Consider the following 144,179-nt stretch of genomic DNA (forward strand, 5'->3'; position numbering starts at 1 on the left):
AAACCATAAACAAATCTTAAACAAGGATCTCACAAAAGAACTAAATGATCTAAAGGCAGAAAATCAAACACTAACCAAAGAACTTAACAAATACAAACCCTTAGTTGAAAAATTTACATATAGCTCAGAAAAATTGAATATGATACTAAATAGTCAACGAGCAGTATTTAATAAAGCGGGTTTAGGATATCAACCAAGAAATAAACAAAAACTTCTTAGTAAGTTCTTTGTTAAAAGCTGGGAAAAGTAAAACTAAGAAAATAACCTGCTTTTGTTGTGGAACTATAGGTCATAAAGCAAATGTGTGTAATTTTAGGAAAGGTAAAACAAAAAGGAAAATTAAAAGGATATGGGTTCCAAAAGGAACCAACTTGACTAACCATGAAGGACCCAAGAAAACTTGGGTACCTAAGATGACATGATTTGCTTGTGTAGGAGTGTCTTGCAGCCAAGGTCAACAAAAACTGCTGGTATTTGGATAGTGGCTGCTCAAGACACATGACGGGTGATAAGGATCAATTTTTCACCCTTGAAGCTAAGAAGGGAGGTGCTGTGACTTTTGGAGACAACAACCAAGGTCACATCATTGGTATTGGTAAAGTTCAAATCACCCCTTCTACTTGTATTGATAATGTTAGATATGTTGATGGTCTTAAGCATAACTTGTTAAGCATTAGTCAATTATGTGATAAAGGGTATGATGTTATGTTTAAACCATCACTATGCATTATAACAAACCCTAATGACAATAGTTTAGTCTTTAAAGAAATTAGACGTGGAAATGTGTATGTTGTAGACCTTGAAGATCTTGCAAAACATAACCAATGTTTAGTTGTTAATGAAACTAAAGATAATGATGCTAGTTGGTTTATGGCACCGTAAGTTAGGTCATGCAAGCATGGACATAATAACTAAACTAGTTAAAAGAGATTCCGTGATAGGTTTGCCAAAATTAAAATTTGAAAAGAACAAAATATGTGAAGCATGTCAATTTGGCAAACAATCTAGGAACTCATTTAAATCCATAAAATGTGTCTCTACCTCTAGACCTCTAGAATTATTACACATGGACCTATTCGGACCAACTAGAACAACAAGCCTAGGTGGAAATAAATATGGTCTAGTTATTGTAGATGATTATTCTAGGTACACTTGAGTTATGTTCTTAGCACATAAAGATCAAGCTTTTTCAGTATTTAAAAAGTTTCATAAGGAAGTAACCAATGCTAGAGATACTTCAGTAATAGCCATTAGAAGTGACCATGGTACCGAATTTGAAAATCAGTTATTCAATGAGTTTGTAGTAAAAAGGGAATAACTCATAATTTTTCTGCACCTAGGACACCACAACAAAATGGAGTTGTGGAGAGGAAAAATAGAACTCTAGAGGAAATGGCTAGAACTATGTTATGTGAAAGTAACCTCCCTAAGTACTTTTGGGGAGAAGCCATTAATACTTCTTGTCATATATTAAATAGAGTTTTATTAAGACCCATCATAAAGAAAACACCTTATGAACTTTGGAAAAATAGAAAATCAAAAGTTAATTACTTTCATGTTTTGGATGTAGGTGTTTTGTTCATAATAATGGGAAAGATAATCTAGGTAAATTTGACTCTAAATCGGATGAAGGAATATTCTTAGGTTACTCTACAACTAGTAAAGCCTATAGAGCCTTAATAAAAGAACCTTAGTTATAGAAGAATCTATACATGTTGTATTTGATGACTCTAGTGACATCTCCTCTAGTAAGAAAGTTAATTTTGATGATGATGTTGAAATTCTTGAAGAAAAGATAGATGAGATGGCATTACAAGATGATAATCAAAAGTTGAGTGAAGGAGCATCATCAAGCCAAGAGGCTATTGTGGATCATGGGCTAACTAAAGCTTGGAGGTATGCTCACGGGGCATCCTAAGGAACTAATTCTAGATGACCCATCTCAACCGGTTAGGACTAGAGCATCCCTTAGGAATTTAAATAACCATCTAGCGTTTGTCTCACACTTTGAGCCCAAACATATAGAAGAAGCCGAAAATGATGTAAATTGGATAAATGCAATGCAAGAAGAATTAAACCAATTTACTAGAAACAAAGTGTGGAATCTAGTTGAGAGACCTTCTGAATATCCAATTATAGGTAACAAAATGGATTTATAAAAATAAACTAGATGAAAATGGAATCGTAATAAGGAATAAGGCTAGACTAGTAGCAAAGGGGTATAATCAAGAAGAAGGTATAGATTTTGATGAAACCTTTGCTCCTGTAGCTAGACTTGAGGCTATTAGATTATTATTAGCATATGCATGCTCTAAGAACTTCAAACTATTTCAAATGGATGTAAAAAGTGCATTTTTAAATGGGTATATTAATGAGGAGGTATATGTAGAACAACCTCCTGGTTTTGAAAATCATCAATACCCTAATCATGTTTATAAATTGAATAAAGCACTTTATGGTTTGAAACAAGCACCTAGAGCATGGTATGAGAGACTTAGCAAATTCCTATTAGAACATGAGTTCTCTAGGGGTAATGTAGATACAACTCTTTTTCTGAAAAAGAAAAACCAAGATATGCTGTTAGTACAGATTTATGTTGATGATATCATTTCGGTGCTACTAACAATCGCCTCTGCGAAGAATTTGCTGATTTGATGCAGAGTGAGTTTGAGAATGAGCATGATGGGAGAGCTGAACTACTTCCTCGGGCTTCAAATCAAACAGTCTGAAGGAGGCATCTTCATCAATCAAGCCAAGTATATCAAGGAGATGCTCAAGAAGTTTGATATGGAGGGAAACAAGTCAATCAGCACCCCCATGAGCTCATCATGCAAATTAGATCAAGATGAATCAGGTAAATCTGTAGATCAAAAACTTTATAGAGGTATGATAGGATCCTTATTGTATCTTACTGCAAGTAGACCTGATATTATGTTTAGTGTTTGCATGTGTGCTAGATATCAGGCTAATCCTAAAGAATCACATCTAGCTGCAGTTAAGAGAATTTTAAATACTTAATAGGAACTAAGAACATAGGGCTATCGTACTCTAAAGAATCTAGCCTAAACTTAATAGGATACACAGATTCAGACTTCGCTGGATGTAAGCTTGATAGAAAAAAGTACCAGTGGGTCGTGTCAATTTCTAGGAGAAAATCTTATCTCATGGTTTAGCAAGAAACAAAACTCGGTTGCATTATCTACTGCTAAAGCTGAATATGTTGCAGCCGGGAGTTGTTGTGCTCAAATCTTGTGGATTAAACAACAATTAGAAGATTATGGCATTAAACAAGATAAAATTCTCATTAATTGTGATAATACAAGTGCCATTAATCTAACTAAAAATTCAATTCAACATTCAAGAACTAAACACATTGAGATAAGACATCACTTCATAAGAGATCATGTATTGAATGGTGATGTGACACTCTAATTTGTTTGTACTGATAATCAATTAGCAGACATTTTTACAAAACCCCTAAGTGAAGAGAGGTCTAGTGTGCTTAGGAGGGGATTAGGAGTGATTGATCCATCCTAGTGGTGGTTTCCACTAGATTCATTGATTTTGATGACTAGATTGTGGTTAAAATAGAGTTTCTTTTCAATAATCATCAAATCAGATCATACTTTAGTGTTTTTCCCTCATTTGGCACGATTATAGCATGATTTTTAGGTGCGTGCCAAGGTTAGGAGACGACTCAAGTAAGTTTCAGAGGTCGGCTCCTAAGGAGCAGTCGACTCGCGCATTGCGGGAGTCGACTCGCAAAGATGGCAGCAGAGGGGGAGTCGACTCGCATATAGTCGGGAGTCGACTCGAAGTCTTCAGGCGCATAAGGAGAGTCGACTCGCGCATATTCTGGAGTCGACTCGAGGTCGAGTCGACTCGCGACTCAGTGGAGTCGACTCGCAGTCGGGATCCGACTTTTTAACCCTAGATTTGTCGTTTCGAAAACACTTTTCTCTCAAGCCGCCAACTGTTCAAAAGCCCTAGAGCCGACTCCTAGGTCGTCCCCGATCGTCTCCAACCCCTTTTCCGTCGATCTTTCACCGGTTCTTAGGTTTTTCATCCCTTCCTAGGTCGCCCCCGGTCCGGTCCCAAGCTCCTCCGTCGACCTTTCTCCGTCCTTTAGGTTTTCATTCCGTCTAGGTCATAATGCCGCGTAAGACCGTTGTCCGGAAGAGGTCCCGACCCGAGGCCGGTCCCGAGCGGCGCTCCAAGGCGCGGCACGATCCCGCGAGGCAACCACCTCCGGCTCGTTCCCCGCCTAGGGCGGTTCCCCGCGAGGCCATTGGCCGGGAAGGCCGTTACCGACCGGGAGATATGTCGTTTCGACTATCTCTCCCGGGAAGGGTTCACCATAGGTGATAGGCTTAGGGCCACAGGGATTAGAGTACTTCCTCACTTTAGATCTCCCCACTTACCCTGGCCTTGTTAGAGAGTTCTATGGTACCGTCCATCGGGGAGATGGGGGTATCGAGGGCACAGTAGCCGGTGTCCCTCTGTTTGTTACGGAGGATCTTATTGCCCACATCCTCCACCTTCCATTAGTAGGGGTGGCTCCCACACACCCTGAGGACAGGGTTGAGGCCCTTACGGCCGTTCTAGGGCATCCACCCCAGTCACCTCTAGACGAGGTTTCTGCTAGCTCACTTCCGATTGAGGTGAGAATCCTTTTGAGTATACTGTCTAGGTCCATCTTCCCTAAGACAGGGAGATTTGATTTTGTAAATGAGAGAGACCTAGCTCTTATGTTTATATTCTTCAGGACACCCCGATCAACTTCCCCAAAACTCATCTATAGGTATATGTGTGAGCCCCTAGATAGACCTAGGCTCACCCTCCCATATCGGCATGATATTCACCCTTCTGTTTAGGGAGTACGAGATTCCCATTCCTAAGGGGGAACCCTTTCGCGCATTGCGATGGACAGATCGCATGCGAGCGGGGACCCTACACAGGATGGGGTTTTCGGAAGAGAGAGGGGATCTGGGTTAGGAAGTCATCCATCACCACACAGACCACCAGACCTTCCCCCAGTCCTGAGCCCGATTCTGACTTTCCCGACGTACCAGACTTTCCATCCACTTCTGCTCCTACCACCTCCGCCGACCCTCCTCCTCAGCCACTCAGCCTATGGAGGTCCGGATCTCGTCTGAGCAGCTCCGGGAGCTGCGGCAAGAGATAGTCCGAGATCTGCTCTAGAGCTCCGGGGTGCGGTGCCTACTCCCCTCTCCTGCGCCCACATCTTCCGCATTGGTCCCTTTCCCTGACAGCCGTGCACAGACATGACGGCTGAGGTGAGCCAAGAGATATACAACATGAGGACCTTGATACAGGCCCAGTTCCACAGCATGAGTGAGGTTCACGAGCACCACTCGACAGATGCGGGATGACATCGGCCGTGACCATGTCCACCACCACCGCAGGGGCCGAGCGCTTGTCGAATGTGCTCACGACAAGCTGGACGGACTGCAGAAGTCAGTACTCGAGCTGGATACGACACAGAGCAGGGCCATCCAGGCCATCATATTGCCAGCTAGAGAACGTGACCAATGCGGTCCAATCACTCGTGGAGCGCATGCCTCGAGGAGATACATCCTCGAGAGGAGGAGTCACATCCTCGAGAGGAGGAGATACATCCTCGAGAGGAGGACCTACATCCTCGAGAAGACCGTAGCTACTTTTTGTATTTTGCTTTGACATGTATTGCTTTACGTTACTTATTGTATTCTGAAATGTACTTACATACAAATTAATACAATGAGTAGCCGCATTTTTCTTCAATAATATGCCTTTTGATCAATGTTTGATTGTGTGTTTTGATTACCTCCTTTTTTGATATGATGACCAAAAAGGGGAGAAAATATGTATAAATATGTAAAGGGGGAAAATATGCAATAAAATATGTAAAAGGAATCAATGAAAATCAATAAAAAGATAAACTCTTAAAACACACAAATTCGTTCTTAGTGGATTCGGGTACCTCGAGGCTCATTATCTCTCTTTTGGGGGCTCTAATGGAGTAATCTCCAGAATCTATTCAAGGGATATCGGAGATTAGCTGAATCCTACTCCAAGAACAAATTGACAGATTTTCCCTCTAAAAACCAAAAAAATTCAGTTCAAAAAACTTCAAAGCATTAAAAGGAAATTCAAAGAATCAAAACATAGTAGAATACATATGTTGAGGGGGAGAATCTGAATTTTTAATCAAGCAAAATCATTAATGACATATAAGCCAAACAATTGATTGTATAAATGAAGGCTTATATAATTCCAAAGTGAAAGGGGGAGCTTTAACTCCGAAATTTATTGTTTCACTCCTTTCAAGCTTGGATAAATTGAATTACCAGACATTTGAATTCATTTATGGATTTTATTTCATTTGTTTATTGTGCAATTCACTTTACATATTCTCAGTGTTTTTGTCATCATCAAAAAGGGGGAGATTGTGGAGTGATTGATTAAAACCCTATTTGATTTTGATGAGATCAAAGCAATTGAGTATATTTCTTGTTTACTAATGAATTCAAGTTAAGTGTTTCCAGTGAAAATTAGTGGGAGTAATCTTTAGACTAAAGTCCAAGTCTACTGTGTTTAGCCAATTCATATACTATAGCCAAATTTTCTTTTATGTAGAGAATGGGCCGCAAGTTTGTCACTTTCGCTCATTAGTTGGATAATGACAAGTTGACTGGTCCCAACTTCAATAATTGGTATAGAAAGCTGAAAACTCAGCATAGTCAGACCAAAAGGATTAAGGATGACCAAAGTCAGGCAAAATGCTTCTATTGTAAGAAGCAGAGGCATTGGAAGAGGAATTGTCCTCAGTACCTTACCTCAACTTGACCCGAACAGGCTAAGCAAGAGAAAAGGCAATCAGTTGCTGATCAAGGATTTATATGATAACACCTTGTAATTTCTCTATATGTGATAATTCGACCTGGGTATTAGATACTGGAAGTCCGTTAATATATGCAATTCGTTGCAAGGACTTCAGGTCAATGAGAGATTTGAAAAACAGCGAGAGATTTCTGAATGTTGGAGATGGAAGATCTGTTCCAGTTTTAGCTTTAGGAGAAATCTCAAACTTATTTTCAATTCTCATTTAGTGTTTTAAAGTGATTGTCAACTATTGTCCTACATTCTTATTGAATGTAATTTCCGTAGGCCTTTTTGCCATGAACGGTTTAAAAATTCAATAAAGAAATATTCTTGTGATATCATTATAAATGGTGTTACTGTAATGAATGGACAATGAGCAATGGCATCTACTTGTTATCACAACCTGTTAATGTAATGTACACGTCAAGTAGCGTCCTAGAATAAATAATGTCATGGATGTCTACCTTTGGCATCATAGGCTAGGTCATATTAACAAGAACAGGATGAACATGTTAAGTAAAGAGGGAATCCTCAATGTTAATGATTATGAATCATTGACAACCTGTGAGTCATGTCTTCTTGGTAAGATGACCAAAATCACCTTTTACCGAAAAAAGGTGAACGAGCCAGTGACTTATTGACCCTTGTACATTCTGATGTATGTGGGCCAATGAGCACAAATGCTAGAGGTGGGTATTCCATATTTCATTACGTTTACAGACGACCCTTTCTAGGTATGGTTATGTCTATTTAATGAGACATAAATCTGAATCATTTGAAATGTTCAAATTATTCGTAATGAAGTAAGAAAAAACAAACTGGAAAGAGTATTAAAACTCTTCGATCAGATCGAGGAGGTGAATACCTCATCAATGAGTTTTGACATAATCTAGGAGAAAAATGGGATACTCTCTCAATGGACTCCTCCTGGTACACCACAGTATAACGGTGTATCAAGAAAGGAAGAAATCGAACTCTGTTAGACATGGTTCGAATCCATGAATGGGGTTTGCTGATCTGCCCATATCCTTTTGGGGATATGCTCTTGAGTCACCTGCTACATTCTATAATAAGGTTCCAAGTAATGTCTGAATAAAACACCACATGAGATGTGGACTGGACGTAAGCCGATGCTCTCTCACCTTAGGGTTTTGGGGGTGTCTCGGCGTACCGTCAAACGTTTGAAAGACAGACAAACTTAAACCAGAAGTCTGACAAATGTTTCTTTGTTGGTTATCCTAAAGAAACTAAAGGATATTACTTCTACTTTGCTAAAGAACAAAAGTTGTCGTAGCAATAGAGCTGTTTTCTTAGAGAAAGAATTCCTTAGTGAAGAACTAAAAGCTCTAATGTTGAGCTTAGGGAAGTTCAACATGTAGAAGATTCGACACCATCTACTGAACTAGTTGAGTCGGATTTGATTAGATCAGATCCAGAACTCATATTAGATGCACCATTAAGACGATCGGGTAGAGTACTACGTCAGTCGGACAGATACTACGGTTTTCTTGGTCCGGGACAGGGATCCTATCGAACTTGATGAAAATGATGAGGATCCGATTCACATATATGGATGCAATGCAGAGGTATGACTCTGATAAATGGCTTGGAGCCATGCAATCCGAATTAGAATCCATGAAGGTCAATGATGTATGGACATTAGTTGACCCACCCGAAGGGATTAAACCCATAGGGTGTAAGTGGATTTTCAAAAGAAAACGGGGCGCAGACGGAAAAGTAGAGACTTATAAAGCCCGTCTGGTTGCCAAGGGATATCGTCAACGTTATGGTATTGACTATGACGAGACATTTCTCCTGTGGCAATGCTCAAATCCATTCGGATTATGCTTGCGATAGCAGCACACTTAGATTATGAGATCTGCAGATGGATGTTAAAACCGCTTTTCTAAATGGAGATTTAGAAGAGGAGGTGTATATGATGCAACCTGAAGGGTTTTATATCTGCAATGAGTCTAAGGTGTGCAAGCTTCAAAAATCCATTTATGGATTAAAGCAAGCTTCACGGAGTTGGAACATACGATTTGATAAGGTGATCAATCATATGGCTCATAAGAATGAAGAGGAACCTTGCATTTATAAATGGGCAAATGGGTTCAGTTATCATATTTCTTTGTTTTGTATGTGATGACATTCTTTTAATCCGGGAATGACATTCCTGCATTACCAAGGAATAAGATGGTTTGGCTATCATCGTCAAATTTGCCATGAAGTGATGTTGGGAGAAGCATCTTACATCCTAGGGATGAAGATCTATAGAAATAGATCTAAAAGATTGCTTGGATTATCCCAATCCACATACATTGATACTATACTGAAGAGGTTCAGTATGATTAATTCCAAGAAAGGCTATCTTCCAATGGGCCATGGAATTAACCTCTCTAAAAGGGATTGTCCGACAACCTCTCAAGAAAGAGAGAGTATGGATAAAATTCCATATGCTTCGGCAGTGGGATCTATAATGTATGCCATGACATGTACTAGACCAGACGTAGCATACTCACTAGGAGTAGTGAGCAGATACCAGTCTGATCCAGGTAGCAACCACTGGAAGGTTATAAAAACCATCCTTAAGTATTGAGAAATACTAAAGATCAGTGGCTGGTCTACGGTGATTCTGACTTAAAACTTGAGGAATATACCGACTCAAGTTTTCAGTCAGATCAAGATGATAGCAAGAGTGTGTCGGGATATATCTTTACTCTTAAGGGTGGGGCCATCTGCTGAAGAGTCCAAGCAGCATACAGTGGCAGATTCTACATGGTGAAGCAGAATACATCGTAGCATCGATGCAGCAAGAAGCCATTGGTTGCGGCAAGTTCATCACCGAGCTGGGAGTGGCACCTCCATTGATGGTCCAGTTCCTATATTTTGTGATAACACTGGAGCCATAGCTCAGGCAAAGGAACCTAAAGCACATCAGGCAGACCAAGCATATTCTGCGACGCTATCATCTGGGTTCGAAGATATAGAACGAGAGTTATATTGATCTTCAGAAGAATGACACAAAAAAAAATCGGCTGACCCCATTTACCAAAGTCCCGGCATTAAAAGTTCAACGAACACAAGTCGAAGATGGGTATTAGATACTGTGCCGATTGCTTTAGGGCTAAGTGGGAGTTGTTGGAATTGTAATCCTAAATGTCAATCGTCAGCATGGTTGATGATTAAATGAATTGACAAATCAATAAAGTATTTTTTGGCATTATCATCATTTACATCTTCAAATGAACTCTATATGATGAAGTCTTAGGACTTATTAAAATAAAAGGAGGATTTCTTCGAGTCCTTAAACTAGTTTCGCGACCAAATGATATGTTGTTACAAGGACGACAGCATTATCAAGATTAGTCATTGTTGACATATACGTTGGTTGTCCTCTTAACCAAGGAGTGTGGAACACTGTATGCCAACAGGTGGAAGTATAAGAGTATATTTTACTGAACGTGACCAATTCCGGAACGCTCTCACTGGTCAAGAGATGTTCCGAGTGGATATGGGTATAAGTTTGGCCCTCTGACCTGCACCCGCAACTTGTGACTAGCAAGCAACTCATTTACTTTGGGTACCGGACCACCTAATTTCTAATTCAGTGACGGAAGTCACTGGGTGCAGTCAAGTACTTCGTAGTCAGTTGTAAGTCGAGATGAATGGACCCCTCCTGGAAACAGGAGATAATGTCTTGTGATTAATTTAGCAAAACCTTGGGCCAGGGTAATCCCAGTGAGGAGTCACGGGATATCTAAAGTTAATCACATAATGGATGTACTAATTATAGGTTTGACAGTGAGCTCTAAGTCATCCTGGCATTAGAAGTCAAAGGGATTGAATTATAAGTAACCATAGTTCAAGGTTCCAGAATATTTGCTTCGCATATATTCGGCCTATCCGGACGTCGGGTACCATTGCTAGATGGTCACATCGATTAGTGTAGGAAGTCGTTCCTATACTACCGGCTTAGGTTCGAACCTATGAGGTCACACGCATAGAAGATTTCTGATTGATCAAGAAGGCTGATGAATGATTAAGAATCATTCAGGGGTAATTTGGTCAATTCGATTGGCAAATTATCTTATAAAATAATTAAAGTAATTATCGGAGGATTGATTAGTAATTAGATTGCTAATGAACTCAATTGGATTGAGTAACTAGATTAAGGATGAGCCAAATTGAATTAGATTCAATTCTGGGCTCAATCAGGTTTTTTGACCTATTGGATTAGGTCTGAATCAAGAGGCTTAGGTTGACCAATTAAATTAGATTAAATTTTGGCTTAATTAGGGATTAACCTAATTGGATTAGGTTCACTCATGGTAATTGGATCATTCTAAATTGTTAGGATTTAATTAAATTAAATAGGTTTGATCTGAAACTATTCGGATCTTGAAACCCACTTCCACATATCCATGCAGGCCCATAAATTAATTTTTAATATGATAATAATTAATTTAATTATTTAATGGTGCCATGGACACTGGCAAATCAGGGACCTCTTTCATCATTAATGGGGTCAAATAGAGAGATAAATTCATGAAAAAGATTGGATAAGATCAATTCTCTCTCTTCATGACATATGTCTCCTTATCTTATCTCACTTCTAATTAAGGTTAATTTCAAAATTTAATCACCACAAAATCACCACGTGACCCTCTAATCTGATTGGGGGCATGGAATTTCGAAATTGAAAGAGGGAAGTGGCAACATGATGAATGGTTTAGATTAGATCAAGCTTCATCATGTAATGGCCACATGAACTTGAATTTTGAATTCAAAATTCAAAACCCCACAAAATCCTCCACAAATATGGGATGGTTGGCATGAAGTTAGGTGGGAGAGCAACATTAAAAGGACCTCCATCAGCTGGTGGTCGAATTCAAGAAAAAAAGAGAGAAAAAGAAGAAGAAAAAAGGGAAAAGGAAAGAGAGGAACCCTAGTTCATGCGTGGGAAAAATTCTGCATTCAATCTAGCCGATTTCTTCCTCCTCTAAGTCCATCGTGCCATTAGTGTTAGGGGTCCTGATAAGAGTCTTTAGATCAGATCTAAATCCTCTTCAATCCCTTTATAACCTTTCCTCCAAGTTCTTCCAAGAAGGCGGATCAAAAGTTGATAGCGTTGGGAAATCAAATTTCAGCCTCAAGAAATTCTGCGCAAGCTAGCACTTCCGCAGGATTGGATCTCTTCAAGACTTCGCGTGGACTTCTCGTAGAGGCCATTCGTGTGCGTGGCTGCGAAGTCGAGGATCAGATCCACAAGCTTCATCCATCATAAAAGGTATTAATCCTACATTAATTCTTTTATTATGCTGTCAAGATCTAGGTCTGATTCCCCGAGGTTTTTACCCTCCTTTTAGGGCTCCTCACGGAGATATCTCCAGAATCCATTCAATGGATATTCGGAGATTAATCGGAATAGAGTTCTTAAGTTTCAGATCTGATAGTTAATCATGCATGAAAATTTTAGCATAATTGTTTAAACGATTCCGGCATAATCCTATGTGTTCTTAATGTGCTGATTTCTAGATTTGATCTTGTAAGCATGCATGAATTAAATTGTTTGATTCATTTTTCCGCTGCGTTTTTTGAAACTTAAAAAGAATACGTATGGCTTTGATCCCCCTTATGAAGAGGTACGTAGGCAACCCCGATCAGGTTCAGCCATGGTTTTCAAAAAAAAAAAAATCAGCATGCTTTAACACCAAAGAACCTAGGATTCCCTTTCAATATTTTGTTTTTAAGGTATGTCTCTATTCAGCTTTTTGGCTCTGGGAAATGAGCAGGATGAGGGCAGCAGATAAAAATGCCTGTATCATGTAGATGGGATCACAACCTTCAAAACAGCCATGATATACCTTTTCTCATGTGCATTGCCCAACACTAGTGTAGCATTTGGAAACTAATGCCCTTAGCTTAATAATCAAATTACTTACCATTCATACTTTGTACATAACAAATGCTTTTCTTAAAAGAAATTTAAGTTGGCAAAGTTCAGATGTATCAAATGAGTTGAAATGTGCATAGGACTATAACTGGATTGGATACTAGTATATCAATACCCATATTTTATTTGTTTAACGAATACAAATATGGATAGAGATATTAGCATATGCAAAAATTCATATCTATATTTATTTTAAACGGATGTAGATATAAATTGAACATTAAAAGTATGGATATAAATATGGATGTAAGCCGATTAATCAATCTTTATAATTTAAATCAAAGATTTGCTAAGTTGACAGTAAACCAAGCTAATAGCATTTAATATAGTCATATATTTTTTTAAAAAAGTTCATAAGTGCTAGTAAATAGGGTTATAAATAGAATCAAATCTTTGGATATAAATCAGGGTAGTTGTCGATTCATATCCATATCCATTTTTCTTTAATGGATACAGATACGGATATTAGTCGATGCTCAAATTTCTATTCATATTTGAATAGATTTGGATGTAAAATGAATTTGAACCGACTTTATCCGGTTTACTTTCACCTCTAAATGTGCAATATAAAACATAAAATCCATTTATCCATGTAAAATATCATTTCCGAGCATTCCCTTCCCTTTGTGATGACTATCATTAAGAATACATCTACAATCCACATGTTAAGCTCTAGTATTTTGAAAGAAAGCTTTTGCAACTGGATTCTTATTCTTATTTCACATGTTAAGCTCTGTATTTTGAAAGAAAGCTTTTTGCAATGGATTCTTATTTCTGAAAGCTTTTATAGGCAGACAAAGATATAGGACAAGCTTCTCACACTACTTCTACCTCCCTCCATCCCTTGCGCATCGTGATTTGTGCTCACATGATCCCTCTGCATCACACAACATCCTTGATGCCATGGGGAATGGTGCTCTCAGCCGGAGGAAGTGAAGCTGGAAAGCATGGTCAATCCATATATTTGTCCACTGAATGTAGTGAAGTGCCGGACTTTAATAAAACAAAAATGTGAAAATTAAAATGCCCTCCCATATGCCATATTATATACTTTATTATTAAGTCCTCAATTGATATACAAATGTAAATCCCGGCCCATCTGAGATTTGGGAGAAATAGCGGTGGAGATCGGCAACTGTTGAGGCGGTTATAACCGCTGACAGCCACGATCACCACCACTTCTCCTTCCCGCCGAGGCTTAATAAGAGGCCCAAGGACTCTCTCAAGACGGCTTCATCCCTCACCTCTCACTGCCCTCACTCCTTCTTTCTTCTGCTACAAAGAACTGAAGCAGGAGTGGCGGCGCCGGTGGAGGAGGTATCCCCTGCTCGAACCGGTCGCCGAATCACCGGAGGAAACATCAAAGCTCCGCTCTGGAGCTAGGTAAGTCTTGATCCCTTCTCCCTCGTATCATTCATACTTCATTCAAGTAGGATCTAGTCTAGCTATGAAACAAAACCAAAAAGGGAAAATGAAATAGAGATCGAAGAGTGAAGAAGAGAAGGAAGAAGATGAGGAGGAGGGAAGGAGAGGTCTTATCTGCAGTGTTCGGCCTCTGAGCCAACACTGACACGATCGGCCACGGTCGTGGCCCGACCGTCGATGGCCGAAACCTTTTCCTCCCGATCATCTCCTTCCCCTATTGGCCAACCCTAACTCTCGATCCATGAAGGAGGGGTCGGTCCAAGCACATCCGGTTCCCATGGGGTGGAACCGGTATGTTCTCAGGGTTGCCGAGAGGAGGGGCTTCTTCTTCCCTTCTCGATCTTGGTGGCCCGAAGGGAGAGAACCCCCGACTCGGCGCAGCTGTCGTCGGCCTCAGCCAGGTGGTGGTAGAGCCGAGGGATCTTCCCCTCCTTTGATATGCCGACGGGAGGGCTTCTCCTCCCCTCTATTGCATCGAATCCAGGAAAAGAGACAAGAAGGAGAAAGGGATCTCTATGTCCGGCCGAAGATACACCGGGTCGACCACAGGCGTCGGCCCGCAGGGCCGGCCGCGTGCCATGCGAGCCCTTGGTCGGGCGCCAATGCCGTCAGCTACGGGCCAACCTCCACCCCAAGCTCCTACCCCCCTTGCTTCAATGGGAGAAAGAGAGGAGGAGGGGATGGGGATGGGAAGAGAATGAAGGAGAAGAAGGTCTCGGGAAGAGTGGGAGAAGAGAAGAAAAAGAAAGAAAAAGGAAAAGAAAAGAAAAGAAGAAAGAAAAATAAAATAAAAATTGATATGGGGCCGAGTTGGGCTTGATTCCAGCGGTGGCTTCATAGGAACCGGAATTATAAAGACCCGAGCCAGGCCGGGCCCTGGTCTGAGCCCAATAGTTTTTTTAAACCCAGAATTAACTAAACCAGTATGCAATTGACCCAGGTCCTGAACCAGTATGCAATGGACCCCAAGCCTGAAACCAGAAATTAAATTAGCTATGACCCGAAAATGAAATTGAGTCCTATGGATGGGCTGTAAATGACTTTAAGATTATGAATAAATAGAAATTAAATGTGCAAGTGACATGTAATTTAAATGATCTTGCTAGGTATTGGAGACTCGCGCATTGGTGAGCAAATTAAACGTAAGTAACATGTCTTAATCTTATTATGGATCATGTATCACGTTTTATATGGTGAAAAAGTATTATTTATAGAATTGGAATTGTGTATATGAATTGTGGAAAATATAAGTAACCCGAAATAATCTTATGTTTTATCAAATACTTGTGACTATTTGATTATGAATTGTATCATGATTATTACTATTTTCACAAAATTAGGATCCAACATGTGTTAGCAAATGATTGCATGATTTTGGGATAAATAGCATCCATAATGATTATTATATTATTTACACATTATTTAGGATGAGTAGAAGATGCATGGGACAAGAAAAATAAAGTTTCAGCATGATCATGAATTTTATTCAGCATGATGCCATTACTCATTTCCAATGTACCGATGAGAAAAGTATTATGAAAAGCACTGATATGTTTTTAAGAACTCCTCAGATCGCTATGTACGGCCCTCGCCAGCGGGTTTATAGTAGCTTGGTTTAGACCCTGCCAACGGGGAACAATAGTTGGCAAAGATTTATGGCCCTCGCCAGCGGGTTATACAGTAGCTTGCATACGGCCTCCCGCCAGCGGGTTATAGTAGCTTTGGTTTAGACCCTGCCAATGGGGAACAATAGTTGGCAAAGATTATGGCCTCGCCAGCGGGTTACAGTAAGCTCGGCAATACGCCCTCGCCAGCGGGTTATAGTAGCTTGGTTTAGACCCTGCCAACGGGGAACAATAGTTGGCAAAGATTATGGCCCTCGCCAGCGGGTTACAGTAGCTCGGCATACGGCCCTCGCCAGCGGGTTATAATAGCTTGGCTTAGACCCTGCCAACGGGGAATAATAGTTGGTAAAGATTATGGCCCTGTCACGGGTAATAATAGTGACCATAGCTGCACTATCATCTGAGAGTACGGATTTCAAAGCATGAATAATGATGAGTACGGATTTCAAAGCATGAATAATGATGAGTACGGATTTCAAAGCATGAATAATGATGAGCACGGATTTCAAAGCATGAATAATGATGAGCACGGATTTCAAAGCATGGGATAATGACAAAAGTTTTATGATGCATAACCATGTTTATGAAGTTGCATAAATGGACGTGCATAGTTTATATGACTGGTTTGTTATATGAAATGCTTACTTTGTTACAACTGTTAGTTTCTTAAATTAATGCACTAGTATGAGAAAATATTATGATTGATCAGATAAGATTATGCATGGTTACTTACTGAGCTTTATACTCATACCCATTTATTTATGTTCTTACAGATGAATAGGAGATGCTAGAACGAGGAGCGTGACATGCTTCAGGTTTATGGGGAAAAGAAAATGACACATTAAATGTTGCTATTTTTAGATGCTTTGTAATCAATCTTTTATTGATGAAACATTTGATAACATTCAAGAAAAAAAATTGTTCATAATTGATTTAAAGTTTAAAGTGGCTGCGTGTTATTGCGGGCAAGGGTTCGCAATAACACGCCGTGTCATGAACCGAATTCTGGGGCGTGACAACAAATATGTTGAGTCTTGGTCTAGAAGGTGTTTTAATTATTCTTTACTTTGAGCATAAAGAGGTTTAATGTAAACCCTTTTGTGCAACATGAATTTTACTTAGGGTTGGTAATGTGTTTGCTTGAGTTGGGCTCGAGTTAGGATCGAGCTGTATAACATTAGGAGAAATCTATCAATCTAATTTCATTAGTTTGTTAAATAGCTAGCCCGATCCAACATATGTAATTTGTTTAATATATGTATAGGATTAGGTGCATTTTTGGTAGAAAATTAAATGGTAAACAAAATTAAATGGGGTTTTGAAGAGTTTACAATAAGTTAAACAATCCTTAAATAGATTGGATTGTAAGAGTACTGGTATAACCTAATTATTAAGGAAAATAAATTAGCCAGGTGAGGACTGAACCTAAACCATGCCCATTTTGAGAGATAGGTTAAGTTGATCAACTCGTTGACAACCTGAACTCAATATATACCAAACCTAAAGCTAGTTGCTCATTGGGTTGGCCAGCCCGGTCATAGATTTTGCACTTCCACTCATTCATCGTTTACCTTCTCCACAAATTTTTTTTGCATCTTTCCATCAGCTATTCACAGTCTATCAAATGGTCCTCCTATAATCATTAAAATCCATGAAAGATATTTCTCTCTGCATACCCAAATCGTGGCATAAGTTGAGTTCTAATACTAAATTTATGCGCAAACAGTGCTATAATCATGCAGTTACACTTGTCAATAAATATTTTGCATTCTTTGAAACCTGTGTCAATAACACTGTATTTTTGATCTTATCATAGTAACGTTTGGATAAATAGAATTATTATATGTCAACTTAAGTTGAAGACATTAAAATATCTAAAATATTCAAGGACAAATTTGAAGCTTTGAGTATTAGGGATGATAATATATTCAAATATAAATCAGATAGACTATAACCTATACCCACTCTACACTTAACCCCCGAGGCAAAGTAGGACTATCTAGAGTAAACGAAGCAGGTGGATGGGTCGAGTCGAATAAATTACAAAAAATATTTTTTCATCTATATTTTTTTTTTGTCTTGAAGAAAAAAATTATGGAAGAAATATCTATATTCAAGTTGAGTTAAGATGAATTTTGTTATTAGATGAATTTTATTATTATCCACATCCATCCTGGATTGGGATTGGGTATCTGGTGTGATGGAGTAAGCTGCATTGGATGTCCTCTCGAAATATCATACTCTGCCTTGACCACTGGTTGGTTTTCTTACGCCTTGAAATAGCATCAGAACTGTGGGCAGCGGAGCCATTACCATGGGCTGCAGACCAGGGTAACGTGACATGCATGCAACTGGAACTTCTCCACGTAAACCCAGGAACAAACAAAACCTATAAATTACCCAAGCTCAAAGTTGGTGACAAGACGACAGATGAAAAAGCTTAACATCCAATCATCAAATGGCCACACGCCTCTCTCTGGCAGCTAGTGTACCATGCATTGCATCAAAAAAAAAAGTTACAAAAATTTGTGGACAAAAGGACACATGAATTGCTTTTTTTTCTTAGTTCCCGGTGGCTGCACTGCTATTGTACTGCTTATTAGAGGAAGTACACTACAAGGAGATGAATGTATGTGCTGATGATGTGACTCACAGTGCTCCCAAGGAGTCAGATGAATGCATTCGTTATACCTATGGAGGATTATTTAATTTTGACAATCTTAACATTAATATGAATGCTAATAGAGCAAGCTATTTGTCTGCTTACCGAACAAGCACCCACTTCATTTGCTAACAACAGTAAACGACAAACAATACTAGGGGAAAAAATTACAATAGATGTAAAGCTAATTGTGTGAGTATCCGTACAGGCATGTGTTTAATTTCACATCAGTTATTCACTGAAATTTTTTGAATATTATATATGACTAAAAAATTCAAAAAAAAACTTTTCGACTAGCCTTTTTAATAAGATTCTTGTAACAAGTTGTCTAAATAAGTCAATCTATCTACCCAGAAAAAAAAGCCAAGTTTGTATATTGAGGTATTGTTGGGTTTGTTTTGGGCTTGATCAACCTTGCAGTTCCAATGATTCTGTTCACTGGAGGGAGACCTCATGATTCCTTATTAAATAATGATGAATGACATGACATACGATTAGATAATTTATATGATTGGAAAAATCAAATTCGTTTCGAATTCATAGTGATTTGGGATTTTTAACTCATTTCTCAATGACCTCTGGTCAAGCGTTGGCACCCAAATTTTATATTTGATTTGAAAGTGGAACTCTGCCAACATTTTTTTTTCAGCCCTATAAAATTCCTGCACATGTAATTAGGAAGTCCCATACTTATATTATGAAAGGATCCACCCCTTGTTTAGTTTGATGAATTTTCTTCTATTATTCACATAAATGATGCTGGCGAATGCGGTTTAAGTAAAGCGGCGAGTAAAGGAAACAACTTATCCTAATCTGAGGAGCACCTGCTTCTTCCTCCTTGCTTTTTTTTTTTTTCTATCTTTTAAAAAGCGTTAGCCTGCCGCCAGGCCCACAGCAACACAAGGAATCGCTGCTCAGTAGCGAGAGAGAGAAGCAGAGAAATGGAAGGGTTGAGAGGCTCCTCCGATTACTCTGAAGAGCCCCCCTCGTCACCCATGCTCAGAATCAATGCTAAGGTGAGCCTTTTATTATGAGCCTCTTCTCTCTCCCTCTTTTTTTTTTTTTAGTTCTCGTGATTTATACGACTTCATTGAAGTTTATATATGCTGATCATATCTTTTTGAGGGAAAAGCATGCATTTATGGAATGAAAAGACAACAAATGCCCACTTTGAAGATGCCAATTGTTCCGTAAAGAATGGCTTACTTTAAAAGAGAAAGTTGATTGCTGTAAGAATTTGGTACAGATATGTATTTAATTTTATTCGTTGATAGACCTTGAAGATCTAAAAAATCTAAATAATACTATCACGACTAGCTTTTTTAGATGAGGTCCTGAATTGTAACAATTACAATAACTAAATAATTAGTTGAGTGAATTATAAGCATGCACTTTGAAAGGATGTTTGAATAAATACAACAGCCCTCTCCTTCCTGTTTGCGTATCATTTCAGGCCGTGCTTATTTTATCTTATAGCTATATACGTAGATGAACTTGGCCTATTAACAAATGTCACCTTAAGGTGGTTATGTTTCATTTCCTAGGTGTTGTGGATTCTAATGGTTCAGGAAGATGGCTTTATAGGAATATCACTGCAGAGCTAACATGGAAAATAACCAATGCTAGATTAACTAACCACCCTCAGGAACACTTACATGTTATGGCAAAGCTAACCATAGATTAGATATGAGCAGTGCAAAATTAATGAACAACTTTCACAAACATCATGGAAGAGTGTTTAGGCCCCACTTTAGGTTTCTACCTTCTATAGATTGTTTGTGAGAGTTGAATATGTACCTTTCTTAAGTTACATATGTGCATGTAATGCAAGCTAGATGTTGTCTGAAGGTACCATATGTGTGGAGGAAAGATGGAGATGGCACCAAAGTCTGGATGATGGCTAACAAATTTGTCCATGTAGCTTCAGTTGGAAAAAAAAATGAGCTAAAAGGTGGTTCAAAGAGGTTGTATAGAGACATAGAGTTCAAAAGATCCAGCTGATGGTGTTGTTGGGATTGACCTGTCTTCTTGTGGAATGGCTTATTATTACAATAACCAAGCAATAAAGTCCAACTCACCGGAGAGTCGATCAGTTGTAGCTTGAGTAAATTGACTCAACCATGAGATCTAAGTCGGTATTGAAAACCTTTGATAGCAACATATTAGGTCAGATCATTTTTTTTTTGTTTGTTTTTTTAACCTTTTAAAGAAGCAGTGATGAGCTACTTACATCATGTAAGAAGATAAGATAAAGCTGAAAAAGAGAGAAAAATGATAAAAAGCAAAATAATGTTATTGCTGTCTTAGAACCAGGCCCTATACCAATGCCATATTATCACTATGTCGGTATAATACCATATGGGGCTAGTCTAGCATACCAAGTAAAGGTACTTTTTCTGTACCGTGTATCCAGTACCGAACTGGTATAGTTCCGGTACGCTTCATATCATCCGGTTCAGTACGGTACAACATATCATGGTCTGAACTAAAGTTCAATGGTAGAATAAAATTGAAGTTTTATCGGAAGTCCACTACATGCTCTTTGGACTGTTTTAGTTTGAGTTGCATTTCTCAAGTTGTATTAGTGAAAGCTGCTGACCTTTCTTTAGATACCTAATATGGTCTCAATACATTAAAAAACTAGCCCAGGCTCAATCCGAATTGGGCACGTTTGGCTCAATCCGATAGCACAACCCAGTGCTACGGAGAATATTTTTGGTAACATAGTTGGGCCCCGTAGCAATACACTCTTTCAACACAACTCAGCGCTAAAAAGAATAACTTCCCTGTCACCATCCTTCCATCGCCGCGCCGCGGCCACCGCCGTCGTCGCCGCCGCGTATCAACCGCCATCCGTCCCTACTTCCTCAATCTATCACCGATTTAGGGTTAGGGTTTCGGATGAGGCCAAGAAATGGGGGCCATTTAGGATTTTCAATTGTGGAACCTATGCTGATTCCAAAGTTTGGATATTTTATTGTTAATCTTCTATTCTCGGTTTCTAATACAGGAGCCCTTCAATGCCGAGCCACCGCGCGCTACTCTCATCTCCTCATACATCACCCCCCGTCGATTTCTTCTTCAAGAGAAATCATGGGCCGATTCCAGTGGTCGACGACATTAACAGGTCATAATTTTGTCCCAGTTCATCCTCAAACTCTTGTCAAAATCGAATTTTCCATCCTAGAAAAACTAAGAATTTTGGTCTATTTGTTGGAGCAGTTGCTAGAAATCAATTTTTTGATGCTAAAAAGCTAATATCTTTGGTCATTTGTTGCAGCTACTATGTTTCCATTGGTGGTCTTTGTGGAAAATCCGATGCAGCTATCGCTGGCTGATATCAGGTTAGCAATAGATGAGTTAATTTTACAGGAAGTTTTGTTTCTTCTTGTTTGAAGATATAACTGAATTTATTGCATGTAATTTGTAGGAAACTACCCCAAGTACAATGTGACTGCCACTTTGCAGGTACCATGTGTTGGTGGCGAGAATTCTTGTTTACTTGTATGTAAATTTGGATGTGTTACTGCTCTAACCAATTTCGATGAGTCCAGTGTGCAGGTAATAGGAGGACAGCAATGAGTAACACAAGGGCTGTGCGAGGTGTTGGTTGGGACGTCTGTGCTCTTGGGAATGGTTTGTATGCTTTAATGGGCTCTGTGTTCTGGTTTAAATTATACAAACATGTCTTTCATGCAAAATCATTGCTACTTAATACTGATTTTGTTGTCTCAGCTAGAAATGCATCTAAATTTGATGTAACCAATTCAAGTATACTAGAAGCTAGTGTTGTTTTTAAGATTTCTTCTTATTTGTGAAATAAAACCAATCTATCAGAAAAAGTTGAAGTAGGGTATCACGTTGCCAATGCTACCTCATCTCTGTTTTAGAACCTTTCGCCTTTTTGCAAAAATACATATTGCTTTATTCTTCCAGTCATGTAGGGTTTTTCCCAATCTCATTAGTCGGTAATATATCAACCAAAGCTTCTAAGTTCTAAATATTGAGAATTTAACTAAAAGTAAGTTGGTTAAAGATAGCATGTAAACCAAGTCCATGATGGGATCTGCAGACAGTGCTGAAAGTAGGATTTGGTAGTGGTTTGACTTAAAAAAGAAAAACAAAAAACAAAAAATTTGGTCAAAAAATGCATGCAAGTCCATGAGTAAAGGAATTAAGGATGTTATGATAGCTAAGGTTGTGTGTAGATGCCCCCGCTACAATGTTTATGTGGTATTTCTACATATCAATTGGAATTAGAACATGAAACATTCCATTTGACTGCAGCGGCAGAAAAGGGGAGAAGTTGGAGATTGGGGTGCCCCCCCGACCTCAAAAAAAAAAAAAAAAAAAAAAAATTGTGTAAGGAGAATATGACTCCATCTTGGGAATCTTGTAGTATCTGCTCTAGCGTGCTATTCCAACTGTCTACCCTAATCCTGGTCAATGATAGACCCAAAAAAAAACAATATTCAAGCAACTTGAAATGTTTTTATGTGTTTTAAAAAACAGCTTTTTTGATACATCTTGAATATCTGGGGAGGAGCCAAGTTATTAACTAAATTCAAATTGTGGTTTTGTTTAATCTTTTTGACAAAATCCTTATTACCTGTTCAGCAATCTGGGGAGGAGCCAAGTTATCAGATGTCCTTGAGCTCGTTGGTTTATCAAAACACACTGCAGTCACATCATTAGGAGGAAAGCATGTTGAATTCATTAGTGTTGACAAGTGTCCAGTAAGTTTGCTATTTCTGTTTCCATAAAAGCAGATATTATATGAAGAGTTCAGGTTTTGATGAATAGATGCTCTTTTCTTTCTTTTTCCCTTTTCTTTTTGTTACTTTTGTTTTTTTGTGTGCACATGTGTTTGTCTAGGGTGTATGGAAGTGCTCTTCTGATTAATTCTCTATTTGCCAATCTCCAACCATCTCCAACCATTAGGAGGAAAATGGCGGTCCCTATAAGGCATCAATTCCCTTGGATCAGGCAACAAATCCTGCAGCAGATGTCTTACTTGCATATGAAAATGAACGGAGAGGTAACCAGAATAAGGCTTGGCACTGGCTCCAAATATGAATTCTTTAAACTGTTGCAATTTCCAATGTCACAAACCAAGATGCAATTTGGTTTATTTTTGAAGCACATTTCATATGTTTGTATCCTTTGTATATCTTATTGATATGGAAATTAAATGTCTGTTTTCAAGAAAAAAAAGTTACATTGTTTTGTATGCCAAACTGGCAGTACTTATCTTTGCCTTTGGCATCTCAAATATACATGCAGTCACAAAGTAGTTCATTATGCTACACAAATATAATGATGGACGGTGTAACATACATTCAAGGAGATGGTTTTGTTTATAAGAAAGAAATGTTAAACTAATTACAAAAAATCAAATATAATATTCTTAACTCATGGGCATTGATAACATTAAAGAAACTTCTTTACTTTTGGTTTTCACTGTTGAGGATCTGCCCCTGTAAGTTGCTTGTCTTATCCTCTATGTCAGGTTTTTTTGGGAAACTATTAAACCATTTTGAACCTCAATGGAACTGTATTTTTTTTTTCCTTGAATATTTATAGAATGGTATTTTAATCAAGTCAGCTGTGATGTTTTCATGTGAAGATACTCAAACGTGACCATGGATATCCACTACGTGTGATTGTTCCTGGTGTTATTGTGCACGCTCTGTTAAATGGTTGGATCGCATTGACATAATTGAGGAAGAATGCCAGGTTAGCAAATCTCAGGATTCATTCATAATTTTGTTCACTTCACCGTAGGACTAATCATCTCTTCTTTAATAAAGGGATTCTTTATGCAAAAGGACTACAAAATGTTTCCACCTACAGTTGATTGGGATAATATTGATTGGTCAACCAGGAAGCCACAAATGGATTTTCCTGTGCAGGTATCTCAGTTTTGATGTGGATATAAATTAGAGTTTTGATTTGTAATTCCTTTATGGGTTATGTTTATATAAATTTTTAGTATAGAATCTGGAAGCTATGGACTACAAAGAATAATTTGCATGTTACACATAATTTAGTCATATTATATACATACATATCACACATACATCAGAAGCATGCATGCCTGCATACTGATCCTTTTGTTCTTCTTCTTGTTCAGTTCTAGCTGGATTCAGGTTTAAGATCTTCTTTCCTTCCTCTTATGCACTACTAAGAGAGATTAAAAAAATCTATTAGATCTAGTAATTGCAGATATCTTGACTTTAGACTCCTTTCTTTCAGCATCCAGAACTTCACAGAAAACTTAAGGCTGTAATTATCAGATTAGAATCATGTTGGCTTTCTCCAAAAAAAAAAAGAAAGAAAATAAAAAGAAAGATAGAATCAGGTTGGTATAAGAGCATCCATTCTGCTATTGATGTGCTGAGTTTAAGAAGAAACATCATATGCCTCATTATGGACATAAATTGAAGCTATGCACAAAAGTTGTTCACATGAGAAGAATGTATGTGCCGTGCAATGAACACTCTAAGTAATATCAAAGGAATGCTTTCTTAATTGATAATAGTAAGATATGCTATACCGTACCAAACCAAACAGTACAAGGCATATTGTACCAATTGGTTCGGTATCTGATTGTACTGTATTGTATCGGTTTGGTACCGGTGTGTGGTACAGAAGGCATACTGACATTTGGTATGCCGAACTGCCCCCCAATGTCGAGCATATCGGCACAGTAACAAGATCACATAGGAACGGGGGCCAGTACCAAGACGGTGTACCTTGGATAATAATATATTTACATTCTCTATTTGATGAATATAGGTACAAAAGAAAACAAGACAGTTTTTTGTAAATGCAGTCCTCTTCTCCAACTTCACATGCTCCTCATTATCCAAGCACTACCGATATGATTTTTAAATGCAGGAGCTGATCATAAGTTCACTCTTCTAGGATTCGATAGATCTAGAAAAATGAGAAACTGCACCAGGCAAAACAACGACCTCTCATTCGTTAACTTCAGAATTAAATAATTCAAGGTGCCAGATCCTTCTATTTTCAAGGATACACAGCTCATGAATTCCACGACACCTGCAGACTTGAGTTCCTTTCCTTTCTAGAGTCATGCCACTATCATCGAAGATATACATGTTAGATTCTAGTTCATGGTGAAGCATCATACACAACCTTCTCTAATTGAGATGAACTAAGATTTCTTATCAAGGGGGATGGTTCAAGTTGATGATATTGAAAGTTGTCTCGGTTCTTGAGCTCAATTCTTTATAGGGGGGCAAACAACTGATGTAGCTTTAAGCATATAAATGCTTAAGATCTGGAGGGCAATGCTCTAAACATCATCAGTTAATCGAGAGCATGTAGGCCTGGTTAATGAAGGTTGATCAAAATAATGAAAGAAAAGCTATAAGGCAAGGTCCGTAATCTTAGTAATGGGTACCATACCGATATTACTTGTTCAATAAGGTATCGTATGCACCTCGTACCGTGACAACTCCCTAATTCATTTTCTCAATTTTGTATCACAGTACCAACCGAAACTTGGTGGTACATGTCAATGCATACAGTAAGCAATCTGGTATTGGGCGGTACTGCTCGGTTCGTAAGGACCGGTATGGGTCAGCTCAGGCCGGTTCAAGGTTTGTATCAAGCCGAAACCCTATCTCTTCCCAGTCCCAACCTAGTATGGATGAGTACGCCCCAAACCGGACAGTTTGGATGAGATGGCAATCATTGTTGTAAGTGTTCGAATACCTCCAAAGTGCAAGATAACATATTCCTGAGATTTCAGATGGTGTTTCCAGGATTTAGAGTCTATTGGGAGTCATTATGCAAAAGAGAGTGGAGACACACCACTGAAGTGCTTAAGCAGCAGATTGATGCCTGCAGCAGATTCATTCTTCTTGAATATTGCATAAGGTTGCCTACAGCAAGGTCATCTGTGTGCCTCTCAATAGGGTCATGATGATTTCAATGTCTATCAACAAATTTAAAATATAACTCTTCAGAAAAAACCTACCAAAGAAGGAAGGGTCGAGCTTTTTCTTTTGTTTAGAATGAAAAAATATTGATAGAAAACTACCCCATAAACTACAATTGATGAGTTAAGTTTCTTCAATTAACTTAGTACCAAATTGAAAATTTTACAACATATTTGTGCTGAAATAATTATGCAGCTCTGGAATTAGCTATTATAACATCCTCCCATTTTATATGATTCTAAAATGCAAAGATAGCAAATTAAAATTCCATAAATTCCACTAGCCATTAATATGAACTCCAATGGATGAAAACATGTGCGTTTTGCTTTTTCACTTATTGGTCATGTAATATTCTTTAGAATTGTTCATCTAACTCTTTTTTCAAAAATTTTTGTGTTCCGGCAGTGTGCTATTTGTTCCTTGGAAGGTGTGGATGTTGTTAAGCAAGGAGAGGTCGGTAAAGCTTCACCAGCTGTATCTGTTCATGTTTTAGCAAGCTAGATGAGGTTAACCTTGATGATCTTTTTTTGATCTGTTTTATATAATCCAGGTTACTCTTGGTGGATATGCTGTGTCTGGAGGTGGGCGTGGCATTGAGAGAGTAGACATATCTGTTGATGGAGGCAAGACCTGGGTGGAAGCTTTTAGATATCAGAAGAGTAATATCCCATATATATCCACTGATGTAAGCAGTGATAAATGGGCTTGGGTTTTCTTCAAGGCTGTTGTTGACATAACTGGAGATTCTGAGATTATTGCTAAAGCGGTATGCAGTTCCCGCCATCTTGTTAGTAGTATGAACTAAGTTTGGAGATTATCTTTTCTAGCATGGACTTGATTATATATTCTTCTAGTTATAATGTAGTACAATTCATATGTCGAAGTCCTTTTGAGGGTTGTTTATTCTGGTAGTACGTTCCAACTTCCAATGGAAGTTGGTGTAGGACACCGCAGCATGATTTTAGGGCACTGAATATTAAAGCCATCACTGCTGATAATATTTTTTGACCTCTTTCTGTTACATGACAGTATACCATACAAACATGCTAAAAAAAACTTCTTTTAATACTAAACTGTGTGATATATGTACTTAGATACTTTATTCATTAGTTTTGCTGTCCAAGTTATTACACTTTGGATCCAACTGGCATCCGGAAAGGGCATATACTTAGTTTGTTCGGTGGGCTGGTGGTGTCACATAGAAATGGTATTTGTATTTTACCTCTAATGAAAATACTAACAAGTTATGATTTGGAACATTTGTTGAGGAAGGCATGTCTTGTGATGGCCATTGCTGATACTGTTTTATGGGTTTAATAATAATAACTCTGCCAGAAGGATCTGCCCGTGCTATATTGACAAGTAAACATAGTTGACATAGTTAATAATTATCAGTTTCAAGCTATAGGAAGTTGTTCTCTTGTGGTTTCAGGAAAAGCCCTATTGATTGAATTTTTTGTATTTGATAAATTGTTGTTATCAGTAAGCCAAAGTTATGATGCTAGCCCAGTTTCTCAGTGTCATTTCATGTTCAGGTTGACTTTTAAGATGGTTCTTTTGCATATTATCAGTGTACTTACTAATACATGCTTTGATAACTGCATTAATATATACTGTTGGCTTTATTCTTGTTACTTGAGTTTTTATGCATTTTACCCCAGTACATGTATTTCATAGCAAAATTATGTGCTTATATTTACAACAACGGTATCCTTTATATCTTCAATGCTTCTGTCCTCATGAATATATACCTCCTTTATAACTTGTTGATAGTGCACTTAGGGCTAACCAGCGTAGAACGGAAAATATGCTAATTTATCAGTGAGAGTAAATCTCTGCACCACTATGTAGAACACACTAATTTGTATGGATGATCCTTTCTTCCATAAGGCTGATTTATTATATGTTTTAGAAGGTTAGTATAAATATTTTGGAATTGCAGCCTAGCGGTAACCTCGAGAATGTTTTCATGATGGTGATGCTGCATTTAAGCAGTGCATTCCCCTTTGATGGAAGTTTTTTCCAATGACCAAGTCATGCGAATCTCGACTTTTCTTAATCATTGCGCAGTAATATTGTTGAAATCACCACTTGTCCTAAAAGCTTAAGCTGATAGGATGAGGTAGATTTATTTTATATATTTTTATATTTTCTTACAAATATAAACCTTCAGATATCATGAGCTTTATATTTTTAACATGTTCTGATGATTAGCGCTTGAAAGCCTTTTGATTTATTTCTTGCATTCAAGTTTCAATACACATAACCTGTATTTTCCAAATTTTCTGCTCATGCTTTATGATGCTGATATTCTTCATCTATCTCTGGTTAGGTTGATTCATCTGCAAATGTCCAACCTGAAAAGGTAGAGTTCATATGGAACCTGAGAGGAATACTCAACACATCATGGCATCGTGTTTGCGTTCAACCTGAACCATGATTCACCAGCTCCAGTTTATAAAGTCAACAACCGGAGTGTCAAGGCCAGTCAAGTATGAAGTGGTTTTGTCTCCTCCTATCAATCTGTTGTAATGTGATATGAGAACAAAGATGTCATGCTTGTTCTTTAAACTTTTATCAGGTCTTGTTCTGGAGGAATAACCATCTAAAATATGTTTGCTATAACTATCTTAGATGTGCGGGTCTTACTTCTAAGAGTTGAAGCCCTTTTGGCTTCAATTGTTCCTCTATGTACTTGTTTTCTTCTCTTATGTAAGATGCTTTCTTTATATTTTGGAAAACTCTCATGGAACTATTCATTTCTAGCCGTAACTTTAATATTTTTTGAAATTGCCATAAAGTTTTCGACCTGGAATTCTGAAGCTCTCCATCCTAGAGTACTAATCAGCAGGTTGGTTTTCTTCATGCATGTTGAAGATTATTATTCCCATATTGGAAACTGATACTAATCAGCCTTAGTATATGGTTGGGAAGGGGGAAAAAAAAGAGATCGGCTTCTGAGCGTTTATGGTAGAAAATTTTGAAGTGGCCCGTGCTTCAAGGAAACCATGTTGGCTGATGGCATGGTGAGGAGCTGTGTTAAGAAGAAATACCTTTGTGTTAGATTGTAGTGTTGCAAGATAATGTTTGAAGCAGAAATAAAATTAAACTATTCTACTTCAATAAATAATAGGCAGTAATAGGCTAAAACAAAAAATTAAAAGTAAAAGTAGAAAAATGGAATCCGAGATGCTGAGGCGTGGTATGTTGGTCACTTTCCTTGAAGTAGATTTCGCCGCCTTACAGTGCACTAGGCTTGGATGGCGTTCTACTCCTGAGATACAACAGCCTCTCGTTCCTTCAACCTCGATGATTTGCACAGATCAAAGAAGGCTTCGAACCCAGAATCAATATGCAGCAAGCCCGTTTAAAAAGAATTTGGAAGAAATATTTTAACTGGTAGGAAGAGAGTAGAGAAAGGAAAAGAATTTGGAATCCTTTGCTTTTTGTCTAAAGAATTATATTTCTAATCTGTAGAGCTCGTCTATTTATAGACCTCTACGGGACTTATTCCTGTGAGGCGCAACTCTTCGTGTGGACACATTCTCGCGATCGCGATCCTTCGCATGGACGCGTTCTCGCGGTCGCGATCCTCCGCGAACACGCCCTTTTGCACGGTCGTAAAAGCACGCGTCCCTCAAGAACGCGCCCCCCTCTTGCACGGTAATCGTGGGAAGAAAGACTTGAACTCAAGTCCTTGTGAGAACTACCCCACATACAAACCAGCCGTACCACCAATGGATGGTGAAAAATTAAAACATTTAATCATTATAAATCCAACAATCCCCACCTGATTAAAATTTTTTTTTTAAGATTTTTAAAAAAAAAAGTCATACCGGGCTTTTCATGTCACGACTTCAGTAAAGGTAGCTTGCGGCTTTGAACCTTTACCTAGTGAAAGTATACTTACATTTGAAAGGAATAGTAGTAGCTAAAAAGCTTTGAACCAAATTCTTTGGTTCAGATTTTCATATACTTCACCCATGACAAATGCAAATACTGGGTTCATCATAGGTGGTGCTTTTCGGCCTCATGCACCAATATCTCAGTTTTATGAGCGCTCTAGGAGTTAAACCCTTATCCCTATAGACTGCGGCCATACAGTCACACTCACATAGGTGAATCCTCCAAGGGTGCTCGCAGCACAGCACCTTGTCATAGACTCGGACTCATTCAGAGTTTTAACTCTTCCGTATACCTCTGCTGTGTTTAGCACTCACATCATAGGGAGAGACCAAATGACATAAAGTCATTTTTTAATAATAGTGCTAACTAATCATTGAACAACTTGTTTTTCCCGTTGAACCTTTCGTCTTGGGATCTCCAGTCAGAATAGGTTGGGTTGCCATTGTCAATGATTCCTTATGGGTTTCAGTCCCATCCCCCTTGATGTTTCTATAACTTTGCTTCTAGCTAGTCCTTTAGTCAAAGGATCTGCTAGGTTACCTTCAGATCTAACAAATTCCAAAGTCACGATACCATTTTTAATTAGGTATCTAATTGTCTTATGTCTCATACTAATGTGTCTTCTGTTTCTCTTGTTATATTCAGTATTTCTACAAGTATTAATTGCAGCTTCATTGTCACATAACAAAGAGATAGCAGGCATAGGCTTTTCCATAATAGGAATTTCTGACATAAGATTCTTAAACCATTCTGCTTCTTGAGATGCAAAATCTAAGGCTACAATCTCAGCCTCCATGGTGGATCTGGTGATCACAGTTTGTTTGGATGATCTTCAAGCAACAGCTGCACCACCTAACATGAATATGTATCCACTAGTTCCTTTTCGGTTCACTGAATCAGTGATCCAACTAGCATCACTGTATCCTTCAAGTACAGCGGGAAATCTTGAGTAATGTAAACCATAAGACATGGTACCTCTCAAGTATCTAAGTACTCTGTCCAGTGCTTCCCAGTGACTAAGACTAGGGCAACTATTAAACCTACTGAGCTTTCCTATAGCATAGGAAATGTTAGGTCTACTTGTATTTGCAATATACATCAGTGTCCCAATAATCTGAGCATATTTTTCTTGGGCCACTGGATCACCTTTGTTGCACTTCAAGTTCAAACCATGCTCATAAGGTGTACTCACTGGTTTACAGTTGTACTTATCAAATTTCTTCAAAATTTTCTCAATATATTGTGATTGATCAAAGATTATACCATTAGGTATTCTGGTAATCCTATTACCAAGCATTACCTCTGCCTAACCTAAATCTTTCATATCAAAATTATTAGATAAAAAATTCTTGATATCAGTTACAATATTCATATCAGTACCAAAAATTAAGATATCATCAACATATAAACATAAGATAACACATGAATCATTTTCTAACTTAGAATATAAGCATTTATCAGATTCATTTACTTTAAAGCCATAAGAAATAATTATTTCATCAAATTTTCTATGCCATTGCTTAGGAGCTTGTTTTAAACCATAAAGGGATTTGACTAACCTACAAACTTTTCTTTCCTGTCCCTGAGCCACATATCCCTCTGGCTGATCCATATAAATCTCTTCCTCTAAATTACCATTGAGGAAGGCAGTCTTGACATCCATCTGATGGATTATCAAATTATGAATTGAAGCCAGTGCAATTAAAGTACGGATAGTGGTTATCCTAGTCACAGGAGAATACGTATCAAAGTAGTCTATACCCTCTTTCTGAGTAAAGCCCTTAGCAACTAATCTTGCTTTATATTTTTCAATTGAACCATCAAGTCTTAATTTCTTCTTAAAGATCCATTTACAACCTATAGCTTTGCTACCAGGTGGTAAATCAGTTATAAACCATGTTTCATTACTCATTGAATTCATTTCACTATTAATAGCTTCCTTCCAAAATATAGAATCTAATGAGTTCATAGCATCTTTATATGTTTTAGGATCATCTTCAACCATAAAGGTATAGAAATCAGATCCAAAATCTTTCTTTTTCCTAATTCTTTTGCTTCTACCAAGTTCATTAACATCAATAAGTTCATTTTCATTTTCATTAGAAGGTGAATTACAAGATTCATTATTTGATCTATCTATTATATGCTTTTCTATTTTATCTTTAAAAGGAAAAATGTCTTCAAAGAAAGAAGCATCTTTAGATTCAATTATAGTGTTCTTATCTATGCCATTAATGTCAGAACTAATGACTAAGAATCTATAAGTAACACTATTAAGAGAATATCCAAGAAATATAGCATCAAAAGTATTAGGTCCTAATTTTCTTTTCTTAATTAAAGGAATATTAATCTTAGCCAAACAACCCCAAACTTTTAGGAAGTTTAGGTTAGGTTTTCTTCATTTCCAAAGTTCATAAGGAGATTCATTAGAACCTTTAAATGGAACCCTATTAAGCAAGAAACATGCAGTAAGCACTGCTTCCCCCCACCAAACCTCAGGTAAACCTGAGTTGGCAAGCAAAGATCTTACCATATCTTGCAAATTCCTATTTTTCTTTTCAGCTACTCCATTAGACTGAGGGGAATAGGGAGGTGTTACTTCATGTAGAATTCCATTAATTCTACAGAATTCATTCAAGTCATTAAAGGTGTATTCTCCTCCTCTATCTGACCAGAGAATCTTTATTCTCTTGTCAAGTTGATTTTCTACTAAAGATTTATAAGACTTAAATATCTCAATTACTTCATCTTTAGTTTTCATCAAATAAACTTGACAATACTTAGAATAATCATCTATGAAGGTTATGAAATACCTTCTTCCCCCTTTAGTCAAAGTTCCATTTAGTTCACATATATCTGAATGAATTAATTCTAATAAGGTGAAATTTCTATTTACCATTTTAAATGGTTTTCTAGGTTGCTTAGACTGAACACAAATTAGACACTTTTCTTTTTCATCTAATGAAACATTAGGCAATAAACCAGAACTAATCATTCTTTTAATAGTATTATTATTCACATGTCCTAATCTAGCATGCCAAAGAAATGAAGAACATACTGAAAGAATAACTTTATTATTGCTATAAGAAGGAATATCCAAAGGTACATCATTCATTTTATTAATTACATATAAGCCATCACACTCATAGCCTTTGGCTACAAATGTTCCATTCTTTGTTATAATCACTTTCTTAGATTGAAATAACAAAGAATAGCTACTCCTTATCAGAAGAGATCCACGGATCAAATTCCTCCTTCCTTGGGGCACATGGTACACATTAAATAGAGGAAGCACATTCCCAGATGTAAGCCTTAGAAGTACTTTTCCAGTTCCAAGTACTCGTGCCGAGGTAGAATTCCCCATAGTCACTGTTAGGCCGCTCCGGACCTGATAAACAGTAAAAAGGGTACAATCAGTACACATATGAACATTCGCACCTGTATCCACTAACCAATCGGTAGAATGAATTGCCAAATTTAACTCTGGACTTAAAATTACATACCGATCATCAGTACTAGTAGGGCCAGTACTGGATAACACCATGTTGGTTTGTGGATTGGCAGATTGAGGAGGTGCATGTTCATAGTTCTGATACTTCTTCTTCTTCATCCTGCATACTCTTGCTATATGACTGGATTTTCCACAATTGTAGCAAATCGGCCTCCGATCATTCTTATTGATCTGGTGTTTTGGCTTCATGGATTTTTCTTTGTTCTTAGGTCCACCCTTTTCAAATTTGGAGTTTTTGAACCTATAGGTTTTATTCTGGCCTTCTACAAAGTTCACCTTAATTAGAAACTCAGGGTTCATGATTTGCTCATTGTCTTTCTCAAGATGTTGCTCTTGGATCCTAATGGCAGATAGTAGGGTTTTCATGCTCATTTCCTCGGTCTTATGTTTTAGAGACAGCCCAAAATCTTTCCAAGAAGGTGGAAGCTTGTCAATGGTACAAGCAACTTGAAGGCTCTCAGTTATACCCATTCCCCTTAAGCCTAATTCATGATAAATCACTGTTAGCTCATGAGCTTGGTCAACTATGGGCTTGGTGTCTACCACTTATAAGACAGGAATTGACTAGCAGTATACTTGTCCATTCCTGCATCTTGGATACCATATTTTTTATTAAGATCATCCCAAATCTCCTTAGAGGTTTTCAGAGTGCAATAGACATCAAAAAAGGGATCAGAAAGATAGGACAAAATCCTACCCCTACATAGGTAGTCTTTCTTCTTAAATTCCTCTAAATACAAGTCCTAGCCGGTTCATTCTCATCCTCATTTGGAGGAGAGTCAAAAATTATGGAAAATAATCCAAGCGTGGTTAAGAAGATTTTCATTTTCTCTCTCCAACGCTTAAAATTAGTTTCATTAAACTTTTCAGGAGGAACCGGGTCACTTGCATTGGCCATTGGGCTAAATCTAATTACTAGCCTATTATACGTAGGAAAAATCTACTTCAAGATTGTTGCAAGATAATGTTTGAAGCAGAAATAAAACTAAACTATTCTACTTCAATAAATAATAGGCGGTAATAGGCTAAAACAAAAAATTAAAAGTAAAAGTAGGAAAAATGGAACCCGAGATGCTGAGGCGTGGTATGTTGGTCACTTTTCTTGAAGTAGATTTCGCCGCCTTACAGTGCACTAGGCTTGGATGGCGTTCTACTCCTGAGATACAACAGCCTCTCGTTCCTTCAACCTTGATGATTTGCACAGATCAAAGAAGGCTTCGAACCCAGAATCAATATGCAGCAAGCCCGTTTAAAAAGAATTTGGAAGAAATATTTTAACTGGTAGGAAGAGAGTAGAGAAAGGAAAAGAATTTGGAATCCTTTGCTTTTTGTCTAAAGAATTATATTTCTAATCTGTAGAGGTCGTCTATTTATAGACCTCTACGGGACTTATTCCTGTGGGGCGCAACTCTTCGTGTGGACACGTTCTCGCGGTCGCGATCCTTCGCGTGGACGCATTCTCGCGGTCGCGATCCTCCGCGAACACGCCCTTTTGCACGGTCGTAAAAGCACGCGTCCCTCAAGAACGCGCCCCCCTCTTGCACGGTAATCGTGGGAAGAAAGACTTGAACTCAAGTCCTTGTGAGAACTACCCCACATACAAACCAGCCGTACCACCAATGGATGGTGAAAAATTAAAACATTTAATCATTATAAATCCAACATGTAGGCCATTTCATTAACTTCCGAAAGAGTACATCTCTAATTTGATCAGAAAACTGTCTTCTGCTGGTAAAATTCTCAGTGGAAAATTTGATTATAAGATACAACACTGAACCAAGAAGAGTAGAGTCAGGGCGAGCACCTATCTACTTAAAAGGGCTTCTGGTCAAGTATGTAACAACTCAGAATTTTACTCAAAATGATTAGCCGAAAGGTATTTTATAAATTCCTTAGTCTTGTATAAGCACCCCCCTCCGTATAAGCTCCAACCTCTTCCTTCCCCCTCCTCCTATCCCCGTTTAAGCTCTGATGTTATCGTCAGACTAAAAGTTTAAATCTAATCATAAGCACCACGATTGGTCCGTGGTCAGCCCTAATAGATCCGTGCTGCAATGTACCCTATTCCACATAGGTTATGGGCCGGGTCCGCTCTGATACCATTTGTAACAATCCAAGATTTCACCCAAAATAACAAGCCAAAAGATATTTTTTGGAGTTCTTTTAGTCCTATACAAGTACCTAAGATCTATCCAACGAATAACCGATATGTGACTAAATATATGTCCATATGGGTCCTCACCTAGAACATTTCGTCAAACCCTTTTTATAGTAATTAATTTAATTAAATGTGCTTTTTAGACGAGTCTAGTCTACTTTATTCTATAGTTGTTCTTGCAGTTTTCTAATTTCTCAGTGTTGAGTTGAAATGAATTAGATGTAAGATTTTTGGAAAACAAATGTCTTTAGATAATTTTCCATACAAATGTCTTTAGATAATTTTCCATCTTAGATTCTTTATAATGAATTGGTAATAGAGATAGTTGGATGAGAGAATGAGATTTACCTCTTGGATTTTGGATTCCAGAATGAGTTATTAGTAGAATAATCATTATCTAGCTAAAAAAAAAACGAGTTACAGAAAAACGAAGAAGTATTTCATCATTAGGGAAAACTCTGAGTCTTAGCACCCTGTATAAGAAAAATCATGCTTTGAAGCGGATGGTTTATCCTTCTTCTTTTTTCCTGGGATATCATGTTTGGTTGTTTCTTCACTCACCCATAGATTTTTTTTTCTTAGTATGTCAGCTTTCTTCAAATCAACTTGAACATTTTTTTTTCCCGCAAATTATCCTCTGTGGGCATTCAATCAAGCCTCATTGGTGGAGACTAGAGAGCTAGAGGAGATGAGTCTTTATCCTCTCTAGCTCGAAAGCTTAATTGATGACCTGATTTCATGATCATGGTTGTCCATGTATTGCATGACAGTTATTTGAATCCGATTGCATCATAGCCATCAAGCAATGCATGGAGACTGTGCTTGTGGAATTGGAGTGTCGAGTTTGACCAAACTTGATAGAAAGATAAATGAGTCGAGTCCAAATTATCACATATTCGAGCCATGCTGTAATTGACCAAACTCGATCTAAACTGATCTACTCGCCATCCCTATCAAAGAAAGGATAATATTGAAGGACAAAGAAGGCATTCATTATCAAGATAGCCCAGTGGCCTAGCCTCCAATTGGTTTTCCCTTTTTTCATTTCTTTTTCTTTTATTTTATTCTTTGCCAATTGTATCTTATATGGTGAGTAGATTTAGTAAACAAGTAAATTGTTTGGAAAATAGCTAGTGTTCGACTCCATTAGCTAGTAAATGAGCTGAGCTAGAGCAAGGCTTATCTTGCTTAAGTTAAGGTCTTAGTTCTAGATCATCTTGATTAAGATTGAAATAAATTTACATATTAAATATTATCTCATTTTTTAAAAAATATATATTATATATTTATTAACATAGTTTGTAGAAAATAGATTGTATTTTAACTTTAAAATTAAAATATAATCGACATAGTTAGTTTAAAGAATATAAACAGATGCTTTAAAAACCTTCATGCTCTTCCTTGGTTCCCTAAACTCTCTCTTTGTGAACAACTCAAGTTTGGCATAGAATTAAATAAACTGGCTTGAACTCTACTTGATTGCAAGATATATTGAGCTTAAAGTAGGCTTCGTTCACTTAATGCTAGTTTATTTAAACCCCTACGACATGCTTTAGAATGGCTAGCTAGTGTCAAAGCATTACAAAGTCAACCTGGCTAGAACTTGGAAACCATGCTAGCTAACTAAAAGATATTTTTAATAAGATCTAAAAACTGATATAAAATCTGAAAAAATAGCTTTATAAAGAGTAAAATAAGATATATTTCCTTGCAAATATTCTCAACTAAAAATATATTTATTCATTTTATTGGTACAAAGTAAAAAAATAAAATTCTCGTGAACAAAAAAATAAAAATAATGGGTACCAAAATAAACAAAAGGAAAACAGAACGAAGAATGTTTAGTCCCTTCAATTTTTTTTTGGAAACAACATTTGCACTCAATGACCCGACACATGGCCCATATAGCCCATATCTTAGTCGCAACTCCATGGCCATGTAATTCTTCCAATATCTCATATTTTACAATGAAAATACTTAGGACTAAATACTCCTACCTCAAATGAAGTTTTTATTTGAGTCAGAATTTTCTGCGATGCATGTTTTGTATTTCAAACGATTGTATAGTTCTAAATACCAACCACATCATCTATCCTAAAGATATATAATTATAACTAATTATCTAGAATGATATGGTGCAGGCTTGTCAGCCCTTTCGGTGCAAAAATTCAAACTCTATTTGTTTGGTAGTTAAATCATTTTTTTCCTTGATAAGGCAATATGGAGGATCTAAAAGGCTCATCTGCTTGCCTTTTTGACCACCATGAATGGCCGAGACCAGAGGAGGCACCATCATTACTGATTCCAACACTATTATTAACATAGAACGTAGTGAGTACATGGCATGCTCCAAAGAACAAGCAAAATCCAGCAAGAGCTCTCGTTTCCACAGTGTCTGATCCGATGGGACCTGTCTTTAAACAAAGTGTCTTCCTTCTTGTTTTCTTTCCTCTCTTTTTTGACCCTTCAGTTCTGGGGCCGCCCAACCTATAAAATACTGAGGCTTGGACTCGTGTCAGATAGCTTTGACTGATCCAGAACTTGTCAGGTGGAACGTGTCACTTGCTTAGCGCTTTGTGACAGTGGCACGTGGCAATGTGAGGTTAAAACAGAAGAATTTGGTCGTTTTTTGGAGACTAGCGAGATTGCTACGGTACACATGTACTTTGAGAGTTGCGTTGACAGTGATGCTGTCTCCCTCGAATAAATCACCAAATCACATGACTCCAGAATGTAACCCTTTTGCATTGTGTACCCCTACTGGTTACTGCACTATATTGAGTTACCATGATAAAAGTTGTTACAATGGAAACAGTGTTACTCCGTGTCAATGATATGATCTAAATCCATGTATATAAATCATTATATTCGTTTTTAATTGATACTAAAATGCACTCCAATAGAAATCTTGTCTCCTTATCCCACTTCCATATTGGAGCTTATAAACTTCTATAGCAAAAGCAATCATATATATATATATATAATATATATATGTCCATGCATACATCCAAACACACATATATACCAGTCCAACGACTTGAATTATGGATTTGGGACGTCTATTGTTCCGTATAGATTCTTGAACCTCTTTCATGCTCATGTCACGTCAAGATACTGCAGAAAAAAAAATTACAAAATCCAGTCTAATTTATCGTAATCGATTAGTTAACATGTTGGTTAATTGTATTATGAAACACGAAAAAAAATCATTGGCTTATCAAATTATTTATTGAGTCGTGAAAAAGATTCAATAAAAAACAGTCGAATCTGAATGGAGATCCACATGAGCATTGCCAAATCCAATTCTCTTTTTCTCTCTCTCTCCATCTATCTATCTATACGCGTGCTATGAGACAATTCGATGATCTTTATAAATTTTGACAGCCGAACTAACTCGCAAAAAAGTAGTAGATGGTTTGACGTTATCAGAGACCACATTGCAACCAACTTGCGGCTATAACGTCACCAAATGACAATTTCCTCCCACCCAAGCAAACCAAGCCCATGCGCAGGAGAAGTAATATCCAAGCCAAGTGAAAAAAAAAAAGAAATGCAATAAAAGAGTTGGGAAACGCCGAGGGAATCGACGAGGGAAACGCATTCTGATGAAGAACCACATGCCCTCGGCATGGACCACCAATCTCTCCGGTGGTCCCCTTTTCCTGATCAGCCGGCTATCAAGCATCTTGCACGGTGGGCCCACTTTCCTCAGCCCCCTAATCATAGACTCGTGTTGACCAAGTATCACTCATGATTCCATCCGGCGGAACCGTCCATGATCCTATCACGAGCCGTGAGATCAAGATCATGGGAAGTCGGATCGCGTCGTGACACGTAGGGGTAGTTTGGTCATTTGACTTGTTTTTTAAAAGGAAGGAAGGGCAGGTCTCGTACCGTGGCCTCGTAGCGGAAACCCGGGAAGAAAACGACACGACTCGGTTCTTCTCTCGGTTGCTATAAATTTCGCTCCCATCTCGCTCGCTTTCCGTTCTTCTTTCGTTCTACGAGTCTTCTGACACGGGAGGGAGAGAGAGAGAGAGAGAGAGAGAGAGAGATGGGGGCGGAGAGGAACAATGGGAGTTGCACAGCGATTCGGTCGCTGCCGCCGGTCTCGATCTCGAGGTGTTCTCATTACTCCTCTATGACCTCAGGTTTGTCTTTTTCTTTGGATATTTTGGATTTTTAACGATCTTTTTGTTGTGGATTGATGGAACGAATGGATTATTGGTCTCTTCTGCTTTTGATCGGTATTTTTTGTTGTTAGATTCGGTGGTTGACGAGACAAGCAAGCATTTTTTGTTTTTTTCTCACAAGAAGTAAGCATGTTTGGCCGGTTATTGCGGTCTTGTCTGTAGTTTAGGGCATTGGTTTCGACTGGAATCCGAAATCTGTTATTATTAATATTATTATTCATTGCTTAGTTTGCTTTTTTCTAATTTTTGCTCCTTTCAAGTCGGAATCGCACAGTGTCCAATGTACTTCGTGTTTTTCTCTTGAATACGGATTTTTTTTTTTCTTTAACATTTTCAGTGGTGGAAAAGATTGCGTATAGAAGCGAGGTTGATGATATTGCAGCTTAAATTTTCGGTAAAATAATTGATTTTTGGTCATGGTTCTTGCTTACCTTTTGGGGTCATTGAGAAAATCGGATTCTTTAATTATTTCCTAATTTAGCCTTTTAAGGAAGGGATTAAATTAATCATCATACTGGACAATGTCTCACCGAATCCGGCAGGTTTGATGCGAATATTAATATTGTATGCATCAAATAAGGTTTGTCAATTCATCGGAAAGATTAGGTGGAGAAATAAAGGCAAGAATCTCTTGCAGTTGTCTAATTAAATACTATTCATTTGAACGTGGGGAGCATGACACAGATTGGGTGAGCTACAAAGGTATTGTAGTTTGTGTTTCCCTTTCTCTCAAATTGTCCTAATTTATTTGGAAATTTTTGACTTTGCCCTAGCTGTACTTCTTTCTTTTCTTCTAATGTTACCACGGTTTATAGTTCACTGGTGAGTTCTAGTTATTTATTGTATTAGCAATGTGTTTTGGGAATCATTTAGCTATTCCTTTGAACGTGGGGAGCATGACACAGATTGGGTGAGCTACAAAGGTATTGTAGTTTGTGTTTCCCTTTCTCTCAAATTGTCCTAATTTGTTTGGAAAATTTTGACTTTGCCCTAGCTCTACTTCTTTCTTTTCTTCCAATGTTACCACGGTTTATAGTTCACTGGTGAGTTCCAGTTATTTGTTGTATTAGCAATGTGTTTTGGCAATCATTTATCTATAACCCTTGCTAAACGCAGTTCTACTCTTTGAAAATTAGCAGAATGTGGACTAGTTGGTGGGCTATCAGAAAATCTTGCTTGTTATTAATAATATAAGTGACTAAATAGGTTGATTTTATGCGCTTGTGCTACAGTGCATTACTGCATTATTAGGTCAACAAAGTACCAAGTCAACTTAGTGAGTCCACTGTGTTCTTTTGTAGCATAATTTGTATTCAAGTAGGAGGATTTTATGGTATGAAGTGGTCGGTAGGTAGTTGAATGTGTGGTTTTGGGGGATATCCAGTTATTTGAGTTAAAGAACAAGCATTCATGTTGACTTTTGTATTTTGCCCTTCTTGAGTAACTCGAAAATTGTCAAAGAAACCATCTAGTAGCCTTTTGCAGTACTCAAGATGATTTGAAGCTTGAAACATAGGCTTCAGATGCTTCCTGATTTAGTCATTGATTGTGTATTGTGATTTTATTTTGGTGTTGTCGCCCGTGTACAGATGATTCTTCAACATGCGGATCACCAAGATGGATTGGAAGGGGTCTTTCTTGTGTTTGTATGAAACGAAAGGGAATATATGAGCGCATCTGTGTCAATCTTTCACCTTTACAGGCATGTTTTGTTTAAGAATTTTGTGTTCCTGGAATTAATTTGAGTCTTTTTTTTGAGTATTTTTCATCTCTGAAACAAATAGAAGGAAACCTGCTCAGTAGATTTCTTTGATAATATCATGTCGTTGAGTTTTCTATTGGTTGTATTACTTGAATCACATATTTCTAGTGTTAGTTCTTTTATGTGTGTTTGGGACGCCAATGAATGGTTTTAGGAACTTCTAGATGCATAACTTGCTATTCAAGTAATTCATATTAATGATCAATTGAAGGACCAGTATCTGTGGACCTGATTTTTTTTCTTCCAGAAAATATATATTAGCCATATTGTAACTATTTTCTTTGCACTCCCTTGTTGATAGAGTTACATATCTATCTTGGCGGTGTAGCCTAAGATGCAGTTCACTGAATTAGATAGATGCAAGAAAATGGACAGAAAGTTGGGACCTGAGAGTGGGAGAGAAGGTGAAAGAGTATAATGAGATCCAACAGGAAGAGATGAATTTAAAGTCCAAGTCAACTTAAAATTAATTAAATTTCAAACTTCTATTTTTAGTGTATGGCCTGAATTGATATTTCCTTCGTCAAAATTGTTTTTGGATGTGAACTTTGCTGCGCTGCTTTTTTCTTAGTTGTCCCCAGTTGTTTCCTAAGAAGTTTGAAATTAGTCATTGAACAAACCTCATTCATTCTTTTTAACATAAATTTATGCAATATTATTTATGTTAAAAATGTTTAGATGCCTATATAGGAAAGCATTGTTTGTAATAGTTTTTGACACTACCCTCATCCATTCGATAATTGCTGAGGTTTTGCAGGAAGAAAGACTTCAAAGATTGAAGCATCGCATGAACATTTACTTTGATCCGACTAGGAGAGATCATCAGGTAACTTTGCTCATCTAGTTTGATATGTATATCTAGAGTAGATATATGGTGCATCCAAGAATTAACAATAACAAATGCTGAGCAAATTGGTTAATTCACCTTTCAGTGGTCTCATAGAGCTAAAGATGGAAGGGGTATTTTTACTTAGCTGCTAGCATAAAGGAGTCACATCTAATGTTAACATTTGGGATCAAGGTGTTGAAGATTTTTCTTTCTTTTAATTTTATGACACTAGACACAAGGAAGATTTGTTACCCTAATTGCATGTTTCTATTTTTTTAAAAGAATTGTGCATAATCTTTTTTATGCACTGTTTTTGTGTTTAGGCCCTAGCCATTTATGGATAGTTTCTCTAGATTATAAGGTCGTAATATTCAAATGTTTTGTTTTCAATTTTGAGGTTAATATTTGATAGTATGGATTATAACATAATATAAATTGTAAAAAATAATTTTGACTTCGTGACCAGATCTTTGTTAGTCTTAATTCTTTAGATCATACATTGAAATTTTGGTAGCTTATCCCTTATGCTTATCTTACTCGTGCAGACTACTTGGAGCACTTTCCTTGATTTTGCTCTTGGATCAGCTAATGTTGCCACATGCCACTAGCAGCTGCCCTTCTGTCTAGGTAGTTCATATAGGATTTGAGCAGCAATTTGCTTCCTAGGTTGAGGCCAATCTGACCAATTGGAGAGTAGACTGGGGGCCTATGGTCCTGATTGGGAGCTTAGGCTGTAATATGGGTACTGTAGTTATTTATGATAGGGCAGTATTTTGGAGTCTTTGTTTTATATAAAGTAGAAAATTAGATGAACAAGACAGACTCTGTGCTGCCTTCCTTTCTTTTTCTTTTTCTCTTTCAAAATGAATCCTCAAGAAAAACATCTGGTAATCAAACAGGAAGCACTTAAATTTTGACATTTTGTAGCTTGTTAAATATTGCCTTTATTCTTCAGAACATTATGAAACTTATCTCTTGCTGACAGGAAGCTCTCAGAGCTCTATGGTATGCCACATACCCAGATCAAGAACTCCATGGTCTGATATCTGACCAGTGGAAGGAAATGGGATGGCAGGGCAGAGACCCATCAACTGACTTCAGGTAGGCTTGCGAGAATTTATTCTTTTTTGCATACAGCCCTTCATATTGTTTATTTCGTTGTCAATATATTTGTTCCTGCAATCCATTATGCATTTTGAGCAGGGGGGCTGGATTTATTTCATTGGAGAACCTGCTCTTCTTTGCAAAGACATTTTCTGTAAGATCATGTCATTAATTTCTATTAGTTCTTTGCTATATGATGAAAATCTTCTGATTAATATTTTTCACTAATATCTGTTTTTCTGTAAATAAATAAGATCTTGCCTAAAATGTTTTATTTGGTACCTTAACTAACTTGTTTTATTCTGCAGACTTCTTTTCAGAGGCTGCTGAATAAGCAAGGTGGGAAGAGAGCTACTTGGGAGTACCCATTTGCAGTTGCCGGTGTGAACATTACATTTATGATAATGCAAATGCTTGATCTGCAGTCTAGTAAGTATTTCACTCCCACAATACATACATACATACACACACACACACACACACACACTTTGACTATTCCATTACCAGTTGTGATTTAGTATGCAGCTACATTGCTGGAAAACATGCAAATAAATTCATGGTCTAAAGCCAAAGTGATGAAAAACCTTAATTATGACAGCAGGTGTTATGATGTGCCGCTGCTAGTAACACTTTCTCTTATTCCTGAAATTGTTAAATAATGAATTGTAAGACCCAACACAATCTAGACAGAAGGGTATAGAGAGGCTTGTACATCCCCAAACATATTGGTCCATGCATGTGTTTATCTTTGCCCCTTGCATTGTTCCTTATGTCGACATAAAGTTAACGATATGGAATGGAGTCCATGAAGAGATCTGCATGAAAAATGTATACTTCATTTAAAAACATCAAGAAAGAGAATCTTTCAGTTCCTCTAGATTCTCACTTATCATCCTCATCAACATCATTACATGGCTTTGTGTGTTGAGACATTTGTTTGATTATTTGGAGAAATAATTCTTACTTTTAACCAGAGATTTTCCATGCAACACTGGACAATTTTAAATATAAAATTAGCAGTATTATGGTCAGATGGTAATCAAAACAATTTTAACGGGTACGAGCATTAGAAAAGGTGGAAGCTTCATGGTTTTTGCTTTTTCTATCTTTTTAAGAAAGAGATAAAGACAATATTTATGTGGAGATGGGCCATGCATACAAACATGAAGGCTGAAATTTTCTCATCATGACTATTTCTAGACCCATCTAACCATTACAGTGTGGTTAAAAAAAAAGAAAAAAAAGACTTTTCCTTATCACAATATTGTATTCTAGTCCACTCTTCATCTCTCTCTCTCTCTCTCTCTCTCTCTCGCACACACACACATGTTCATAGAAGAAAGAATATTCCTTTCTTTTTCTTTTTCGATTGGACCAATTATTTACTGCTCTTTTATTTGTAAAACTTGCATCCACTTTTTAAATCTTTCAAGCGACACATGTTACAGAAACATGGACAAAAGAAAATGTGAAGACTGATGAATGTACGTAAGATGTAATTAATAGAAGTCTCTTCAAATGCCTACCTAATGTCAATAACATGAGGCTGAGAAGAGGTCATAGCTTTTGTGTGAAAGTAATGTTCTTTGGTAAGTTGAAGTGTAGGGCAAGTAGACGAGATGAGTGGAAAGTTTCTTGATGAATGCGTGCCTATTCCAAAAGTATTTGGTCCACTAACAGATTAAGTTAACAGGATTATCACGTAAAACAACATGGAGTAGGGAAAGTGAAATAAGTAGTCACAAAGTAGAGCATGAAACCTGCAAAATTTGCATCAGATGGATAGCAAAATTTGAGGATAGGAGGCAAAGAGGGTAAGAGGAGTATCAGACACCATTTGGAGACTATTTTTGGGGGTGATGAAGGTAATGAATGATCTATTTGTGTATACATTAGTCATATGGGAGCTCAATAAGCAGTCCTGAGTCAACTGGTCATATATGGTTTGTATGGTTGATATCAAAGTGAATTATGGTGAGATAGTTACAACCACTTAATTAACCATCGCTCTAAGATTAAAGATAAAATTTATTGAGTTGGGGAGGACTATCAGGGTCTTGATTCCGATCTGTCAAACCACCAGAAAACCATAATATATATTTTGAAGATGACAGATTGAAACTAAAAAGAAATCAACAAAGTGCTCAAGATGGATTTTTAAAAAATGACAGATGGAATAAAATAGGCCCAGATTGCATGTAAATTGATATCTTAAAAGCTTTAAAACTTAAAATATATATAAGGGAATCTATAGATGAAGGTGGAATGAATTAATAGGCAGAGGCAAAAAAATATTAGATTACCTTGGGTTCTGTTGAGTATTTGACAGCCGTGCAAAAGAGACATGGTATGAAGAGTGGCTTCAATAGGCTGTAGGCTCTCTAATTATGATGATCAGTAAATTGGTATTATCCTTCCAGTGTTAGTTTCAGTCAATGGTTATGTAGAGGGCCCTATGGGTAATACATGACTATCCTCAAGTGGTTTTCAAGGAGAGAGTGCAAAGTTAGTTTTGTTGAATTAGTCTGAACTTTGCAGTGAGCAACTGGTTAGTCAGTCTCACAATCTTGCAATGGTTGACTCTGTCATGGTGTTTCCCTCACTTGTCAGGATTAATGCGCTTTCTCATGGAATATTGATAAATTTACTGTGAGAGGATTCATACAATATGAGGCAACTATGACATAATAAAGTGTGCATGTGTAGAACCAGTTGTAAACCTGATAATATATATTCCTTTTTTTTGGTACAAGATAATATATATTCCTTGAAGGACAGAAAATTACACTAGTAGACAGTAGAATAGACAGTAGAACCAGATTTAGTACAAAGTAACAAAAAATGAATAAGGCACTAGGATATACTCCAATGTTTATATGATGAAAATAAGCTATTACACTGAATATCTATGATGATAGATTTATCCTGGAAGATTTGATAGTTATACAGGGAGAGAGAAAGTCCAAGAAACATGAATACATCCAATTTAAACTTACCTTTTTACATATTTCAAATGTGATAGTTAAGGGTCTATGAGGGCAATTCATTGGGCTCTTGCTAATTTAGGATGATATATGTGCAGCAAAGCCAAGGACTTTTGTTAGAGCTGTTTTCATCCAAATGCTGTCAGGTGAGATGGATTAATGCCACTCTTCTTGTAGTTGTATATCAAACATTGTACTCAAAAGGAAGGTAGGTATGATTTAAGTTGCTTGCCTTGTTTTCTGGTGTGTTTTCAGAGGACGAGTGGGCATTTGACTTGCTTTATTGTGTGGCTTTTGTGGTTATGGACAAGCAATGGCTGGAAAAGAATGCTTCCTACATGGAATTCAATGTATGTACTTGCTTTCTCCTTGGCAGAAGCCTCTTGCTACCTATCTCCATTTGTTTTTACATATGTATGCATGCATGCATGCATATGTGTGTGTGTGTATTTGTATATGTATTTTGTTGAATGGTTGAAATTTATATGTTCATAGGAAGTTTTGAGATCAACTCGTGCACAGCTGGAGAGAGAACTTCTGTTGGATGATGTTATGCGGATAGAAGACATGCCGTCATACAGCCTTCTTTGCTAGCAGTGTGGCTAGTTAAGACTACATAATCAAATGTACAGTCACCTTTTCTCCTTTTTGTTTCCCATCTCATGTTTCCAAAAACTTTTGATGACCTTTAACTCTACAGTTTACATTTTGAGCATTCAAGCTCGGCAGCAAGTAATTGGGTTGGGTTTCCTCTATATTAAGCTACATATTGAAGAGAAGCTAATATTAAGATGAACATAAGTTCACCTTCAGTCTTTAATATGTATGCCCGAGATGTTTCTTCCATAATATAATGATTTGGGATAGATCTGAGCAGAGGTGCTTAGATGGCACGGTAAGTATTTTGTGAATTCAGATTGGTTACCTCTGCAACACCATTTCAGGAGGTGCATGCATTTGGTTTCCATGCCCTGGTATTAGAAGCCAGCTTATGACTGTTAGGTGATCTTCCTTAATCTGAATTTGGGCATACTACTCTTTTACTCTCTCTCACCCCTTCTCCCAACCTCACTCTCTTTCCTTTTTTTCCAGGTCTTTCTTCTTTCTTTTTTTCCGCAAGGGGCAGGTGGTAAGCCCATCAGAGATTATTATTTAGCCTCTGTGTTATATTCTCCATATTAATAGTTTTATCCAAAAAATGTATTAAAAAGAAACTGCAGATGAAATTTGCCCATGATTGAGGTAACAGCAATGCCTTATTGACATTCAGGTTGCATTGCTTTCTCAGCTTGGGATCCCCAATGAACAAAATGGCAACATGTTGGTCTCTACTTGATTTCCTCCCAATATTTGGGAAGCTCATGGCAATTAGTGAGTGAGAACTGATGTTAATGTTTTCTCCCCCTTCAATATTATCTCTTCCCCTTCTCTCAACCTTTCCTGGTGGAGGCTTCCTTCTGTGTTAATTTGATAAGCCTATTTTAATGGAATAAAGATTTGGTTGGTTTTTGTTGTAAGATCATGGTTGGCATGAGTATGGCGTTTGCACATTAGTTTCATTCGTGAGAGGGCATTAAAGTTGATGTTCTTGATCTCCAATCCATTTAAATCTGGTTTGATGTTTGAATTGTTAATTGGCTGAGGCGTGCATTAATAGAAGAGTCACATTTCTTCTTACTAAAAAGAGATTGAATATTTTTCCTTTTTTTTTTTAACAATACGAGAGGTTTCTTTTAAAAAAATTAATCAAGAAGATGCATTTGTTGACTTATTATATACCAGAATGGATGGTGGATGTAGGTGTTCCTTATCCATCCTCTTGAAGGTAAAACAATTATACGGAAATTTATATTTTTCTAGATAAGTATTTTTGAGACAATATTTAGATAGACAAAATAATTTATCCATGTTTTTTCATGCATTGGAAAATGACTTCGAAATCTATTATCTATATTTTTTTATATTACTACTTTTGTAAGTAAGTTGGTGAGATCTATCCATATTTCCCATAATACTCTTTATTATATAAATATCATTATATATAATATAATATTGTATCATATTATATTATATTATATTATATTATTATATATTAGTATATAATATAAAATAATATAATATATCAATATAATAGGATTAAGGGTATTTTAGAATAAGATTAAAAGATTATTTTTTCGACTGATGATAAAATAATTTACCCACCTCTTTGATGGGTAAGTTTTTCTGTCTATTTCATGGATAGATGCTGCATGTAGGAAAATAACTTAACAACGTAGAGAAGTATAAGAATATGGGTAAGTTAGTCAACAGAAAAATAACATATTTCCATAGTAATGTTTGTGGCCATGAAACCTTGCTTTTAATCCACTTTCAATCTGAAACTAATCTAAAAATAACTCAATAAGGTCCAAATTAAAGCCACTTGTAACTGGGCAGGATTGAAAATTACAAGCTATTTCAAATTCATTGGATATGGATTCCTTGGTAACTAAATCTAAACCTAAATTAACCCAATTTTAATACGTTATATTACTAGGATCCTCCTTAAATTTCTTTTGATGAGAACCTGTCTTGAATTGAAGAAAAATCATTGCTTGCTATGTTATAATAAAATCTATGTTATTGATTGCTGATGATAGTTTATAACAAAATTGTCAACTAATTTTATGCATTGGGGATGGGGGTGCCACTCAGATGAGTTGGTAAGGTCTTTTAGGCCTCCCATCATTCTGCAGTGGCAAGCCTTGCACCTGACCTAGTTCACTGCAGCCTGTTGTTAATATTTACATATTATTTAAACATTATTTTCTTGCATAACTAAATCTATAGTACAATTAAATAATTAATTAATTTATGTTTTTTATAGCTTGTTTGTGTTTCTCCATACAATTCAAAAATCCTAATGAATCAACAAATAAATGATGCATCCAATTCTACATGGCACTAGTTGATTGGTGAAATATACAGTGATCATCTTTAGCATCTTTCTTTTGATCACACCAAACACAGATTAAAGACAAAAATTCAACTTGCCTGTAGGTATAGGTATTCTTCAGGTGTTTTTGAAAATAATGCTACCAAAGATGACTTGTTAGCTATGGAAGTCGTGGATTGGTGCAGTACATTAGTGGATTGGTAGAATGCCTATCTATTGCTTAGCTAATCATCAAACCTACAAACCGTCGTAGATCTCTACCTCTTTCTTTTGTTAAAAAATAAAGAAAAGAATCGCCAACCACCTTTTGATTTCTTTATGCTAGAGATGGCAGCAGGTTCGGCAGACTATTATCTGTACCTGTTCGATACTTATACCCGTCCGATATGGCTCTGAATGTGGCAGGGCGAGTAGAGAGCGTGATAGAATAGATGGAATGGATCAGATCAAATAAAGCTATATAAATTAATTTTTTATATAATTTTTTAATTGCCTCATTGAGGGGATTTGTAAAGTGATAATATTCGGATAGATTTTAGAGCATGTTCATCTATCTCGAATTTGTTATGGATCAGGTAAAACCCGTCCTGTTTGGGTTGGACTTGGACTGATCAGAACTAAAGAGCAATTTTAGATTTCGGATAAAACTAAAACAGTTTTTCGATTTTTTTTTACTATATCTCCCTATTTTATCTAAAAATATTTGTAAAGGGTTAGAAAAATGGCCCTCCCTGCGCCAGGCTTTCCTACTCGTACTTCCCTCCTTTTTCTTGTTCTTTTGCGTTCAAATACTCATGCCAACAAGACTCAACTCCCTCTTCAAATTCCCCCTGCCTTCCTTCCACTCAGCAACCATTCCGTCCAAAGCGATCAAACCGCCACCCCTCTCGCTCCTCGCCGACCGCTGCTCCTCCATGAAGCAGCTCCTCCAAGTCCACGCCCAGATGGTCGTGTCCGGCCGCATCCACGACAACTACGCCGCCAGCCGCCTCCTCGCCTCCGCGGCCCTCTCCCCCTCCGGCGACCTCCACCACGCCCTCGCCCTCTTCGCCCACACCCCCGACCCCAACTCCTTCATGTGGAACACCCTCATCCGCGCCCTCGCCGACTCCCCCTCCCCATCCGACGCCATCCACCTCTACATCAGGATGAAGATGCTCGGCTTGCCGCCGGGCAAGCACACCTTCCCTTTTGTCCTCAAGGCCTGCGTCAACGTCCATTCTCTCTCCACCTCCCAGCAGCTCCAAGCACATATCTTGAAACACGGTCTGGATTCGGATTTGTATGTCATCAATGGGTTGGTGCGCTGCTACGCGGCATGCGAGCTCGTGCATGGTGCCCGCCGGTTGTTCGATGAAGCTCCTGAGAGAAATTTGATAATTTGGACAACGATGATCAGCGGGTATGTTCATAATTTCTGCTCCAATGAAGCTTTGGTTCTCTTTGATCGGATGATTCAGACGGGTGTCGAACCGGGCGATGCCACTCTGGCGTCGGTGCTGTCGGCTTGTGCCCGATCAGGTGGGCTGGACTTGGGGAAGCAGATTCATTTGTATATAAAGGAGAAGGGGATTGAGGTGGGAGTGATTCTTGGGACGGCTTTGGTGGATATGTATGCCAAGAACGGTGCGATCTCGATCGCGCTTGAATTGTTTAGGGAAATGCCAGAGAAGAATACTGCGACGTGGAATGCGATGATTTGTGGATTGGCTCACCATGGACATGTCAAAGATGCTCTTGATCTGTTCTGGGAACTGGAAAAGGCAGCGGTCCGGCCCAATGATATTACTTTCGTCGGTGTCTTGTCGGCTTGTTGTCATGCTGGATTACTTGAAGTGGGTCGGCAGATTTTTGATTCGATGAAGAAGGATTATGGGATTGAGCCGAAAGTAGAGCACTACGGATGCATGGTTGATCTTCTAGGGCGGAGCGGGAAGCTGCTGGAGGCAGAGGAGTTGATTCAGGGAATGAAATGGCGAGCAGATATTGTGGTCTTGGGAGCTCTGCTGACAGCCTGTAAGAATTATGGGAATATCGAGATTGCAGAGAGGGTGGTGCAGGAGATAATCAAATTGGAGCCCGATAACCACGGGGTGTACATTGTTCTATCCAATATGTATGCGGAGGTGGGGAGATGGCAGGATGTAGTGAGGTTGAGAAAAGTGATGAGGGATGGAGGATTGAAGAAGATTCCTGGATGGAGTTGTGTGGATGGTGATCGGTAGTCGAATGATTTGTATGTCTACCTACCTGATTGCCTATGCCGAAGTTGGAAAAAATTAGGCCGACTATTGTTCTCATGACACAAGAATGCCTAATACGTAAGCTGGTAATTGTCATAATTTATGCACATCCCAAAGATAAAACAAGTGCTCTACTTCGTTATTGAAAGCAGCCTACAAAATGCAAGGTCTTGTCCCCTGGAGTATTTGGTTTCAAGAAACTTTGAGAAGGCAACTGAGATGGGTGCTATGCAGCGAAGAGATATAAATTTCTATCATATGCTGAGGGTTTGATCTTCTTCAATGGATAGAATCAGAGAACTAAGAGGAAAGCAAAAAATCTGTGAATCAATCAAATCAAGGAAATTTTGTAGGATATTGAGTTAATCAAGGTTTTTATGGGAATTGGATTACCATATGCCACAATTCATGCATTTGCTCTCTGTATTAATGTGAGTAGCTTCTATATTTCAGTCAGTTTGTGATACGAAGAAAACTAAGCATAAATAACTGACTTCATTTATAAGATTGAACCGCTGTTGTCATCTGAACTTCTATGTTGAACGTTATTTGTTTGGCCAATCCAATTCGTATTCTATCTTGTCAGTTTCTCTTGGCTGGTCTTTCTAAATTTTGAATTTCTATCATTGTTCATGTTAATAATTGGTATGTAGATTTTTCTCAATTCTATAGGTTCTTTGAAGGTAAGCAACAATCTAAAGACACAGCAAGGAGGAGACATTTAAGGATTTTGTTCGAGTCTAAATAAATGTTGTTGGAAGGGCAAGACTGAGAACAATTGAGAAGAAACTCCAAACATGGGTGAGATATTGCAGCTAGAGTGTGGAGTTTAATATTAATAATAATGATAATGGTAATGATAATGATAGTTATAGTAATAATAGTAATAATAGAAAGAGAGATGAAGACAACTTCAAAGATCTAAATTTGTGCATACATTGTTGCCTGCTTCAGAAAGGGAGAAAAAAGAAACAACCTTTACAGAATGTAGATGGAAATGAATCCATTTAAGGTTACTATGCTTGGATTTGATGAATTGGGATGGAGTAATTTTAGAGAGTCAGTTTAGATGCCAACATATTGCAATCACAGTAGTTTACTGTTACAGCAAATTGGAGAACAATCCCTCTTTTTTTGCAGTCTCACTGCGATTGCCAGACCTGGTGAAATACACATGGGCATTCGATCACCAGTTTAAGAACATCCCCCATCCATAGCTACTGCAACAATTCTAAATTCCAAATTGTTTCCTTATCTCAGTATTACATCCATAATTCAATAAGAATTGATGAATTTGGATCATAAGGTTTGGTGTACCGGTTAGATTTGTAACATGATATTGAGCCAGCCTCATGTTTGGAGTTAAAGAACTTTCGATGAAAAGGGCTACATGAAAAACAAAAAGAAAAGAAAAAATAAGATCCACCTATAGAAACATCTGGTGATCTGAGCGCAGTCATCATATGGAAAAGACTCATCTTGGTTAAAACTAGAGGTGCCAATAGGTCGTGTTGGATTAGATTCGAGTCTGGTTGAACCGGGTTCGGTGAAACAGTGAAACAACTAATTAGCAACAGTCTGACAGGAGTTTAATGGGAATATGGTATTTGGAAACTTGAGCAGGCAGGAGATAATTAAGTTGAACTTAAGTAGTATAGTTCTTTTAATAATACCAGGGCTTTTTGCCCTCCTTATCCCTTAAAAAAAAATAGTATGGTTTAAATTGAGTTTTGAGTTGCAGTCTCGGATGTGGGTTATTGCATTGTTCTTCGACAAATTGGATTAGTTTATACCTCTTTATAGTTATGATAATATATGCTAGGGGCAGCTTGTTTTGTAGCTGAGACAGAGAAGATCTGGTTCCTGTAATCAGGAAGTGTAAATAGTGTTATGATATTAAGTTTCACATATGATTTATTTAAAATGGATCATTTGATGGATTATGGTGATATCAGTATGGTGTTTTTGAGGGTGTAACTTTTAGAAGGAAGAGATTGCTTAAGCATTTTTCTTCCTTTTTTTTGGGTGTGTATTATACAACTCATGAATGGGTATAATTTTATTTCTATATGTAAAAGCTTACTTAAAGAATATTTTTTCTTAGTTATCAATCAGTTATCAGCCAAAGCAACAAGTTTTTAAAACCCTGATGCCCATCATTTTTTGTTCTCAAGTTTGTCCCAGATGTCCTCCACAGCTTGTACCAAGAAGGATTATCCCTTCAAGCCAGACTGACCCTAGCATTCTATCTCACAGCAAGAAGCATGGGAAGGAACCTATAGAAAATGCACTCAACTATATTTTGCTCCAAGTACTCAGAGAAATTGATCACCAAAGAATGCCAGCTTTCTAAGTTAGATCAGCAATCAACTCATTATGACATGCACCAACAAATTAAATAATCAATAAAGAATCTTCAATGAAGTACTTTTTCATATACCTGACCACGGTTCCGGAACCACCGGTTCCGGTTCCACAAAAACCTAGAACCTTAACCGAACTGAAAATAGTCAGTTCGGTTCCGGTTCTAGAACCGCCGGTTCCGGTTCTGGTTCTAGACGGTTCCGATTCCGATTTTTTAACATAAATTATAAAAATTTTTAAAAAAATAGATTGTGTAATTAATTTTGAAAAAAAATTTAAATACAAATAGATTGTGTAATTAATACAAAATGATAATTTGTACCTCATTTTATTATTTACTATCAAAGTAAATTTTAATAATACAACTAGATAACATTATAAAAAAATAATAAGTTACATTAAATAAATTTGGAACTAATTTATTTTATTATAAATAAAAAAAAAGAAAAAATTAGACTTGAACTGAATTAAAATTAAGCTGCCTACGTATCCTCTTGGGGTTTAGAGGAATCAAAGCCCTCGTAGTTCACTTATCTTCATGGTTGAGCAATTAACCTCCTTACCTCAATGATCAATCACTATCATTGCTGCCGACTGAAGACGATCCACTAGTTCCAATATCAAATAAGTCTTCACTGTCCTCAAATGTGTTATCTTGTAATCTACGTTCTGCCTTTCTCCAATCGTCAACACATGCTTGAGCTTCCAAGTTATTCGGCCTTAAACAAGATTGTCGCTCATCTAAGATTTGACCTCCAACACTGAATGTTTGCTCAACAACAACGGTTGAGCATGGGCAAGCTAAAATCTCCTTAGCAAATGCCGAGAGGACTGGAAATTGGTTTGAATGCTCCTTCCACCACTTTAATATTGGAAATTGTTAACCTGAAATGCTATCACCAAACTCAAAAGAAGTGGTTAGATAATAATCAAGTTCCACACTAGAATTTGATGAACTCCTCGGGCACTTTTGGCGTTGCAAAATTATTTGCTGTGCAGCGCTAAGATTTGCAACATCTCCAATGCCTCCAATATTACTGGATTGTTGAGGGGTGATATTTTTACCATATTTTGCATTGTACTCATTATATAAATTAATATTATTATTTTTAACAGTAAAAATAATATTTAAAACATCAATATCTTCTTCAAAAGGACCTAAACAACTATAATATACATTTAGATAATCTGTCAAACCATCTAATTTACTACGTGGATCAAAAATAGATGCAACAAGATTAAGAGGTGGAATATTTTTATAATAATTAAGCCATTTTACTTTCATCGCAGAAATAGGAGCTTGCAAATCATTATCTTTCTCAAAAGTTTTAATAGCATCAGCAATATTAACACATTCTAAAACAAGTAAATGAGCAGTAGGATAATAAATACTAGATAAATTATTAGTAGCATCATTAAAAACTTTTAAAACGGCCATAATTTTTTTGCAAACATCCCACTGCTGAGGAAATAAAACCACACTAGAAACATTATTTGCAATAAAAGTACATAATAATTCTTTGTAAGGAAAAGTTTCATTTAAAACTTCATACGTGGAATTTCAACGATTTGGAACATCTTTAGGAAATTTTTTTGGCCTCATATTATGAAGCCGACAAAAAGAAAACCACTCCTTCATAATTTGTGGACGAAACCATATATACTCTAATGCATTTTTAATTGGCTGAAGATACTGACCAAGGAATTTTAAAGCATCTTGAAAACATAAATTTAAAACGTAACATGCACATCGTATATGAAAATATTTACCACCAAATGAGGGTTTACAAAGTTTTTCAAGATGAGAAATTGAAGCAGTATTTGATGATGCATTATCATAAGAAATTGAAAATACTTTATAAACTAAATTATACTTGTCCAAAACATAATTTTATTAGTTTCAAAATATTTTCAGTAGTGTGTCTTTCATCAAAAACTCTAAAGCAATAATTCTTTTTTGCATTTGCCATTCATCATCGATCCAATAACATGTGATACCCATATATGAATGGACTTGCCAATGATCACTCCATATATCAGAACATAAAGAAACATTTCCATTAAAAGATGAAAAAAATTTAGATAAATCATGCTTGCCTTTTTTATATAATTTAACTATAACACGTACGAGTGTAGTCCTAGGAATTCGTTTAGCAGCAGGTTGTAAAGCTTCTTGAGTCATAGCAACATATTCAGGATGTTCAGAAAATCTGAATGACAAATGCATTGCTGAAACCATTTTTGCTAATGAATTCCTATATTTTGCATCATTATATTGAAATAAGTGAGGAGAAGGACTAGATGCAGTGTACCCGATCATTTGTGTTTGTGAGCGATCGATGCCTACTTCTGTTGCATGCTTGCTATTAAGGTGCTTGGTGAACCATCCATATCCACCACCGTGTTTAAATTTGAATATGTGACTGCAGTAGTTGCAAATTACTTGCCATAAACCATCTGGAAGTTCCACTTTCTTGAAATGTTTGACAAATATGTCGGATTTTGGAGCCCTTCCTTTTGATTGTGGATTTGATGGCGGAACTGTAGAATGACTTTCTTGAGTAGCTGCATTTGGATGCAATTCTTGTAGATTTGCCTCATAATTTGGATCAATATCTTCAGGAGATTAAGTTAAATCAAACTCATCAATAGAGGGGTCGGTAATTTGGATCCCAAGAATTTGGATTTGGAATATATATTTTCTTGGCTTTATTTGAGCGGGAGGAAGACATTTTTGATAATTGGATTGGAAAAAATGAAAATATGGGAAGGTTATGGAATGTGTAGAGAATTGGAATAGATTGAATGATTGAGAGAGCGAAAAATTGAGAGAGAGAGAGAGATTGGAAGATTAAATGGTGTGGTGAAAAAATTGATTTGGAGAGGTATATATAGTGTTGCGGATAATTTTTGTTTCCCAAAATGCCCCTCAAACTAGCCATTTTTTAGTTGTTAGAAGGGGTAAAATAGTCGTTTCCCAAAATGCCCCTCAAACTAGCAGTTTTTTAGTTGTTAGGAGGGGTAAAATAGTTATTTTTTCGATTCGAACTGGAACCGAACTGCCGGTTTCGGTTCGGTTTCGGTTCGGTTCCATCAGACCTGGAACCTTAACCGAACTGTATTCCTCAAGGTTCCGGTTCGGTTAAGAACCGTGAGACACGGTTCCGGTTCGGTTAAGAACCGTGAGACACGGTTCCGGTTCCGGTCCGGTTCCCCGGTTAGACCCGAACCGTGGTCAGGTCTACTTTCTCACTTCTCATGATTAGCCAGAAAAAATATATAAATTTTGAAATAATTTTTTTTGAACCAAAGTTCACTTAATGATTATTTCCTATCCAGTTATGAAAGAATTTTGTTCTAATTTCTAATTTTTATAAATATTAGTAATTTTCTTAAATTTTAATTCAAATTGAAAGCATCAATATCTTCAAGTGGGTGTATATTTAATTCGGATGAATGCATGTAAGGATCCATACGGGCGTGTATTTCATTGCATGTTTAGGAGATCATGGGTAATTATGTAGGGTCAAGAAATCTAAACAAAACCTATTAACTAATGTTTTTGGATAGGGTTTTGAGTTGTGAGAAATAAAATTAGAGTGGACTTAGCCTACAACCCATATGGACTAAAAAATACTGTAGCATAATATATTTGGGGCTGACTGTTAGGAAAATGCTTCAGGACTGAAACATGTCCACGTGTTTTTGTCAAACTGATTGTGTCAAAGTTTGTTCCTGTTTTTTAGGAATTAGTTATTTTGTTATTTATTCTTTGTAATCGTGGAGCAAGTTTCGGATCATGTTGTTATGGGTTGTTATTTTTCAAACTTTAAAAATTGTAATGTTTTAATTATTAATTGAGAGTAGCACTCTGTTCTTAAAAAAAAGAAACAACAATTGGTATTAGAGCACTCTTCTTAAGGGATCTGTGAGTGAGTGTGTGAGGTTGCTGTGTCATGGACGTAGAAGCAAGTTCCAGTTTCTCTTCAATTTCTCCACCGGTGTTTGATGGAGACAACTACCAGGTTTGGGCAGTTCGTATGGAGGCGTATATGGAAGCTTTGGATATTTGGGAAGCAGTGGAAGAGGATTATGAAATTCCTGCTCTCCCAAACAATCCTACCATGGTGCAGATCAAATCGCAGAAGGAGAAGAAGACAAAGAAATCCAAGGCAAAGGCCTGCTTGTTCGCTGCAGTCTCATCTACTATCTTCACTCGGATTATGACTCTAAAGTCAGCATATGAGATATGGAATTATCTCAAGTCAGAGTATGAGGGAGATGAAAGAATCAAAGGAATGCGTGTGCTAAACTTGATTCGAGAATTCGAGCTGCAGAAGATGAAGGAAATAGAGTCAATTAAAGAGTATTCTGATAGGTTACTGGACATTGCAAACTGAATCAGATTACTTGGTTCTGCGTTTAAGGACTCAAGAATTGTTGAAAAAATTCTTGTAACAGTGCCTGAAAAATTTGAGGCATCTATTTCAGCCTTGGAAAATACCAAGGATCTGACTCAAATCACTCTTGCAGAGATTCTCAATGCTTTGCAAGCACAGGAGCAAAGAAGAGCCATGAGACAAGAAGGTGCTGTTGAAGGAGCCTTGCCAGCCAAACATCATGAGAATGCGAGGAACAACAACAAGAAGAAGTTTTTCAAGAAGAATCAAAATCCTACTGGAGAACCTTCAGCCAACAACAAAGCAGGAGTCAAGAAGGGTTCTTATCCTCCATGTCAACACTGCGGCAGAAAGGGTCATCCTCCTTTCAAATGTTGGAGAAGACCAGACGTCAAGTGCACCAAATGCAACCAAATGGTGCATGAAGTTGTAATCTGCAAAAACAGGAACCAACAACATGGTGAAGAGGCTAAGATTGCTGATCAAGAGGAGGAGGATCAACTGTTCGTGGCTACATGTTTCACTGGCAGCAAATCAAGTGAAAGTTGGCTGATTGACAGTGGTTGCACCAATCATATGACCTATGACAAGGAACTTTTCAAAGACTTGAGGCCAACAAATATCACCAAAATCAGAATTGGAAATGGTGACTATATCTCAGTCAAAGGAATGGGGACAGTTGCAATTGCAAGCTATTCAGGTACAAAGCTCATTCTCGATGTTTTTTTGTTCCTGAAATTGATCAAAACTTGTTAAGTGTTGGCCAACTGATTCAAATAGGTTTCAAAGTTGTTTTCAAAGACAAATATTGCCTAATTAAAGATGCAGCTGATCAAGAAATCTTCAAAGTGGAAATGAAAGGGAAGAGTTTTTCACTCAATCCATTGGAGGAGCAATTGGCCTTTCCAGCCAAAGGAAATATCACAGAAGTGTGGCACAAGAGGCTCGGACATTATCACCACCAAGGCCTGCTGCAAATGAAGTCCAAGTTGATGGTAGAAGATCTTCCAGAACTTGATGATCACCTACCAAACTGTAAAGCATGTCAGTTTGGAAAGCAAAATAGGAAGCCATTCCTGAAGTCAACCTGGGGAGCCACTCACAAATTGCAGCTCATCCACACGGATGTTGCAGGCCCTCAAAGAACACCTTCTTTAAAAGGTAGTCTCTATTATATTACCTTTATTGATGACTTCACCAGGATGTGCTGGATTTTTTTCTTGAAGTTTAAATCAGAAGTAGCTCAAGTTTTTTGGAAGTTCAAGGCAAGAGTTGAGAATGAAAGTGGCTGCAAAATTCAAATTGTAAGGTCTGACAATGGGAAGGAGTACACTTCGGCAGAATTTGACAAGTTTCGTGAAGATGCAGGTATAGAGCATCAGCTTACAGCCTCTTATACTCCTCAGCAGAATGGAGTTAGTGAAAGGAGAAATAGATACATCATGGAGATGTCAAAATGCATGCTGCATGAGAAGAATTTGCCAAAGAGGTTTTGGGCAGAGGCAGCAAATATGGCTGTGTTTCTTCAAAACAGGCTTCCCACAAAGGCATTGAAGGAACAGACACCATTTCAGGCATGGTATGGTTATAAACCATCTTTGAAATTCCTTAAAGTATTTGGTTGCTTGTGTTTCACTCATGTTCCAAAGAGCAAGCGTGACAAGCTTGATAGGAGAGCTTCACCAGGTATTTTTATAGGCTATAGTACTGTCAGCAAGGCCTATAAAATTTTCCAACCACAAATCGGAAATATTGTTGTTAACAGGGATGCTCACTTCGTGGAGGATGAAGAGTGGAGTTGGGATGATGCAGAGAAGAAGGGTTAGACCATGGCAGGGCTGAAACTCAAGTTTTCTGGTTCAAGCATCGAAGAAGAAGATGACTGGCAGAATGAAACAGTGGATGATGCTTCCGTGAGAGGAACAAGGTTGCTCTCAGATGTTTATGAAAGGTGCAATGTTGCTGTGTGTGAACCTGCTGACTATGCTGAAGCAAAAAAGGATCAAAAGTGGATAGCTGCAATGGAAGAGGAGCTGTCAATGATAGAGAAGAACAAGACTTGGATCCTTGTAGACAGACCTCAAGGCAGGAAGGTAATTGGAGTAAAGTGGGTGTTTAGAACCAAGCTTAACGCTAATGGATCGATCAACAAGCACAAAGCCAGGCTTGTGGTTAAAGGGTATGCCCAAATCTTTGGTGTTGATTACTCTGACACTTTTGCTCCTATTGCTAGATTGGACACAATCAGGTTACTACTTGCAATAACTGCACAAAAGGGCTGGAAAGTGTTCCAGTTGGATGTCAAATCAGTTTTTTTAAATGGTGTCTTACAGGTAGGGGTGGCAATCGGGTCGGGTCGGATCACATGCAGGTCGGGTCAGAAAATTATAAACCTGAACCTGACCTGTTTATTAAACAGATCAGAAATTACAATCTGAACCTGACCTGTTTATTAAACAGGTAACTCGACCCGACCTGTTTAACCTGTTTAATAAACAGGTAATTTGTTTACCCAACCCGACCCGACCTGTTTAACCTGTTTGCCCAACCTGATCCATTTAACATGTTTAGACCTGTTTAACCTGCCCAACCCAACCTGTTTAACCTGCCCAATCCGTCCTGTTTAGATCTGTTTAGATCCGTTTAACCTGTTTAGACCTGTTTAACCTATTTAACCCGTTTAACCTGTTTAGACCTGTTTAATCTTCCCAACAGTTAAACGGTTAAATGGTTTAAACGGGTCAGACATCTAAAACCCGTATCCGATCCAATTAATAAATAGGTTAAACGGGTCGACCTGTTTACGACCCGAACATATTTAGGCCAAATCCAAACCTGTTTATGGTGGGTCGAACACGGATCGGGTTGGCAGGTGGGGTCATATTTTGCCACCCCTACTTACAGGAAGAAATTTATGTTGAGCAGCCCGAAGGATTTGTGAAGGAAGATGAAGGAGATAAAGTCTGTCTTCTCAAAAAGGCCTTTTATGGTCTAAAACAAGCTTTAAGAGCTTGGTATAGCAAAATTGATGAACGTTAGCTGAACTTGGGATTTGTGAAAAGTCTATCAGAACAACCTTGTATGTCAAGCACAATGGTACTGACATTCTTATTGTTTCACTGTATGTTGATGACCTACTGGTTACAGGAAACAATGCAGATCATATTCAAAATTTCAAACAGGAGATGATGAAGGTGTTTGAAATGACAGATCTCGGGCTCATGTCCTATTTCCTTGGTATGGAGATCAAGCAAGGGCAAGGTGAAGTTTTCATCTATCAGAAGAAGTATGCAAAGGAAATACTGAAGAAGTTTCAGATGGAGGAATGCAAGGCAGCAAGCACTCCAATGAATCAAAAAGAGAAGCTGTGCAAAGAAGATGGTGCTGACAAAGTTGATGAAGGATATTTCAGGAGTTTGATTGGTTGCTTGATGTATCTCACAACAACAAGGCCTGATATCTTGAATGCTGTAAGTATTTTGTCTCGATTCATGCACTGTGCAAGTGAATTATATCTCAAGGCTGCCAAGAGAGTGATTCGATACGTCAAGGGCACAAGTGATTTTGGTGTTTAAGTTCACAAGAAGCAAGGAGTTCAAGCTGGTTGGCATTTCTGACAGTGACTGGGGAGGTTCTATTGATGATATGAGGAGCACTTCAGGTTACTGTTTTACTCTTGGCTCTGGTGTTTTTTCATGGAGCTCGAAGAAGCAAGAAACTGTAGCTCAATCCACTATCGAAGCAGAGTTTATTGCTGCAACAGCTACTGTTAATCAAGCTTTATGGCTGAGGAAAATTTTAGTTGATCTTAATCTGGAGCAGAAGGAAAGCACAGAGATTCTTATTGACAACCAAGCTGCTATTGCTATCTCTCATAATCCCGTGTTTCGTGGGAAGACTAAGCATTTTAACATCAAGTTATTCTTCCTAAGGGAAGTACAGAAACATGGAGATGTGATTCTTGTCTACTGCAAAACAGAAAATCAAGTTGCAGACATTTTAACCAAACCATTGCCTGCTTGCAAGTTAGAGTTTCTGAGGTCAAGACTTGGTGTTTGCAGCTCCTAAAGCAAGGAGGAGTGTTAGGAAAATGCTTCAAGACTGAAACATTTCCACGTGTTTTTATCAAGTTGATTGTGTCAAAGTTTGTTCCTGTTTTTTAGGAATTAGTTATTTTGTTATTTATTCTTTGCAATCGTGGAGCAAGTTTCGGATCATGTTGTTAGTGGGTTGTTATTTTTCAAACTTTAAATATTGTAATATTTTAATTATTAATTGAGAGTAGCACTCTGTTCTTTAAAAAAAAGAAACAACAATACTGACCACGGGCCAATCATGGTATTTATAATTAAATTTGATTGGGGATATTGTAACAACTCAGGACCTCACCCAAAATGGCTAGCCGGAAGGTATTGTTTGGATTACTTGATCCTCTATAAGTACCCAAGATCTACCCAGCGAATAACTAATGTGGGACTAAACACACGCCCGCACGGGTCCTCACATACTCCCCCCGTTCAAGCCCTGACGTCCTCGTCAGGCTAAGGATTCAAATCCATTCAAATCTAATCACAAACACCACGATCGGTCCATGGTCAACCCCAATGGATCCTTGCTGCAGTGTCTCCTAGTCCACATAAGTTATGGGCCGAATCCGCTCTGATACCATTTGTAACAACTCAGGACCTCACTCAAAATGGCTAGCCGGAAGGTATTGTTTGGATTACTTGATCCTCTATAAGTACCTAAGATCTACCCAGCGAATAACTGATGTGGGACTAAACACACGCCCGCACGGGTCCTCACAGATATATACCTTTAGCCTGGTAGAGATGCCAAGGCTTAAACGAGAGAAATACATGTATGCATTTAGTTCAACAGCTATAAAATTTTTTTAGTATTTATAGAGGACCAAGAAACCAAATAATAACTTCTAGTTAGTTTTTTTGTATGAGGTTCTATGGCTGTTACATTGACTCTAGGAGCTATCCATGAACCAAGTAATGTTGGATAGCTTGGATAATCTTCGAAAGAATGATAAGGCATTAAATTTCTCAATTCTCTTTTACCATTCTACAGAGTCTTGGTTATTACGTTAATGTAGAAGATGGAGAGTGTAATGGAGAATGCCATGCTTCACTTCTTGTCAATGAAATAAGAAAAGTTTCAAGCATGAGAAAATGTTGAAAGTTTCATCGATACAGATTCATTGAGAGGAAGGGAGCATATCAAAGAAATATGATGAAGATAATGGAAGGTCTTGCTCCAAGTGTAAAGATAAAAAAATGCAATGCTTTTTGCAAGAAAGAATGTCATCTCAAGAGAGAATTTAAGAGGAGGTAAGAATGGCCCCGGAAGCACCAGAACTTCAACAAAAAGCGAGCATAGCTAGCAATTTCAATTAGGATAGCAATTTTCTCACAACTTCCAAAGATATGGGTATTTGTATCATCCTTGCTCCAAAAGGAATCGATTTATTCTATTTGTGACAAAGGAATGTACAAATTAAGGTTCTAACAATTGACGGTACGTGTGGTAACATACCATTCTAGCAAAAAATCAGCATTGGTACATAGCATACCAACATAGGACATAGTTTTGTACTGTGTGTCAATATGTGTTTGGAACTAATTTTTCAAAAAATTGAACAGACCCTCTTGTACCATTTTCCAAAACCTTGGTACAAATAATTTATCAATATACAAGAAAGCAAATTTGATAGCATGCTTCCTAAATTCAAAGACCTACATACTACATGCAACCAATCATTTCTTATATTTTGCCGATAATATTATTTTTGTCAATTTTACAAACACTAATGTTAGAAAAAAAATTGGACAAATTATGCCTTCTAGCTACGATTTTTGTATATTGATTTCTTCCTACTCGACTAGAAGTTCAAATTTAAATATTATATAGCTGTTATGCATGCAGTCTATCATTCCAAACATTGGATAATTGGAATGTAAATCTATTCAAAGATAAAAAATTTTGAAATTTGCTTTGTTGATCCTTCAAAACATCCTATACATATATATATATATTTTTGGTACAATGGCCGCTCATCCTACTCTAGTGTAGGTGCAACTAACAGAATCAAGGGCTACAATCTGGCACAAATGTGAGGGGAGCCTCCTGATGTGGCCAACGGACCTCTCCGGAGTGCTGCACAGTACAGGATGTGACCCAGTCTGCGGCTCTGTTCATCTTCCGGCACACAAATACTGTCTAAAAGGCGCTATAATCTCTCAGTATCAAACAGATATTACATAGCAGGAGACTCCCGTCTCCCCTCCATCCCTCCTCTCGTATCCAGATGATCACTATGGCCGAGTCTCCCTCAAGAATGATGCGTTCAGCTCCCAGCCTTCGTCTCGCATAGAAGATGCCCTCCTATGCTGCCCTGGGCTCCGCCTCTATAGCTGATAGCCCATCGGTGCTCCGCCCACCTACAGCAATCATATGTGAGTCACGACCTTTGATCACAAAGCCCACACCTGCCCTATCATAATCTCTAGGACCACTCCCATCGAAATTCACCTTTAGATAGCCAAGAGGTGGGGACTTCCAAGAGATAAAGAGAAACCTAGGCATTGAAGCAGCCGAGTGGGGTTCTAAGATGTCCTTGGCTATCCCATATGAACTTGCCATAATGGCCCTGATGATCTCAACAGCCTGGATGCAAGCTCTCTCTACGGCACTCTACGGAGACTCCCACCTGTCCTCGAAGATCCGGACGTTCCTGTCCAACCATATATGGTACGCCAAATAGGCCAATTTGATCTCCTACGCCATCGTTCTCGGGCTCCGCATAGCCTCCCTCAACTAGTGTAAGAGGTTGTTTGTAGATCGGGTAGCCTAGTGCCAGCGAAGGCAAGCCCAGCTCTAGATCTGTACTCCCCGCTCATGTCCAAGCAACACATGACTGATGAATTTCTCCACATCTGGACATCCGACATAACTCGGAGTAATCCGAACACACCCTACACATATTGGGGACTATTTTTCTAATTATATTCTTCTTTTATAGGTTAGTGAGCTATTATAACAAGCAAATTTATATGGTTCCACTAAAACATTTTAACTAAGTTTTATGGGATATCATTAATAAATTCATTTTTTTTTACTCTATCTAATTTGTATGTTAATTTTGATTTGCTAGCACAAGACTCACAAATATCCAATTTTGTATTCTCTTTATTCCAACTTTAAAAGTTCGTCATGACTTGGAGACACCACTCAACGAGATTTAGACCGAAGCAACGCGAAGTTGAAGGAAAGGAGGAGCGATGGCACCGCACGATCTCCGCCGTCCGTTCAAGCGCCCGGCGATCTCCGACCAGCAGCGCCGCCGCGAGTTGGCGCTCCTCCGCCAGGCCCAGCAGCGCTCCGACTCCCACAACCGCGCCCGCCGGCTTGCTTCCTCCCTCCTCTCGCTCCCCGCCGCCGACCAACCCCCTTCTTCTCCCGAACCGATCCTCGAAGACCAGCCCATCCAAATCGAACCGGCTTCACCGGAGCCCGAACCGGAGGCGCCGGAGGCGGCTCCGACGAGGGACTTGAACGCGGTCCAGGCCTCCAAACTCAAGGGCTTGGAGGCCCGCCGGTGGTTTGCCCGCCAGCTTATGCTCCCCGAGTGGATGATAGACGTCCCCCCTCACCTCGATCGCGACTGGTTCGTTTGAACACCCCCTTTCTATTTTTTTAATAAAAAAATTGATAAGAATCTGAAATATTTCAACTTGATTGGGTTTGCTCACAGGGGATATGTTTGCCTTTATTTATACTGGATATAGCTGTATGAGGTATAAATTTTAAATTTTCGAGGGAGAAAATTGGGTATCATTAGGGTTTGTTTCTCATGTTATTCTAGGGATTATATGACTGATGTGAATTTGGAATCATTAATTTGAATGATAAACAGTAAAAAAATATAAGTAGATTTGATCTGTGGAGACAATAGTGCTGACTTATCTCTTAAAAAGCTCATCTTTTTGACACACAAAGATTCTATTTTTGTCAAGTTAGGCACATTTCAGATTTCATTGCCTTTGCCATGAAGAAGAACCAGGGTCTGCACTAGTAATATGACCAATATGCATTCATTCAAAGGCCAAAGAGCTAGTAGTCTCATCGAGCAATCATGTAAGTTTCTTTAGAAAATTTATGCGTAAGTGAAGAAAATTTATGCGTAAGTGAAGTCTCATAGGGACCTATAAAGCGTAAAAGTAATACTTGAAATTTGTGCATTTTGTTGTCACATTATGGAAAAAAGGCATGGCGCCGGTAAAAATACAACAACAAATAGTGCCTTTACTTTTTAACTCTGATTAATCTTTTTGTGAAATAGTGTTAGATGTAGGATAGGGCGGAGGTATAGAGCAGGGACAAGATTTTGGTATGAATTCACCACCATCAGTAGGATATACCAGCTACTAATTTTTGGTAGTCATCTGTGTTACGTAATAGTCTCATATTGGATAGGCTAAGGACTCTAGTGGTGCTTATATACTCAGAGGCCCATCCACCTACTAGCTTAAGTTTTTGGGTTGGATTTTAACAATCTATACATCTAATTCATTCCTTTTAATTTAGTTCAAATACAGTCATAAACTCCTCACCAGCTTTGCTGTGAAGATTCCAATATCACAGCATATGTTGCTATTGACCTCTAATGTGGATCATCAGAACATGATTAGTGGTTGCTGCTATAAAATTATTCTCAAAACTTGATTTCACATTTATTTTTTACCATATTTATCAATTCGTATGTGCCCCAGCAAGTTTATTTCTGAACCGAGGAATATCCTTTGCTACCTTTGTTGTCCACTTAATTAGATGCTTGTTGTCATAAAGGTGTTTTTGTTCCTCATTTCCTACCATATGCTGACACTCTTGTTAATTCTTTGGGGACATAAAATGAAAAACTGAATAGTTGCATGTGACTTATTCATCTTGTAGACATTAAAAAAGCTTATGGTTAATATTAAATCCAATTTGAAACTCAAGCGTGAAATATTGCCACTTTGCCAATGTGATTAACAGTCTCTCTCAATTAAGAGTACCAATCAAGTTTTTTGTGTATAGTTAATGTCTGATTAATATCAATCTAGTATAGTCTTTTACTGAACACAGTGGGCTGATAGTATGTCAATCTTCTGCATTTTTGAAAATGACCAAAGTGATATATCTGCTAATTTGTCAACTTGATTATAGTTGCTCCAGGCTTCCATTGCTTTCAAGTCACACCTCAACTGTAGGGGGAGGGAAGAATTTATTAGTTGATTTTTTCCCCTTTGGGTGTGTAATAACCAACTCTTTTCCTGCTAAACTATTGTTGTACACATGTGGATGGACAATGTTATAGCATATTCATTTGTTGTTCACATCTAGTAGCCATGTTGTTTGTGAATACTTAGTTTTCTACACTTTAAGGTTCATTTGTGTTTGCCATATTTTCAGTTCATTTATAATGAAAAAAAAGATGGTTTATTTTTACAATAATTCTATATTTATATAGGTATGTATTTGCAAGGCCTGCTGGTAAGCGGTGTTTTGTGGTTTCTTCGAATGGTACAACAGTTAGCAGGCTCCGGAATGGCTCTGTTCTGCATCAATTTCCATCTTTGTTGCCTAATGGTTCTAGGAGAAAAGACTTGTCAGGTCCTGCACATTCATATTGTATCCTAGATTGCATATTTCATGAGGTGAGCAAGCAGAATTTCTTATTAATTTTGTTTATTGTCTTTCAATGGGCAATCATTTTTAATAAATCTTCAGCTGAAATTTACATTTAGGTGATAACTTGCAGCCTGATCAAACGTACTATGTGATTGACATGGTTTGTTGGCGAGGATATTCATTGTATGATTGCACTGCGGAGTTCAGGTTCTTCTGGTTGAATTCTAAGCTTGCGGAAACTGGAGCTTGCAATCCTCCAGCAGTACATCATAAGTACAGATTCAGTGTAATCCCGATTTATGATTGTGATCATACGGGTCTACAGGCAGCATATACAGGCACTGTGCCTTATGTCAAAGATGGGCTCCTATTTTACAACAAGTAAGATCCTAGTTGCTATCTATAATCCATAGAGTGGGTGAGCATTGTTGACTAGCTGTATTGCACTACAGAACTCAAGGTTATGAATAATGTACCCTGGTTGCCAACCACAACAGTTTCCTTGTTGCCAGCCCTCTTCGATCATCTTTAAAAATATCAGAAATTTAGGCACTGATTCCATCAATAAATATAATATAAAACTGTGTAAGTACATCTTAAACTTTCTCTGGTAAATTGGGCTGATGTGTCTTTGAAATCGTATTATATTTATGTTCTTTCTCCTTGTTCCTATACTAAAATTTGAATGTAAATAGATCAATTGTGCTGCTTAAGTTTCTCATGTTAAGATGGATTATATTTTACTGCACATCAACATATAGTAGTTGTTATTCTTGCTAAAACATGATGCTCGACATGAGAATAACTCAGTTTTCCTACAAAAGTAATAAAAAAAAAAATCAAAGAATAATATTCAGTCTTAACTACAAACTGCATTTTGGCTTGCAAAATTATAGGTGGCAGTGCCATCTCTATAGATATTAAATCAATCAGATATCTATCTTGTTTTCATTCCTTTTTAATAGTCTGCCCTCTGTTCTTTTCAGGCATGCTCATTATCAAACCGGCAATACACCTTTGGCGCTAGTTTGGAAGGACGTATTCTCTAGCCAGTATTTTCTTGATACAGACAGTACAGGACAAGTTCCAGCTCAGCAGCAGGTACATATTTGAACTATGCTTGACCTAGAACTATGCGATGTACATTATTTTTAGTTTGAATTCATGGAAAACATCTTAACGTAGAAAAACCTCTACAGTATTTTACCTTCTTTTATAATGCTATAATGACATAGGTATAGTTTGCAATGCTATGTTAAATTTGGTTAGTCCTATACAAAAGTCGCTGGAGAAGGCTTTTCTTCTCACCTGCTTGCCCAGTGGCTCCCTCCCAACCTATGGTATGTCAAGTCCCCATGGAAGCCTTCATGTGGGCTCAGCACATTGAGCTAATCCCATGCTTGGAAGGAGTGGTGCCACTTTGCTTTTCTTCCCTGGAAAGCAGTGCCTGTTTTTGCTCACTCGCTACATGGATCTCACTGTCTCATCCATAGCACGCTGTCTTTGGAGTGCCAAGTCAAGGTGGCAGCGCGGGCCCATTATCTAAGCCAATCCTGTGCATGAAAACTTTACCACTCAATCTCCACTCATGATTGTGGCTTGCAAAAAAATGCATTTGCTAATCCTTGGTAGGGCAAGGGCAATTGGGTGAGATAGTTATCTATGGAAATTCTTGTTTCTGCCAGAAATTTGCTGATAAAGTCCACGATTAATGGACCATTATGAAACTTTATTCTCCAAAAGAAGATTATTTAAATAATTATTTGCTCATGTAATTGTTTGCCAGTAAAACAAAGTTATACTTCAATTATCATGAAAATTTGAATTTTTAAAAATATTATTTCATAACAAACAGTGGAAAGGACAAATAGTTGCAATTAATTAAGAGCACTTCTATACAAATACATACATTTGTATGAATGTGCATATGTCTTTCTAAAAGGCCTCAAAACCAGAGAGATTCATGGGTCTTTTACTGCCCCATGTTAAAATCATTAAGAAAGAGTTTCTTTTTGTGTCAATCCTTTTATTTTATTTATAATATTAAATTGGAAAGTTTTAATTTAGTTTCAAAGGGTGTGCTGGACATGCATGAATGACGTACATATGCATGCATCCCATGGGTGTTATGAATGAGACAACCTTCTTGCACATGGCATTTGGAGAGTTTAATGAAACTCATGCCTTGTATAGGTTTCTTTTGCTTGCATAGACATCTACATCTATTATTGACATAATTTATTGTTATTTTTTAAAGGGTGTGCGAAGAGAAGAGCAAACAAACCATCTTTGTAAAAGATAATTCTTATGATTATAAGATTCAATAACTTGCCCTGAAATTTGGAGATTGAAGTAATGATACCAAGATGTGATCATAAGAATAAGAGGTTTCTGATGATGCTGTAATGATTATTATTTTAATTTTGAGGATTTTGTTATGTTAATGTATTATTAGTACCTAAGGAAGACTTATTACTTATTCCAGTATCACGTCTATGATTTTCATGAGAAAATATGGGTACTCTATTTGTTATAGCAAAAAACAATGGTTATCCTGGTGACCTTTGTACCATGATAATGGCATTATTGAAATATTGATCTTAGGAGAAAATATTTCATGAGTAAAGGTTGTTGTGTCATCATGCACATAATTGGCTATGACCAATTAGATGACTCTAATCCCATTAGCCAATTTAATTTTGGAAATAGTGGGTTTTTTTGTTTTTGACAACAGAATTTTTACTTTTGTATTTTGTACAAGCAATCTAGCACTAAAGCTACGCACAATTCATTGAAGTGGAATTATTTGAATCATGATTGCAGTGGTGTCTTAAGTGATGAATTACACGTAAAATGTAATTGATTCATTCAAGAGAAACATTTTTTTCATGCATTAATCTCACTAAAATAATAGAATACTCGAAATTACAGTATAATTGCCATCAGATTTTACTTTAAAAATTATGTGAATTGGTTAGCATTTAACACATACGACGCAAGTCAACAGCATTTTAATACAAAAGTGTTTTTGTAAATCTAACTGTGACACATACAAATACATCAACTAATTTAATAGGTAGGGATTTATTCTGATTGTTTTTATCCACCTAGTCAGGTTTTTGGCTTGAGTCTTGATCAAATAAATGATTCAACAATACGGCTGCACCTCTAACACATGCCAAACAAGGAGTCTTGTCGAAAGAAAGCTCTATAACTATATTGTTTGCAGCACATTAATAGAGAGACAGCTTAGAACTGTATCAGGGAAAAATATGATTATGGAATTGTGACACAAATCGTCTAAGTCAAATGGAAACAATGGTTAAGTGAATATACCATTTGCTTATATTTGCATCATCTAGCTTATTGATGTTTGAGGTATTGGTATTAATGAAATTTCCTTGAAGAATTATGTTGGAGCCCAAGTTTGCTAATGAAGACAATTCTGTTCTATTAGGGGCTCGTTGGTTGCTTTTGAATTTTTTGAAACAGATAATGATTAAACATTATTCTCTGTAAAACAGTTTTTGTGAAAAGCAGGGGGAGTCCTTTCTTTAATTTTACTTGATTTTAAAAATCATTTTTCGGATTTTATGACTTACCAGCATTAGGAGAACAGGTTTTGTAGAAAGTTACTAACAGATGTTTTCATTAAACTCATTTATTTGAGTTTTGTATTAACTAGTTTTACCAAAACATGTTAACCAACCAACTGTTTAGGGTTATGTTATTTTTATTCCTGTGTTCTGCTTTACCATTTCAACAGGCTCATTTAAGTCCAGCAAATTGAACAAATAGAAACAATTTGATTCATGTTTATCAAAGAAGAGTCTCGACCACATCCAAAAGCATAATTGACATCCTTCGGTACCCAACAGTCTCATCAAATAAAAAGACAATCATATTCTCATCTGATTACAACTTTTGTTATGGATTTATAGTTTCATAGGTCTTTCGTAAGAAAAAAACATTCAGAAAATTAACGCTTAAATCCAGGATTAGTGGAGTCAAAAATATTTCCTAGGGAAAGGGAAAGACAGAATAGTGGGTGAATGTGAGTTCAAAGGGGCATATACAAGAAGTGGAACAAATGGACGGGAGAGAAAAGGGTGGAGGAAAGTGGGAAAAAGTCAGACTTCAATTTGATCCTGAATTAAGTCATACGGCTTATCAAATTATCATATCTTATTCCCACAAGTAACAACATTTTTTCCTTAAATCTTTGAATTTATCATCCCTTGATATCTGTTTATGTGTAGATATATTTTCTGATCTCTCTTGAGCACCTGAGCCCGACTATTTAAGAGCCATCATAAATTAATTCATTGTCTTTATATACTGTTTTTCCATGTAAGATGTTTGTACCTTCCAAACTTTTACCTCATATAGTTCCTTGACATTATTTGAAACATGGGCTTTCACTGTCAACCTTCCACCACCAAACTTCTTATCGCATGTATCCCTTACCTTCACTCTTTTTGGAATATCCTTAAAATCTTTGATACTTGAACATTTTACTCTTGGTTACTTTCTGGTTTTATTGAATTTCTGTCACAATTTACATCCAAAACCATCATGCTTATGCTATGTATAACAGCTTTCTGTTTGGTGACATGGTCTTTAAATGGTGTCCATTCCTTTACTTGATGAGAAATATATATATATCTCCCAATTTTGACTTAGAAGTTGATTAATGTTAGCCATTTTTAATCAGTTATAAGCTTCAGCTTGCTTACGCATTTCATTATCCATCATCTTTTGAGAAATTATCATTGAATACTAACATTTCAAATTATATGAAGAATGCTAATGAGGAACCTATGTAGTGCATGCTTGTAAATCAACGACTTTTATTTTTTTTAATTAATATCAGAATGTATTGTGTAAAATGCCTCTTAATTATGCTGAACTTTAGTTTCTTTTTGTAGTATATGGCTAGCAAATTTTTGCAACATTTACATGCGCTAACTAGTATATATTCATTCACGAATCCCCTTGATGAGTTGATCAGGTTGTCTTGGAGCTACAAGATGATGGGAAATTAACTACGTCTGATGACCCTCCTGTTGTGTTTGGTTGCATGGATGGAGAGTTTCTTCATAAGGTAATGTTTGAATAGCTTCTAGTTCACTTTCTAATATAAGAAACACTGCTGGTTCGATCACAATGGTAATGTTTTGAGTGGCTCTTAATTTTGATCATCACACTATATGTCGTGCCCCGAACCTATCCACATGAGCTAAGCACGTGACGTGACTGCATGTCCCACAAAGCTGAGCGCCTGAGCCCCATGACATATGTAAAATCGAAAAAAAAAAGAAACTCTAAATCCATCATAACACAATATAATAACCATATTCACAAGCAGCGTTACAGAGTCAGAATGTACTAAACCTCCAATAGTAATTATTTAAAATATCCAATATTCTAATGAAAAACCATAAATTAAATTAACAAATAAAGTTCTATCTGTGAGCAGTTGTCAGTCATTCTACCTGATCACAGAATATTCAAACTACCGAGATGAGATTTGTCCACATTGAATACTAGGCCTTATCTCTAATCACTCTTCCAAAAATCATACTTTGCTAGTCTCCATGCTTGAATATTTGTAAAATGGGGAAAAAAGATAATGAGCATGACAACCTAGTAAATATCCCACACAAAGTCTCACAATTTTATTTAGGATAAAGAATATGTGTGAGAATAATTTTCACAAAAATGTCTAAGTCATATTGTATAAAATATAAACTTGAATTGCAATTTTTCAACCATATTAAGATAAAGGATCATATAATCAAGAATTCAAGATAATGAATGCGCTAGCCCAGTAATATCTCACACAGTCCCACAATATAATTTAGGATAAAGACTGAGCGAGAATAATTTTCACAAAAGTATCCAAGTTATTACTATATAAAATATAAAATTGAATTGCAATTTTAACCATATTAAGATCAAGGATTATATAATTTTGCCAAGTTCCAAACAAAACAATTTCCATAACCCATAATATAAAAGAAACCTTGGATAACCGAGCCCTGGTCATGCTTATGCCCCATGACTGGCATTGATCGCATGTCATGTTTCTAGCCCATGATGAGCACCAATCTTATGTCATGCTTACGCTCCATAATTGGGCATCAATCATATGTCACTTTCCCAGCCTATGATGGGGCCCCAATTTCATGTCATGCTTACGCCCCATGGCCTGGCACCAATCTCATGAGACTATTATCAAATGCATGCGCATGCCACCAAAACTCCCAACATAACCATAATCTTCCATAGCAATAAGGCTCACTATAAAAATCATGAAGATGTTCTCATCATAAGAATTATGTTCATATGATCTAATTATATATACAAGGTATCAATGCCTTTACAAAGAAAAAGGAATCATGTGAGGTACTTACTGCCTCACACCTAACTAAACGCACCACAAACTCCTCAAACACTTCAGTAATTGACCTATGTCAAGGTAGTTGAGCATTAAAATGCTAGCTATCGGATTACCACCCCCAAATAACACCCCCCCCCCCCCCCCCCCCCCCTCTTTTCTTCCTTTTATACATGATTAATCCTAGATTTTTCCAATTCCATCAATAGTAGCTGATCCAAAGGAAAAATTCGTTTCTCCCTGTGGGAGAATCCTGAAATCACCAATTTTTTCGGTTAATAACTACACTCATTGCACTTCTGAAGTACGAAATTTAAGTGGCGTAACAATTGGCAGGGTGTCATAATCTGTCCTGTTTGGTGAACAGCTGCACTCATCTCGCCAGTTTCTGTACTTCTCTTTTGAATTAATGCTTAAACTTTTACAAAATATTATTACTACCATCTTACCAAAAACAATACCAAATTACTAAGTCTATGTAGGATTTTGATCAAGTTTAAATTCATTGTTCTTTTCTGCCCATGCTTACATATGAGGCCATTTCAATGATTTATTTGACCACTCACTTGACATTGAGAAATTCTCAAATTTTAAAGGTTAATGAGTCAATAAGTTAACAACATGTTAAAATCTGATATCAAAATTCTCATCTGACTTTAAGTTATAATTTTCTGATTTAATAAGGGCAGAACCTGTCCGCCATGAGATCAACATCAAAGCACTCAAAACCCCTTCTCTCTCTTAATCCATTGCTAACCAACGTATCAAAATTTTCAGAAATTAAATCCTAGACTAAAGCTTCCAAAGATTTAATCCTATGCTCCCAAAAAATTTCAATTTGGAGAAGGGAATTAACCTGTGCACGAAGAGGACGGTTGAAGAGAGGACGCGATGGGCACCTGTGCACCCAATTAGAAGAGGGGGATGGCATAGGTGGCTCAGGTTTTGTAGGGTCCAAGGTCCAGGTATTAGATTGCCACTTAAATATGTTATCTTTTTTTTTCGATTGGGTACCGACTCATGTTGTTTGATATTAGAATATGACAATTCTCCTTAATGCTGCCATATCTAGGGGTGTAAATGAGACAAGGTCGACTAAGCTAGGCCTAGCTCAAGCTTTTCTCATTTTGTAATTGAGCTGAAGATTTAATTCCAATTAGCTGTTTGCAGCTTCTTTAAAAGATGGTGGAAGTTAAAGGTTCCCCGAATCTTTCGTATGCATATGCTGAACTAATTTTTATAGTTATATCTTAATCCAGGTTGAGTGACACACATTCTTAATTAAATTTTATTAATGTTTAACAAAACTAATTGAAATAGTATTGATAAATGCTAACTATTTTTTGTTTTGACCTTAATCAAGTCAAGCTCGGGTCATTTACTAACTGAGCGAGCCAAACTGGAGAGCCTAACAGAAGCAGCTCATGAACAGCTTGCTCAGTTGACAGCCCCAGCCATATCTAGTCTTAATGGGTTGGTGTTGGCTGCTGGATGAAGATTTCTAGTATTGATGATGTATATCATCTTTACAAATAGAGCTTGCACACTAAGTACAACCTCAATATGGATACTGGATTAACTCTGTGCATTAATGTTTTCTTTGTCTTTTTTCTCTTTATTGGATAATCACATGTTTATGACAGAAGTTCAATCCAGTTTCTTTGCTTTCGAAGGTTAATTTGTTTCTTTTGTATCTTTTATTGACTCTTAATTTCATTCACCAAAAGGAAAAGTTCTTCATATTTCAGTTGAGATATGCATGCTTTCTTCATATGCTTCTGATGATTTTTAACTAGCATCAATAAATTTATGTTTAACACAGCTTTTTTCCCATGAACTTCATTTGTAAGAAACTGTTGCATGTATCTCTCTTCTGAGATATTGAATCTTATGTTATTCTATGTTACAGTCAAATTTACGGTCAGGAAATCTTCTCCGGTTTGCTGTTAGAGATGAAAGTGTGAGACTTCATGATGGGAAGCTAGAGATTCTTGACTTACAATTTGTAGCCAAGTCTAATCGGTCACGAGCTTTTGCAGATAGCTACTCTAAGGTAAGCAAAATGCATGCTATAAGTTCAGCACAGTTGCTGTTTGAAACGTTGATTGTAATCTGACTAAACATGAGAACACTTCTTAATCAGAGATGCACTTAGACATTGATGAGGTGTGTGGATGCTCCAATATGTTATACAAGGATTTCAAATCACAGCATCTAATGAATCTTTAAACTAGCTTGCTTGGGCAGGGATATTAGGGCTCCGAAATCTGAGCCATATTATTCCAACTGCTTATTTGTGAATTTATTTCAAGACTTGATTTATCCAAATCCTATTACATCTAGGATGAGAGGCTCCAGATTTCAGTCCATATCCCTTGATTTTACTGTTTCCCTTTCAATTTTCCCTTGATCTTTGCCGCCTCAACATTATTCTGTTGTAAGAATTATCAGATATGCTGTCCTGGAATTTCATTTTATAGTAGCTTTGCATCCTTGAAAGAAACCTAGGAGTGTGCCATATCCAAAAATCTCTTGAGGTATTCAATGCAAGTTCCTCTTTGTTTTCCTTTTTATTTTTTGAAGTACTAGTAAAAAGATTTGGTTAATATGTAGAATAAAATAAGAGGAGTTCCAGAATAGGACCCTTCCACCTTAAGAAGGTGACATTCATGAGAAATTGTGATACTTTTGGATAAATAATAAAAGTAAAGGCGCAAAACTAGTACAAATCCCTTAGTGAATCATGCTTGAAGCAGAGGTGGCTTCTGCGGATCATCCGGATCTAGAAGTTTCAAGTGCCCAAGAAATTTAAAATACTATATCTCTCATAAAAGACCATCCTATTTATCTCCATTTATACATTTCAGGTATCACTGTTATAGTCTATCTCAATTCTCAACCTTTCATGTTTATCACTTGTAGGATTTACTGTTACCTCAATTAGAATTTGAAAAATTTATGCAATTGATAGTGTGGTGGATTCGAGACTTGTATGTTTCCTAGATGGAAGGCATGCTCTTTCTCCTGAATCCTTTAGTATGTGTCATGCAATATTTGTTCTGTGGAATATTTTAAAAATATATAGACAGTACTGGATTGAGCATACAAGCTTTTAGTACTCTTCAGGCTTTGGTAAATTAGAACTCACTACTCCATAGCTTCTAGGAGAAACTGCCCCAACAAATGAAAACATCTTAATCTCCTTTTGGTGGAGGTTGGTTCTAAAGACAATGTTGTATTGTTTACTCTTAATGATTCATTTTCATCCTTATCATTATGCAGGTTTTCTTCCAGTATGCGGCTCGACACTCGCCTCTTCGAATTGAGGATCTGATTGCATCCATCCAGCCGAATCTTGGCGACAACAGCAAAACTACAGATGTTGACATGGATGGCTAAGAAGCTCAACAACTGATGATTTTTATGATGACAACTTTTTGAAGACAGGTGGTAGCTTCGTATCAGTTTTCTTGTTCAGTGTCTCCAGACGGTGGCAGTTCCATTAGATGACTAGTTTAACTGACATTCAGTGAAGCTGTTTTAATAGCCATGTGGTTACCAGTCATAAGATGGTAATAGACTTATAGATACACCATTCAACTATTGTGAGGTCTCTTTGAGCTCTACATGTTCCAAATGTTTCTCCTCAGATTTGGTTGACCGCAGGTGCATTTTCGTCGTTGAAAGAGCTTTTGTGATACTCATGAAGGTTCTATCTCAATGGTGGTGATCCAGAAGATTCTTAGGCATTAGTCTCCTTTCTTATATAATTTTGTTTCTATATAGAGAGACAGTAGGAGATTTTTTGAAGATATGGTGCACAGATTGTTATTTCTTAGTTGAAATTTGCAACTCTTGGTGGGTTGCTGATCTTTGCAGTTCATGTTCAAAACTTGTGTACAAGCTGCTTATTTGTTCTGATCTTGGGAATTATAAGTCACTAACTTATTACATCATTAGCTGTTGCCTCTAATGTTTTCCATTTTGACTAACTAAAGACAGCTGAATATGTTACATATGTTACATTTTCCCCAATACTCTTCTTAATAGAAATTTGAGCTTGCTAGTATTTGGTACAAATATGGACTGCTCTGGCTGGCTAGCGTGCTTTATGAGAGGCCTAACTTATCTACTTGTTAAAAATATAAATGTAATATTTTTAAAAAGTAGAATAAGATATACAAGTTAGTAAAGGCAAAAGTGAGCGAGATTGCTTATCTTAACCTTGCAGATATTTATCAAGCAGCATAATATTATCCTTTGGTATTATCCAATCTAAGGGAAGAACCATATGAAATTTACATATTAACTATGCAGTTTTTCTGTATAAAATAAAGATTTACTCTCTCTGGGTTTTCCGGTTGATAGCTGCTTTCAATGCGGTGACTGAGACCACTATAAATTACACTGTAGGAACTGGTTTTAGGTGCTTCATCTGCATGTACACAAGCATTGGCCATTCTGGTGGAACAGATGCAAGCTGCCCTGCAGCCAAAAACCTTCCACAATGACAAAATCACCATGGCAATCAGTGGCCGATCCAATCCACTAGCCCAAAACCATTGTGCTCGTCTGAGGTCACTTATCAGACGACCTAATTCAGCTTTGTGTTGGTCTTGGCTTCTGGTTTACAACAGGTTCTGTCAAGAACTGCCAGCTTTTCTCTCTGGATGCTCTTGTATTTGTAACAACTTTAGGATTGTTTATGAAATGTGCCAAAGAACAGCTCATTCCCATCCCAATCTACTGCTTCTACCTGGTGCCATCCTTGCCAATTAATTCTTGCATGGATAATCTATATATCTAATTCTTGCATGAATGCTTTTCTTGCTGCTGCTGAGTTAATTAACATGGATTCTTGTACTGCATTGGATGCACATAATCGAACTTATCAAGCATGGGAGGAACAGAGATGCATTCTTTTGTTTCTCCCGAGCAACTCATTCTGGCACCTCCAATGCTGCCGTGCAGCAGCGGTGGAGAGAACCCTTATCCGCTGCAACAGCAGTCTCTGAGCAAAAGATGACCAATCTCAGGTTTATGTTGCAACCAAAGAAGGGTGGCGAGCTTGCAGCCACTTCTTGGATAATGCATGAGTACCAGCTCCTTGATCCTCCAATAGACGACCAAGGTAGGGTGATGGTGCTTTAACCGCATCCAGAAGTCTTTGATGGGCTTCAGCAATGACCATCAACTATGCCTCGAGACTTTTCTGCCTCTACTGCCAACCAGCAAATGCTGCAGAAGCGAAAAAGAGATCAAACACATTGCTGCGAGATGGCTGTTGGGACATTGACAGAGCTGCAGCACACGAGCACCGCCACCCTGCATTGCCGGCGATGAGCAGCTGCAGAGTAACAGCATGTCAGTCTGGGAGGATTCAGTGGACATCGTCAAGGGATCGGTCAGCCAATGATGCATCTCCACTGCTCTGGTGATTATGCAGCTCCCTTGTTTTGCTGCAAGATGGATGATGTAACCTGCTTCAGAACAACCAACTCTGATGATGATCATGCTCAGCAGCTGGATGGGATCATGATAGAAAGCACAACCAGCAGCAGAACCACCAGGACCTCCCTCTGAGAGTCTGATTGGGATGAAGCAGATTACCGCAAGATACTAAAGATGGCAGAAAAGATGGGTCAGTAAACTGATATCCAATATCATGTGCAGGATGCCATGATGGGTGATACCTTGCTCGCAAATAAATATTCCATTTCTTGAACTAGGACTTCACCCTGTGGTCACACCTCTCTGCTTAGCAACTAGAGGTTCTAAGTTCAATTCTTGGATGACACCAAAATAAATCTGAACCTAGGTAGTTATACTGTAGATCAATCTCCCCATCTCTCCTCTCACTCTCAAGAAAAACATTATTAGTTTTGCAAGATTGTAGGAAAATGCAATCAATATAAAGCTTTTAACTTCAGTCCACTACAAATTCAAGAGGAAGTTTCAGGCTAGATACAAAACTTATCATAATGATTTGTTTCACAACCATTAAGTCCTATGCATTAGGACTTCTGATCTACTACAGATTTCTCTATTCGAGACTATGGTGATTATTCACCACCACTCAGGTTTGAACCTGAGACATCTCAGGTGGAAAGATGGGTGAACAAGGTTCCAGCTTCTGATAACTCAGATTTCTGCAAAGGATTTTATTATCCCAAATCCGTGATTCTCAGGGAGTGGCGCATTTCCAGGACGGATGGAGATTAACACTTCAAGACCTGCAAATAGATGAGATATCACTTGTAAAAACAAACAGGAATTATAGCATGTTCAGGGCAACAAGATTCAATATCTCAAACACCACAAGACTAACTACCAAAAATCTTGTTTCAATTTCCCCTTTTACTCATTTCACCAAGATATACAATGGCTTGACCATTCTGATCTAATGGTTCATGTGATTGACATCAGCAGATCAGAAACTATGTTACGCATCCAAAAGTGGAGATTCAGCACCAGTAGTTTCATTATATCCATTAAAGTTAAAAGAGTGGAAACAAAAAATAACTGGCATGTAATGCAGGATGACAGTAGATGATTGATAGATACACTCCCTTTTTGATAGTTGCATTCCCCTGGTTTCTTCTCTCTAAAACATTGTCACCAACCAACCGACTGACCATCCTTCCATCCTTCTATCCATGACCGAATGGACGCACTAAACTGAGGATCAACCCCATTTTATCATGATCCACAATATTAAACCTATTCTAAAACGAAATATATTGCAGTTGAAACTTGAAAGTCTCATACCTATAGGTCAACATGCAAAAGAAGGTACCAAGATTTATTGTGCCAAAATATGTGATCGATCACATAAACTGAGAGTCAAAAACATAGCTTTGATCAAGACATCTTGACAAGCACAAAAACCAAAATTCAACTAAATAAAATGCTTCAAAACCATAAAACTAATCAACATTGTATAGCATCCTATGCTATATGGAACTTGATATGAGAATTTGGTGCCACTATATGTCAAAGTGTTAGATTCATTCTTTTTGAATTTCTTCTTGTGGACGCATATCGAAGTGGCATGCCCATACCCACATGTAAGTGCCGGCTGCAAGTATTAGAGTATACCTAAGGGTCTGGGTACCATAGATTGCCATTAAAATGATCTATTATGAGACTGCTTGATGCATAAGTAGCAAACCTCTAAAACTTTTGATGGTTCCTGGAAATATTAGATGTAGATTCATATTTAATGGTTGTTTCATCATTGATTTTGCTGTGGTAGGATTAAGGTTGTGACCCCCACCACCACAGACACAAGCACACACCAAATGCATACCCACAAAATCGAGCCAAAATTCTATGAATAGGATTCTAGCCTAGATCTTAATGACTTTTTAAATATACGATGAAACATCTTAACTAAATATCCAAATTATTGGCCATGATCCGCAACATTTAGATTACCTAGAAACAAGAAAACATATATGCATCATTACTTCTTATACGTACATCAGGTGGACAAACAACAAGGCAGCATGTACTATTATCAAAATATATGGTTCACCACATAAATGAGATTCCACTCCTTTAATCATCATTAGTATGACTTTTTGACAGACATGAGGGAGCTCGAATCAACAAACTTGGATGCTTCTGCCTAGTGATCAATCAATGTTCCATTCTAGCATTTATCAAAGAATTAGTATAATGAGAGAGATTACCATGTTCTTGAGTAGATAAAAAACAAATTTAACTAGCATAAATATTCAGACAAGAATACAGGGAAGCACAACTAAAAGAATTTGATACACTATACTAGCCCCCCCATCAAAATAGCTCCCTTAAAAATTTTGTGAGAACATGCATCTCTCCATGCGTGTGGCCTGGAACTTGGAATTCCATGCTGAACAACCAACATCTGTAAAATGATGTGGGTATGTTCATGTAATTGTCTGTCACTACAACAATGTCCAAATGAATGAAACAGAGACCCAAATTGTAAAGCTTAAATTACAATGTTGTGTGAAACAGAGAATTCTAATCCATTTCAAGTACGGTTTAATAACATAACTTCTATCAAATCAAATTCATGGATTTATTCCAGGTAGGTCAATGATAACCAGGACAAATCGAATACAAATTCTACATAGCCTGTAGCTTTTCAGGTAGCAACAAAGGTTTAAAATGGAACATAAACCTTAACTAGTGTAAGAAATAGTATTAAAGCATTTACCTGCAGCTTTTGCTGCCACAGCTTCTTGATAAACATCAGTTACAAATAAGATTTGAGATGGATTATCTACTCCAACCGACTGTGAGATTTCACAATAACTGCGCGCTTCCCTTTTGTTTCTAGAGATAAGAAAAGAGACACAAGAAGCTTTTCTTGAGCGAACAGTAGCAATGACGAAAGTTTATAATAATTTTACCTCGCAACAGACAGTAAGGGCACCTACCCAATCGTAGTATCAAAAAACCCACACAGATATTTTCTCAAGTCCCCATAAGCAGTATTTCCAAATAAAAGCCTCTGGGCCTCTCTACTACCACTTGAATATATGTAGATCTGTATGGACAAGTCATTTCCAGTTCTATAAATGAGATAGCATAAAGATGAGTGACATGAGTCTCTATTCTCAAGCCACCTACCAAAATTATCAAGTAAATTATAGGACAATCATAGAAAATGCCTATATATACAAGAAAAGCAAGTTATCAAATTCGGTTCATGGCAAGGTCCAAGTTGATTGAGACCTTAAAACTCTGACAGGTACTAGTGGAATCAATATTTGATGTGAAATTCCGATTTAAAAGAGTTTATTAAAAACTAAACTAATACAAAAATAAAGTCCGTGTATGATAGCTTCAATGGATTATAGAAACACCAATTTAAGTCATTTAGCTCTTGATCAGATTAGTTGCAAATACCATACAAAATAAATATGTTTTGACCCTTAAAGTTAGCTCCTCCCTGTTAATGCAGGAACACTATCCTTATTGCAATCTGTACTTATTTTAATGAACACTTTCCAATGGAACCCCCAGTTTATATTATTTAGCTTCTAAACCAATCAACTTGTGAACACCATGAAAAGTGTGCATTATTTTTCTTTTGAGGCAGGATGGGGGTGTATTTACATAAAAATGCTTCCCAGTAGTTATGATAAGTAAAATTGAACCCAAGAAAATTCTTGTTCAACCTAACTCCATGGCCAAACGAAGCTTCACAGAAACTGGAAGCAAGTCCAAAATTTCAATACAAAATTTTTAAGGTTCAAATTGACTACAATCCATTTGTTAGGAAAACCATACTTCTACAATGCATTTAGCATGTAAACGTTGTTAAAATTACTAGCATAAGTAATAAAATATAAAACCAAGGACAACATGTAAATCATGTTAAAAAGTTGGTAATTTTCAGCTTTAGAACAGAACAAGATAAACCACTTTACATGAGATGTCTTCTGTATCCAAAGGAACATTTAACTATTATCTAAGTTTTCTTTACATATGAAATCATGTACTTTTAAGATGAAAAATGGTTCTATATTAGAAGACAATATGGAATCTCTCATTTTCCTCAAAAAATTATGGAATCTTTCATCCATGAAAGCATGTACTTTTAAGATGAAAAATGGTTCTATATTACAAGATGATGTGAATCTCTCATTTTCCTCAAAAAATATGGAATATTTCATTGATATTAGTTATTAAATAAGGACAAACTACTGAATTGTGAACAATTGAGGGATAGAATACCCTTTTCTGCAGTCTGTATTTATTAGGACAAAGACTTCCTGTTTTGAGAAGCAAACAGTTACTCATTTATGATAAGTAGCACTTCTAGATGCCTTCTTCAGGATGATTCAAGTTAAAAATACTTTAACTAGGAGATAACAACCAAAGTTATATTAGTTATAAGACCTTTAAGCCATCAGCATGCCACTTTTTAAGAGCTTCAGGAACATCCTCATAAACAATTCCCTGCAATTCTTTGTTTTGAAATCCGGTTCTCCATATATGACCCTGCATATAGAATGGAACAACATAAAAAAAAAAAATTCTGATAGCTATACATACGTCCCTTACCCTAAGGGAATTGTACAGAATCCAAAATAATTACCTGCAATTGTTTAAGAGAAGTAATTTTTCTATCAGCTCTTATCATTGCCTCCACATTAGTCACTAAAGCATCTATAACTTCCTCTTTCCCAGCATTATCAGATGGAATGGGTACAGAACCCAGCAGCCCTTGTTTCAGGTCATCCTCAACCTACACAGAAGTTGCCCCTAAGTGTTAATTATTATGAACAATCAGGATGGAAAATGTGAGATTGGAATATATAAAAGACATGGAAATAAGACATTAAAGCGACCCGGTGTTATTTCTTGAAATAAGAAAGCGAAAAAAAAAGGATAATATTAATAAGAGGAAGCTACGAACTAAAACAAGAGTGAAGAATATTAGAATGCTTTGCCTAGGAACACATAGAACGAAATAACACATGAAAGGACTGAAACTTAAGAAAAAGTCTGTAGTTTATTGTAAGTGCTACCTGGCCTTAAAAATTTCATGAAAGAACCTTCTCTTGCCTAAACAAACATGAGTCAGGAATTTGGCAACTTGTAAAGAGTTTGTATCATGTTGTCAACCAATCATAAAATCTGCTCAATGCCTCAATCATTCCATTGAGCCTTCTCATTTAGGTGCCAACTGGCCTTAAAAGTTTCATTAAAAGAACCTTCTCTTGCCTAAACAAACATGAGTCAGAATTTTGACAACTTCTAAAGAGTTTGTATCAAGTTGTCAAACAATCACAAAATTTGTCAATGCCTCAATCATTTCCTTCTCCACTTGATTTTTGCTCTATAGACAACCAAATATTTTTAGTGTCATATGTCACCCCTAATGGGCATGGATCTTGAGTGACAAACAAATGTTTAAATGCTCTCCAAATAGCAAAAAACAAGATCATGCTAGTTAAATATTGAGCTCAGCTATGATACAAAATTACAAACAAATGGTTTTTGCAACATGAAGTCTTGATCTAGTAATGGATTTATTAATATTCACATATCTATCCATATCACGCTGATCATCTCCACCAAAATTAGCTCGTTTAAATGCACCCCAACAATGAAAGCTGCAGCTTAAAAGATGAATATTCATCAACAACTGATTAATCAGTCTCTAACACTGTACGTCCATTCTTTGCAAATGTATATAAATTGCCAAGTATTATACATCCATAACAGAATAACTGCAATCAATTTGACACATTTTACTATCTAGCCACAAATATAATAACTTAAACTAAAGGTGATTTGACTGCCACCTAAGATTTCTTGTGAAGATAGATAGCCTAGTGTTATACACAGAAAGACACAAGCATATGTACTTATCTTACTGAAAAAGCAAAGCATTAGCATCTTACTTGGGCACGCAATAGCTCGATATCATCCTTGGTTTCCTCACTATCATACGTTGATATCAAATGTTTCCGCACATTATCACGAGCATAGGGAAAAAGAACATCTGTAACAAATGATATTGGGGTTGTTGTGCCTTCAATGTCGAGAACAATGCATTGCTGCAAAAAATTGAGTATTTTTTAATGATTAACTTCGTAGAGTTAAAGTATGCAACAAAGGAAAAACAGAAACAATGAGCACAGTTCTTGCACACAAGCAAAGCCTAAGTATGATTTAGACACATAAAAAGGAGAGTACATAACTTACTCTTGACAGCTCCACAGCGTGATTGCCATTCAGAAGCCCTGCTCTTAAGGAACCACTTAGATTCTTATCTTTACCTTGAATTGCTTTCATATTGCTTATTGGGCCATGACTTGGAGTAGTCCAGTCAATACCCATTTGGTGGAGTTTGATGGCAGCATCAAAAAGATAATGATAACATTCAGCCTAAAAAAGGAAAACAACAAAAAAATATTTTTTTAAAAAAATTCATCTGTAAGCCTATAACATAAAAGCAACTAACTAGATAAAATCTTAAGGAAAAGTCAGCAAACAAAATGACACTACCATGATAGAAAATGACCACACTATGATAGCAGACACCAAAATAAGACCTAAAAAAACACATTTACTATAAACACAAAAAGTCATCTAATCATTATGATCGGAAGATTGAATACATAGTAGTGTGGTGTGTTATTATGAATTTTAAGCCATACACAGTAGTAATAAAGGCTTGGACACAAATATATCATGTGGAAATACAAGCAGAAAACCTGAAATAAATACATATATACTCGAAAATCAGAAGCAAATTCACTCACTCACTAGAAGTTGAACCAACCTGTGTCTTGGCACTGATCCAAGAGTCTCCCCATATATATATCCCATGGTTACGCACAAGCACAGCAGTCGCTTTTGGGTATGCTGCAATCTGTAGTGCACTAGATTAGTTATTCACAAATACATATGGTCATTTTGAATGATATGTCAATTAGAGTACCACGTCATGCTATGACATTTTACAGTGCTGATAAATCATGAAAAAGTATGTTGACAATTAATGAGCAGTTATTATAAGCCCTAGAGAAGGATATTGCAACCATAGCACCAAGATCTATCTTCTTCATTCAGCAGTTGCCAGTTGTTAGATGTTATGCAGTGTATTTTATGTATTTTACCAGAATTCGGGAGTCTTAGCAAGACTTGGTGTTTACTGTTTAGCACTAGAACCAACAAATCCTGGTAGTCCATCGAATGCTGCCTGAAACTTCTAGAAGATGAGAAAATCTTCCTCCTAGGAGACAATTAATCTTGTGATCGACTGCAAGGATAACTCTGCTGCAATCATTATACTGCAAGGATAACTCTACTGCAAACAATTTTATGTATAGCAAAAATATACCATACTAAGTGGGTTATGTCAAAAGACTGCCTTTCTTAAGAAGAAATGTAATCTGGCAAATGCCTTGTCACTACAATAGTTCTTGTCCACAGTCTCTACCTAAACACATAGTTCCACAGACTGATGTCAAAGATCTTTGGCAAAGATAATTCTGAGACACCTTGGCCCAAAACCTAACAGATGACCAAGAAATGAGATTCAGGATCTAAAAAGTTTTAATATATCTGGAAACCAACCACTAATTTCCAGAATGTCGAGGCCACGTAATGAATTGAAACAAGCATGAACCAAAAAAACTTATTGATAGTTTGATTCCTTTACCAACCTCAATCAAAAGCGTTATCCCATTAATATGGAATCGACTAGTGGAAAGGCAGTATTCATAAACTAATATTTGGTTCATTAACCAAAATCAAAGTTCTGAAAGAAAGTATTTTGCATTTTCAGTTGAACTTTCTGAAATTGCCATTCTATAATTAACTGTAGCATCCGTATAGTTAACCAAGCATTCCAGAATATAGAAAAACACAAACAGGTCATAGCCCATTTAATGAGAGATGGCATTACACAAACATATTTGTTATAAAAAAGCAAGAATCTTCACATTTCTTCTCACAACTTCCATTCGAATCATCATTAATCTCCTGATGTTCCTTTCCAATATCCTGAATCAATGACCCCTTCCTTAAAAGGCATGTGTTTGTAAAGTTCACCATCCAGGACAGTTCATCATTTTATTTTCTACAGTAGTTTTCCAATTATTTCTTTACTATACTCATTGATGACACCCATCCTTTCTACTACAAGAATCCACTTCAACAACCTCAGCTGAGGTAAGTCCAGCAGAGGATCATGTACCCACTCTAAATTTGTTTGAAGCTTGTGTACACTCTTCTAGTTGCTTCTTAGTCATACAACCAGTTAACAATAACTTGTGCATCTTCTTCTAGATATCTCGTCAACATATACTCTATTACACAGCTTCATTGATTGTTCCTTACGTAATACCAGAGCCGGCCCAACCCTTAGGCGACCTAGGCAGTTGCCTAAGGCCCCAGCCCAAAACAAAGGCCCCACAGAGCTACAGTGTCTTCCTTCGCAACCCCCACCCAACCCTCGCCTTCCCCCCATCTCACCCCGTTAACCTTTTTCCTCCCTTTACCACTCTTTTCGTCCTCGTCTTTGTTTGTTAGCCTCCAATCCATCTTCACACCCTCTCCCTCCAAAACAACCCCCTTCGGTCCGCTCCTCGACAGAGACTTTTAGCCCCCATCGATCCTGTGGAGATCGAGAAATCCGCCCCCGTTCTGATCTGATTCATGGCCACCAGAGGCGGTCCCACGCACATGATCTGCCCCCCATCGTTGTCGGGGGCTCCTCAACGACCCCATAGTGCTGCCGTGAACAGAGGCGCCGCCGGCCGCCATGTCGTCTCTCAGCCGTGAGCTCGTCTTCCTCATCCTTCAGTTTTTGGATGAGGAGAAGTTCAAGGATACCAACATACCGTCTCCAAGTATGGAATCCAAGAATCCTCCTTCCCTTTTTCTTTACCCTTCTTCTTTCTGTATCATGCCGTTTCTTTTTTTCCCCCTTTTTCTTGATTGGTTTTCTTATTCAAAATTGCAGAAGATTGGAGCAGGAGTTGGGTGTTTTTTTTAATACAAGGCACTTTGAGGAGGCAGTGCTTGCCGGGGACTGGGATGAGGTGGAGAGGTACTTGTCGGGGTTTACAAAGTTGGATGACAACCGGTACTCGATGAAGATCTTCTTTCAGATCCGAAAGCAGAAGTATCTTGAGGCCCTTGACAAGTAACCCACTTTTCCCTCGTTATTTCTGTTGCAATGATTTTCCCTTTTATGTACTATTTTTTTTTTGTATTTCTAGGCATGATAAGGGCAAGGCAGTAGAAATCTTGCCATCCTGGAAAAGGACATTAATAAGGAAATTACCCTACTCCTTACCTTGGAGAACTTCAGGTACTGACTGAATTCAAGTATTGGGTATGCCGATCTTTAAGTTGTAGACAACATCTCAATTATTTATTTTTTTTGATATTGAGCAAGAATTTAAGTATTGGAGGTACCAATCTTGATTCCATGAGCTATATCATAATTTGTATTTTTGTTAATTTAAGGGAGAACAATAAGCTATCTAAAGGAGAACATCAAGGCATCAACGGGTCTCAAAAAGCTAGACGAATTATTTTTAAATAGATTTTTAAAATATTTTACACTCATTAAAATTTTTTCATCATTTTTTAAATAAAAAAAAGGTCTCTCTTAGTGAGGTCGCGTTAGGCCTCCAAATGTATTGGGCCGCCCCTGCATAATACTTTCTTTAAAGTTTATTCTATTGTTCCAAATTAATTTCCAGTAGGCAGCCATCACACCATTTTGTGGAAACATAGATATGTTAAGGGTAAGCTTGTGACAGTAATTCCTTCAACCCATCATAAATCAACAGCTGAAACCTAAAGAGGACATACTGTATATGCTTGATGAAGCTTGAAAAGGAACACATTCATCTAACGAAAATATACCGCTTCACTTAGGGATTCTGTGAGCTCACTCTCATGAGGAGTGTTCTCAATTATTGGAATAACAAGCTCATCATGATAACCATGTCCTTGAATTCCTTTTATCATCTCCATGTGAGTAATCTGCATCAAAAAAACAGAGTACGTAGTTGAAGTTGTAGGATAAACTGAATGAAAGAATTAAATGGACAAAATTTGCAGAGAAACTATCAGATTAGAAAAGAAATAAAAACCTAAAGCAAGAAAATTAGAGAAGTACCACATTGATTTCATGGAAGCTCTTTATAAGTCCTACCTTTTATCTAACATGTTCGGCAAAGATTACTTTCTTTTTCTTACAAAAGGAAAATTAAAAGCAATGATTAGCACATCTGCTTAACAGCAGCAGTTCCTCATCTTTTCTACTAATAAAAAGGCAATTTATCCAGCCATTGCATAGCTGCATACCTTCCTCTGCAATTTTGCATAACATCAGTTGCAGTCATAACTTTTGACCTAATTAGAATGCTGTTTTACCATTCCCCTGGTTCTTGCAGTTCATAATAATATATCTCTGTCCATTTCCTGCAGTTATCTCCAATTTAAGACTTTAATAAGATTGTGAATTTGCTTCATGTAGTTGATTTCCTGAAACTCAAGATAACTATGTTCTCAATCCCATGCTCAATGCATGTCTTTTTTATTGTGAAAATAACCGAAAAAAAAAGCTTCCCTATATTTTACATACTCTTCCAATTATCAGTATCTAATGTTTACTTGATAACAAGAAAGCACCACCAGCAGTGCCATCCTTTTCTCATAAGAGGCATCAGTAGCAAGGATCTTCCAACCGCCCAAATTACTCCCTTATTGTTTAGGCTTGTCTTGAGAAGATTTATCTCTAGCAATCAAACCACCTTATTTGGGTTGCTTCTTTTAGTAACATTTTCAGGCTGCCCCTATCTTTTAGTAACTTCTCATTTGCTTCTGATCATTAATCTATCTTCACTGACAGCAAAAAACCAAAGTATTTAGGTTGTGGACAAATAAAAAATCTCTCAATCAAATTTAGTGCTTGGATGTCATTCCCTTCCTAGCGCACCTCCTATAGTGAAGTTAATTGTCTTCTATCATGAAATGGATGCAGAAAACAATAGATGAGAGCAATTGAAACAAATATTACATGACAGGAAAAAAAATGAATATAGAAATATAGAATGGAGAGCTCAACTTCTCCATGAAACATGACATTTATATTTTTAACTGATATTTTTATAAATTATTCTTTCCCAATGTATTTTTTATAAATTATGCATAGCCCAGTTTTTCTTGCATGGGCTCCAACTATCTTCTTTCTTCTTGTTTTCAATGTGGATCAAAGCTAGACAAACTCTTGCAAGCAGTGTCTAGCATATAAGATTTGACATAGAACGGTCAACAGTGGCATGTAATGATCACAAAAGATTCCATTGCATGACCACGTAACATTTATCTTTCCATTTGTCAATGAACAGGCAACTTCTCCAGAATATCCCATGAATGATACACTATTTTATAAAACATTTACAATTCAATAGGATTTTTTTTTGCTTAACCAAGCTCTTTTAACTGCTATGCTCTTATAATTTGCTTAGAAATCCATTTTTCATTTATGTGTTCATCTCATCAATTATCTCCTAATTATCAAAGGTAGGATATTCAACAAAAAGTTTAACAAGATTAAGGTTTAAAATCCCACATTTGTATAAGTATATAATAATAGACACTTATCAGTTTCACCAGAATTAAGTTCATATTTCCTCTTGTTGACTCGTACCTAATTTGTAGGCTTATTTCTGTTAACCCTTCTTGTGAGAATCAGGCCAACTGGGCCTGACTTGGACCAAAGTCGGTAAGCCCAGCCGGCTTTTATTCAAAATTCAGAAAAAAAAGATCGAAACAGGGGATCACAATATCCTGCTCGATCGGCCCGAACAGCCACCGTTGAGGCGCAGCCGGCGCGAACTCCCTAGGGCCAGTGCTAATGGTCGGCGACCGTTAGGGGTTGTTGCAACCGGCGAACGGCCGGCCAGTGTCGTCGTTCTTCCGAGTTTATCTTCTTCTTCCAAACATCTATTTAAACCCTTCTTCTCCTCGATCGACCCATCGTCACTCACCTCCCCACCTGCTTCCTCCTTCCTCTCTGGTGGCCGGTGTGCCACCTCAATCAAGCACGGCCACCCAAAGCACCTCCATTCTCCCTCTAGTTCGAATGCCCTATTTCGAGAGCCACCTCCTCTCCTCTCGCCGAGATATGCCAGAAATCACTACTGTCGGCCGAAGTCCACCGCCTCCACCCCTTGCCGGTGAGTTACCCACCCTCATCACCATTTTCTTGGGTCGTGACGGCTACCACCGAAGCAGCTAGGAGTGTTGCCCCTCCTTTTCTTTTTTTCCTTCTCTATTTTGGCCGAGTATGGCCATTCCCATCGGCCGTCGTCGGCCGCTCTCCACCACCCGCCACCGCCTCCGACTGCTGCCTCATCGGACCACCTTGATCAGCCAAGTCCGCCTCCTTCCTTTATTCATGAGATTGAGGATTCGAGTCTCAGTAGAAGGAAGAAGATAAGAAGAAGAGAGAGAAAGCCCATCCTCTCTTTCTCTCCCATCTCTCTTTAAAAGACCTATGAACCCAAATAAGAGGATCTCAACTGCCTATCCTATGGACCCCAGGTTGACCCCTGCAAAGAGATCCTAAACTGCCCCGATGCTCAGGCCGCCTACCAAACCGATCAGCCCGGCCTCGTTGAATGTCCCTGAAACCTCCATTGATGAACCTTGTTGATTGATCTTAGTCCTAATTGAGTCCGATTCACTGAGCGAATTGTCTAGACCTGACCATCCGAAACCACCATATGCCCAGTCAAGTCTTCTCATATTATTTTTAATTTTATTAACACCATCAAATAGAAATTAAATTTATTGTTAATATTTCAAATAGGTCTAACGGAGTCGCCTCCAACAGTCTAAGGCAAAAGAGGTAAGCAGATCTTACATTCATTATTTTTTAAATTATCATATTTTTTTTCATAAGTTTTGCTTGTAAAAATATCATATTTTCTTAAAATTATGAATCAGCATATGTATTATAAAAATCATTCTTTATTATGAAAAATAGTTCCATGAATCTTTTAATGAAAATAGCTTTGTTATGAAGTATAAATTTGATCATTCCATTTAGTGTTTTCATCTATTTTATGTGTATGTTTTAAAAAATATATGAATATTTCAAAGGCTCTCAGATAGCTATGTATAATTTCTAGAATTGGAAAGATTGACACTTAGAGCTAACATCCATACGAAACACGGCCCTGCTAGCAGGTATAAAGTTGGCATACGAAACATGAATCTTTGTCGATTACGAAACATAGCCCTATTACGGGTATAAAGTGATCGTAGCACGAATATCTATAAACAACGTTTTGAATGTATTTATTTTTATAATCATGCTTATGAAATATTGAAAATTTATGCATACATGTTTGGTTTTATGACTTATTTTAATATATTGTACTATGAAATGCTTTACTTTTACAATAACTATTATATTCTTTAAATAATGGATAGACATTGAAAAACTTATGCTTGATCTGATATGGTAGTATAAGTTTTACTTACTGAGCTGTGACGTTCAAATATCTATATTTTTATCTTTTCAGAAGAGTAGAATCAACATGGTCCAAGCTTGGAGTATACACTAGCAAGCTTGGCGATTATGTAGCGGAGCTTTAGATTTTTAATTGGTCATGGATTCTTAGCTTCATAAGTTTTCTAAATATTGTGATTATAGGTTGGGTATTTATGTAGATGCTCTAAACTGATATTGACTTTGAATAAGATGATGAATTTGGATTTCTATTTATTATATTTTGTTAAATAAAATGTTTGGCTTCGTGTTATCGTGGGTTATACCCCTCGGTAGCATGGCTGTGTTATATCCCGAATTTGGGGCGTGACACTACCAACAACTTCTTATTGTACAAGACTCCTTATATTCTTCATGTCAATATACACCACATGGAGATGCTTTCTCTAAAGTTTAAATTTTTGAACGAAATGCCCAGACAAGACTACAATCTTTGATTGCTAACCATCCAGAGCTATAGGCAAACTAGCACACAGAACAAGCTATCATTTTAACTATTTTCCATCAACCTCCCATTTGGTACTATAACGATGCAATTCTGTAACAATATTTATTCTTATGAATCTGGTCATCCTTCAACTAATTGTTATTTTCTTTACTTTTAATAGTATGGTTGATTCTACTGAAAAAGTAGTATGCTTAATTTAACTATAACAGTTCTCATATTTCTAATATTCCTTAAGGACAAGAACCATAAAATACATAGGGGGCGTTTGGTATGGGGTGATCATCCCAGGATCAAGGGTGATGTGGGTGGAGGTGATGAGATCACCGCGTTTGGTTGCACCCCGGTGATCCTATGTGGTAGTGATCCTAAATCACCTCCACTCCTCAAATCACCGCCCAACCCGGTGATGGGATACCCGTCCTTGAGGTCGGAAATTCAATATACCCCAGGACAGTGATCCTCAGTTGAAAGTTGAAGACAAAAATACTCCTCAATTTAGCAAAAAAATTGATATATCAATATACCATCAATATATTATGTCAATGTTATATATATAATATTATGTTGATATTATATATTACATTAATGATATATATTATATTATAATATATTACTAATCATATTATTATCATATTATTATTGAATGATAATTTTAAATTATAGTAGAAATATATTATTATATTTTATATTTATATAATGAAAATATTTAATATATTACTCCTATTTACCTTATTTTTCTAATCAAAATAATTATTAGCATGAAAAAATCTATTATAAGTATAAATAAAAATATTAATTCTATAATGAAAAATAACATATTTTTATAAGTTTAATAATTTATAGGAGTAATAAATATATTTTTATAGAATATATTAATAATTAATATATTGATAAATATATTAATATTTTATTATAATATATTTTATATGATTAATAAATATGTGATAAGGGCTACTAAAAGTAGAATATGTGACAAAATTATGGAGCTATTATAGCAATTAGCATATTGACTTACATTTTTGATTCATGAGAATTAAAAACACATAAAAAATCCATCTAAGATATATCAGATGTATTTGTAGTATTATGTGGTCGGTGATCTTGAATTTCCGTACCATACCAAACAAGTTACTCATGGATACCCGAAAATTTTTAATCACTGGACCATGGCCCACCAAACACATTGATTTTAGATCATTGGGAATCAAATCACTCCAGCATTCGGATCACCGAAGATCTTAGATCACCAGGGTGATCCTGTTGGGGTTACCAAACGCCCCCATACTTCATCCCACTACTTAGGGTAAACTTTATAAGTTCTTGTATACTAAGCTTTGCCATCAAACGATACACTCATTATTAACATGAGATATATCTCAATCAATTCAACTCTCATCCCCTTCTCAACAAAACTGAGTTTAGTTGTGGAATGATGCTTACAGCAAACATACTAGGATTAGCAAAGCATCAGGTCATGAAGGACTTTCTCAAAGGACCCAGTGGCCAATATCTGATTCTGTCACATTGTATTCTAATGTATGCTGTAACATACATGACCCAACTAATATTCATGAAAATACATCTTTTGGTATATCTCAGCCCATAGAACATCCATGTCCACCGATATAGACACATCATTTTCATAAATATCCTCCTCACTGGCCATCAAATCTTAAATGTTCTCATTTGATGTGTTCAATGCATTCTCCAGCTCCACATTTCCTATTTCCATTTTCACTGTTTCGTTGTTATCTCATCATGAGCTGATAACTTTTTTTTACATAATCCAAATTGTTAGCTCTGCTGATGGCCTGAGACTACAACAATAAGTTAATTTTTTAAGGATTCAATTAAGTTAACGGGCAAATAGGTAGCTTTTATTAATATGTCCAAACCAAATAGCTATAATTTTCACATAAGTCTATCAACAAAAGGCAGAAATGCACCTTGATTATATGAAATCAATATAATTGCAACAAAACAAAATATATAAATATGCATTGAGTAACAATGCACAACCTAGAGCCAATATATAGAGGAATCATATATATAGAACACAAAGCAGGCAAAAGGTCAATTCATGAAAGAAATCATCACTTGGAAGTGACTGAACACCAAACCGAAGACCAGGGAAGTGAGACAAGCTTCAAAATCCAAGGTGAAAATAATTTTGAATCCAGTGCATATGGTGCACACATATGGATATCCCATGTACCCAAGGGATGGGTCATGGGTCTAATAGTTCTGTAGTCCAAGTCACAAGTTGGTTTACTTCATGCATCCAATGCATTCTTTTGCAGCACTTAAATGAAAAGTTTATGCAGAAGATTGCAATTTTTTCTGCTGCTGAGCAGACATTGTTTTAATTCTGATCGATAAGCATCCAGAATCTGATTCATGTCCAATGAATAATACAAGTATCCAACTGTCTGCAAAAGGTTGGGTAAAACAGGGTGCAGTTCATTAGTTTGCTTGGTTTCTTGACAATCAAGTTTCCTTAGTTGGTCCAAAGGTCAACCACTAGTCTAGTAGGAGCTCCTAAGGACCTATAGATACCACTTGTTTTAAAGCCTCTGCAACTAACGAATGAATTTTAACTTTGAGTAGTTTTCTTCTTTTTTTTTAATATTTTTCTATCTATAGTGCTGATAGCATACATCTCTGTTCAGTGCAATGCTGTAAGACTCCTTGTCAAGATCCTTAGTCCAAATTCCATTTTCTTAAATAATCCTCTACCTCATTACTTATGCTTTTGCCTTAGCTTAATTTTTCCAAATTAATAAAGAAGTAAGAAAATGAGAATCACGCATATAAGCTCAGTACATAGCTACACCAATACTAGCCAGATAGAGTTCATTACAAAGGCGAAGGGTGGAGCTTATGGGCTGGCCTAAGCGGATATGTGGGTCAATCATATATCACTGTGCAACCAATGTGAATGGAATTAGGCTTTCTAACACTAGGGTTACTGGTATTTATGATTAGGACTTAAGAGTTGGAAAATTTAAGGCTTAATGTGGAAAAAATTATAGATCCAAATAAAAAATTAACAGAAATGATGAGGATTGATGAAAAAGAGATTGTGAAGGAGGAGGATGAGAAGAAAATTTAGAAAAACTCAGTTTTAAATAAATCATCTTGGATCTTGCTTCGCTTTGAGCACAGATTTTGAATTTACTGTAAGATTTTGTGGACCAATGATCTTACAAGTAGTTCAAGTGATAGAGAACAGAAAGAAAAAGGTTTTTGCAGATTTTACCCAATATATATTATATATTACATTAAAGAAAATATGCAACCAATCCTAAAACAGCTAACCTTTCCGCCCCAATTTTAAATCTTCCATCTTAACTGTAGCAAAGAAATGCTTAATAGGATATTCAAGGGTTATAGAGCAGGGGGTTCCCTTTTATCAACAACTGAAAGATCTCCAGTTTGTCAATGAATACAGATAGGATCAAAGAGTATTTAATGGTATTAATTAGATGTCAAAGTGAACCATCCATTTACAGTTCACTACTGAAAGATCCATTAATAACCCATTACAAGGAGTTCACACCAAATACAATACATATTGATCAATAGGACATGTTACAGCCTGCAACTTCTCCATAATATACTCCCTTACAAGCTTTGGAATATAATTGAATTATTACAAAGAATCGATAAAATTAAATTCATAATTTTGTGCTGTTAAGCTTCTAAAAGTGTTTTTGGATTCACAGTGAAATAAAATGTTTAATAGTTTATCTGGAGACAAAGCACAAGCATAAGTTGTAAGGATTGTACAAGGTACATCCTAAAACTGTTGTCCAATTGAGAGTTCATATATTATGAGAACAACCATTGAAATAAGAAGGCAAGCTAATTTTCTGAGAGTAATCTGCAACTCTTGAACTCCATTAGTAAATTATCAAATTATATAACAAAATAGAATAGTGTTTTTATATATAGAATGTGAAATAATCTATATAGACTTTTCTGTCCTAAGCAAAGAAGTCCAAAGCTTTACTCGGAACTCTTTCAAGAAGGGATGGATCATTGTTGCAAGACAAGACTCCATGCCATGACTATGAATAACAGCCCCAGCACTGCGCATCTGATAAGCCTGCAAAAGCCAGCAAATAAGAGGTAAGGCCTAGTATATACTAGAATTGTAATAAATTAATTAATTAAAGCGTAGAAGCTTTACCCTGGAACCTCACACTGGGCATATATGTTGGTTATATATGTACATGTTTACATGAATAAAATGTATGCTGTTTGGATGATTTTGGCAAAGAAAAGATTTGTTTATATTCGTTATTGAAGAAACATATTTAAGACTTCGAAACATGTCAACCTTCCACTAAAAGCAACATAAGAAATTCTACAACGGCATGCCAATCATATACCTAAAGCCATTTGCGTATCCTTCTATGTCATTCTATGTCTAATCTCCAACTAGAAGTACCAGCAAAACATTGCATCATCAGTATCTTCTTAAATTTAGCAACTAAAACTAACTTTAAAATTGCCAGCTGATCCAAGAAAAGCAATGCAAACAACATAGCAATGGTGTAATCCATAGTTTCCTGTACTGGCCCGAACTAGATAGTACGGAGCGCGCTGTGTCATACCGATTTGGTACCGATATTCGGTATGGGAGGTGTACCGACACTCGGTATGCCAAAAAGATTTTGTACTATACCGTACTGATGCAGTGTTAGTCTGACACCGGTACGGGGTCCGGTACCGAGACGGCAAACTTTAGTGAAATCAGTAGATTGGATGCTTCTGCAATGGTCGAAATGACTCTCTACTTTTATTCTGCAAAATAAGAATGTTAGAACATATGGCCTATCTAATTAGATGATTATAAAGTATGCTCCGCCTAATTAAAAAAGGGCCCCAACACCCCCCCCCCCCCCCCCCTTCTTCTAAAAAAAAAATCAACTAATCCCCAGGAGCATTACTTATAAATTGAAAGTCTCTCCAAAGAAGCTTTTGCTAATATCCGACAAACAGCCTCATAGACATCAATTTCAACTCAATATGTGAAGTTCACTGAACAAAAAGGTTCATCTCTCACTAACAGTCACTCGGTCTAACATCAAAGAAGAACATATATTGTATAATCTACAAAATGCCAAGCATCATTATCAAAATATCTTTCTTGTTCACCCAGACTTAAGCCTCATTCTATTCGAAAACCTTCATCCCCTTTACCTTACCCCAAAAAAAAGAAAAAAAGAAAAAGAAATCCTGAGCGATCACCCAACCTCTTTATTTCTTGCTGCTAATCATCGTTTCTCAAAATCTAATCCTCAGCTCCTCCCTTCAAATAAACCTTTTTGATGGACTATCCGTAATGATAATCCAAAAATCAGAACTTTCCTCCACAACTGGTCCAATTTCTAGACTTAATAACTTTGACGCAATCAGCATTATATGAAACTCGTAGATGAAAAAATTTAATCAGAATGCAATAGAGTAGGAGTAAAGGACGATACAAAACAGGAACAGGGGATTACCTTCATGAAGAGGGGAGCACAATCAGTACATTTGGGGGGCTTGTGGGGGTAGGGTTTTGGTGAAGGCGCTGACAGCACCGTCCCGTTCCCGGATAGCACATACATGTCCGCTGGCACCATCCGCTCCTTCTGAACCCCTGATTGAGATCATAACCTTTCCAAGATAAGATTTTTATCCAAAAAAACGACAAAGAAGAGGGGGATATCTTTCCAAGATGAGGTTTTTATCAAAGAAAACGACGTAGGAGAGGAGTATATCGTTCCAAGATGAGATCCCGATCAAAGAAAACAAGAAAAGAGATCAGAGAGGGAGATGGGGAATATACCGGAGGGAGACATGACGATGAGCTGCTCGGGCTTGGGGACGGCGTCGTCGTGGACTTTGATGGTGATACTGCCGCCGGTTCCCGTGACCCATCCGAATGAGTAGAAGTGGCGGCAGAGTTCAGCGACCAGCTCCCGCGTCTCCCTCACCGCCTTCCCCTCCAAGTACGCCTGCGACGACAGCAGCGGAAGCGCGTTCGCCGACGCCATTTCCCCTCTCTCTCTCTCTCTCTCTCTCTCTCTCTCTTCTATAGGAGATTTTTTTTTGGGAAGTATTTCTATTGTCGTTTTCCCTCTTACTGGGGTAGGGAGCTAAAGCCGCCGACGAGGAGAGAACACCGGAGTGGTCGGAGCATATAATCTAACGAATAATTGCATAGAAACTTATATGCGGGAGAAACCCTAGCTGTCCATGATGATTTGTAGCGCATAAGGATGATAGGGTTCAGGCGCAGGGAAAATATTTATGCGGACAATGATGTGAACTTTTTTGGTCTTCGGTGGATGAGCGCGTGAGACGAAAGCTGAGAGGTGAGTGAGGCGAGCCAGCACGGGAAAAGACACAGCCTCCAGCCTTCCTCGGCCTTCGGTTTGTTTCCGAGGCTGCAACTCAGTTGGGTTGGCTTGTACTCCAGTCTAACCTGACCCTGGTCGCGTCTAGATTCAAGGGACTGCATTTTAGAAACTCAATGGTTGTCTCCATTTGTACAAAATCTATGGCTGAGGTTGTTGGAAGTTGAATCCTAATTTAGAATCCATCTCTTGTTCACCTCTTTTTTGTATATACACACATATATATATGTATATATATGTATATATGTATATATACATACATACATACATACATACATACATATATATATATATATATATATATATATATATATATGTATGTATATGTATATGTATGTATGTATATATGTATATGTATGTATGTATGTACTTTCTTTCTTTTTCGATAATTTGTTGGACTCTTTCTGAAGTATATATGCATTACATGTGCTAAGGACTAATCAATCATGTAAACTAAGTGGTAGCTTAGCGGTCACAACATTTCTTGCTTGGAAGCAAATAATCTGGCGTCCTAGTCTTCGATAATGTTATCCTTCAAATATTGTGGAGTTGAAGATTATTTTGGAAACTAGGGTATAAATCTTTCAGGAGATTGGGTCGTTGATTCCTCCTAATCTCTTTTTTTTTTCAAAAAAAAGGTTAATTTTTCACTTTCATATAGCGCGGCTCAATGCCAAGAATAAAAATTTTAAGCTAATAGAATTGGAGTTCATGACCGAAAATTGGTGGCCTATCAAGCTTACTTTCAACCTATGTGTAAAGTGCTGTGCCAAACTCATCTAGACTAGTCCCTTCTCCTCCTCTTTTAGTAACATTAATAAGATTATTGTTTCTTAATAATAATAATAATAATGAGGTAATCAATGAAAATAATATTTAGATATTAAAGACAATATTATCTAAACAGTACTATTTTATTCAATTATAATGCATAATAATAATAATATAAAACTATTACTAACTAATAATATTAATTTATTTAATTAATAATAGTTAAAATATAAAATTGTCATATATCCGTTACCGATTATATTATTGTAAATATTAAAATAATTAATATATAATGATATTATTTTATTTAAAAATTCAAAACTGTACTTCATTCATTTTTCAGAAGAAAAAGAAAACAGCAAAACTCATTCTTGGAAAAATTATTTTTCCGAAAGTTATCACATTTCATTTCACTACTTTTCATCGAACTAAACCTGCTAAAGAAAAATATGAATCTGACTAGCCAGCCCCCCAAGATTGAAAGACACCAAGAACATCTCACGAAATGAACGACCACTTGGACCGGCAAAACTTTAGAATAACCTTAAAGTTACTCTCAAATCCTTATACAAAATAATTGTTGAAATTGAATTTCCAATAATATGATACAAAATAAAAAGTAATAAATCTTGATCGATATTTGTTCTTGACACAAGATGCATATTGGCAACTGGCAACCACCATACGAAGGAACAAATTGAATGGATTTTGGTCATCAGGGCACCGCATATACTGATACTCCTATAATCAGTCTAAGCTTGCCAAAATTCCAATAACAGCATTCCAAACAGCTAATTAGTGCAGAATAAGTTGTCCAGCTTTTCAATCTGTCTTTGTTGTCGCTTGCCTTGTACTTGACCAAAAAATCTACCTCAATGCTTGTAAAACTATCACTATCGTAAGAGAAGACAGCTGACATTATCTAATGAATATACTGCCACTTTTACTAACACAGGACATGACAATCCAAAACTAATTGAGCATTAACATGGGCATAATCCATTATTAACCACCATCAAACTGGACTTCTCAGTTATGCAAAGCCCTCGAGGTCAGTAACTCGTTAATTTCAGCTTAGGTTTAATAGACATATTAGCAACTATTTCCTTTAATCCCCAGAAAACTGAGTATGATGGTGCAAGATCTCGCCTGTGATTGTTCACAATAATTTGGCTGGCACCATTGGTCTTCATGCTGCTTTACCATATATATAAATTGCCTGCTGCATGGCTTGTGAGAAAATACGAAATAAAGCGAAAACATAAACTATAAGGTGATGAGAACTGGTGGTTTGGGATAATAGAGAAACAAATGCAAATCTAAATAAGTATCGTACTGTAGGAAACCAACTTTTCTACAAATATCAGTTGAACAACAACAACTCTATAACAAATAGCAGGAATCTCACAAACAATATGTAACATTGAGCACAGAGATCATACAAGTAAAGAATAAAGAGTTAACATGTTTGGGGTTCCTAGGTATTTTTAAATTGTCGTCATTTATGAGGAAAGAAAATATTTGCATTCTGATGTGTACAAGTTTATCTCATTCATAGTTAGGAATACCCATGCACAACAAATATACACAAGGTTCAACAAAAGGCTATGTACAACATAACCTACAAAAGATTGCATCGAAGTTCATCTTCGCCATCACATCTTACAAAATCCTGGGTTCAGATATGAAGCTGATATTAATGCTATCCCAGTCTTGTTTGAAGCCATAACAGCTTGCTTGATATGAGTAAACATTATGAGAAGAAAGTAATTGCAGACAAGCTGTAGACTTGAAGGTGATGTGGAGCTTACACTTCAAAAGATCATACAGTTAGCTGAGCATGGAAGGATGCCCAGTCTGCAGCATTCTCTTGAGGACATCAGTGTGCCACCCAAAGGAAGAATCTGATGAGCTGTGCAACACGTCGAAGGAAAAGGTGTCACCTGGAGATCCAGATATATGTAGAACTTTCTTCACAAAATATACTTGGTTAAGCGAAGTCAAAACAGGATGCATATGAACTTAGGAGGCACCAGGGGCCTCTTACACCTGTGGTTCTTGTAATAAATGAGACACACCTTGGGGTCGTGATTTCATATGGAAATGATATAACTTCAGAATTTGTTACAGATGGAATATGGTCTTTCTTCTCATTGACAAATTTTATGATTTGAAACAAGACTTCACGGAGTGCTGACTCCAAGGAAGCACGTCTAGAACTGCTTTCTTCCAGTGCATTATCTGAGATCACAATAACATGAAAGAGAAGTACCTGATAATGAGAAGAGGACTAGGACAATGGCAATAACTAAACAAATTCATGGAAAAGCAGTCTTACCTCCAGGGTTTATGGGTGCTTTAGAATTATGAGATTTGCCATGTGTTTTGGTGTTTACTACATGTAAATTAATATACCATTGCTCCCAATAAAGGCGCTCAGTTTTGTTACTGAACATCCATGTTGCTTGCTTGTTCCTGACCTCATAGAAGGATAAGCATACCTGCACCGTTGATACCATACATAATTAAAAAAGAACAACACTAATTTAGGGTTGACTAATCAGATGAAATGCTTCTCCAAGGCATTGTTAACACACGTGTCACCCAATTGGAGACCTAGTTCCCCATTGGTAGAACTTAAATATACTATAAGAGAGACAACATTTCACTATGCCACAGACTACTTTCTTTACAAACATGATGACGAAGGAACATTGTCTGCAGAGCAACCAAATAGATGGTTGATAGGAAGTATACTGGAAACATAATTAACATTAGGAATAGACTCATACATTGCAATACGTTGTTAGAAATGTAAAAGGAATCAACATCAATCCAAAGAAAGAGACCGATATTTAGAACAGCATAAGTAGTACGGCACACTTTCCCTAGTGACCTGCCAATAATCCGAGGGACAAAAATGTGATAACAGGATGCTTGGATCATAATGGTATAGCTATATATTATAAACTAAATAAAAAGAACAAACCTGGCTTTTTTTGTTTGGATGTTTCTCTACCCAACCAATAAACAGGTTAATCTTTTCATCTATTTTTCTTTCTAACTCAGCATCTCCACATTGTACCTGTACAGTAAGAAGGAATTAGGTTTGCACAAGATAATAACAACAGGACTTAAAAAGAAAAAGTACCCAATTTGAAGATAAGGTAAGATGTCAACCTTCAACATAGACAAAGAACATTCAGACCCCAATGAAACTGCAAGATATCAAATTTGCTGTCTTTTAACAGCAAAAATATCATGCACTACAGAACATATTTTGCCGAGGCATCATACAAAACCTAGAACATAATGGATTCGTTATGCTGTAAAACAGAGAGAAAACAGGCATGCTGTCATTTAAGCCCAATAGCACAGAATGGCATATTACATGCCTCTTTCTCATGGCTCTCAATTCACGAGAAGATATAGAGCATGCATGCTTTCCTCTTAAAACTACAATTGCTGGTATTACTTGATTTGCATGGCATGTGAGCCACAGATGTTGCTAAGAAAAAAAATAGGAAAATAGACTGCTGCTATACCATTAAAAAGAATAGAGTCAAATATGTGTACAACCTCTGATATTCTTGATACAGATGCACCAAATTCATGCACCATCCAAATCCTTGTTGGATCACATCCTAACATCTTCTTGATCAACCTCTTAACATATTATTCCACATTCTGATTGCCCCAATTTAAAATCAATTCCAAAGCATCTAGGGTAGGACCATCAGGATGTAGTACAGTCCACTCGAAGAAACCGATCTTGTTGCACTCAATGGATCAGTGAATGGCATATGATCAGTTACAGACTTAGATCAAATTACATTAACTAAGATAATACAAAACATTAACTACAACAATCCAGGAATATGACCAGTCATGAAACATAGGAAATGCAATATTTGCATAACTCCATATGCAATAATTAGCAATGGCCATTGTATCAAAATGCAACCAGTTATTCATTGCTAATAGGGATTTCTTTGCTTAAACATGATGACATCCTATTTCCCTGGAAGCATTTGTATTAGAATGACAATTAGAAGTAAGTAAATTCTACCGAAAATATAACACAGCTTATGTAGCTTCAAAGATCAAGTATCACTCACATAAGTAATGTCAAAGAGTTCACAGTCAACGTCTTTTGGCCGCACAAGACCTAATGCTCTATGGAATACAATTGTATGCAATATGCCTGCACCAATCTCTACATAGTTAAAGAAGTAGAAATGCATTTCAACTAATTAGAAGCTGTAAAATGCATTTGAGTAAATCCAATTAGATGTGCAAATTAACAACTTCAGCAACAAAACAAGATCCAATTGAAGATAAAATGTTATCAGTCGCATATTACAATTTTAACATCCATCATGATGCTAAGAATTTTCCATAGGTGCACAGCCAAAGAAAAAACTTGCTTCTTGAAAGTTGAGTTATAAGCATCAAAATAGTGCCATATCTAAGTTGATTTCCATTTCAAATTGTAATAAGTAATGATACAAAAGACTTTTTCACAGCTAGACAACAACGACACTGTTTGCTTTTTATTAAGTTCTAAAAAGCAATTCATCGACGTACATATTGCATATTATGATATGGTTGTTAATCAAGCATTGTAACACCTTAGCTAAGATCACTTTCACATGTCCATAGAGACTGGCTCACTGTTTCCAATAGCATTCAGTGCCATTAACAATAGCCAAAGAATGACTTACATAGATCAAGAAAATAGCCAATATTCACTTGCAGCCAACCAAATTTGCAATCAATTTTTGTATCCCTTAAGGCATAAAACATGCACATCTTTCTATATCCTAACGACAATGCATATGGATTTCAACAGAGAGAATTATTGCAGGCAATCAGTGTTGACACTTCGAGCAAATCAATGGAAGTTCATGCCACAATCTATAGTTAAAAAGTTGTTGAACTCCACTATCATGGATTTCATCAGGTGCATAGTCCAACTCTCTCTCTATCTCTATCTCTCTCTCTCTCTCTCTAAATGTATATTTGCATATAAGCAGATATGTACTATATGTAGAGATATAAGATTTCTTTAGTAGAATCTTCATTTAACAAATTTAAGAAATAATATCTCGATCTTTCTTTAATTTCCACATCTTTCGCTAAGATCTTATCATTCTCATTTTTAATACATCTAATTTCATCACTATTTTTAGTTTTCCTTTCTCCAGATTTAGCTATTTGTAAACTTCCTAATATCTTATGAAATCGTCAACATTATTTGTTTTTACCATTATTTAAAGCAAATCCATTTTGTTTTTATTGCCTCTTGTACCACATTATTCCAACACCAAGTTTTTTTTATGCATATACCTTTTCCCTTTGTCTCCCCAAAAACATATTTAGCTACCCTCTTAATGCAGCTGGCCATTTGGTCCCACATTTTATTCAATTCAGTCCTTAAATTCCAGTTTCCCTCTTTTAATAATTTATCCCTAAAAGATATAACATTTTCCTCTTTTAAATTCTCCCATTTATCATTGAGTATTTATTAATTTCCTTTCCTTTCTTCTTGCACTAAATACATAAAAGAATAGCCCAGTGCATGAGGCTCCAGCCATTACAAGTTCTGAGAAGGGTAAGATGTACGTAGACTTATCTCCATATGCAAAGATATCGTTTCTCTATTTCGAACGCATGAGCTCCAAGCCAATGAAGCAATCTTGTCATTGTGCTAGGCTCACCCTCTTCTTGTACTTAGTATGCATATCTAAAATTAGTAACCCTTGTTGTGTAGTTAAACTCTCCTCATATCACCTTGCAATCCACGTATCTTGACATTCCTCTTCTCTTGATGAAAAGTAATCTATTTGTACAAATTTGATCTCCTCTTACCACTGCACCAAGGCTCATATTCTTCACACTAGATAACCCGTTATAATGATCATTATCTTTTCCCCCTACAATTATATATATAACATACCCAGCGGCACCAAAACCATCATCACAGTCATAATAACAATTATAATGCCATTATTTAAAATCTTGAATGCCACTGACAAAACTTATATGGAAAAAACAAGAAACAGAAATTATATATGATGAAAGTAAACACCTTACATGTGCCATGTACTCAATGTGTGCCATATACTCAATAATAAAACCATAGAAGCTCTTAGAAATTTGTCTAGCCAGCTTAGGTGTTTCCTTCAAATGCCACATAATCCTCAGGCACAAACTTGCAGCTAAAACATGATGAAATTAAATCTAAACAACGGTGAACCTATTCTAGTTTGTTCCCATTATCTGATCATCTTCCTCGTTCACCTCAAACCTCTCTTCCAAAGATTTCCTCTTTGATTTTAGAATCACGAAGTTAAAAAATTAGACTCAGTAAGGAGAAGAAGGAACGAGGAAGCGAGAAGAGATTTTGTAGCTTTCTTTACTTTCCTCTATCTTCTCACTCATGGAGATGAAAAGTGGATGCCAACACTCTTTCTTAAATCCCATCATGGAGATAAAAGGTGGATGCAACACTGTTTCTTAAATTCTATTAACACTATGACTGGATCCAGCTTACTCAGTTATCTCGCCAATCTACGAACAAGCACCCATCTTAAAATTTCTAGAGGATTGAAAGTCTGGAGCTATATCCAACCATCAAATGGTCTGATGACTGTTAAACATATATTAGAAGAACATTAAAGTTTGGGAAAAGCGACAAGCAACAATTTCATTAATTCGATTATGGACGAATATTTGCATTCAGTTTGCTCTTTTTACTTTATCTCATCTTCACCAATAAACTTGGCCATGGTATGCTTAAAGACAAAAAATGGGCAGTTAAATTTCCACAGCAGACTGTATTTTCCTTTGTTTTTCTTAATTATTTTTTGATAAAAAGATTATTGACAATGCTGACTGATTGAACTAACAAACTAGACAACAAGGCTACTGCATGTCTAGGAACTCTGATTGCATGTACTTCATTAGTAGCCTGAAGAAGATACAGAGAGCGATTCTTTGGAAGGGTTTAATGGTCCAACAAATTTATTGGACAAGAACTTCATTTATCATCAAAGCAAGAGAGGCACATGATACCTAACTTACACCACCATCCCTACAATTATAACTGATATTCCCTAACATGACCAACTCTGCATATCTATACTCCCCAAATGTTTGTAGGCAGTCCCATCTTTAATAAATACACTTCTCTCTCTCTCTCTCTCTCTCTCTCTCCACCCCCGAATCCGAAAAGAGAGAGAGAGTAGAAGAAGTGCAACAGCTAAGGTGCATTTACCAAGATTTTTAACAGAGGAACTATTATAACAAATGGGGGTTCACAGCCTTCCGTGATCTCCCTTACATGCACAAAATGTGCATAGCAGTTGTCAGTAGTGTCAATCACTGAAAACAAGTTACATCAAGTAGAAGAAAGCAACATGGTATTTCCCTATTTTAATAAGCAGTATGTACTATTGAACATTGAATAAATTAAAGAAATCTCAGAAAAAATTTATAGATATATGAAACGTGCTAAACCGGGCAATGCTATACAATAGAATATCCTTAAATTTTTTGGGGGATATATGAATGTCATCATGTCTCTCAACTAATAAAGTTACAGTAATTTAACATTTGAGACAGCAGAATTTTCATAAATTGAATTCGTGCAAGCAGCAATATGAAAGGAACTCGATAAAATATTATTACCTGATTTAACAAGGACAACAGAATAATGATTAACACCCTCGCAGCTAATATATAACTATTGATTCAAGTTTACTTGATACAAAAACGCACCATAAGTTAGATAGTTTATGTAGATGTCCTTTATACACCTATGGATCTTTATACCACCAAACAAAATCCAACACACAGATGCAGAAAAATTTCTTAATTAATAGATTCCGCATGTACATGGTTTACATCAATTAGTAAAATCCGCTACCATCATCAGCACCCACACTCTAATAAATCCGAATAGGTACCAAGACTAGAAGCAAATATATGTAATTCATTTTCTTAATCGGTCCTCTTAGATGAGAAGCATAAGTCCATCTAAACAAGCACAAGAAATAAGTGAACTTACAGCGCAACACATCCCGTATCTCTAATGGTTCCACCACCTATATTTAAAGATCATACAACTGGTTTAAAAAACTGAGCATAGAAATACTAAAAAACTTAAACCTAAAACCCCAATAACCACAATATCTGCATCTCCTAAAATAACTAAGAAATTTTACACCAAAAGCAAACAAAAATTTGACTTGATTGAAGAATTGGTCGTAAGAGCAGAAAATATCTTGACACGAATTAGGTTGGAGGGATAAGGTCGTCTCACCAGTTCCTTAAGCTGGCAAGTCTCGCAGTTCATGGTGCTTCTCAGGGTAGCATTCGCACGAAACTGGATCGGCGAAGGAGAGGAATTAGGACAGAAAGCCGGGAACTTTGGGAGAAATCGAGAATTTGGGATGGCCGAGTGATGGGAATTTCGGTTAGGGTTTCAGCGTACCGCTAAGAAGGAAAGGGGAGGCCGATGGAAAACTCCATTTTGCCCCTTATTTGTACCGTGAGTCATCCGCCTACGTAATGAACTGGGAACAGATGAGAACAAAACCGTGATCCACGTAACGGAAAGAAAGTTGACGGATCCAGAATTCCGGACCCGTTAAGCGCATAAAAAATCTATGCGGACGCCAACTATAATGTTACCAAAGATTATAATCTTTTTAATTGTTAACAATAAGAACAAACACGTCATGACATATAACTAATGGGATTCTCCTAGCAATGAAGCCATCTCTCAAACCCATGAAATATTATAATCTTTTTAATCATTAACAATAAGATCAAACATGTCATGACATATAAGTAATGGAATTCTTCTAACAATAAAGCCATCTCTCAAGCCCATAATTTTTGGATTTCAAGGTTATATCAATAAACGCATAATCTATCCCCATATTTTGTATGGGGAACTTATTATTATTATTATAATATATATATATATATATATATATAGATATATAGATATATAGATATATAAGTATATAAAAGAAGTAAAAGTCCCATGGACCGGGAGTCAATGGGGGCTTTCTATTACAGACTTACAGTGGAGTCCATAGAGGGATGGGCAATTAAATTCCAGTTAAATATAAAATAACTTAGGCGACCGAATGGATTCTTTGTGTACCACCTTTCTTTAGATTAAACAAAAAAAAGGAAGTCAAGAGACATATCGTACAAATTTTGTCCCTGCAAGAGCAAGAGTTGAAATAATTAGTGCCAAGAATTGCTTGAACATATACATCCCTGCCTAGATACCTTGAGTATCTATTATATGGAACATGGGCTATTATACAAATTATAATATTAGCATGAATATGTTTTTTACAAATAAAATACGACCAAGGAGTGTGGCCTGGTAAAAAAAAAGCTGAATACAGAAAGAGAGCTCATCATACGAAAGGAACTCAAACAGGTACAAAACATAAAGCGTTTATGAAAGGCTGTGACTGCTGCTGCCGTCCATGATCCTTGGTATGTTACTTTCTTCATCGCCTTCTGGGTGATCTCGCATCTCACTGGCTACAAGCCCTGAATCTTTTTGGCGGAACACGGTTCGCAATATCCATAAAAAGTTATCATGGAAGAGACAAACCAGAAGGAATACACCCATCGTGCATGCAATCCACCAGTACCTGATGGCTGATGCCAAGCACGAGAAAGACGAGCGAAGTGAAAGCCAGAGTAGTTGACGAATAAGTGATGGCTTGAACGAGCTCTGGCAGCCTTGATCGACGATGGCGTTGGGATAGAACCATGCTGCAAAAAGATATGAATGCAGAGACGGCTAGCATCTTCATCATTAACAACGCTAGTGGTGTCGATGCGGTGGAGGCCAAGTTTGAGAAGTAGGGGGCGATGAGAGACACGACCAACTGTGCCGTGAAAGACCAAAGGTTATCAATCAGCTTGTCTTGACCGTTTTCAACTACAGGGGTTGTAGAGCCTGAGGTAGACGCCCTTGAAGAATGGTAATGGTGGCGACAATACATCGAGCGAAGGCGCCGCACTGGGATTTGCGGATGGTAATAGTCTTCTCTGATATGTAGGACGTGGGATATAGCGGTAGTTTGCAAGTTGTTGGTTGATGATGGATTTTGATCAGGTTGCATGGCTATTGGTAGAAGTGAAAGAGAGAGCTTCTTTGCTTATGTCTGCAGGATGCTGGTAAGGATTGGGTTGGGGAAAGCAATGGAGCTCGAGGGCGTTTATACGAGATCCAGGTCGGTCAAAGAGGCGGGGCCGCGCAACCTTTAAAGGAAGGTACCTCTCCCACCTCAAAAAAGCTTTAACAACTTTATTCTGAATTTTGAGAGCAATTCGAAAGCACCTTTTTTCTTTATTCTGGCTGACAGAATTGCTTCGTCGAATTTGGAACTCTCCCATGTATCTTTATTTGATCTATCCTCCAAAGAGGACGAAAATACCGAACTAGTCCTTACATTTATTTGTGGCTATAGAGAAGACGCATGAAGCTGAAGTTTTATGTACGGTTTTTCGTGGAGAAGGGGAACAGGGACACTTGAAAAGGATAAAGGAGAGTTGTATGGTGTGTTGACTCTTTTAAGGATGAATCATTTTCGAAAAAGAATTAGTTCTTTGACATAGGGGCACAAAACAAGTAGAAAAAAGCAGCATGGTAATGCCTTATTTAATAAGCAGTATATATTTTTGAACATTGAATAAATTAAAGAAATCTCAGAAAAACTGTATAGATATATGAAATGTGCTAAACCGTGCGATGCCATACAATAGAATATCCTTAAATTTTTTGGGGGATATATGAATGCCATCATGTCTCTCTACTAATAAAGTTACAGCAATTTAACATTTGAGACAGCAGAATTTTCATAAATTGATGAATTCGTGCAGGCAGCAATATAAAAGGAACTCAATAAAAGATTATTACCTGATTTAACGAGGACAACAGATTAATGATTAACACCCTCACAGGCACAGCTAATATGTAAGTATTGATAAATTCAAGTTTACTAGATACAAAAACGCACCATAAGTTAGATAGTTTATGTTCATGACCTTTATACAGCTATGGATCTTTATACACCCAAACAAAATCCAACACACAGATGTAAAAAAAATTCTTAATGAATAGATTCCACATGTACACGCTTTACATCAATTAGTAAAATCCGCTACTATCATGAGCTTCCACAACTCTAATAAATCCGAATAGGTACCAAGACTAGAAGCAAATATATGATATTCATTTTCTTAATCGGTCCTCTTAGACGAGACGCATGCATGAGTCCATCTAAACAGGCACAAGAAACAAGTGAACTTACAGCGCAACACATCCCGTATCTCTAATGGTTCCACCACCTATATTTAAAGATCATAGAACTGGTTTAAGAAACTGAGCATAGAAATACCAAAAAACTTAAACCTAAAAGTTCTGCAATTAAATTCCTGTTAAATATAAAATAACTTCTGCAAGAGCAAGAGAAAAAATAATTAGCGCCAAGAAAAGATTGAAGATTTACATCCCTGCCGATTAGCATCTGGGCTATTCTGCAAATTATAATATTAGCAAGGATATGTTTTTTTCAAAGAAAATACAACCACGGGGCACTCCACGGATAAAAAAAGCTGAAAGCAGAAAAAAAGCTCATCATGCAGGGAGGAACTCAAACAGGGCTCGTGGTATTTTCGGTTGGTGGGTTTTGTGGGACAGGGCTTGTGGTATTTTCGGTTGGTGGGTTTTGTGGGAGGGGAAGGAGGGAAGGGCTGGTCCTTGGTATGTTATTTTCTTCATCGACTTCTGGGTGATCTGGCGCCCCACCAGCTACAAGCTCTGAATCTTGTCGGCGAAACACGGTTCGCAATATCCATGAAAACTTATCATGGAAGAGACAAACCAGCAGGAATACACCAATCGTGCATGCAATCCACCAGTACCTGGCGCCAAGCACGAGAGAGACGAGCGAAGTGAAAGCCAGAGTAGTTGACGAATAAGTGATGGCTTGAACGAGCTCTGGCAGCCTTGATCGACGATGGCGTTGGGATAGAACCATGCTAGCAATCATGCTGCAAAAAGATATGATTGCAGAGAGGGTTAGTATCTTCATCATTACCAACAATGGTGGTGTCGATGCGGTGGAGGCCAAGTTTGATAAGCGGGGGGCGATGAGGGCCACAATCAACTGAACTGTAAAAGACCAGAGGTTATCAAACAATCTGCTTCGTTCCTGATGGACTTCTCTGGTGGTAGTTTCCAAGTGGATTGTTGATGATGGATTTTGATCAGGTTGCATGGCAATTGGTAGAAGAGAACCAGAGAGCTTTTGGTGTGCAAATGACAATGGTGGAAGAAATGGAGCTCCACGGCTTTTATAAGGATATCGAGAATGATACCGGGGTGGTTTTTGGATGGTTCACGACTTCCAAAGGTCCTTCGCGGAAAATAACTTGAAAACGATTGCATTGGAACTCCTTGGTGAAGCATCAGTGGGTGGAATTTAAACATCCTTTAATGAAACAAACGCAAAAAAGGAAAACATCCTTTAATGAAACCCATCAGTGGGTGGAATTTAAACTTTTGACAAAGTTTAATGAAACCCATAGTGGGTGGAATTTAAACTTTTGTCAAAGTTCACGATGGATTCCAAAGTTCACGTGGATATAGCCCTGTTAATCACATCTCAAAGTACACGAATTTAGCGAATCAAAGTATAATTTATGATTCATTAAAATTAATCATTCTAGAATGGCTTCCAAAATAAACCATACCTATTTAACCTGCTAAATAAAAAAAATAAAAAACCTGGCGTTATTTAAACATCAGAAAAAATTTTTATCTAACCGATATGAGACAAAACTCCTATCGCAGGATGAACGTTTTGCCCATATTACTTAAAGTAGTGAACAACTTTCATTTGGGCAATGTGGGACTAAAACCTTCATCTCCCTTTTCCCTCCATTCACCTCTGTTTGGGAAAATGAGGAAGGGAGAGCCGCTGCCATGGCCACCGCTGCGGCGGGTCTCGGTCGCGGCCCTCCTTGTCCTAACCGATGGCCAACAGGGCCACCGTCCAGCCACCGCGTCCCCGGCCGCCGCTACGGCCCGGCCCCCCGGTGAGCCGAACGAAGAAAAAAAAAAAAAGGAAGAGAGAAGGGAGGATGGACAGTGGCGCTCCGGCTTCTGCCGCCGTACCCTCCTCCCACGAGGTGGCCGGGGAAGCCACCGGTGGCTGCATGGGCCGGCTAGCGGCCGCGCCGCCATGTAAAGGGGACGGGTCTTCGCGCCGTCGTTTCCCCTCCTCCTCCCATGTGGCCGGAGAGGCCAACGGCAAGGGGCGCCGGCGTCGTTTGGGCGGTCGAAGGCGTGAGCAACCGGCAGCCACCAGCGTCGTTTGGAAGAGGATGGCTTGCCGGATTTGGCCCTTCCCTCTTTTCCCATCACGATTTGGGGAAGAAGATGAAGAGATGGGTTTCGGGTTTCGGGCATGGAATCCAACCCGAAATCCGAATCCATTTAAATAATAATAAAAAAAGGGTGAAGGGATTAACACGTTTCGGGTTATTGGGTCTCGGCCCGCAACCCGAAACCCGAATTCTTTTGACTAAACTGTGCATTTTGCAGTTAAACCCCTGACAATATGTTATTCTGAAAAAGGGGCTTTAGAAATTCATATATGGTTCCCAGCCGAAAGTTGAATTATCAAAAGGGTCCTAAAATATATTTATGTGGTCCTTTGGCTAAAGTTTTATTACAGAACAGTACTTTGACAATTATGTATTACTCTGTGTAATAAATTTATTGCATAAATGATCAATTTATATGCTTTCTTATGATGATACATGATTGTTTATATTATTCATATTTTTATGATAAAAGGGTAATGTATGCATAAGACGAGCCAAAGCATCTTATGTAGGAAAAGACATAAAAATGATTAAATTTTTGCATATTTGTGGTGACAAGCCAAAGCATCCCATAAATTTTAGAATGCTTTCATTTAACTTAAACAATAAAGAGTCTTTTATCACCATCTCATGGAATTGAATACTTGCATCATATATAATGAACCAGCCCCAAAGGGAAGTCATTATACAAGGTTAATGATGGGATGAAATAATGTTATTAGTATGATATTTATGATGAAATCTTGTTGCCCAAAGGCCTTGAATTCTTCATTAATATTGAACAATATCTAGTAAAATTTTATTCATTGAATAACGATGTCTAAGAAAAGCTTGTCAAAAAGACATACGTGCCTAAGAAAGGTTGGTACTTAAGTGAGCCTAGTGCTCCACCACTTATCTAGAGCTGATTTGGCTGTTATTCTTTGGATTTTTCCAATTAGATATATAAAGTTCATTAAATATCATACTTAATGCACTAGTTTTATCATAAATGGGTAAATCATGTAAAGTTAATTTTGATTTACTCACTAAATTGCTAATATGGGTTAGTGATTTAGATAAGGTTTTAGCGTAATTTTAGCATGTATATTGATAGTAAGCATATGTTTTGCAGCTTTGTTTCCGACAGTTTTTTCACAATCCACATCATGCATCCCAATACTTAATGGTTCAAATTTCTCGGAATGGAAAGAAAGACTGACATTTACTTTAGGGTGCATGGATATTAATTTGGCCCTCTTTCGGGGCTCGGGAAAAGCCTCGCCCGCCTCGGCTGCCCTCCTCTTCAGCCGGAAGAAGAGAGATGTGTTGCTGGTCGGCATGTGGGGAATATCTAAAACAAAGAAAAGAAGAAAAATTCTAAGTAAGAGAAGAAAGAAAGAAACGAATAAGGCAAAAGATAGAACAATGCGACCGCTCTTACCCTCGAGACACGCCGAGCTCAAGCCGACGTTCACCAAGGCCTCCTCGCATAGGAGGTCGGTCAGATTGATGTCCCTCCTGAGACCGCGCAGAGCGTCAAGAACCCTCTACTCGTCTGCTGTAAGCTGGGAGAGCCTATTGAGGGCCTTCAGCCGGGGATGCCCCCACCTCGGGTCAAATCCCCATGATACCTCGGACGCAAGGAAGAAAAACTTCCTCTTCCACTCATGGATAGAGGAAGGAGCACCTCGGAAAAGTGACATACCACCCTGAAAGGCGAAGTATACCCACTCTCCATCCGCCGGGTTCGTCTTTAACAAGAAACACCGGCGGAAGATACTCACCAAAGTCAGGATCCCGTGCGCAAGGCAAAGGGACAAAAACCCGACAATGGTCCTCCATGAGTTCGGATCGAGCTGTGCTGGGACGAGTTGGTACTCCACCAGCAAGTCATTCACGAACCCATGGAGAGAGAACCGCAGGCCGGCCCAGAGTGTCTCAACATGCACTTCGATCCGGCCTGGAGGTGGTCACGTCACCCGGTCCTCCGGCCCCGCAGGTTCGAGATGAAACTCGGGCCGGAAAAAGAACCGAAAACGGACCAGCCCTAGCTCCTCCTCCGACAGACTGGACCCAACCTCAATCGGACCAGAACCCATTTTGGAAAGGAGGGCAAGAGGAAAAAGACGAAGAAAAGCAAAAAAGAAGAAGAAAAGGAACCCCCTAGCTAATGTGGGGAGATGACCTACGAGGGGGATCGCCGGAAATCGCCCTGGGGCACCGCCGGAAAGACTCGATTACAGTGAGGAAGAAGAATAGAAACAGAGGAAAAAGGGGGAGCAGCAACAACAGGCAGCCAAGCGTGACCTTTCTAGGGCTAAGGTAAGGGGTTTATATAGACCCTCTCGACGACCCAGATCGGCAGAACTGGATCCCGCCTTCTGTCCAGATTGTGCCACGTGTCGGCCCCGAAAATCGAAGCGACATATTTAACCTGGATCGACACTTCGAATATAGAATCAAGGCAGTGTGATGACGAACCAGGAGGTGGAATGGCTGCAGTGCTGATAAGTTGATTTCTGAAATAGTGAACAGAGAATAGGGAGGAAGAACAAGAGGAGAGGAAGGGAGGGAAACGGCAGAGAAAAGAAAGAGAAGAGGAGAGGAAGACCGAGAAGGGGAAAGAAAGAAGTGGAAAACATGGGAAAGAAAATGCTTAATTCTTCATTAACCCTAATCAACATAAAAGTCCCCTATAAATAGGGCCCAAATAAGAACAATTAAAATAAAATCCCCTTACACAAAATAATTTCCAATAAACCCAAAATACACAAATGAACCCTAAAATGCAAATAAACCCAGAAATAAAATAATAAAATAAACATGTAAATAAAATGGTGGCCTAGCTGATGTCCCCATCAACTCCTTTCGGGTGGAAAAAACTCGACCCCGTCGAGTGCAGATCTGGTCGGCTATCGTACTGCTCCAGAAAATCAGGATAAGGCGCTGCAACTCGGCTCGCGAAATCCACGTCACATCTGATTCGGGTCGACCTTTCCACCGAACAAGGTAACGTTGGTAGCTTCCTCTCCTGGTAGAAATAACCTGCTCATCTAATATATGTTCTATGTGTTCTTTGCGTGCATGAAACTTTGGAGGTGGAGACTCAATAGCAGGTGCTGGGTCAGGGTAATCAGCAACAACGGGTGTATCAACAAAAGGATCAGAAGAAATGAATGTGGACTTCTTGTATTGGGAGTAAATCTTCAATATTAAATGTCGCACTAATCCCATAGTCTTCAGGAAGATCTACAACATAAGCATTCGAACTGATTTTCTTTAAAACTTTGAACGGTCCCACACTACGAGATTGCAACTTTTTGAACGTTCCCGAAGGAAGTTGTTCAGGTTTAATTCTTACCATGACATAATTGCCTACATTCAATTCTTTATAACGTCTGTGTAAATCAGCAAGGGATTTATATTTTAAGTTATTAGAGTGAATATGTTTGCTGATCTCCTGATGCAATGAATGCAAGTGTGAAGCAAATGATTGTGCAGACTCAGAGACTCTATGTTGATGAGACATGGGAATCAAGTCTATGGGTTGCCTAGGTTTATATCCATTCACAACTTCGAAAGGACTCATACCTAAGGTCCTATTGACCGAACTATTATATGCAAACTCGGCGGTCGATAACACGAGATCCCAAGTCCCAGCATGTTCACCTACCAGACATCTTAAAAGATTTTCTAGACTTCGGTTGACAACTTCTGTCTGGCCATCAGTTTGGGGATGATAGGCAGAAGAAAATTTTAATTTGGTGCCCATCATATGCCAAAAGGTTTTCCAAAAGTAGCTCATAAATTTAACATCCCGATCGGACAAAATAGATTTTGGGAGGCCATGGAGTCTAACGACTTCATCAAAATAAAGTTTCGCAATCCTACAAGCATCAGACGTCTTAGAACAGGGAAGAAAATGAGCCATTTTAGAGAATCGGTCCACCACTATGAAAATAGAATCGTGTTTGGTAGAGGTACGTGGAAGCCCTAACACAAAATCCATGCTAACATCTTGCCAAGGACAATCAGGAATGGGTAGTGGAGTGTAAAGACTAGTATTCTGTTTATATTGTTTGGCTAGTTGACATGTGCGACACTGACCGACAATTTTGGCCACGTCTCTCTTGAGACTCGGCCAGAAGAAACGTCTTTCCACCATTTCAATGGTTTTGTCTCTCCCGAAATGCCCAAACAGCCCTCCAGCGTGTATTTCCCATACTAGGAAATCTCTCAATGAGGTTCGAGGAATACACAATCGGTCGGAGCGAAAGAGATAATCATCTTGTAAAAAGAAATCATCTTGTTCTCTCTCTACTCCATCTCGTAGAGTCAGGTATACAACACTAAAATCGGGACATGTGGTATATTGTTCCCTGATCCTTTCAAAACTAATTACTTCAGTGCTCATCATGGATAGAAGAAAGATCCGTCGACTGAGCGCATCAGCAGCCTTGTTCTCAACTCCAGCTTTATGTTTCAGTACAAAAGTATAGGCTTGCAGAAACTCAATCCATCGGCCGTGTCGATGGTTCAGTTTCTTTTGAAAATTGAGATACTTTAAAGCCTCATGGTCTGAATACAAGACAAATTCTTGTGGTAGCAAATAGTGTCGCCAATGTCGCAAAGTTTGCACTACCGCATAGAATTCCTTATCATAGGTGGAATAACGCAACCTGCCGTCGCTTAATTTTTCGCTAAAGAACGTGACAGGGTGACCTTCTTGACTTAATATGCCACCTATGCCAACGCTAGAGGCATCACATGCGACCTCAAATACCTTAGTAAAATCGGGAAGGCGCAAGACAGGCGCTTCGGTCATCCTTTTCTTAATTCCTCTAAATGCTTGGGATGCCGACTTAGTCCAGATAAAGTCTCTTTTCTTCATGCAATCTGTAATGGGAGACATTACTGAACTAAAATTCCTAATGAAGCGACGATAGAAAGTAGCCAGGCCATGAAAACTACGTACTTCTGCTAAAGTCTTGGGCTCAGGCCAATCGACTATCGCATGTACTTTTTTCGGATCCGCGGAGACACCCTTGGAAGATATTATGAACCCCAAGAAAGTGAAGTGATCAGTCAGGAAAGCACACTTCTTAGGGTTTGCAAAGAAGCTTTCTCTTCGCAGAACATCACAAACCTGCCTTAAGTGTGAGAGATGGAGCTCTTGAGTTTGACTATAGATGAGGATGTCATCAAAATATACAACAACAAATTTATTCAAGAAAAGTCGAAAGATCTGTGTCATCACCCTCATAAAAGTACTTGGGGCATTTGTTAATCCGAAAGGCATTACTAACCATTCGTAGAGTCCATCTTTAGTTTTAAAGGCAGTTTTCCATTCATCCCCAGGACGAATCCGAATCTGGTGATACCCACTCTTTAGGTCAATCTTGGAAAATACTGTAGCACCAGACATATAGTCTAAAAGGTCGTCCAGCCTAGGAATAGAAAAACGGTACTTAACCGTGATTTTATTGATAGCACGGCTATCGACGCACATCCTCCAAGAGCCATCTTTCTTAGGAGTGAGGAGTGCAGGTACAGCACATGGACTCATACTCTCACGAATATACCCTTGAGTGAGGAGTTCGTCAACTTGACGTTTCAGTTCAGTGTGCTCATTTGGATTGAGTCTATGATGGGGAAGATTTGGCAAGGATGCTCCAGGAATGAGGTCAATTACGTGCTGGACATCACGCATCGGAGGAAGTGTATCTGGAAGATCCTTAGGAAAAACATAGTGAAACTCCTCCAACAGGGGAACTACTGCGGGCAGTTGCTCGAGATTTGACTCCACATTGATAATCCTAGCCACAAGGGCGAACACAGGTGATTGGCTTTCGATATCTTTCATTACCTCTTTCGAAGTAATGATGTGAAGTGACTCATTTTTTCATGGTGTAGCACCCTTCTTCTCAGGGCCGGGCTCTCTAGAAGGCAATGAATTCAATATAATTTTCCGACCCTGGAACATAAAGCTACACGAATTTGACCGACCATGAAGTGTGACGTCCCTATCGTATAACCAAGGTCTTCCTAGAATGACTTGACCTACGTCCATCGGAAGGCAGTCGCACCAAATCTCGTCTTTATAGGATAGGAATTGAATCGGAACAAGGCATCTTTCCGATACCGAAATGGACGTCTTATCTACCCAGGCTACTTTATATGGATTAGGATGAGGGGTAGATTTCAGGCCAAGGCGAGAAACAACTCCAGATGCAATGGCGTTGATGCAACTCCTGCTATCAAATAGGATTTTGCATGTTTTACCATTAATCTTAATAAGCGTGTAAAATAGGGAGGTTCTATGCCAATCTTGTTCGGTCTTTGTTTGGGCTAGAGTGCACCTAACCATATGAAGCCTAGGGTTTTGGTCATTCCGCTCAGCGGGCTCATATTGGGATGCAGGCTGGACAAACTCTAACCCGATCTGTTTGTCTCTAAAGTCTTCTATAAAATTCTTGATGTTTGGTTCATAGACTTCTTCGACACATTCAGTCTCTTGGGTTTCTGCTTCCAGTTCAGTCATTAAATAAGTCTTGGCATTATATTGGGACGCGATATGGCCAAACTTTTGGCACCTGAAACACTGGGTTTGGCTTCTTGAGGCCGGGTTGGACCCTAATATGCCTTTTTCTTTATCAGTTGACGTACTTTGAGCAGGCATCAAGAACGGCCTAGTCGGTGTTTGGCTAGAGTCGGGCTAGGTAGGATGGTTGGAGAGTGGTCTGGATTGTGGGAGATAGCTTTGATTAGGTCGGGCTCCTAGGGGTATGGACCGAGAGTCGGTACGTCTCACTACAGGGATTCGTAAGAAACTATCCACATCTTGAGCCAACTGGTATGCTTGGCCAAGGGTGGTAATCTCTCGGAGGATTAATTCTTTCTGGATCTCCTTGCGGAGGCCTGCCCGAAACCTAGAAAGAGTAACAGTCTCCTCTTCGATTACATCGCACCTCATGTGAAACTTCTCAAAATCGTGCAATGTAATCGGCAACGGTTAAAGTTCCTTGAGTTAGTTTCTGCACCTATCCATAAGGCGTTGTCGGTAAGAGAATGGCAGATACTTCTCATTCAGTTTTTCTTTCATATCCTCCCAGGTGGTGATACGTGGAAGCCTCTAGGTCTCACGCCTATGTTCTACGTTATGCCAGTACCAGTGAGCTTGCCCAATAAGCTTCATTTTAGCAAACCGTACTTTTTGATCATCAGTCATTTCGTACCACTCAAAATAGTTATCCATGGCTGCCCTCCAATCAAGGTACACACTCGGCTCTAATTGACCAGCAAATGTGGGAGCATCTACTTGGACGGTACGAAGTAGTCGTTCATCAAGATCGCGCTGGTGATCAAGAGGAAGTTGGTTCCTAGGGGGATGGGGAAAAGCTACAGGTGGTGTGGTCAAACCAAACTCGGGATAAGCTGCGATTGGGGTTGACGGTTCAGAAGTCCTAGGGTGTTGCACTAGAGCACGGATCTCTCGTTTGAATTCGTCTTGATCAGCTCGTAATGCAGCTAATTGTTCCAAAATATCTTGTAGAACTCTGGGGTCCATGGTGGGTAAAGAGGTCTGAGAGCCAGTGAGGAGGTACTCTCTGTTAGAAGTATGCCCTAGAAGCCAATTTGGCCGACGCATTATTTAGTTCTAGGATATAAATTTGTACTTAACCTAATTATGAATTTATTAAGTTGGGCATTCTTTTCATTCATGTTCTTATGTGTCCATGAATCGTCCAAGGAATTAATAAGATGATGACGTATATTCTCAAGAGTTGAGAATTTGAGGCATGTGTCATTGGTGATTAATTCCTGAATTGCTCCTGATCGATGGATCATCACAAGGACGGTGATCGATCCGCTGAGATTAGTGCACAGATCGCTTTCTTTGATGGACGAGTCTTGAGTCCATAGTGTGGGGATACTAGAGTGATTGTGCAAGTGTTTGTTAAAGAACAAGGGTACTGAGCGTGACCAAAGCAAGAAGTCACTTGGATGTCTATCCATTCGTCAGTGACTTACTTGATGCTGCAGTTGTATGACTAGTACTTAGACCAGCGATGCCTCAACTAGTCACGGTGAGGTTGCTGTAGTTTGACGAGCACATAAACATGAGCCCTAAGGGTTCTTGTGGTGCAGATTGGCTGCAGTAGGTTCTTTGTCGGATTAGGGTTGCATCTAAATGGGATCTATCGACCTTGATAGATTAGGAGTGATCCTATGTGATTTATAAGATTAAGTTCGAAAGACCATGGCCAGGCAGTTCTGGAAAAAGAGTTTTCCAAATCTCGAACTTGAGTCAAATAAATCTGACATAAGACAGACGATGGAGTTTGACGAGTTATCCATAACCTCCGTCATATCGAGATTTACGATAAAGGTACTGTATCATACGCTAACTGCACCTAGAGGTTCATCCCTTCTGTTCTGCTGGGTTGTCACTATATGCTGCTAGGTATCACTAGTGGATTGTGAGACTCAAAGGCATTCACTTGGTGATCAGTGAATCCTAAGAGTAGAGTTGAAATCGTTTCAACCCATTGAAAGGAGTTTCGATGATATTATGATGAAGATTATAATCTATCTCACTACCAGTCAGAATAGAACCTATGGGGTTGGTGCAAAAATAAAATTGTTCTCCCAAGTGCAGGAGAATCGCACAAGTAGTAAATTCTCGGGAGTCCGAGGTCGAATCCTCAGGGAACGAAATATGTATGAGATTACTTAGTATAATTTCAGATTAATTAATTCAATAAATTTATGGATTAAAATGATGTTTTAATTTTTAAAAATTAAAAGCAGAAAATAATATATCAATAAACAAAGTTCCATGAAATAAAGATGGTAGGGATCTGGAATCCCCCTTGATGATGTTGCATCCAATGAATAAACTCTATGGTTCTTGATTAAAGATTAAATGTAAGATAGATCTAATCATGGTATATATTTCATGAACATATGAACTCAATTTCTAAGCATTCATCGTGCTTTCTACGTCTACGACGAATCAAATACTAAAGCAATCCATATATCAATAATCATAATCCATTAAAGATCTATCTACGAAATAACTACGCATGGATCAAGAACATGTCAATAAATATAAATCATTGAAAGCAAAAGTTTAGAGTTTACTTTAAAGAGCAATACATCAAAGGTTCCTCCATCACCCTCCCTAGGACTTTAGCCTTCCATTTCACACATTAATCCCCCTTTCATTTTCTTTCTTTTTTTTTTTCTCTTTTCTTTTCGGAAACAGGGCCTCCCCTGTTTCCTCTCTCTATTTTTTTCTTTGAATGGGGACTGACCCTCCTGGTTCACCGAATGGGGGATATATATAACAACTCTCCCCCCAACCGAGAGAGGTGTCAAGCTGGCCTTCGATCACTTCTTCGCACGCGGTGGAGATGACCGGATGAGGCTGTGAATGCGGAAGAATCGGACGCGGAAACCTTTCGTGGGATGCTAGGAGATCTGATGCACGAGATCATCACGGACGGTTGGCTTGCAGACGCGGCAAGGATCCGTCGCTGGGAGGTGGAACGTGGACGGATGGAGTTTGCACGCGGACGCGATTGAAGCGGACGGCTGGAATGCGGAGAAGCTCGCGCGGAAGCTTGGTCGCCGATGCTGAAATCACGGGATGGTTGGGCTTTGGAGATCAACACGCGGACGGCTGGAGGGTCTGGGATGCGAACTCGGAAGGCTGAGACGCATTGGATGCTGGGATGAAGTCAGATCTTTGCTGGAAAATCGCTGGGAGGAGATGATGAATGCTGGCGAACGGAAGAGCTGGGAGCTGGGACGCTGAGATCACGGACGCGGGGAATGTCTGAACTCGGAAGCCGCGGATGCCAACAGATGGGGATGCTCTCGAACGGAAGGATGACACGCCGGTGGGGAGAAGGATCCAGAAGAATCGGACGCGGAGATGCTTCGCAGGATGCTGGGATGAGGTGATGCTTCGCGGGAGGGAGCTAACAGCGGAAGAATGTGGAGATGGTGCCGGCTTGCGGACGACTCGATCATCCAACGCTGAGATCACTGAAGCTGGGAGGCGCTGTGAACCGGGATGACATGGGGAGGAAGGAGATCCGAGAAGAGCTGCATGCGGACGTGTGAAGGAAGCTGAGAATCGCACGAACACGGGATGCTTGGGAGCTGGGACGCGTGGCTTTGGACTCATGGATGAGCGGAAGCGAGCTGATCACGGGAGAAGGCTGGGAGGTGCTGTGAACGTAGACCCGGATGCTTCGTTTTGGGAAGAAACAGAGGAAGAACAACTCAGCTGGGAGAGCTGTGGGTGCGGGAGATTGCATACGGAAGAATTGGAATGTTGGCACCTGGGCTTAAGATGCAGAAGAAGCTGGGATGCACGAGATGCTGAGAATTAATTGCAGTGAACTGTCTTGCTGAACTTAGACACCTTCTAATGTGCAACTGGGGTTGAACCATGCGGTTGACTGGTCACCTACGGTGATGCATCTTTTGGACCCAATGCGCATTTTAACTTTGATTTACGATCACCTGCACCCAACAAAAATAAAATATTAATGCAGCACTGTTATCATTATTTGTTAGCAATAATGCTAATTTAAGTAATGTGTAGATCGCACTTTTGTGCTCTCATCACACCCTCCAACTAGCTTATTGCTAGTCTCTAGCAATTAACAAGCAACTGATAAAATGAGAGTACAAAAAGTGTTGGTTGGTCCTTTGATGTTTTATTAGTACTAATTGCATAAAATTAAGATAAGTACTCACTTTCGTAGGAATCACGATTGCACTTAGCACGTGCAACAAGCCGTTAAACCCCTAGGTTACCCTAGTGGACGAGTGTTGTCTCGTGAGGATTTTCAGGGATGTTACCCACAAACATCATGAATTATATGACATGAGATCATAATAAAAAAAATGTGAAATAAATTCTAAGCTAATACACATGTAATTAATCGATATATATTTTCAAGCATTGCAACTATCAAAGCAAGGAAATATAAAAGTATAGTGTGCATCAAATCGCATGACTTTCTCAGAGTACTAATACCTCCACCACAACAGAGCACCGCATGAGTTTTAGGTGCACTACTCAAGTTCATAAGTGTTTTCTACAATTTATTAGAACCTGATCCATCAAATTTTCAGAATATCACTTGTTGTCTAAATTTGTCAAGGATGGTTCGCATATAAAGAAAGAGCTATCAATTCCAACTAAACAACCCGGGTACACAGAGGTCCAATACAATGGAGTCAAACCAGCCATTACCACATGTCACTAGGTTCAGTCGAACCAACCCTATTTATGCTTATTTTTATTTCATTTTTTTTTTCAATACACATGACAACTACAGCTATCCAACCCCATTAGGCTCTAGTAAGGTCCATGTAGCGAGCTTTCAGTCAATGACCCCCGATCCAGTTGGCTCAAGACATTAGGTGAAACACCCCTCGGACTTAATTACTCGAACCAGACTACGCCACGAGGCCAGACTTGTCATCATAAGTATTTTTTTTTTTGAATAATATTTTTTTTTGAATAATAATTATGCAAGAAAAGAAATGATAGACTGAACCATATAAATATTTTTATTATATATGTGACTGCATCGTGACTATAGGTCAACCAAAGTCGGATCATAAGGCACCTGAGTAATCTAGTCGGGATATTCAACCTCTATCTTTATGTGAAAACCAAATCCTGAACCTTATGGTACGAGCAAGGATACTCATACTTCTTTTATGGATAAGGCTAACAAAAATGCAGTTAACAAATATGAACTCCTGAGGCCTTCCTATTGTCATTAAGTACACGTGTGGGGATCTAATAATAGGTCTCTGATCAGTCATAGTATGCATGTGTTCCTTGCCTTAATAGTTGTACACACTCAATATGAAAATACATGTGCATTTGCTCAGAAAAGAAAGTAATAGAATAAATCAAATGCAAAAACAAATTTTTTTTTTTTTGATCAAAATATTTCCCTCCCCCCAACTTAAACATTGCATTGTCCTCAATGTAAAAAAATGCAAGAAAACTATATATAAGAGACAATAGAGAAAATAATAGAGAGAAGAAGAATACCTTGAGCTGTTGATTTCCAGAAAAGAAGACCTACAAAATAAGAAGAAAACTAGAAATAAAAGAAAAATAATAATAATTCTAACGAATATACACATACCTTGGCCTTCATGTTCAGTCATAAGAAGGCTCCCCCAAGGAAAAGGAGTCCTCTTCATCTGCAAAATTTTCAAGAAAAGGTTTTAATCTGTGTCCATTAACCTTAAAAATTTTGCCATCCTGTGGATTCTCAATTTCAATTGCCCCGTGTGGAAAAACAGTTTTTACAATGAAAGGACCTGTCCATCTTGATCGTAACTTTCCAGAAAACAGATGTAAGCGAGAATCATACAAAAGAACTTTTTGTGCAGGCTCAAAAGATTTTCTTAGAATTGAGTTATCATGCCTAATTTTCATTCGTTCTTTACAAAGTCTAGTATTGTCATACGCATCCCGACGAATTTCATTCAATTCACTTAATTGTAATTTTCTAGCGAAACCAGCATCTGACAGTTCAAAGTTTAATTTTCTAATCGCCCAATACGATTTATGCTCTATTTCAACAGGTAGATGACATGCTTTTCCATAGACTAGCCGATACGGGGACATACCAAGAATAGTTTTATAAGCAGTACGGTAAGCCCACAATGCATCAGAAAGTTTTAAAGACCAGTCTTTGCGTGATGGATTCACCGTTTTCTCTAAAATTCGTTTAATCTCCCGATTGGCTAGCTCTACTTGGCCACTAGTCTGCGGGTGATAAGGAGTTGCAATTCTATGAGTGATACCGTACTTTCGTAATAGGATCTCAAAAGGCTTATTACAGAAATGTTTTCCTCCATCACTAATTATAACCTTGGGCATCCCAAATCGTGAAAAAATATTTTCTTTTAGAAATTTCAAAATAGGTTTGTGATCATTAGTTCTACAGGCAACAGCTTCTACCCATTTTGACACATACTCAACACCAACTAAAATATACTCATATTCAAAAGACGGTGGGAATGGGCCCATGAAATCGATGCCCCACATGTCAAAAATTTCAATAGCAGTAATGGGCTGAAGAGGCATCATTTGCCTACGAGTTAGACTTCCAACACGTTGACATGGGTCACATGTCCTACAGAACTCGTGGGCATCTTTAAATAGTGTAGGCCAATAAAAACCACATTGCAACACCTTAGCTGCCGTTTTCTTAGATGCAAAGTGTCCTCCACAAGCACTGGCATGACAAAAAGAGAGTACACTTTGTATCTCATGTTCCGGAATGCATCTTCTAAAGATTTGATCATTGCAATACTTGAACAAATAAGGAGCATCATAATAATAATTTCTTACTTCACGCAAGAAATTATTCTTATCATTCGATCCCCAATGCTCCGGCATCCGGTTAGTGACAAGAAAGTTTACAATATCAGCATACCATGGCATAGTAGAAAGTGCAAACAATTGCTCTTCAGGGAACGAGTCCTTGATGGGCAACTGTGGCACCGAGTCATTAAAAACTAGCCGTGATAAATGGTCAGCAACAACATTCTCTACTCCCTTTTTATCTTTGATAGTGATGTCAAATTCTTGGAGTAGAAGTATCCATCGTATTAAGCGTGGTTTAGCCTCTTTCTTATCCAGTAAATATTTTAGCGCTGCATGATCCGTAAAGATAACAATAGGAGCACCAAGGATATAAGAGCGAAATTTGTCTAATGCAAATACTACTGCAAGCAATTCCTTTTCGGTGGTGGTGTAATTCATTTGAGCATCATTTAAAGTTTTTCTTGCATAGTAAATGACATATGGCTTATTATCCTTGCGTTGTCCTAGGACAGCTCCTATCGCATAGTCACTAGCATCGCACATGATCTCAAAAGGTAATGACCAATCGGGTGGTCGCACGATGGGTGCAGTGCTAAGCATAGACTTCAACTTTTCGAATGCCTCTTGACAGGTGCCAGTCCAATTGAACGGTGTATCAAGGGATAGGAGGTTACATAATGGTCGGGCTATGACACTAAAGTCCTTGATGAACCTCCTATAAAATCCGGCATGACCCAAAAATGATCTAACATCTCTAACCGTCTTGGGTGCAGGTAACTTGGCGATTAAGTCAATCTTAGCTCTATCAACTTCCATGCCCTTCGATGAAACAATATGTCCTAGGACAATTCCCTTTGGCACCATGAAGTGGCATTTCTCCCAATTCAGTATCAAGTTCTTTTCTATACACCGAGCTAAGACAGCTTGTAAATGTAGTAAACAATCATCAAAAGAATCGCCAAAAACAGAAAAATCATCCATGAACACTTCCAAAAACTTCTCGTTCATGTCTTCAAAAATACTGAGCATGCATCTTTAAAATGTTGCAGGTGCATTACATAACCCGAACGGCATCTGACGGAAAGCGAATGTACCAAAAGGACAAGTGAAAGTAGTCTTCTCTTGATCTTCTGGTGAAATCTCGATTTGGTAGTATCCGGAATAGCCATCGAGAAAACAATAAAAATTATGTCCTGCAACTCTTTCCAAAACTTGGTCTAGGAAGGGTAAGGGAAAGTGATCTTTCCTAGTGACCAAATTCAATTTTCGATAGTCAACACACATGCGCCAACTCGTGGGGACACGAGTCGGGACTAACTCACCCTGCTCATTTTTGACTACCGTCAGACCTGCTTTTTTGGGCACGACTTGAGTAGGACTTACCCACTTGCTATCGGAAATTGGGTAAATAATACCCACGTCAAGCAACTTGAGGACTTCTGCTTTAACCACATCTCTCATCGTAGGATTCAACCTGCGTTGCATTTGCCTTGTGGTTTTGGCATTGTCCTCCAAATATATCCGGTGCGTGCAAATTAAAGGGCTAATCCCCTTCAAGTCTGCAGTAGACCACCCTAAAGCTCCTCTATGATTCTTTAGAACACCAAGTAATTTTCTTTCTTGGGCATGATCAAGATCAGATGAGATGATTATAGGAAAAGTGTCATCGGATCCAAGAAAGGCATACTTGAGTTCCTTCGGTAAAGGTTTCAACTCGAGCTTAGGTGCTTGTTCATGGGATGGTACTATCTTTGCTCCTCGAGATGGCAAATATTCAAATTCCTCTATTCTCGGTCTCCACCCATTGACCATCATGACATCCGAGTTATCTAAAATAGGTGGGACCGTATCATCAGCAGTACCTTCAGAACACCAATCTATCAAACCATTGTCGGCCGATTCAGTAAATGTTTCTTTTAACAAATATTCTTCCGCAATGGTTTCAACCCATTCAACTTCTTTACTTTCTTCATGATCAGTGGGTTGTTTACCTATACTAAAGACGTTCAGTTCCAAGGTCATATTTCCAAAAGAAAGTTTCATGACACCATTCCTACAATTGATCAATGCATTAGAAGTTGCAAGGAATGGGCGTCCTAAGATGACCGAAATCTGAGATGGTGAATTGGAAGCCGGATGTGTGTCCAGTACGATAAAATCAACAGGAAAATAGAACTTGTCTACTTGGACCAACACATCTTCGATAATCCCTCTAGGAACCTTCACTGACCTGTCAGCTAATTGTAAGGTCACAGTTGTTGGCTTCAACTCACCCAAACCGAGTTGCTCATATACCGTATATGGCAACAAATTCACACTCGCTCCTAAATCTAGCAATGCTCGCTCAATCCTAAAATTGCCAATGATGCACGAGATAGTTGGGCAACCTGGATCCTTATATTTAGGAAGAATGTTATGCTGTAAAATTGCACTCACATTTTCAGCCAGAAATGCCTTCTTCTTGACATTTAAACGACGCTTGACAGTGCACAAATCTTTTAAAAATTTTGCATAGGAAGGCACTTGTTTGATTGCATCAAGAAGAGGTACATTGATTTTTACTTGCTTAAAAAGCTCAAGAATTTCAGAGTTTGGTTCAAGCTTTTGCAAGGGCTTTAATCTTTTGGAAATGGTGCAGGAAAAGAACATTCAATTTTTTCAGTAGATGTTGGTGCTTCAGTTTCTTCGTTATCCTTTTCTTTTGTCTTTAAAGGGTCAGAATCAGGTATAGCTTGAGTTTGTTCTGGGACTGGTCGGTCAATAATCTTTCCACTTCGCAATGTTATTATACTCTTTGCTTACTCTTTATGCGAAGTTGAAGATGATGCATTGCTACCGCCGTAGACTTGAGGGTTAGGTTGTGGTTGAGCTGGTAGCTTACCCTTCTCTTGAGCACTTAAAGCAGTGGTCAGCGTTGTCAGTTGATTTCTTAATTCATCATTGATTTTAGCTTGACCTTGCATAAAAGATTATAAAGTTTCTTCGAGACTGGGTTTTTGAGGGGGTGCATGTGCATAATGAGGGTGCGGAGGTGGAGGAGTTGGGTTATATACTTGTTCAGGTTGGTCATTCCTCCACCTGAAATTTGGATGGTTCTTCCATCCAGGGTTGTAAGTACCCGAAAAAGGATTATTGAAAGATTTTTGATAGGTATTCATAACATTGGCCTGATCGTGCAAGACTTCCTTGAATGCGGGTATTGTGGGGCAATCAGTGATGAGATGGCCAGGCATCTCGCAAATCCTACAACACTCGTTGTTATGCTCTACGGTCTTGACGGGTTCAGTCCTTCTAAGTTCAATTTCCTCTACCTTCCTAGTAAGGGCTGCCATTTTAGCTTGAATATCATCCTGAGTATTAAGGTTGTAAAGGCCCCCGTGTGGAATGCTAGTAGTCTTAGGCAAAGGTTTATTCACTCTATCCCCTGTATCCCATAATTGTGCAGTCTCTGCGAGAGAGTCTAAATAGTCCCATGCCTCATCGGATTGCTTTTCCAGAAATAGACCATTGCACATAGTCTCTATAAATTGTTTCAACTGTGGGGACAACCCTTCGTAAAAGAAACTAATGGTTCTCCATGTTTCAAACCCATGATGAGGACAAGAGAGAAGCAAATCTTTAAATCTCTCCCAGCATTCATAAAATGTTTCATGGTCTTTTTGCTGGAAATTACTAATGTGCCTTTTCAAAAAGTTAGTCCTTTGTGCGGAAAAGAATTTTTTTCAAGAATTCTCTTTGCATATCATGCCATGTTCCTAACGATTTTGGTCTCAAGGAGTTCAGCCATGTTTTGGCTTTATCCTTCAAGGAAAAAGGAAACAAGGTTAATTTAAGGACATCTTCCGATACATTTGGCACTCTAAATGTGATACTAATTTTCTCAAAATCCTTAAGATGAAGATAAGGGTTCTCGGATTCCATTCCATGATACTTTGGCAGCAATTGAATTACTCCTGGTTTGATTTCAAAGTGTCCTACATTTTCAGGAATAATCATGCATGAAGGTTGACTAGTCCTAGTGGGATGTAAGTATTGTCGAAGTGTCATAACTGGGGGTCTACCTTCATTACCATGGTGACTTCCTACATCATCAGCCATCTCACCAGATCTGAGATTTTGCGAAAAAGTTTCAATAATGTGATCTAAGGAATTGTCAAAAGGTTGTCGACTCAGACGTCCAGTGTTGTCCCTATTCCAACCTAGCATACAAAATTTCAGAGTTTATTTATTTGTTTGTTTTTTTTTGTTTTTTTTTTTTAATGATTACCCTTGATCTTTTCTTAAAGTTCTTATCAATTTTCAAGTAGCAACAAGGGTTAATGAGATATGATGATAATAAAATTCTGATTCTAAACAAAAAAATTAAACACAGAAAATTCAAAGCAGACAGCAGCAAAGTTTATATTACTTTAATGGTCGTAAAAGTATCAGAATATCAATCAGACCGTTCAGATGAAAGAAAAATGTGTCCTACAGCAGCCTACAAAATTTGAGTGCAATCAGACGGTGGATTACTCAGATATCAGAGTTTGATGCAGACTGTGCAGGGAATTAAAAAAACAGCAATAAAGATTTTTTTTTTTCGAAAGAAAAAGATTAACTACTAAAATACTAATTAAATCTAAAATTATACTAATAAATCAGCCGTTCTCCGGCAACGGCGCCAAAAACTTGATGCAAAAATAAAATTGTTCTCCCAAGTGCAGGAGAATCGTACAAGTAGTAAAATCTCGGGAGTCCGAGGTCGAATCCTCAGGGAACGAAATATGTATGAGATTACTTCGTATAATTTCAGATTAATTAATTCAATAAATTTATGGATTAAAATGATGTTTTAATTTTCAGAAATTAAAAGCAGAAAATAATATATCAATAAACAAAGTTCTATGAAATAAAGATGGTAGGGATCTGGAATCCTCCTTGATGATGTTGCATCCAATGAATAAACTCTATGGTTCTTGATTAAAGATTAAATGTAGGATAGATCTAATCATGGTATATGTTTCATGAACATATGAACTCAATTTCTAAGCATTCATCGTGCTTTCTACGTCTACGACGAATCAAATACTAAAGCAATCCATATATCAATAATCATAATCCATTAAAGATCTATCTACGAAATAACTACGCATGGATCAAGAACATGTCAATAAATATAAATCATTGAAAGCAAAAGTTTAGAGTTTACTTCAAAGAGCAATACATCAAAGGTTCCTCCATCACCCTCCCTAGGACTTTAGCCTTCCATTTCACACATTAATCCCCCTTTCATTTTCTTTCCTTTTTTTTTCTCTTTTTTTTTCGGAAACAGGGCCTCCCCTGTTTCCTCTCTCTGTTTTTTTCTTTGAATGGGGACTGACCCTCCTGGTTCACCGAATGGGGGATATATATAACAACTCTCCCCCCAACCGAGAGAGGTGTCAAGCTGGCCTTCGATCACTTCTTCGCACGCGGTGGAGATGACCGGATGAGGCTGTGAATGCGGAAGAATCGGACGCGGAAACTTTTCGCGGGATGCTAGGAGATCTGATGCACGAGATCATCACGGACGGTTGGCTTGCAGACGCGGCAAGGATCCGTCGCTGGGAGGTGGAACGTGGACGGATGGAGTTTGCACGCGGACGCGATTGAAGCGGACGGCTGGAATGCGGAGATGCTCGCGCGGAAGCTTGGTCGCCGATGCTGAAATCACGGGATGGTTGGGCTTTGGAGATCAACACGCGGACGGCTGGAGGCTCTGGGATGCGAACTCGGAAGGCTGAGACGCATTGGATGCTGGGATGAAGTCAGATCTTTGCTGGAAAATCGCTGGGAGGAGATGATGAATGCTGGCGAACGGAAGAGCTGGGAGCTGGGACGCTGAGATCACGGACGCGGGGAATGTCTGAACTCGGAAGCCGCGGATGCCAACAGATGGGGATGCTCTCGAATGGAAGGATGACACGCCGGTGGGGAGAAGGATCCAGAAGAATCGGACGCGGAGATGCTTCGCAGGATGCTGGGATGAGGTGATGCTTCGCGGGAGGGAGCTAACAGCGGAAGAATGTGGAGATGGAGCCGGCTTGCGGACGACTGGATCATCCAACGCTGAGATCACTGAAGCTGGGAGGCGCTGTGAACCGGGATGACATGGGGAGGAAGGAGATCCGAGAAGAGCTGCATGCGGACGTGTGAAGGAAGCTGAGAATCGCACGGACACGGGATGCTTGGGAGCTGGGACGCGTGGCTTTGGACTCATGGATGAGCGGAAGCGAGCTGATCACGGGAGAAGGCTGGGAGGTGCTGTGAACGTAGACCCGGATGCTTCGTTTTGGAAAGAAACAGAGGAAAAACAACTCGGCTGGGAGAGCTGTGGGTGCGGGAGATTGCATACGGAAGAATTGGAATGTTGGCACCTGGGCTTAAGATGCAGAAGAAGCTGGGATGCACGAGATGCTGAGAATTAATTGCAGTGAACTGTCTTGCTGAACTTAGACTCCTTCTAATGTGCAACTGGGGTTGAACCATGCGGTTGACTGGTCACCTACGGTGATGCATCTTTTGGACCCAATGCGCATTTTAACTTTGATTTACGATCACCTGCACCCAACAAAAATAAAATATTAATGCAGCACTGTTATCATTATTTGTTAGCAATAATGCTAATTTAAGTAATGTGTAGATCGCACTTTTGTGCTCTCATCAGGGGTCACACACATTAGAGGTTTTGATCGTTCCGACGGTTGGATTGCGGTTTAGATTCGCAATTAAAATTGATTGTCAATTTGATTGACAATTGGTTTAACCCGCTAAAAGTTAGTGAGTTAAAGAAGAAGGATTTACAATTAGATTGCAATTTAATTGATTTAATTGGACCTAATTAAATTAGGCTTAACCTTATTGGATAAGGATGGGAAGGCCTAATTAATTAGAACTTCTTATTAGATAAGGAACTTGATTCACGAAGTCCAATTCAAGTCCTACTTGGATTAGGATTCATATAAATCAATTTGGAGGACACATTGGGTTCTAATTAGATTAGAATTCAATTGGCCAAGTGGGACCATGTAATTTCTAATTAGATTAGGAAATAAATGCATGAAAAATCAGGAAGGGATCTTCCTTCATGCCGTGTGGAACAAAGAAGGAAAGAAGGAGGGGCGTCCGCCCCTCCTCCTTCTCACACGCATGAAGAAAGGAGGGGCGGACGCCTCTCCTTTCCTAGTTTGATCCCATGCCACATGGAGGGCCGGATGTTCCTCCTCTTTCACGCGGATTGCCACATGGCACGAGCACATCTCTTGTATTCTCTCCAATCACTTTTAAGTAAGGGTTGTGATAGAGTTAAGTAAGAGGTGTTGCTGATTTTGGAGGGATGAATCAAGGATTGATTGTTGATGAAATTATTCCTTATTTGTGTAGGCATGAGATGCCCATTTAAAGGAACCACGCGTGATGCATAATGAATTAGAGCCTTCAATCAGCCGCCACCCTCTCCCTCCTTCTTCCCTTTGGCGTGAGCAAGAGAGAAAGAAGAAGAGCCGTCGTCTTCTTCTTCCTCCCCTTCGACATTCGTCGTCTTCCTTCTTCTTCCTCTCAAAGTAATCAAGAAGTTGATTAAAGAGAGAGGAATTCAGCCATCAAAGATGATCTCTGCAAGAGAGCTAGCACCCCGGTGAGATCTTGGAACGATCTGTACCTCATGTGGATACTTGTAGAGGCCGGACGCTTGTGCGGCTTCAAGAGAATCAGAAATCCTACGATCATCAGATAGCGGTGAAGTTCTACCCGCTCAAAGGTAAATATTAGATCTTTATAAATTCTATACAATTAGGAATTGTAGTAGATTTGAAATTAATCATGTCTTTTAATTTTAATCTTTTCTTTAGATTTCATAAAACAGAGTTAGAGAACTCTAGAAAATTTTTGAAATCTACGTTCCCTAGAACGTTCATGAGATGAACGCCCCCACACGTGTCTTTCCGCTGCGATCATCACAACGCATGTGGGTATCCCAACAGTGGTATCAGAGCCGCGTTTATGGAATTTAGATTAAAATTGATTGGCTTGATTAGGATTTAATTTGATCTGAAATTTTCTCATATGCTTACTGAAATTTCTGCATGCTGAAATTTCAGATTTCAGCATGCAGATTTTTGTTTGAAAAATTTAGATCTTGCATAATTAATTTTAATTACAATGAGATTGCAATAATTAAAATCATATTTTGCATGATCAGAATTTCAGTTGATAGTATATTTAATTAAAATTTCCAGATCTAAAATTACATAAGAAGTATGTGATAAGATTCAATCAAAGATTCATGATCATGAAAGATAAATTTCTATTTATGCCTAAGCTTAAAAGGAAATTGATATTTGCATGATATGCATAAGATATGATCAAATCATAGAATCATGTTTATTAAAGGATAATTTTGTTTAGGATTGTGCTTAAAAGAAAATTAATATATGCATGAGATGTTTATATATGTTAAGCAATTTTTACATGAGATGTATATATATGTTAAGCAATTTTTACATGAGATGTGAATAAAAATCCAAATAGGTTAGGACATTTACATAAGATGTAAACCTAAACTAATATGCCATTTACATAAGATGTAAACACATAACATATGAAAGGATTTCAAATTCACATAGGATGTAAACCTAAATAATATGACATTTACATAAGATGTAAACGCATAACATATGAAAAGAGTTTCATATTTACATGAGATGAAAATCCTATTTGAGACCTAAAACCTCCTCAATCAGTCGAGAGTGAACGATACATTGAGCTAGCCATATTTGATAAATTGATCTAATTGGTGTCTAGGAAAGCGTTAAAGGTGGTTACTTAATTAGGACCTTACTCTCTGAGTAAGGGGAGCCTTCCACCTGCTTACCTGGCCAATTGATCGATTACCTGCTTACCTGATCTATGGATGTTGAGAACTGTTCTGCCGCTAAGGTGTGCTAATTTAATATTTAGATTTAAATGGTGGGTAGCATGGGTGTGGTGATGAGTGTTCTAGGTTTTGTAGTTTGACAAGAAAATAAGTTTCAAAATAGAACTGTCATGCAAGAGAACTAGAATATAATTAGATAAACAAGCCCAAAAAAAAGAAGAACCTGTTACCTGTAGCGGATGCAGTCAATCAGAATCGTATACTCGTGGACTGAGGCGATGATCGGTGCGCGGTTGCAGCTGATGGACCCTTTCAATTGGCTTCTACTTGGATCTTTTCACAGTGCCTTTGCGAGTCTGCTGGGCTTGAAAAATGGAGGAGAGAAGTGAACCTGCTGCGTTTGTGAGGTGGGAGCAGGCCTCTGTAGTGAGGGACTGCTGGTTTGGGCCTGTGAAGTAAATAAGTGCAGGTGGCTGTGCAGAAGGTGGCGCGGCCTGATGGGCTTGATGGGCCCGTGGATGAAATGGTGGGGCGGGTGGGCCGTGTGTTTGCTGGGCCCGAAAGGAAAGAAGGACGGGTCGGGGTCTGGTGTTTGGTTGGAAGAGAAACGAGGGGGGGGGGGGGGTTTGACAGTTGAGACCGATGGGAGGGGGAAAGCGGGTCTCAGGAGGCGTGGTGTTTGAGGGGTGGAGGCGTGGTGTTTGAAGGGTGGAGGCGTGGTGGTGTGGCTCGGCGGAAGGAGGACCGGCGGTAGGCGCTGAAGAAGACGAGGCGGAGTGCAGCAGGCGACGGCGTCGACTGAGACGTCCGTGAAGGCGGTCGCGGAGGCGCAGACGGTGCGGCTCGGCGGGAGCTTAGGGCGGGGTGGCACCGGCGGAAGCGGTGGAGGTCTCGGCGGCGACGGGAGGCGGCTCGGGCTCGGAACCTCCGGCGGATGCGGCGGGCGGACTCGGGCGGCGCGGAGGGATGGTGTGCTTGGAGAAGGGGAAGGTGGAGCGGTGACAGTGGCGCAGCGGAGCGGTGACAGTGGCACGGCGGAGCTGTGGACGAAGGTGGAGGCGGTGATGGAGCTGCGGATGCGGCGGCGGTGGCAACAGCGGCGAGCGGAGCTCGGTGGATGCTCGGCGGCACGGCGGAGGCGGCGGCGGTAGCGACAGCGGCGAAACCCTAGAGGTAAGCAGGTTTTTTTTTTTGAACCTTAACGGGTTCGGATTATCGGGTTCGGGCTTCGGATGAAATCTGCTCCGATAACTGTGAAGCCCAGCACGTGCAGATCACGTGCAAACAATTTTTTTTTTGTATACTTGTTGGACCCGGGTTACCGGGTTGTGGGTAACAGGTTTAGGACTTGCCTGTTACCTGATTTCTTCTTCAACCTCCCGAGCGATTCGGGAGGATGATCCGGGCGCTTCGGCGGCAGTGGCGGAACGGCCGAACGGAGCGGCGACGGAGTCCGCTGCCGCAGCTCCGCAGCTCCGTAGTCGGCGGTGACAAGCGGCGGCCGAGCGTGGTGGCTACCGGAATTCCCTTGTGTGCAGCGGTCGGCGGGTGCGTCGACAGTGCCGAGGGACAGGGTTGAAAATAAAGCGGCGACGCTCTTCTTCTTTCCGACAGCGGGAGTCACTCGTGGCCCGTCGACACGCTCCGGTGTCCGTGGTCGAGGTACCGGTAAAGTTCGTGCGCCAATTGGAATCCGGGGATCCGGCGATGCTCGGCCATACACCGGTGGCGGTGGCCGCAGGTGGTGGTGGCGTCGGGTGCTGGCTCGAATGGTGTAAAACGGAAGAGCCGCGACGACGACAGCAACAGCGGACGGACGGGGAAGACGAACAGTACCCTGACATTCTGGTTTTTTTTTTTTAATAAAGAACGGGGCTATCTGTTGGAGAGGGTGGTGCCTGCTCCGATTGTTGGTGGAGGGGAGTCGACGTAGGCCCTGTTTTGCCTTGTTTCCGACTGCTGGAACCAGAGATTCACGCTTTGGCAGAGCAAGGCGTACGGCTCTGATACCAAGTTGATGACGAACCAGGAGGTGGAATGGCTGCAGTGCTGATAAGTTGATTTCTGAAATAGTGAACAGAGAATAGGGAGGAAGAACAAGAGGAGAGGAAGGGAGGGAAACGACAGAGAAAAGGAAGAGAAGAGGAGAGGAAGAACGAGAAGGGGAAAGAAAGAAGTGGAAAACGTGGGAAAGAAAATGCTTAATTCTTCATTAACCCTAATCAACATAAAAGTCCCCTATAAATAGGGCCCAAATAAGAACAATTAAAATAAAACCCCCTTACACAAAATAATTCCCAATAAATCCAAAATACACAAATAAACCCTAAAATGCAAATAAACCCAAAAATAAAATAATAAAATAAACATGCAAATAAAATGGTGGCCTAGCTGATGTCCCCATCACAGTGTCCCATCGGATCTCGAAGCCCCATCATGAGCCCACTACACGAGGCGACCTCGAAGGACGAAAGGGCGTCGCCCCATCTCCTCTCATTAAAGATGCCCTGAAACGCGCGGAACGTCGGAATAATTTAAGGCTCACTGGCCCCCACTAATGCAATAAAGGCAACTACTTTCCGAGCCCGAGCTCGCAAAACGGCTCGAACTCGGAAGTCGGAGGGTAGTGCTGGGGGAATGAAAATCGCCCCAAAGCACGTGAGCACATCGCCAGCACGTGATCAGAAGTGCCCGACCTCGGAAGCGCCCTACCTCGGACGCCCGACCAGGCGCTCGACCTCAAAACGCCCGACCTGGTGCCCGACCAGGCGCCCGACCTCGGAAGCCCAACCTCACCATCCACCTGTCGCGGTCACATCCTTCTGCAGCTCGACGAGAGACCATGCCCTGCCACCGCCGCTAATAATTAATGCGCATGGTCTCTGTAGACTTCTGGCTTACTCAACAATTAATGCGCATGGTCTCTGCAGACCTCCAGCTTACTCAACAATTAATACGCATGACTCCTGCTATCTACGGATCTCAAGCCCTCCACGGCAAATCTGCTCGGCTGCGTCTGATCAGCCATGACAACTCCTTGGCTCCGGCCTGATCTCTTACGGCAAAGCATTAACTCACACGATCGAACATTAATTCATACGACATGCTTAATCATACGGTAACTTCACCCCGTCATATCACAGGTAATCCAGTACCCCTCTATAAAAGGGGAACCCTCCCATCTTAAAGGGGGCTGGACGCTGGAACTCTGGACATATATTTCCTCTTATACGTTTACCCCCTCTGACTTAGACATCGGAGGGCCGGTGCCGAAAACCCCGGCCACCAGCATTTTGCAGGCCTCACGAAGGATACCGGAATTCCCAGAGATACCTTCTCACTCCCTCACGTGGCCCGTCTGCCACCTCCAGGCCCACAAGCTCGACACGTCATACGGGTTACCATGTCAAGGTTCTCTTCGCATTTATCCGGACCAAAAGCATGCGGGCCCCACACCGGCAAGAGAATTTTCCACCAACGCACTGCCACATTAATTTAAGCCCGCCGTAGGACCATCAGATCCCATCTCCGCCGTCCATTCCGTGCGTTTCTTTACCCAATACCAAACGGTGGACCAGAACAGGCCCACAGAAAAGCGCACCGTGATGATGCCCCAGATGAGCCATCAAGGGCGGACGGCGAATTCCCCCATCTCCCGGCCCTCCATCCTCCTCTACCGTGTCGTCGCCTTGATCGCCGACTCCAGGAACTAGCCGTGGTAGCCGAAGGCGGACGAGAGCCTCCAATTCCGACAGTTGCCGACTTCTTGCGCGCGCGAGACGTCCTCTCTCTCTCTCTCTTGCTTTCTTTTAATCTCTTTCTTCTTCCCTCCCGCCTCCTTCGACCGATTTAATAAAAGAAAAAAAAAAAACCGCTATAAAGAAGAAAGGGAAAAAGCCGCCACCAAGATGGTAGCCTGATGGTAAGCGAGCGATAATTCCGTCCGAATTGTCCGGGTTCGAAACACACGGGCGTCGATTAAATTCGGAGACTAGATCCCCCACGTCCGGTTGGCTCATTGGCGGTTATGCTTTCCTTCCACCTATAGCTTGGTAGTGCCAGGTATGACGTACTCACCTTCGGACGGGAAAGGATGGTGTCCACCCGTATCGAACATTCTCCTGGCGGGGCGGGGGCCCAGTAGGGGCTGCTACGCGGGGGTGGGCTGGTCCCAAATAGATTGACCCATTCCACTGTCATTTCAAAACATCAGCTGTTAATATTAATGATCAAACATTCCAATCTGTTCAAAAATCATGAAGAACACGTCAAGTAGGGTAGGCAAATAGGTTACAGTTTAACTTCCAACATCAGGATCATTGGCAAAAATAGGGTCCAATCATCAAGTATCCTGCCCCTTATGCACAACCCATGCGAGGCATCACAAAAATAATTCTAGGTGTATAATATAAATTCACAGCCTGAAGCTGAAAGTACCAAATTTTAGCATACAGTATATTAACATGCAAGTGAAATTAAGTGTTTGTGATTAGGTAGGTCAGATTTCACTTAATTATGTGTTCCTTTGGTTGGATATAAAGATCCCAAGAAGCTGCAGTCCTCATGCATTATTTCCAACATCAGCAGGACTCAAGCCATTGATAGAAATAATGTACATGCTAGCACAAGCCAATGTTTTTTTTTTTTTTTTGTCAAGGTTTCAAGCAATCCTGGATCAACTCACAAGCACATGGCAGTTGGTGGGGCATTGGGTAACAGTTCCTCAATCAAGTTCATGAAACCCAACCTCTCATATAAGGATTCAACTTTAAGGAATCACAAAAAAATGATAATCAACTCAAAAACTTTCAATGTTTGTTTTCAGCATGTACAGACTAATTTGCTGTCATTTACCTGGCCACCCAAAATTAGACACGTCTCCAGAAACTGAATGATGATGCCATTGCCGGCGAATAGAACGTAGTCCCATCATATTCTCAAATGATTCAAGCAAAAAGTCTCAAAATGGATGATCCCCTGCAGCCTATAGGCCGTGGGCCTGAAGCCCAAAATGGATAATCCGAGTTTGAGTCGGGTCAGGTTAGGTCAAGATTCAGTAAACCTAGACCCGAACCGAAAAATAAAATGGATCCAATGTGAGACCCGACCCAGCCCCATGGGTCCTTAAAAACGGGTCGGATAAAGTCTAAACTGGTTGGATAAGGGCTAAACAGGTCGAGACGAGTCACGGGTCAACCTGACCAATTTGCAGCCTTACCAGTAATTGTGAATATCTTTTTACCACACTCCTCCAAGTTCCGAGCAATTATTGATCAGGATCTGAAAAAAATAGAAAAAGATAGAATAATGAACTGTACTAGCTCAGTAAGCAACATAACATAACAAAGTGGAATCTAAGCATGCCAAATAAATAGATAATAGTAAGATAACGACTGAAAATAAATCAAATTTTCATAAAACACACATATATATTTATTAATTTCATAAACTAATAATAGAGACCCAACATCAAGCTATGGCCATGTAACCTAGTGGCACGGGTCAAATAGCAGATACAAGGTGTACCAAGCGCCAGGTAACAGATACCATTATTTTAATCACCAGTGGCTCGGTGTCGAAATTAGTTTTTCAATTACAGGTCGACAAGGCCAATGAATAATTTCCATTGGTGGAGCCAAATCATTTCACCATGCTGAGAATACATATATAAAATAAATTTTATAATTTATCTAGTCAAAATTTCCAAATTTCATCTTGCATGAATATTATAATACATAACATATTTTAAGACAATTATTACCATAATAATAACATGCATGACCTGTTTATTCAAATATAAAATAGAGATCACAATCAAATTTAATACATTAATTATAATTTTACCAAAGATCAGAAACCATACTTTGAGGCACTAGATTACTTACCTCTTCTTGCTTCAAAATTTCACTTAAGTTAGACAAGTCAGGTTCGTCTGCTTTAATATCATTAAAATATAATTAATTTTATCATTATCTTAGAAACTAAGCAACTAAGCCAGTCCTGGACCTCCTATTTGGGCCAATCTGGAGTCCACAAAGTAAAGACCTAGGACCTCTACTAAGCCCCAGATCATGTAAAGAGAGAGATAAATAGAGAGAGAGAAAAAAGAAAGAAATAAGAGAGAGAAATAGGAGAGAGAAGAGAAGAGCGAGTCTTCCCTTCCTTCTTTTTTCTCTTCTTTTGTAGCATAACAGGGGAAGAAAGGGGTGGGATTATGGTTGTGGTCGTAGTGGTCTGGCAAGATGGAGACATGGGAAAAGCAGGGTAAAGAAAAGCCTCAGTTTCCGGCAATGTGAACCTTCATGGCTCGTATGATTCCATCGGGTGGGTCCCTAAAGCTGCAAATTAGCAAACAATGGTGTAGCTAGCAACCGAAAGTATTCGCGAGAGCGAGTCTACTCGCTCCCGATCCAAATATCATTAATCAGCTAGCTTTCATGCCCTTGAATGGGCAAGTATGGTAGGTATTCAAGGTATGAAAGCTAGCTCTCTGCTATTTGGATCGAGGGCGACTGGATATACACACACATGCATAAATATGCATATATGTAGTATTTTCAAAATAAAATAGTTGGACTTTTGATGTACTTTTGAAATTATCTAAGATATAAGTTGACTTTGGACTCCAGCTCAGTTTTGATGCTTCAAACTTGGTTTGTATAACTCCAGTCAAATGGGAAATGCGTTTAGCAGCTTTATTTTTCTATCTGAGCCCAAACTGGACTGCCGACTAGAGGTGGGCTTGCTACGGTAACGGACCGTGCTAGGCACGGCTCATAAAAGGGGACCGAACTGGGTTAAGAATTTTGG

The 144,179-nt window shown here is 38.4% G+C and overlaps 5 protein-coding genes and 2 pseudogenes across 16 annotated transcripts; 5 read left to right on the forward strand and 2 right to left on the reverse strand.

The window, feature by feature from the left end:
- Window positions 1-19,474: 19,474 nt before the first annotated feature.
- On the forward strand, window positions 19,475-29,288 carry LOC103698413 (annotated as a pseudogene). The gene is made up of 12 exons (XR_005514705.1): window positions 19,475-19,569; window positions 21,564-21,680; window positions 21,834-21,897; window positions 21,984-22,021; window positions 22,108-22,189; window positions 23,171-23,289; window positions 23,495-23,591; window positions 24,180-24,289; window positions 24,364-24,465; window positions 26,929-26,976; window positions 27,074-27,289; window positions 28,856-29,288. The product of XR_005514705.1 is annotated as a sulfite oxidase-like (transcript).
- Window positions 29,289-40,085: 10,797 nt separating this feature from the next.
- Window positions 40,086-48,487, forward strand: LOC103696409 (ELMO domain-containing protein A-like). Of its 6 annotated transcripts, none has more exons than XM_039133350.1 (12): window positions 40,114-40,993; window positions 41,881-41,993; window positions 42,811-42,879; window positions 43,868-43,983; window positions 44,086-44,140; window positions 44,295-44,415; window positions 47,069-47,116; window positions 47,226-47,320; window positions 47,466-47,596; window positions 47,915-47,972; window positions 48,063-48,099; window positions 48,241-48,487. In XM_039133350.1, exons 1-9 carry the CDS (start codon window positions 40,858-40,860, stop codon window positions 47,562-47,564), a joined length of 852 nt encoding a protein of 283 aa, XP_038989278.1. In that variant the 5' UTR covers window positions 40,114-40,857; the 3' UTR covers window positions 47,565-47,596; window positions 47,915-47,972; window positions 48,063-48,099; window positions 48,241-48,487. The 6 variants fall into 6 exon arrangements, with proteins under 6 accessions (XP_026656680.1, XP_038989278.1, XP_038989277.1 ...); XM_039133349.1 differs by having other exon boundaries at window positions 47,671-47,972; window positions 48,241-48,486; XM_039133348.1 differs by having other exon boundaries at window positions 40,160-40,249; window positions 40,363-40,993; window positions 47,466-47,972; window positions 48,241-48,485.
- Window positions 48,488-50,393: 1,906 nt separating this feature from the next.
- Window positions 50,394-52,709, forward strand: LOC103696412 (pentatricopeptide repeat-containing protein At5g56310-like). Its single transcript, XM_008778025.4, has one exon. The coding sequence runs from the start codon at window positions 50,700-50,702 to the stop codon at window positions 52,128-52,130; it is 1,431 nt and encodes a 476-aa protein (XP_008776247.1). The 5' UTR covers window positions 50,394-50,699; the 3' UTR covers window positions 52,131-52,709.
- Window positions 52,710-66,133: 13,424 nt separating this feature from the next.
- LOC103696408 (snurportin-1) lies at window positions 66,134-79,028 on the forward strand. The gene is made up of 7 exons (XM_008778021.4): window positions 66,134-66,587; window positions 68,433-68,619; window positions 68,724-68,974; window positions 69,580-69,694; window positions 73,605-73,697; window positions 76,903-77,046; window positions 78,276-79,028. Exons 1-7 carry the CDS (start codon window positions 66,202-66,204, stop codon window positions 78,390-78,392), a joined length of 1,293 nt encoding a protein of 430 aa, XP_008776243.1. The 5' UTR covers window positions 66,134-66,201; the 3' UTR covers window positions 78,393-79,028.
- A 1,855-nt stretch (window positions 79,029-80,883) lies between these two features.
- LOC103696410 (probable bifunctional methylthioribulose-1-phosphate dehydratase/enolase-phosphatase E1 1) lies at window positions 80,884-100,821 on the reverse strand. The gene is made up of 12 exons (XM_039133353.1): window positions 100,335-100,821; window positions 100,009-100,145; window positions 98,508-98,603; window positions 90,387-90,506; window positions 87,286-87,375; window positions 86,706-86,888; window positions 86,402-86,557; window positions 85,090-85,239; window positions 84,891-84,992; window positions 83,423-83,532; window positions 83,200-83,318; window positions 80,884-81,226 (listed from the first exon to the last, which is right to left on the reverse strand). Exons 1-12 carry the CDS (start codon window positions 100,540-100,542, stop codon window positions 81,135-81,137), a joined length of 1,563 nt encoding a protein of 520 aa, XP_038989281.1. The 5' UTR covers window positions 100,543-100,821; the 3' UTR covers window positions 80,884-81,134.
- A 2,259-nt stretch (window positions 100,822-103,080) lies between these two features.
- On the reverse strand, window positions 103,081-110,206 carry LOC103696407 (autophagy-related protein 101-like). 6 transcript variants are annotated; one of them, XR_005514706.1, is made up of 8 exons: window positions 110,003-110,206; window positions 109,748-109,784; window positions 105,795-105,880; window positions 104,666-104,761; window positions 104,015-104,177; window positions 103,755-103,917; window positions 103,488-103,619; window positions 103,081-103,348 (listed from the first exon to the last, which is right to left on the reverse strand). XR_005514706.1 is itself a non-coding variant. In XM_039133355.1 (8 exons), the coding sequence occupies exons 1-7, from the start codon at window positions 110,033-110,035 to the stop codon at window positions 103,507-103,509; spliced, it is 660 nt and encodes a 219-aa protein (XP_038989283.1). In that variant the 5' UTR covers window positions 110,036-110,206; the 3' UTR covers window positions 103,081-103,348; window positions 103,488-103,506. The 6 variants fall into 6 exon arrangements, 5 of the variants coding, with proteins under 5 accessions (XP_038989283.1, XP_038989282.1, XP_038989284.1 ...); XM_039133355.1 differs by having other exon boundaries at window positions 103,488-103,588; XM_039133354.1 differs by having other exon boundaries at window positions 103,081-103,588.
- Window positions 110,207-132,058: 21,852 nt separating this feature from the next.
- Window positions 132,059-132,156, forward strand: LOC120113202 (annotated as a pseudogene).
- The last annotated feature ends 12,023 nt before the right edge of the window (window positions 132,157-144,179 follow it).

Source organism: Phoenix dactylifera, chromosome 14 (assembly GCF_009389715.1).
Source record: "Phoenix dactylifera cultivar Barhee BC4 chromosome 14, palm_55x_up_171113_PBpolish2nd_filt_p, whole genome shotgun sequence".
Classification (NCBI taxonomy): domain Eukaryota; kingdom Viridiplantae; phylum Streptophyta; class Magnoliopsida; order Arecales; family Arecaceae; genus Phoenix; species Phoenix dactylifera.

Excerpts from the sequence above, each read along its gene's own strand:
- LOC103696407 (XM_039133355.1), bottom strand. The coding sequence starts at position 110,035 with ATGAACTGCGAGACTTGCCAGCTTAAGGAACTG. Across the intron at positions 103,918-104,014 it reads AGCACCCATAAACCCTGGAG|ATAATGCACTGGAAGAAAGC; the intron begins GTAAGACTGCTT and ends TTGTGATCTCAG. Across the intron at positions 103,589-103,754 it reads TATGAAATCACGACCCCAAG|CTCATCAGATTCTTCCTTTG; the intron begins GTGTGTCTCATT and ends CGTGTTGCACAG.
- LOC103696410 (XM_039133353.1), bottom strand. The coding sequence starts at position 100,542 with ATGGCGTCGGCGAACGCGCTTCCGCTGCTGTCGTCGCAGGCGTACTTG. Across the intron at positions 100,146-100,334 it reads CATCGTCATGTCTCCCTCCG|GGGTTCAGAAGGAGCGGATG; the intron begins GTATATTCCCCA and ends GATCTCAATCAG. Across the intron at positions 85,240-86,401 it reads TCGAGCTATTGCGTGCCCAA|GTTGAGGATGACCTGAAACA; the intron begins GTAAGATGCTAA and ends ACTTCTGTGTAG.
- LOC103696409 (XM_039133350.1), top strand. The coding sequence starts at position 40,858 with ATGCATCAAATAAGGTTTGTCAATTCATCGGAAAGATTAGGTGGAGAA. Across the intron at positions 40,994-41,880 it reads AGATTGGGTGAGCTACAAAG|ATGATTCTTCAACATGCGGA; the intron begins GTATTGTAGTTT and ends GCCCGTGTACAG. Across the intron at positions 43,984-44,085 it reads GACCCATCAACTGACTTCAG|GGGGGCTGGATTTATTTCAT; the intron begins GTAGGCTTGCGA and ends CATTTTGAGCAG.
- LOC103696412 (XM_008778025.4), top strand. The coding sequence starts at position 50,700 with ATGCCAACAAGACTCAACTCCCTCTTCAAATTCCCCCTGCCTTCCTTC.
- LOC103696408 (XM_008778021.4), top strand. The coding sequence starts at position 66,202 with ATGGCACCGCACGATCTCCGCCGTCCGTTCAAGCGCCCGGCGATCTCC. Across the intron at positions 69,695-73,604 it reads AAGTTCCAGCTCAGCAGCAG|GTTGTCTTGGAGCTACAAGA; the intron begins GTACATATTTGA and ends TGAGTTGATCAG. Across the intron at positions 73,698-76,902 it reads ATGGAGAGTTTCTTCATAAG|TCAAATTTACGGTCAGGAAA; the intron begins GTAATGTTTGAA and ends TCTATGTTACAG.